This window comes from Aythya fuligula, chromosome 2 (genome assembly GCF_009819795.1).
Source record: "Aythya fuligula isolate bAytFul2 chromosome 2, bAytFul2.pri, whole genome shotgun sequence".
Lineage (NCBI taxonomy): Eukaryota > Metazoa > Chordata > Aves > Anseriformes > Anatidae > Aythya > Aythya fuligula.
The window spans coordinates 34,462,294-34,581,420 of NC_045560.1; the positions used below are offsets into that span (position 1 = coordinate 34,462,294).

The following is a 119,127-nucleotide window of genomic DNA, read 5'->3' on the forward strand; positions in this document are numbered from 1 at the left end:
CCCATCCATAGCTCATGGCTGAAGCACTTACATACTGATCTAGCAGGTTTATTATGGGAGCCAGATATTGCAAGGGTAGTCATTCAAGTGATGAGAAGCAGGCGTTTAAAGTTCTTCATATGGCATAAAGTATGTAAGACATCTTCATGGAAATGACAGCGAGCGTGAAGAGAGGCCTACAAGAGACTGGCACCTTCTGGAAAGACAGCTGGACACCATGCAGGCTGCCTGCTGTGTCAAAAATGCCTTAGTTTAGGCAACAGATTCCTACCCAGTATGACTCAAATCTTTCCATCAAGTTCTGTATCATTGAGGAGAAAAGCAACAATTTTCTGGTTCTCCCAACATGTATGGAACACAGTGTTCTCATTCATTTTTCAGGCTACGAGCAGTCAATATGTTCTCAGTGAACTGCAGCCTGTTTCACCCCATAATGTATTGCTTCAGCAATAAGACACAACATGACATGTTTTAATGGTCTATTAAAATGCACCTCATGTCCCTCCAGAAGCTCAAGGTTGAGTAACTTCATCTACTCAAGAACTGTATGAATGGTCAATTAATACATGCCTTATTGTGTATTATTCCTATAATAATGTAGTTCTCTAGTATTTATCAATAAGCATCCATTTTAATGAAATATATTTCAATGAATTCATATTCTTATTTAGGGAAAAATAGATTGTAACAAGGAAGAAAAGAGCTCCTAGTGCACTTGGTAATGATTTTTTAAACATGCCATTTTACTCCAGCACACTGGAAATGTAAGTGATAATCACAAATCACATCTGTTGGGCTAAGATTTCTTTTGAATAAAAATCAAACTCGAGTGTTTAGGTCATGAATTTGTAATCGGTGATATATACACCACTATAAAGGTAAGATTTTTTAACACTCCTCTTCCCTTACACAGGGGAAAGAAGGTCATGACACAGAAGATAGATACACCAAACCATATGTTCCCTTCTGTTTCTGTGCGTGGAAGAGAGCAGACAGCTGCACATCCCAGCAACACGATGGATCCACAGTAGGGATTGCCAGGGCAATCATTGGCTTTCAGTGCAACACAGATACAATTCTTCAACCCTGGAAGGGCCACTTTATGCCATACCTCCCAATGATGATTCAACATCCCTTTCTTTCTAAAGTATGCCTTACTCCTGGGACTGCTGTTATGAACAACACTGGTTTTCCTCCCTGTGAAGGGCTGTGTTTGCTGGAAGTGGCAGAGGTCAGCCTTTACCACTGGGGAAAGAATGGGAACCTTGGGTCCTAACTCATAATCACAAATTTCAAGCTATTTAAGTAGCTGATGCTAGAATACAATGTTTGGCATTTGAACCCTGATTTTGACACCGGAGGCTTTGAATTTGGAGGATGCCAATTCGTTTCCATCTTGAGGAAGGAGTCTATTAGCTGACACACAACCTCAACTGCTAGCCTTACCAGCAGAGACATGGGGCACACCTGGAAAGATCAGTTCTTGTGAGCAAGAGTACTGAGTGAATGCATTTTCCCCAGAAGCAGCAGTGTCCGCAAAGTCCAGTCCAGGAGCCTGCACACAGTACTTAGTCCTGCACTGAGACTAGAGCGGTTGTACCCGATAAAACAGCTGCTAAATCAGTGTAGGTAACCAGAAGCAGCACAACTGTAGCCTCTGCAACAGTACCAGTGGATATGGCATGCTTTTGACATTGCATACGGCACATGGCTGTGTACGCCTGTGCATCTAAAGCATGGTTGCACCTGGCCTTGCAGTAAGTCACTTTTCCCCTGCCTTTGAGATGTGTTTTGCATTCTTCAGACATGGATAGGAATTTAGATAAGACATAAAATCTGAAACCTGATCCCTGGTTGTGATTAGAAGAAATCACATGGCCTCATGACTGGCCAAATCTTGTGCCCCACCTTCATAAATCCAACCTGCAGCTGAATACATCTTCACTTCTTGTCTTTTTTTTTTTTTTTTTTTTTTTTTTTTTTTTTTTTTTTTTTCCCCTGAAACAGCTGTGCACCGTTAAATATCAACGGCATGTCCTCTTTCCTTCTCCCTTCCCCCCTCCAGATTCCAGTATTTGACTGGTAGACTAAATAGTATCTCTGCATAACATGTGTGTGAGTTTATAAAATAATTTGGTCTCTCTTAGGCTGAAGTCCAATGCACTACAAGGCTGTAGGTAGTTACCACCTTTATCTGGCTATGCTTTGAGTAGTCTTATGCCTGGGAGACTACTGCTCTCAACTTCTACTTCTGATTGAAGGAGTATTTAATTTCTTCGATATTTCTTTAATAGGAAATGAAAATCTGGGTAGGAAGGAAGCAATATTAAAAGTCACTGGCAGACCGTTAAAAAAGTGAAAATATTTTCACCTTTGTCTGACAGCATTAACTATGCTGTGGATTTCAGATTTCTTCTAACTTTTTCTTCTTCTATCTTTTTCATTAAAAAAGTCCTTAGCTTTACACCATTCGATTTTTAGTAAAATTTTGAAGTGTCGAAGGGAAGCACTGTGGTGGGTACATAGCTTTCGAAAGGCATAAAAATGCATTAAAACACCAAAAAGAGGGTCTGCTAAAATCAAAACAAACAAACAAACAAACAAAGGACCATTATGTAGTGTTGTTAAAAACTAAGAGACATAATTTACTAGTTTTAGTAGTTTTATTTATAGGAGTGCCTAGGGACCAACAAGAAGTGGAGTTTTAACAGAATAGGCACTGTTAAGACTCAGAACGAAGATAATCCTTGCCTTGTGGAGCTTAAATGTAAATAAACCAGGCTGAAAAATGATAAGGAAAAGGGTATTTGGTTTATAAATATAATTAAGAAGGATAGATTTTTTGTAAGTTACAGCTTTTTAAAAATATATAATTACTTTTTGTAAAAGGTCCTAGATGATATGTTAAGAATCCAATGCAATGTAAAGCATTGAATAAATATAATTTCTGTTTGGTTTATAAAGTATTCTGTATAAAGGACTGAAAATTAGGAATGCAAAGGATTTCACAAGTCAAATAGTCCATATCCCTGTCCCAAAGCAGGGTGGGCTATGCCTGTGATACTCTGACAGTTCTTGAAGGCTGATGGTGGTGGCAATTCCATCATTTTTCCTAGGTAGTGTAAAAAAATAGTATCTTGCATGACAGAGTTTAACCAATAACCAGAAATTCATCCATGAAACAGCCTTTGTACTGCGAGAAGCATAAAGTGACTGGTTTGTACCTCCCCTTTGGCAGGTGATGTTCTGTGTTTAGTCAGCTTTGTCCTCAGTTACCTTCCCTACCAGAAATTTGTCTGAAGCATGGAATTGAGACCTTCATCTATAGCTCCCACAGATGAACTATACAGCTCTGTACGTCTGCTTGGTAACCAGCCCCAGAAAAAGTCAGCTTGGTAACCCTTTGCCCCAGAAAAAAAATCGCACAAATGGGTACAGGAGGCCCAGTTCTTCTCTGATGTTCCAAAATGTGCTTCACAGCAACAGTGGTGTTTTATCTGGACATAAAACTCATAACAAAAGGATACCATTAGTCCTATGAGCCAGCTTTTCTTCAATGATACGTAATTTTGTGAACGAAATTAACTGCAGGAACAGAAAGTACAGTTTGGGGGTTTGTTTAAGCCATGCAGTGTAAGTAATTAGACTTTAAATGGAAATGTTGTATTACATGTGCCTACAATCAATTTTTCATTTTTTTAAATTTTTTTTTAAAGCTTGTTTTGCAGTACTGGCCATAATTGGATTTCTTTCAAATACTTTTAGGACAAATGGACTCAAATTTTAAGATTACATATTACTGTCTTAAAAACATATGAATATTAAAAATAAGAGGAACCAGAGAGTTATATAAGATCAATGTTGGTAGAATAATTCCTTAATTACTCTTCCCATGACATTATACTTGTCTAAAACAATAATTCAATCCCTAAATGTTGTTGTAAGTAAAATGAGTCATTTCTAAAAACTAATACCTAATCAGCAATTATTACTCCCTTTGTTCCCCTTTCCAATCTCTCTACTTTTTACAATGATCATATGTTTTGTCTTCTCTATTTTTTCTTTATATCCTCATCAGGCAGAAAAGCATCCTCTGATGCTACTGTCAGCCTTGCCAGGCTGACTTGTTGGTTTCTTGCAATGAATTTGCCATGGCAGATAGCAGGGTGCAGACAGTAATACTTGCTACTGACACTGATCATCTTCTACTAGATTTTCTCTGGAGACGCAATTTTTTGCTGGTATCCCATTGAGCTGGAGACATGAACAGCAAGGTACTTCATCTTGAAAAGATATGCAGGAAAATACTTTGAGAAAGGAGCTTAGGGAAGAGGGCCTTGCAGTCTGAAGCTGCTGATACCTCTCTTTTTTCTGCTGTACAGGGTAGTTCTTCCTGACCAGAGCTAACTACATGTATTAATTCTGTCTTGAAGTATGAGGGTACACGGTCTCTCTGGCAATACTTTGTATAAAGTGGAGAATACTGCTGGGAAGTAAGTCACGTCTACTCATGTAGGCCACAAAGCCATGTTGTTTTTTTTTTTTTTTTCTGATATGCTTAGGTTTGCAAATGATTTTATTCCCTTAAGTTTATTTGAGGTTTTTAATTAAAATTCTGTGCTTTGATACTCCAATTTTATTGAATCTGACAAAGATTTCTTGGCACTTGATTTTTGTTTAAATTAAGGACTCTTTAGAGCCACCATGTAATGTAAAAGATTTTTGAAGTGGGTGTTAATATCACTTTAACAATGTAAAGGAAACCTTGGGGACAATGAGAATGCCTGCATTTTCTTTTTTATGGAATTTCATCTTTGTGTGTCTGGACTGAAGACAGGATTGCGAGCTAGGGGAATTTCTGCATTTTTAAAAGAAGTTATTTTCAGATGCCAGTAACACTTGTCAAGAGATCTAGCAAGCATTATTTCCAGAATTTTGCTGTGGCTGCTCTTTCACTCTGTGGACCTCCTTTCTGTGGTAAGGAGGCTATGGAAACAGAAAAAAATAAGAAAATTGCTGGTGTCCATGAAGAACTTCAAAATACTCAAACCTTCCTCCTGAAGCTGTGCAGCCAAGAATATAAGGTTGTTGAGGCCAAAAGGAGAGCAAGCAAGGGGGAGTATGAAACTACAGCCAATTTATTACACAGCACATATGAGCAGTTCTAGCCTGGATTCTCATCCCTGCTCTCAGTATAATGTAATATTTATCACTTCACTGGATAAACCGTGTGTGCCAGAATGGTCTTCTCCTTCTGCAGACACAGCTAGTTTTCTCCATGGTGGACTTATTGAGTCATTGGATCATTGAGTTACTCAGGTGTGAAGGGACCCCTCAAGGCCTCCAGTCATTCTCAAAGGGACAGCTATGAGAGTGTACCAGGTTGCTCAGGGCTTTATCCAGCTGAGTCTGGAAAACCTCCCAGGATGGAGACTGCAAAACTTCTCTTGGCGACTGCTTCCACAGCTTACTAACAGTGACTAAGGTTTTACTTATCAACAGCCTGGAGCAGTACCAGCCAGGGGTCAGCCGGCCTCAGGTGAGGGGCTCAGCCTTCGTCCTGGATGACTTCCGTGACATTCCCTTCGGCCCGTTCCCCCGGCATGTCCAGGTCTCTCTGGATGGCAGCCCTCCCCTCCATCATGTCAGCTGCACCGCCAAGCTGGTCTCATCTGCAAAGGTGTTGAGCAGCCAGCTCTCTGTCACTTACCCTGGGCCATTGCTAAGGATGTTAAACAGGACGAGTCCCACAGCACAGGCCTGTAGTGCTCCACTTTTATTACTCTTGCTACTGGCCTCTTGTTACAGTGCAACACATTAATCATTGCCCTTTGTGTCTGACCATCCAATCCATCTGGTTGTCCACTCATCCAGACTGAAATGTATAAACCCGGGTAAAGGGATATTGTGGGAGACAGAGCCAAAAACCTTGATGAAGTCCTTTAAGCTTTTATGTCTTGCTTAGGTCTTGACATGCCCAAATGATCCTGCTGGCCTTTTCTGAAGTTGGGTGCAACATCTGCCTTTTTCCTTTGTCAGGGGCCTCCTCTGGTCTCTACAGCTTTTCAAAGACAGTAGAGAGCAGCCTTGCAAGGACATCTGCCAGCCTTCTCAGCTCTCCCAGATGTGGCCTATCTGGCCCCATGGAACTGTACGAGCTGAGTTCTCACAATAATTCCTGTCATCATCTTCATCTGCTTCCTGTACTTCTCCTTGCACAGGGGCCTTGGAGACCTCGTTGGTGAAGAATGAGGGAAAGAATGCACTGAGTACCCCAAACTGTGTCTGTTGCAGCTACATCACCTGCCCTATTCAGCAACAGACCCGCATTTCCATTCTTCAGTCCTGTGGATCTTTTGTGCCCAGTTCTATATTCAGAATTTTAGTCTGTGGACAGTAGATTCTTTACTGAATCTGTTCCTGAGACCCAAAAAGTAAAGACAATTTTTTTATTATTATTATTTATGTTTATGTTTTTTATATTTATATATTTTTAATTTTAATTTTTATTTATATATATTATATTTTTATATATAATATTTCATTTTGTTTTATTTATGTTTATGTATTTATGTTTTATTTCTCTTCTACAACTTCTACAATTCAAGGGAAAGAAGGGACCCAAATATAATTTATTTAAGAAAAAAATAACACTTTTGCACCTGCAAAGAAAGCTTGAAGTTATTTTTATGTAAGTTACTCTCTATTTTTTAGATTTTCTTGTCATTTAACCCAAATCTCAAGATGGAGGTGAAGCTTTTTTTTTTTTTTTAATTATTATTTATTTTTTATTTTTTCTCCTCAGTAATATGTGAGATGAGAGTTGAGAAAGCACATAGGTTGTGCAGAGGGGAAAAGGTCATTTAAGTACAATTAGAACAATTGCTACATTTAAATAAATATCTTTGAGGTAGGGGTTAAGGAAATGCCTACTCATTGTGTCTGAGGCACACCTCATAGAAAGAGTTCTTTTTGCAGTATGGGCTTTCAAAAGATGCTGTTCTATTATTGTGCTTCCTCTGCCTTGTAAGGAATAATTAAAAAAAATAACAAAAACAACAAAAAAACTTGTAAAGAGTATCACATTCACATACAGAACATATATTTTGCAGAAAAAAATAGCAAAATATTTTCAATTGCAGCTAATATCGTTTCTCTGATGCACACACTGAAGGAAAATAAAATTCAAGTATACAGACAGAACACCTACAACAATATGTTCAGGCAATTAAAGAAAATGAACAGAACTTCTAAAACCAAATACTCAAAACACGTCATTGCAGCTTCTAGCTAAGAGCTGGTTGTTGTTTGGGACTATGTCTTTCTGCCCAAGCCTCTACTGAAAAGCAAACTCTGTTATTGTACTGACCTAACCAGAAGGTAACGAGCTTTTAACCTGCAACAACTTAATCAATACCATTGCTGTGTCCAGTCAGTACTTGTTGGTTTTGAACTGGGCTACCAGTCACAGGTGGGAAAGCTTTTGACAGATTTCAGGCAGTAATGCACTTAGGTAATTGTTTTGGGGGGATTTTTTTATTTTTATATTTTTTTTTAGCAAACCTAACTATTGTAATCCTAAAAATATGGACCTGACAGGAAAGAGGAGCAAAAGTGGCACAAGAAAATAATGCTATTTTCCCTATCTGGCCAAGTGCAGCCTCTGTTCTCTGATAATGGTGAGAGCTTGTTGCTCTAGAAGGCTGTACCTCTGCTCCCCAATAATAACCTTGCTAATTGTATAGTGTTGTATATAGTGGAAAAATTTTTCCTGACCCCGCAGGGAACTAGTGCTGTGGAGCGTGAGATTTGATTAGCCTTATTATCTTAGCTTGCCCAGTTACTAACGTTGTAAGCTGCCATGAAATTATCCACCCCTTTTAAAAATAAAGCCATACTATTTGTCTTGATTATCTCCTCCTGTGCAGCTGAATTCCACATGCAAACAGACCTCAGTGATGGAAATAGCATAGGAATTAGATGCATAGATATTTAACTCTGAAGGTATAGTCTCCTTTTATTCTTTCAAACTGCCTTTCCGAGCACATCAACATTCTCCTAATTGTTGTGGTTTTGATCAACTCCCTAAAAGAAAACTGTTTCTATTTTACCTTCAATATTTGTAATCATCCACGTGATCCTTTAATGAGTTCCTCTGGGATAGCTTGGAAAATCATGCAATTACTCATGAAAAGTAGTTTACAGATTTTGTGATGTTTGCTGAATCTTTTCAAAGATTAAAACTTGAACAATGTTTAGTCTTGAATGATGTTTTCTGCACAGATATGTAATTATACCATATACCATTATACCAAATACCATTATACCCTCCCCATCCCCCCCCCCAAAAAAAAACACAAAACACACACACAGAAAACAAAACAAAAAACCACACATACAACCAAACTACAACAACAAAACACCACCAAAACTCTAGCTCATTTCTTTGGCACAAAGAACTTCACAAAGTCTCACTGCTTTGATAATGATGATCTTGGATAGTACGCCAGCGGATGCATAAACAAATTATCATCATGAGATTGGTGATAATGGCGATAAAAACAGATGTCTGAAGACAGATCATAACTGATTATCCCTGTTAGACATAGGTAAACTAAAGCACACAGAACATTGGACTTGCAGAGTATGCCAGCAATCAGCTTAAACCAACATTTATAAAATGTACTGTCTCCAGGTCTTTTGCTCAAAGTACTCAACAACAATTCTCCACAACAATTAAATGTGACATGGGAACCTAAATCAAAGAAGCTCTTCTGTGGGTACATCTGTTCCTTTTGTCATTAAACTAGTCATCAGAACAGTAACAGAAAGGCTCAGAAATCAGACAAAGGATTGTGCAGACCATAAGACAAAGCAAAAGTTGGTGTACTTGGCATCAGATCATTCCTTCAGTAATAAGCAAATGCGGTGGTGGTGGTGAATAGGCATTTTTGTTTGTTTGTTGTTTTCCATTTGTATACCCAGAACTGTGACAGAACTGAAAACCACGTCATTCCCATTCCCCCATTTTGTACACTGGAGTGACTGCTCCTCTACCCCTTCAACATCCAGGCAGGAGCCCTAACAAAACTAAAAGGCTCTGGAGATGCACCTCTACCATGTAACTGGTAGCACCAGCAGGGAACTCACAATATTAGCAAACCTGATCCCTGCAGTTGTACTGAGAGGAGCATCAGGCTTCGGAGAAACCGCTTAACTGAGTGAGATCCATGCCATCAGAGATTCAAAGGCAGAGTACAAAGCTCTGTAGAGTCATAAATTCCAGTTCAATTAAATACTAACTGATCAACCCCAAAGTATGAGGGCTGGGGCTGACCTACCTCTTTTATGGTCCCTGAATCCTGTAGCTAGACATAGACTGAAATAATCCCTGGCATAAAGCAGCTCGGCTTTGGCACTATTCTAATTTATGCCTGGCTGCCCATGACCACTAGCCAGAAATTGCTGGGGCGTAAGTCAGCCCTGGCCAGGTCCCCTTCTTCTCTTCCCTAAAATGGGAACAGGATGAGGCTTGGCTGAAGTGCAGTAATTGCCTGTTAAATGGGTAAAAGAGACTTAGTCATTTTGTGCTTTGGGAACGATGCAGAACTATCAGATTGAACTGTGCCATCAGGATCCTATCAACCATCCTTGAATGGGGGATTTCTGTTATGAGTGGCATGTGAATGTAAGCTATAAAAAGCCAAAAAGATATGATCATTCGGACCAGAGGGTAAAAGTCAATTTCTAAATTCTCTTCTAAAACAATACATCTCTGTTTCTTTCTTGACCCTAATGGGTCAAATGGATTAAATATTGGGCAAGAAGCGGTGTGCAAGCATTTGGGGCACATTCCCAAAGGGGCTTTAATAGCCAAATCGCAGCTGTGGAGGCCAGAATGGAAGACATTCAAAAAGCTCCAGAGCAGTCAAAGTGCTTCACGTTTAGATATTTCTGCTACAGCCAAAAATGGGCTATCACATTTCACAGGTTTGGATTCAAGCTTTGTGTTGAACTGTAATAAGGAACCTCTGAGTTTTGCAGTAAAGTGATTTTCTTTCTTTGGCCATGAAGAATAAAGTCAGGATAAAGACGCCAGCATGAAATGCTACAACCCTTTCTCCTTACTAGAAAAAATGTTCAGCCTCCTCAAATGCAGGGACTATAGGAGAAGAAGATATTGAGCTGTGAAATGCAGAATGAGGTGACAGTTAAGCATTTTGTGGCTCTGGCTCAAAAGGTTTTCCAACGGAACATCACCAAATAAATAAACAAACAAACAAATAAATAAATGAGGGACAAAGAAGAGAGAAAGATGTGGAGTTATTTTTTGGGGCATGAGGATTTTCTACTCCTGTCAGTTTTTCCACTCTAGCTGCAGGGGTTTGAGCACCAGCAGAATGGCAGGTCTTTACTTAGCTGAGAATCCCTCACGACATGTTAAATTCCCTTTCAGTTTAATAGGGGAAAGATAACTGCTTGTGAAGAAAATTATCAAAACTATGTTCGATTTAGACATTTTACTGAGAGACTGAAAGAGGGCTGTAAGCTCTTTGGACCCTGAGATACATAATTGCGCATCTTTGTTAAGCTCTCAGCGCAGTAACTTTTCAGGGTAGAGTCTTTGGTAGCTACTGCACTTTGAAGAGTAAATAAAAATAATTCATAAGGGAATTCTACGTGCTGGATTCTTACATAAGGACAAGATCTTATTTACTTGATGCATCTTTATCGGTCAGTCTGTTATCGGTCACTTGCTGGCTGCTGTTCCACCATGTCTTTAATTATGCCCATCCCATATATGCTGCTTTTTTGGACATCTTTGGTTGCCTAAAAATCAGCTTATTTGTTATCTGCTAGGAAGGCACAACCTGAACCTGTTAAAATGTGAATCGATACCTAGTGGAGTTTCTGTTCAAATGCACTCAGCCCCCACGTAGTTCTAGCTTTTCCTTCTCCCCAACGGCTTGCGAAGCAAAAGCCAGTGTGAATTGCAGACAGCTATTATTAAGGGTTACCATATGTTACAGCAGGCTATCACGTCTTCTTAAAACAGCACAATTAAGCAGATTACAGTTGAACTGTACACTTGGATTGAAAAAAAAAAAATTGGAACGTTGTTAAGAGAAGGAAAAGGAGAATGAAAACAGGCTGAGGAATGAAGTGCTGCTTTGTACGCGAACGCCTTCTTTTCTGGGGCAAACTCTATCCTGAGATGCATGCTCCAGCTTCCACGAGAATTGCGCCTGCAGGAGCGCCTTAGTATTTGCAACTCAAATTTCATTAAATCCAAGAATATCCAAAGGTGAAAGTCTCCGCAAAATCGACCAGAAGCAGAAAGTGACAGGTAGTCTATAAGCGCTACTCGACACAGACCAAGCGCTGAAAGCCAATAGTGACCAGAAGCGCAGGAAAATCAGCGTTCCCGTGTTGTTCCCGTCGTGGTGCTTGTGGACACGGCTGGTGTCAGGGGAATTATCTTTCCGCTTTGGGGAGTGAGTGTGCCCTGCACACGTGTGCCATCTTGCACACACGTAGGCTCGCTCTGCTGTGACCCTGCCACATCCCCACACTCACAGAGTCCCCCCCTCACACACACACACACACACAGACACACCCGCAGGGCACACACCCGTCACACACCCACCCTGCCACACCTACACTGGCGCTCCCACACACCCTCTCTCACACTCAGGGCGTCAGACACGGTGCCACACACACACACACCCACACACCCACACACACACACAGCGGGGCGGTTGGCGGCCGTTGGGCGCGCGCCCCCCCTCACGCTCCCGGCCGTTCGCTCGGGCTGGGCTGGGCTGGGCGGGAAGCGGGCGGGGGGGTGGAGGGGGGCCGAGGAGGGTGTGGGAGGTGCTCGCGCGCCGCCGCCGTTGCCGCCGCTGCCGCCGCCGCGGAGGCCGGGTCGCGCGCGCCGCGGAGGCGAAGGGGGCGGGGGAGGAGGAGCGCGAGCGCGTGCTGCTGGCAGGCCGGCGGCGCGCGCCGAGGCGGGCGCAGAGCGGCGGGGACGGGGCCGGTGGCGGCGGCTCGGGCTCGGGGTGGCGGTCGCGGCTGTGGCTGTGCCCCCGCCAAGCGGCGCCTCGCGCGGCCGGGCCCGCCCATGGGGCTGTAGCGGCGCCCGCTGAGGAGGGGACGGGGAGCGGGAGCCGGTGAGTCGCGGCCCCGGGGGGCGTGCGGTGTGAGGGGGGGAGCCCCGTGTGTGTGTGTGTGTGTGTGAGGCGGGCAGAGCCGCCCCCCCTGCCCTCCCCTCCCCTCCCTCCCCTCCCTCCCTCCCTCCCGCAGGTACCGGCAGCGGGCGGGCCTGCAGGGCAGCGAACATGGCAGCGCCGGGGCCGGGGGAGAGGGCTCGCTGCCCCCGGGGCGAGGATTGACCCCCCCCTCCTTCTTCCTCCTCCTCCTCCTCCTCCTCCTCCCCGGGAGCCCCGCTCCTCACCCGCTTATCCCCCCTTCCCCACCCCCTGCCCGTATTTTCTCCCCCCCCCCCCCCCGGAGATTATCGGGTCCCCCTCCCCTCTCCCCCTCCCCGGGATTATCTAGCCCCCTCCCCGTGGGATTATCTCCCCCCCCTCCCCGGATTATCTCCCCCCGGGGATTACCTCCCCCCTCTCCCCCTTGTGGGATTATCCCCCCCCCCCCCCAGCCCCGCCGTGCCCCCCCTTCGGGGATTATCCCCTCTGCTCGGGGCTGATTCCTCCCCTCTTGATCTCTGCCCCGGCCTTTCCCCGGTCGTTTCCCTCCCGAGGAAGTCATCCCTCCCCTTCCGTCTGCCTCCGAGCCGGGAGAGGGGAGAAAACGTGGTCGTGAGCGGGCGGGCGAGGAGTTTCCCCCCCGCCTGGGTGCGAGTGCTCAGGGTGGAGGGGGGGGGGGGCGGCAGGCTCCCAGCTCAGCCCCGGGCAAGGAAAGGCTCCCAGGCTGCCGGGGGAGATCCCGGGGACAGGAGGGAGCCTGCCTGGAGCGATGCTTGGCGCACACGCACGGCCGGGTGCCGGGGGGTGACCGCGCACTGCCCGAAGCACCCACGGCCTCCTCGGCTCGGGGAGGGAGGCACGGCTGTGACACGCCGAGATGTAAGTGGGAAGGCAGGCGGGTGACATTGCTGCTGCCCAGGGGTCAGAGCTGGCTTGGACAGCCTCGCCGCTGGCTTTCAGGGCAGTTGGTTTCGGCTCTTCGCCGTGGCGAGGAGGAATTTACCTTTCGCATCAGCTCCGAGGCTTATGTGGTTCGTTACTGTCACCGTGCTGGCAGGGGAAAAATGAGTTCGTTCTGAAGGAGTGGAGATAAGGTTTATCTCGCGTATGTGGCACCCGCGTAGGTTAGACCATTCTCTCGTTATTATTCCTGGTCTTGCTGCACAGGGGATCGCTGGAGGAGAGTTGCAGAGCTCCTGACCATCTTGCGGCACAAGGCCCGGGATTACATCCATTAAACTTCCCCGACTTGGCTTTGGGAGGAGGAGGGACTGTGAGAAATTGTAGAGAGGCTAGGCAGCTATAAATAGCTGTCGGACTAAAGGAGGCTTTGAACAAATCTTAGCATACTGCTTCTGAACAGCTAGTGTCTGTTAAGCTGGTTGAGTTGACAGCAGCATCATAATGTTTCCTTTTATTTCTGCTGAGGTGGTTGGCTCTTAACACTTTGTGATGTGGCTGGTCCGTGCAACGTTTGTCACAAAATTCCTCTTGAAAGGGCAGTAAATTCACATTTAACCAAAATGCCGACAATTGGAGTCTGGTTCGAGCTAATTGCAGTGTGATTTTTAAACGACTCTTCAGAAAAAAATCTTTAATTTCCTCTTTCCTCCCTTGAAATGTTTGGACTTGATGATCTCGCTCTCCTGATTTTGTTCTTGAAGGATTGCACTATATAGATTACCTGAGATCCATATTGCTTTGGAAAATCTGCAGTACCGAGGCATGGTGTCATCCTAAGGCTGCTACCATCGTTAGGCTTTTATTTCCATCTCTTGCTTACGTGAGACACTTTCCCACCCTCCTCATTATTATTTTTTATGGAACCTTCAGCATCCGACCCAAAACTGCGTATGTTCAGCTTCTCTGAATTCTGTGTGCTTGCGTGCGTTTGAGATCCTATGGATCACTGCTGCTTCAGCTTGGCTTGTCAAGAGCTACTTAATATGGAAATTATTGACAGATATACCATCGCAGCTATGTGGAATGGTGTCTGTTCTGCTGCTATATTAGTGGGCTAACTGTGCATGCCAGAAGTCTCCAAAATGATTGAAAAGCTGTTGCAACATATGTGCAATTGGACCTTTCTTGAACTACCTCTCATTGCTTTTCTCTCTTTAAACAAATAATGGAAGCTGTGCACTTAAATCATGCTGTAATCACATATGGATTTTTTACGTAAAATAGAAATAATGGAGAAAGTAGTGAAAGTGTTCCTTGCTGATACAAAAGAGGTCTGACAGAGAGGATGAATCTCCAAAACCAAACAAAAAGACACACGCAATTTTTAGGATGGTTCTTCTTTAAAGCGTACACCTCAGGGAGATAAAAAGGAACAGAAATCTAGACAATCTAACTTAATACTTTTGGCAATCTTAGTTGATGTTTAACCACAGTAAAAGCAGGAAAAGCAAATAACCTACCAAATAATTTGGCAGGCTTTATTTTGAGCTTTCAAGGGTGTGATTGAGCATTGTCCTCAAAAACTCAGCTTCTTCCATCAGAACCTAGCTCCAGCTTGAGATTGGGTCCTTGTGTTGGGTATTTCTATGTGTGGAAAGAAGGGTCAGTGATATGGGGAAACCTTTGTAGTACCATAATGACAGGCAAAAGAGCCTTCAGTATGAGTCTACTCATACAGTGACTCAGTCCCTGAATCACACTGTTTTTCTAAATGTGTTTATTTGTAGAAATTACTTACAGTTTCAGTGCAGTTTTAGAAAAAGTTTTGTGCCCTTCAAAACCATGCTTCGTGCTGCAGCTCTAAGCGAGTCCGAGTGCTGACTTGATGACCATTGCAGGCTCTTGCGAGTGCCCTCTGGTACGCTGTGCAGGACACTGATCTGTACACCAGTGAAGCTTTCTTCATGTTGTTGAAAAGGGGGGGATTTCTTTCTACTTATGAGGCAGGTATGTGTTTGGGGTCATGGTAGTGCCTATAGTAGGGCTTTAGGTATTGCAGTTTCCATTTAGATGTGGAGTAAGTTAAGCTGTCCTAAGATCCAAAGGCTAACAACAAATTCACACGGGTCTAAATGATATTGTCTTTTGTGCTTTGTGTTTAAGGTAAAGAAGGATAAAAATTGACTCATCCTGGTTTGAGGGAATTGACTGATCGTGCTACTAGATGGGGAGAGAGCATTTGCTGCAGAAGGCATATATGATAGGGTGGACAGATGGGTTCTTAACACTACATACACCTGAACTTGCTTTTTGCCACTTCTTTTTTTTTTTGAGTTGGCCTTGAATGAGATGTTCATATTTATCTTTTGTGGAAGGGGGAGCCAACAGAGGAGGTGAGGTGTGGGGAGAAGCCTTTCTTAACAGGCAAAACAGGTTACTGTAGCGGGATGCAGCACACTATGTAATCTATAAACTCAGCGCTATGGCAAACTGGAATGGGTTTGGCCTTGTAAATGTGGTTAAAAAAAACCAGGCTTCTTAGAAATATCCTACAACTGGAGCAGCACGGATGATATTGGGGTCATTTGTGTGGAAGCATGTAGAATACGATCATGGGATTAAGAGCGAGGGTGTTAGAGGAAAGTGGTTTTAGCATCCTCTGCAACAGAAGAAACTCGCAAAGGGTACTGGGCAAAAAGTGAGTTTCCTTCAAGCTTGCACGTGAGATGCAGCTAGAAGTACAGAAGTGTGGGCCACAAACACTAAGAGGAATGTAACGGTTTGTTTTCGTGGGCATGGAGGTGTCAGCGTGACTTTTCTGTCACAGGACGAGTAGTAGACAATGATTGTTTCAGAGCTCACAACTGATCTAAGATTTCAGTTGTGCGTGCGCTAGCTAGGAGAAGGCAGTATCAAATAGCTGGACCAGTAGGTGTTTTTGGCTGGCTCAGTACAGCTGTGAATAAAGTCTTTACAGTCTGAGTTCAACAGAATGTCAGAATGATGGTTCAGGTTCAGATGTAGGGGGAGAAGTTTAGATCGCCTTTAAGATTGGCTTTGATTTCCTGGTCATTATTACTAACCATCTGCAGTTACGCTCAGGTTATACTAGAGCAAACTGTTGTCCTTTGCAGGGGGATTAATGAGGCATAGTGATGTGAATATGCTATTTTGTGGCTTAAAAATTGCCTTTTTTTTCAGAATAAAGCTAGCTTGAATTATTTAATTATGTGTGATGCCATTCTTACAAGAATAATGGAGGCAAAAAAAGAGAGGTTGGAAGAGGTGCTTTTCCTTATCAAAGCATTTACATTCCTATTTTGGGTTGATTAGTGTCTTTAAAATGATAGTGAGTAAATTTACAACTTGTATTAAATAAGAAAAAATTGTAAATGGAACCTTCTCTACCTTTACTTCATGTTTTATTATTTCCAAGAACTCTTTGGCTTATAAACAAAATCCAACAAAACAAACAGGTGTTACATGTTGAGAATACTTGATATTAGCAACCGTTCGGTGGGTTTACCCGTGTCGGTTATCTAAAGAACTCATTCCAGTATCTAGGTCTCATGAAAGCATGGTGGAAATTAGTAAGGTATTAAAATTGGATGGCTTTTCAGATTTATTGGCAACAAATGTTATTTAAGAAATTACTTGGATCTGCTGTTTTAAATGTATTGACTAGTTTTGCCTGCTGACAAGCAACCGTTTGAGAATAGGAACCTCAAAAATCCATGCTGACTGCGGGGAAAGTCAGTAATTTTCACAAACTTGGGGGAAAAAAGAAGGAACCAGTTCTTTGCGTATTGCACTAATACATTACTCTTCTAGCCTTCGCATATCCAAATTAAAGGATCGGTATTTCAGCGAAATTCACTTTTCCAGTAGGTGGAGACACAACTGTTGATTTCAAACAACTTCAGCCTTCACTTTTTGAGTCCAAACGTTTTGTCAAAATACTGTTAAAATAATGAAAATTAGGAGGTAAGAAGAAAAGCTTTACTTTTCTTTTTCAGATCATTTGAGCCTCTTTGCTGAGATAGCGTTGGCATTCAAGTATTGCTTCTATAGTAAGAGTAGCTACTGAAATAGTTTGTTTTTAGCTTTCTAATTAAAGCTTTATCTCCACCCACTGGTCAAATGTGCATTAATGAAAAGTTAAAGTGATACTGCTTTAAATACCTAAACAGGATAGAGGAAAGTAGATTGAGGGTAAATAGACCGAGGTAAACAGAGAGGGTAAAGGTTTTTCTTAGGGCTAGTAGCACAGTATGGGGGAGCACTCAAATAAATCTGTAGGGGAATGAAAGAAAAATGTGTCAGCCATTCTAACTATGTTATTGCTTTCTTCCTTCCATTGTTTGTTTGTTTGTTTTTAAATGATTCCATGTTTGTTACCAATGTTATTTTTGGAGATACATATGTAACTATGATGTGAGAGGTTTCGTATATGCTGTATTTCAAACATCTCAGCAACTTCGTATATGACATTGCTTTATTTTTTTTCACAAGTCAGTGGCCAATTGGTAAGTCAGCCTTCACATATCTTCTTATTAAAATTCCTCCCCATGCCTTTCCTGATCCACTGTTGAAGTTTACAGAAGTCTTTTTGGCAAGATGCAAGTGCTTATACAGCAGAAGTTCTAAAGCTGGGAAGACAAGCTGCAGTCGAGTGAATGAAATGGGTGAAAAGTTTCTTTCACCTTTCTGAGCAATTCTGGCTTACAGCATTGCAAACTGCTGTGCTGTAGCAAAGTATAGTGTTGCTGGACAGAAATTACTTGGCTGCTGTTAACTGTAGTCACTGCTTCTTACATCTACACTTGCATTTCTTGGTGTCAGTAGAAGTGCAGGAGTGAGATGTGTAATTAACAATTGAAAGTTCAATTTATGCATTCATTGGTAAAGAACAGGCTGGCTGGGAGAAACTGTTAATTGAAACTTAATGTTTATAGAGTGAGTGACTGGAAGGCAGTCATCTGACTGCAAATCATGCAGATACTTAGTGCTCTTTGCCGATCTACTGGTACAGTTTTGCTGCTTATGCTAGATTTGGTAAGGCAGAGCAGCCTGGGGTGAGCAGTGCTTGATTTGGTCGGTGCTGGTGCTGGCCATACTGGGACCGACTCTGCTTTTTCTTTCATTCTTTCCTAGCTTTCTCCAGGGGGGTCCATTTGCTGCAGAGATTCAACCTTGGCATGAAGCTGTTGTGTGAGAAATTGTCCGCCTAATTTTTCTGACGTTAGCTCTGTGATCATCTCATAGGTGTCTTGGCTCAACAGTAGTAAGATGGACGAAATTGGAGGCGCTGTCTTTTGGGAAGCAAGATAAACTGGTAGCCAGCATTAGTATGTTTCACTCAGCACTTCTGTAGTATCTGTTCTGGTCAGACAGAGATCGTGATTGTACTTGAGCTGCTCTGACTGATGGGTGAGCGCCTCACCCTGCTGCAGGGGTCGCGTCTGTTCCTTGTTGCCCTTGCAGAGAGGGAGGAATGGCTGGGCAGTTTCGAGGACAGGCAGTGAATGCACTAGAAGAAACATTAGGAAAGGGGCTGGACAGCACTGAACTGGCTGCTGTATTGCCTCTTAATGTTTGCACCTAATTACATAGGAAAAAGATCCTCCCAAGTTACAGGTCTTAGGGATCAAGGCATCTTTAGCAGCCCTAGCTACTGGAACAGGAGAGCAACTGGACGTGCATTCACCGGTGTGAAGGCGAGAGGTTTGGGGTGTTGAGAGGTCCGGAAAGGTGGTGGTTGGCTTATTTAAAGTTCTCAGCATGAAGCACGAGAGCAGGGAGCAGAGCCGCTCCGGTTTGCGGGTGGAAACGCGGCGAGCCCGCTCCCTCTAGCGGCTGTGCGGAGCTCCCGGCCCTGTGAGCGAGCTGCGTGCACTGAAAAATCCTGCCGTAGCCAACATTTGGACTGCGCGAAGTCCCGGCCTCATAAACGCATCATAAAAGGAGTCTCCCATCTGCACAGTCAGTTGCTCGGGAAGTCGCTGCGGTCCGTTTGCTGGAACCTTTTTTGTTTTGCTGTTTCCTGGAAGCACGCGAGCTTACTGTCGAAGGGAATTTATCAGCTCTGAATTGAAGGGTGCACGTTTAGCTGCCAAATCTTGGCAAATAGCTCTGGAAGCAGCACCGCCTAACTAAACAGCAGCACAGCAAGTGTCTAGCTCTTACCGAGCTCACTGTGCAGTCCTCAGTCAGGCTCTGTGCTACCGCAGTTCAGGAACAGTTTGGGACAGTTTTGTGTCACAGTGGGACTGTTGGAATGGTGTTATTTGGTCTTGCTATAACTGGATATGTCGTTGGGTTAAAATGCTTTATGCGGCCTATTAGGCAAGCTAGAGCTCATAAGAATATACTGCTTTTATTTGTTTTAAAGTAATCTCATTTATAAGGTACTGACAAAACCCTGTAGAGAAACTTTCAGTGAAACCAGTAGGAGGTTTTCTTTGGAATTGTAAGGATTAGTCTAATTACAAATTTGGCAAGAAGTACTTTTGTGAGAAGTTCCCCAAACACTGCTCCTTAGCTTAGAATGCCCGGTGACTCTATGGGTAAGTGGGACTGTGTGGCCATTGCTACTTGACATCTGGTGTTCTGCAGCCTTGCCAGTTACACAGACCTGATTACCACCACCAAAAGGGGCCATTACTCAGAATGTGTACTCTCGTATACAAAATTATTCTCTCAGTCTTCAAATCATTATGAAACTTTCAGACATTTCAAATTTTAAAAAAATCCCTTGGGCCTCCCCACCCCAGGCGTAAGTGATTTTACTTTACAAATGTAATTACTGTACTTCCAGAAGGTAATCTCTCTGGACAGCCATAGACTAGTTTGAATTAGATTACTTTTTTTTTTTTTTTTTTTTTTTTCCTTCAGGGTGAGTTAATACATTGAATTTTATTTTTCTGTAATTACTTCAAAATTCAGATCACTTTTGATGCTTTCCACTCTTTCTTATTACTAGAGTGGTATAACTAAGGATACTTGCATTTTAAAGGCTACATTTGCGGTTTTTTTTGTTTGTTTTGTTTTGTTTTGTTTATTTTGTTGTTTTTTTTTAACCTGTAACTTTTTTCCCCTTTAGATATTTTGACTGCTCCTGGAGCTTGTGTTATATTCACTTAGACTCAGCAGTAGTGTTTCTTAATTTGCAAATACTGGAAACATTTACTTAATAAGCAGAGTAAGTCTTAGGAAATACTACAGTCAAGAAAACGTTTTTCCCATTTTTCTTCATGAACTTCAGCAAGGAGGGCAATTCTCTGGATAGATGATTGTGAACCGTGATAGGACACTGATTCTGAAGTCCAATGCTTTTACATAAATGGCCCATTTCTATTGGATTTTAATTGGTTTCAAAAGTAGCTGTGCACTTAACCACTAGATCAGAGAAATCTACCAAGATGAATATGTAAGCAAACCTCCTTGTTTGAGAATACAGCACTATTTTGAAATAGGGAGGAGGAAATCTTTGTTGTCCTCAGGTCTAAGGACGTGACTTCCTGTCTGTGTTGAATAGATGTAGAGGCAGTTCATCTTAATTCTGTAGCTGGCATCTGGTCTCACAGCGCAGGAGCATTAAATGCTAATGCAAAAAAAATTGTTAAATGCAACATCAATGGATAAAACTGGTTATGCGTGCTCTGTCAATGAAGTCCTGCAGCCCATCTATGTAACACTTGATTCCGTTACAAACCTGAAAGTATTTGGGTACTCCTTAATAAGGTAAGGTTTTCAAGTGATAAGAGCTTTCACTGGATCAGATCGAAAGGTCTCCATATCCTATTTCCAATATGCAGTGCAACCTCTGAAAGCATTCAGAGTCTACCAGGAGCTCAGACTAACATTATTTCTGAGTAGATGTTCAAGAAGATAGAAGAGAAGCCACAGCACATTTATTCTGGATATCCATGTCTCTTGATAAGAAGGAGCTGGGACCAGAGCATGTGGTGTCTGGATAGCCTGAAATTCAGCTTCCAGATAAAGAAGCATATCATGGTTCACAACTCAGATAACATCTTTTGTAATTGTCCTGGACCTGCACATGAACAGCTTTCAAATCTGATTGTTTCATGGAGGGGATTGAAAACTAAGAAAGCAGAAAGACTGATAATCCTAAAGGCACAAGACTGAAAGTTTCCAGGGAGAAAGTCCACCTAGTGGATAAAAAAGACATCACATTTTGCCATTCATTCTTTCTGTATGTTTTCATAAGTTACCGAGTAGCAAGTATAAACGCAAGAGGATGACATAAAATACCACCCACGGGTAAGCAGCTGTGGGTATGGCAGCCTGTGAGAAAAAGATTCCTAATCCTTATTATTACACTCAAGACAGACCCTGAGAAACCCCGAGACCTTTCTTCTGCTTAATGTGATGCTGCTCAATGTTGAGATGTTACCCCTCTGAACTGAAGGGGGCTGTGCTATTTAACAGGTTGGACAGGCAGGCAGTCCATTAATGCTCTTTAAAAATGTGTATTTTTGATTTGTGTGTGTGTGCCTACGTACATATAAAACTCTGTGTGTATATATGGAGGGATTTTTTTATGAAGTCTAGTATTTATATGTTAAGAATGTGTGTATACACGTATGTATGTATAAAACCAGAATGTTTGTGTATAAACAAAAAGCCTTGCATCCATTAGCTGTCTAGGAGAATGAAAAAACAAAGTAAGCATATATGATATTTTCCCCAAGTAATCTCTCAGAGTCCAGATAATGTTTAAATTGAAACCCTTCTGAACTAGATGAAGTTTGTGGATTGTTCGTGTGATTCATGTTATGTACTTTTACGTGATGCTTCCATTTCAAAACTAGTCTCAACTTCATGGACTGATATACATATGTAAACTGCCTTTGTGCACTGGAGATCTGTTTGACTAAACATGAGAAACTCTTATCCTTGGACTGGATTACTCTTTAGTTTGTTTAAATAATTGATATGGATTTTCTCTGGAGTGCTTGATAAGTGAGATGTGATACGTGTATCTTTGTAGCCTGCTATGAGGATTGAGCCAGTGCTGGCTCCTGTTTTGACAGTAGAGCTAGAGGTGAGTTTGCAGATTAATGATTACCCATATGCGTAGTAGTTTAGGAAGCGTGTCAGACTAACCAGGATGCTTCACAGATTTATTTACTTATTTTTGTTGTCCATTGCTGCATTCTGCCTAACAGTGTGTCCAGATGGAAGAGCAGAAAGAAGTTTAGCCTCCAAGTGCTGGAGACTATGTGCCTGTTTGCATACTTACCTGCTCTCCAGAAATTTGTCTGTTGCTGTGGGACATCTTTCTTCTGATCCCATCTTCCACACAGGCATCCTGTGTAAGGTGACCTAGCCCTGGCTAACATCTCGGTGTGGCTTTAAAGGCTCTCCTGTGCCATCAGTGTGGTGTTCTAGTAGACACAAATGATGCAACGTGATGGGATGGGGTTAAACGAACATTTTAATAGTTTGGGTTTGGAGTTGGTTGATCAGAGAATCCTGTGAGTCACTGTGCTAATAATGGGTGGACATCTGAAGCTGAAGGGGAGACTGCTAGATTAGTAACAGAAATACTCCTTCAAGTCTGACTGACAGTACTGTGCTTGGAAACAGATTTTCAACCAATCTGTTGAAATGTGGAGATTATAAGGAAACAGTGCTAAGTTTTAAATTAAAATCATTTTTCCCTCTTTACATTGTCTTATATCTAGAGTCAGAACTGGCAGCAAACTGTAGCAACTGGCTCATCTTTCACTCACTTCAGGCATTCCTCAAGTTTTCTATAATCACTATTATTTGGAAAACACATCCATGTTTATGTTAATACAGAGTGACCCTTAAAAGACCAGGAAATACATTATTGCTAGCTTCTTGGTTTAGTCCTCCGATGCAGATGAGAAGGATGGAGTTGGGTCTATAGACTATCTTGTGTTAAAGGTGAGTAGGAAGTGTATTTTGGTCCGTGAGGTCAGCTTGATACAAGATCTTAGAACCCAAGCAGTGGTTGCTGCACAGAACAAAGGCGCAGTGCTGTAGAAATAGTTTGTGCTACCTGTGGGAAATGTGATGACAGTGATCCAGGGAGATGTAAAGGGCTTTTTCCTCTTTGCTTTTCAGTGTTTCATCTTTCCACACTTGTTGGCAGAAGTCAAGGTTCTTGTGTTTGATCCCTTCATCAGTCAGCTCAAGGGGCAATAAAGAAGCAGTGCCCCAATAAATGATTAAAAATATTTTTTTTCAAGGTGACTTTCTTACTAACTTTGAACAAGAAGTATAGTCACTGGCAAACCCCTGGTTTGGGATAAGTGGAACGTACAAGTTCTCAGCCTTGACATAAGTTGGTGAGTGTATAAAGGTAGGAGCAGTTACATTATCAAGAACTTGTTAGGCTTCTTGAGGTTCTCTTTGGGATTTTTTTTTTTAAAGTAATGCAACAGCTGAACTCAGAAAAAAGTAGGCCAACTTTTTTTTTTTTTTTTTATCCCAAGTTGCACCAGGAGGGCAGGTCTTCCCCTAACTATTGCTATTTCTTGCTGACAGAAGTGGCAATGTTACATCTAACTTCCATTCTCAAAAATAGCTATAGTTTGATCTTCTGTTATCTTGAAAGTAAGGGCTGACTAGAGGTGTCTTTTTCTCTTGGTGAAGTAGCAAATCTCTGGGAAGAAAATTAAGATAAAGTGTAGCGTGCATGTACTTGTATAGAAATGGGGCAGGGGAAGTAATAAAAATTCTTGCTAGCTGTAGATTGAATACTGTCTCTTCAAATGATGCCCCAAACCACTCTCATGCATTTGAAGATGTTGAATGCATAATAAAATTCAGGTTGTATTATCTAGAGTTACTATACTTGGTTATCTCTGATCAAAATTAGAGTTCTGCTAAAGCTTTTATTGCACAGTTTTTAGAGTTCATTGGCAGCTTCTGAGTGAGTTAACTGGGTGAAGAGAGGCAACAGAAGTGAAGAGTCATCAGGATTGTAGACTCTGGCCATCTTTTAAAGCAGAATTTAAACATGTTAGGCTGATCTCTAAATGTCTATAGCACAGATTGTTTGAATCAAACTACTCATCCTTTTAATGCAGCTAAGAAGCCATTTTGATTTTAGTTTCCACTCTTTTTTTAAACATTTGGGTGTACTTAGAAAACAGGAGGAATGTTTTCTTGGGTGAACAGAAAGGCAGTGAATGGAAGGATAGTCGAAAACATTTTATTGGGCATGTTATGAGAAAGAATGACCTTTGTTCACAAAGAGGGTTAATCAAGAGTTATACTGTGTGACATTTCACGCTTTGTAGTAAAACATATGCAAATACCTCTTGTCAGCTACTTTTCAGGGTATCTGATTATAAACCTCAGAATGAATCTTTCATTCAAATATGTCACTTCCTTCCTTTTTGCTCTTTTTCTCTGCAGTAATTCCCCAAAACAACTTTAGTGGATACCTCAATTTTGAAGTCGTTGGGACTACTGACTTGCTTGCAGCGGAATGTACAATCTTTTCAGTAATACTTCAGCAAGAACACATGCCTCCAATGTGAATCCCACTTCCCTGTAATACTGTCTGCTTTTTGTCTACAAAAAGAAAGAACTTTTTGAGGCAGTAGTGTGAAATGACAGTACAATGAGTGGCAAGTTGAACCTGCTCAGCTCTTGGGGACCTGAGCAGCCAGCATAATGTCATCTTTCAGACAGAAGTGCCAGGCTGTATACGTGACAGGTGGAGCAGGCAGCAGTCCCATCTGAGCGCTGCCCCTTCCAGCACAGTGGAAGCACTCTTTCAGTCCTAGGCTGTGTACAGAAATGACACTAATATGATCCTGAATTGATGTGTTTCCCACCCCTCCCCAAAGTATTATCCAACTAAACCTTCAAAAGATGAAATTCGGCCAGCCCTTCCGTTAGAAGCATCTTTGTACGAGGTGTCAGAAGTAATGGATCTCTAAAATTTGATTTGGGTGCTTTTATTTTAGTATGTGTCTTCCCTGGAATCTGTTTCCCTTCCTCAAAGATTATAGGACACTGTGCTGCGTTAGCTTTGCTGTTAGCATTCTAGATTCAACCGTAGGTAATTCAGGGATGTTGTTTGTCCTGAGGCAGTCAGTGGATTCGATAATGCTTAATTTTATTTGAACTCGCTACCTGTAGGATCAGAGAAGACTGACACCTCATGTGTTTAATGAGGTGTAAAATCCATTGGTATCAAACTCCATTTATCGCTTAGAGTGAAAATCTGAAAATTTGAAGTGCCCAGTCTTGTCTTTGGATGTCTGCATGTCCATTTGCTTCTTACGCTTCTTTCTATTCTTGTAGTCCAGCGTATGTGTGTAATGTAGGTGAAGAGCAGTTATATGGAGCCCCAGTATGCGTTTACAGGTACTGTCACAGCAAAAATGGTGTAACAGGCATATGATGCAGGGAATTACAGTGCACCTTGGTGTACTCTGCTTCAGCTTGTTCTGTATGCAATGAATGGCTGGACCAGATGATCTTGAAGGTCTTTTCCAACCTTTCTGTATGATTCTGTGATTCTGTTTAGCATGCTCACGAAAAAAATCACAATTCTGAGCATATGTGAAATTTAAGTAATTGAATTTGTGAGTTACAAGTAATTACAATCTGTTAAAAATATCCTCTAGACTTTTTAATTCTCAGCCCTTTCAGCCGTAATTTAATCCTGTGTCGAGCTGATGTGATGCATGCTTGATTGTGTCTTTTTCCTTCATAGCCTTTGATGTCCATTGTGCTGGACAGGAAGCTACTAATGCATTTGAGAAATTAAGTTTTAAATACAGAGACTTGGCTTATTTTTGGACAACTGCTGACAGGAGGTCTTTTCAGACCAGTCTCTGTGCTGTTAAAAGGCAAATGTTGGTTTCTTCTGCATGAAAGTTGGCTTCTCTGGGCCTGAAAACTTACGCTGAGAAGTGATGTGGTGTTTAAATCCTGACAGCACATTTAGAAATACAGACACTCTGCCAGCATTTCTGCAGTTGAGAAAGCTTCTTTCATGTTTCAGCTGCTTTAGTCATTGAACACAGATTCCTTCTTGTGGAATCAAGTGTCGATGCTTTTTGCTACAATGGCTAGTTTCTGTGGAGAAATCCTTGATGCCATCAGTAAGCTTGCTTTATGAAAATAATATTAATGGGAAAAAACAATCCCAAGCAGTGTACTGTGCTAAACACTAAATAAAAATTACCTCTAGATATTCCTCTAAACTGAATGTTCCAAAAGGAGTTTCAACATGATGATCTGACCCTTCCGATGGATCCCTCTGTGCAGACTGGTGCTGCTACGTGGACCAGTAAGTCCAGTGAGTGGTTTCAGGCATGAATGGGTGCCTGGGCTTGTGCTTTTGTGACTTCGCCATTGGATCTGTCCAGGGACAGGTGTTCTGGCAGTCCATCTGCACGTAGTTTATTTTACATCTGTTTCCTCAAGCTATTTCCCCCCTCGCAGCTGGGCCAAAAAGCAAGCTAAGGTCCAGTGTGCTTCCTTACAGCTTTGCACGTGCACGTAGCTGCTGTGTAAGTAGCTGCTGTGTAATATGCTCGTAGCTGAGCTATCCCGATCTGGTAGTTAAGAGAAGAGCAAGCTCAGGCTGCTTTTTGAAGAGGGGCAGCCAACCAGTTGCTGTCCTGAATGTGAGCCTTGTTCCTGCACTGCATGGGCAGCGATATGGGTGCAGGTATGCTGGGGTGGATGCTAACAAGACAGGGCACCCTAAAAGCCAAAGCAGAACCATTTGGATTCTGGGTTTGTGTCCAGGACCTTATGTAGTGAAAAATCAAAGAAATATAGCTGATTACTTGGGGCTAGGGGGAGATGTCCAAAAAAAAAAAAAAACCAACCAACAAAAGCAACCAAACAGGAAATTGCATTTTCTGAAAATGGATTATCTCAGGCTAGGTTTTATTTTAGACCTTTCAAAATGATGGGAAAGAACGTGGGTGTTTAGCTTCAATGCTGAGCTTGCACGAGCCGATGAGTACTTCATCTATTTGATTCTTACTACCTTGTATGTGCCGTGTGACCTGATGGCTGAGATAGTATTTATTTTCTCTGTTGCCAGTAGCTATGAAAGTTATGAATGTTTTCTTGACCTTGTAACACCCAGAAAATGTTGGGTATCTTGGCATTATGGAAGAAGATATCATTGCCCTTTTAAGTTCATTCGGGAACTTGAGGATAACTTCATGTTAAATTATTCCACAGTCTTAAAGCCAGTTCTGTCCAAGGAACCAATTTATCCATAGGAGGGTACATTGCTCTCTTTTTATATATCTCTCAGGCCCAATACACTTCTGGTAAAGAGGAATTTAATGGGGAGTATAATAAGCAGCAACTACTGTGGATGGGACTGACTGCCCTGAGAAGTCATTTAGTGTGATGAGACAGTCCTCTTAACTGCTGTGCTGAAGACACTGGCAAAGCAATTACTCTTTTCCAGGTCAAGACCCTGACTTCATAAAACCTTCTTGTGGAAAAGCCCAAACATGAAATTATTTATCTGTTGCAGTGGGATTCCAAGGTTGGGGATGCAGAAGAATCACAGTTCCTAACCTGCTGTTGCTGATTTTACTTGGGAGGACTTTAACAGGCTATTTTGAGAGTCCACTTTTCTGTTGGTGGAGTTATATTTGAAGTAATTTTGACTGCTGATACCCAAGTCACTGGGCCTAGAAACTTGGGCAAATCTGAGAGATTCCAGTGTCAAAAAATGAGTGGGGTTCATCCCTCAGTGAGGTACTGCTCATACCAACATCTTCCTCTCGTCTCTCTTTCTACCCCCCTTCTGTGAGACCCCTAAGAAATGGGAAGAAGTGAACAAAGGACGTGGGTCACAGCCAAGAGTCTGTGGCTTTTACTAGTTCACTGTGAATGGGATTGATGAGAGTTAGCATGCCAGGAGGATATGTATGAACTGCTTGTAAGAAACGACAACTGCAGCTTGGAGTCTAGAAATAAATGATCCTAAAGTTCCTTTTTTATTATTTTTCCCCTCTGTAGGCTTTCTTATGTTTCACATAAACTCAGAAAAACAACTTTGATCGTGGCCTCATTTTTACAAAATGCATGTTACAAAAGAGATCGTGATATGTAAGTAAAAGCTGTAGTTTTAAACATTTCTACTTTCAGGTATTAGTTATTTACCCGTCTAGGAAAGTACCTTAAATAGACTGTGCTCTTTGATTAAGTTTTGCAGTGGTGTGAACTGTCCAAGAAGGAAAGTTCAGCTCTCACTTCATTTGCCAGAACTTATTTTGAAAGAGGAAAGTAAATGAACTGAAGATGTGCAGGACTTGGCTCGTGCTACAGTAATTGAGAGAGTGATTTCTGTAATGTGGGTGGCTGGAAGCAAGTACTTGAATGGTTACTGCTATCAAAGAAGAGGAAGAAACTGAAGTGAGGTGACTGCCTTCCACTGCAGGACTTATTAGGCTCTGCATACTTTCATGCCGAATGGTGTGGGCTCAGTACGATAGCAGCAGATTACATCTGGGCATATAACGTGCTTCTAACTTCTCAATCTTCTGGTAGTAAATTTGAAAGTAAGCTGAAAGTAAGTACTTCATACTTAATTTAAGTACATTCTTCGGGCATTGAGAATGAAGCCATCAATAGTTGCTGGAAGCAAGATTTTTGTTTATATAGAAAGCTGATTATTATGTTTCTGAGCATGAAATATACTTTATTTCCCTGTCATTTACTGCAACCCTTCTACTAGTCTGACGCGTCAGTTATGTCCTCAAGCTTCTGTCATCTAGTATCCCCATTTCGAAAGGAAGAGTTGCATGGAAAGGCGTTTAAAACTCATTGTGTAATTAGAAGACTGCAAACTATTCAATCACAAGTTACTCACTGTAAGCCTTAAAAGTTTTCCCTTTTTTGCATCAGTTAGGATGACCAAGTACATGGCTGAAAATCCAGAAGTTCATGTGCAAAACTTGATGAAACCAAACTTAGTATTCTGAGGAAATAGAGTGGAAAATCTCATACTTGTCAGTATGCATCACAGGTACAAGTGTGTAACGCTGTTTTGAAGGTACCTTTTGCAGCTCCTGTGTCTGCTTCTACCCTGTAACATACAGAAAATTGCCTTTCAGTGCTCACAGCAGTAAGTTACAAAATGACTTAAAAGTGAAGGTGGTGAACATTCAAAGTAGTAACTTTCTTAAAAACGTGGTTCTTAATGTAAGCTGTCCCCAGACCACTAAAAATAACCTTTTCCCTCATTGTGGCACACAGATATTCTGAAATTGAAATTGAATTTCACCCTTTTAATTAAGCATTTGTGATCCTAAATAAATTCTGGCAGTGTACTGTGGGGAAGTAGTCTGGGAGATGAAACACAGAACTAAATGCAGTGTGACTTAATCCATGGAATTATTCAGTTCCCTGAGTGTCAAGGTGATCTTTTTATTCCTTCTGCAGGGTTCTTGAACACACACTTCATAGGACTGAAGGAAGATAACTGTTGAGAATAATGAATAGGTAATTGTGCAAGTCATGACTGCATTTAATTAAAAGAAAAGTTTTGCACAGGCTTACTGAGGAAGTGTGTTTTTCAAATGACAGGTGTGTTAGGGGCACTAATGCAGGTCCAGTAAGCATTTAGCATGCCATCATGTTTTGCCATTTCCGTATTAAGGTGCAAAAGGTTTTACATGGTGTTTCTCACCATTTAAAAAAATGTCAGCAATGTTGTTCTGCAAACAGATTTGGAAAAGCCGTTTTCTATTCAAAACATCATTAATATTTTTAGAACTTTTTAGAAGTATGTTCTGGAAACTTCTGTGTGTTTGTTAGTGTTTGTAGGTAAGGCTTTACCTAGAGTAAACAAGAACTGTCGCCATATAACAAGGGTAGTAAATAAAACATTCCTTTTTCTGTTGCAACTCATCCCGAACTATAAAACTGTTAATTTAGCCACTTGCTTTTGCAGCTTCTTAACAAGAACTTAACAAACTTCTGGAAAATGTACAAGGTGGTGCTCTAAAACTGAAAACTGAGATCCTGATCCAGAGACTATGTAAATTTTAGTTTTTACAGTTTCACTCCTGTCTTAATTTTTTCACTCACACATTGCTTTGCAGGCAGAAACTTGAAGTGAAATTAAGTGGGCTTATAGAATTACATAATGGTTTGGGTTGGAAGGGACCTTAAAGACCACCCAGTTCCAACCCCCTGCCAGGGGCAGGGACACTTCCCACCAGACCAGGTTGCCTGAAGCCCCATCCAGCCTGGCCTTGAACACCTCCAGGGATGGGGCATCCACAGCTTCTCTGGGCAACCTGTTCCACCCTCAGAGTAAAGAATTTCTTCAGAATATCTAATCTAAATGTCCCCTCTTAGTTTAAAGCCATTACCCCTTGTCCTATCCCTACATCCCATGACAAAGTCCCTCCCCAGCTTTCCTGTAGCCCCCTTTAGGTACTGGAAGTCTGCTATAAGATCTCCTTGGAGCCTTCTCTTCTCCAGGCTGAACAAGCCCAACTCCCTCAGCCCGTCTTCATAGCAGAGGTGCTCCAGCTTTTTAATCATCCTCATGGCCCTCTGAATTAACTGTGAACTCCTCCATAAACAGTCATGCACGATGGGTCTTTATTCCTTCTAGAAAAAGGGAGTAGGAATCATATAATAACCAAATATATTTTCTATTTCAAATTCGAGTCACTTCATTTTTTGATCAAAAAAATGTACTGAGATGGTCCGACTCCTCGACTCCTTTCTAAAGGGCCTTTATTTTGTGCTTGTTCCTGACTATTTTTTTATTTTTATTTTTAATCTGAGCAATTTCCAAATGCTTTTCCAGCATCTGCAATAGAACATAAAATGTGTTTTAGGTTAGAAGTGATAATTCAACTAATACTTCACAACAATATAAAGCTGCAGCAGGGCATGCATGAAGTGTCAATATATGGGTGTGATGTATTGAAAGGGCATGGGGTAGATTTTGGAGTGGCTGCATTGTGATGGGACAGTCAGTTTTTGGAAGTGCTGTGTTTTTACATTCAAAAACATTCTGCTGTTGCTGTGAAATAAGTCTGAGAATGTGTTAATACAGTTTTATGTCACTGAATATCAAAACCTTTTGTCATAAAATTCTTGATCATTAGCATGCCTTAATGTGTCCTGCTTCAGCTTCAACCTGTAGCAGCTGGCAGTCTTAAAAGCAGCAGCAGTGTCTGGATGAAAGACAGTTTCTGGTGGAGTTCCTTGTCTTAGAGCTGGCACTGGAGCAAGAGAAGATCAAAAAAAAGTGTGAAGAAACTGATTTGAAGCCTAGAGTAATAGTAGTGGGACAGATACAGTGTTTTGCACTTAAGGAAAAGGGCAGTTCAGCTACAAATTAAGGTTTGAAGGAGACAGAGTTTCAAATAGATCGTTTGTGTTATTGTGTGTCAGACCAGTGGATTGAGCTGACAGCATAAGGTAACTGTAAGTAAAACCATAGATCACATCATCAATCTATATCAGTAGGGAAGGAAATATTAAAGCTGTTGTGCAAGGCAATCCCGAGACTCCTGTCTGGTGTACTTTGCACAATTTGGACTGTCTATGCTGGAAGAAGGTGCAGACTGGAACGGGTACAGAGAAATTATGTAAGGCTTGCTTCTTTCCTTATGACACAGAAGAGGAGAAAATTCCTTATTTACGTTAGGGGAATGAAAGCTGAAGCATTATTTCCTAGCTATAAAAAACCTTAAGAATAGGAAGCAGAACAGCTTAAGCTAAATGCTGACCAAGATGACCAAGATTAAGGGAATGGCCTGTTAGGTTATGGGAGTGCTCAGGTGCCTTCAGGCAGAAGCACCCAAGGACCCCTGAGATGCAGCCTCCAGGGAAGCCAGTGGGATCTCCAGTGTTTGGGTTCCTCATGGGATCCTCTGGAGGTGCTGGGACTGGAAGAGTGCTGCTACTTGTACACAAGGCTGTTACTTTTCTGTGAATAGAGTACCTAATTTTATATTCTAGAAGATACCTTGTCCTGTTTGCAGAACCACGCAAAGCGTGCTACAAACTAGCACATGACATAGGTATTGTTCTGGGCCTCAACATTCACATCGTCAATAGAGCACCTTACAGTCCGTGTGAGTTTTAGCTTCCTCCTTTAGAAATATGCCTACATAGCGTGCCTAGATGAAAATGTAAATGCTTCTTATGTGTGTTCATAACAAAACTTGAGCTGCCTGTTCTGTTGTTGCTGGTCTGTCTGTTCTTAGAAGTGGGGCAGAACTTGCAGCTCACAGCTCACCTTCACCCACTGTGACAGTGCTGACTGGTCTCCAGTCAAGGTTAAAGGTGTGTAACACATCCAAAGTGGAGTTCTCCTTTCCCTTTGGAAGACCATTCACTGTTTTTCTTCAGGACTAAATTTAATATTTGCACGAAGAAGGAATCTGATTTAGGAAGGTCTCTTCGCTGATTCCCAATTCCCAGTCAGAATTGGGATAAAGCTAGGATATCAGCGTGATAGATGGTTCTGTGTGTCTTCACTTTAACTTTTCCACTGAGAAAAATAGTACAATAAACTGAATCATTTATTTTTTGTTACGCATAACCTGCTCCTGGGTATATGACTAGCTTTTACTTGTGGTGTACTTGTGGTGTTAGTATTCTGTCAGTCAGTTCTGTGACAGAAATACAGAGGCAGGAAGCTTTGATTCAAAAAGGGTATGTGTTAGAGCTGAAAAGTTAAAACACAAAAGAAAAGCATACTGCAAAAGATGTGCTATTTTGCTGCATCTGGTATGCTGGCATTTTGAACTATAAATACTGGCATTAGCTGCCTGTGGATGTGACTGCAGAGAATACACATTTCTTCATCCAGCTGCTTCTTGCAAAATACCAGGGACGATGATTGGTGTGGTGGAATATGTTCAGCCTGTTGTATCAGCTAAGAGTGGAGTGCAGGATGCCCGTCTGGAATTTGTTGAATTTGTACTGGAGCTTTGGGTACAAGGTTGTATCTTAGACTGCATATCCACCAAATGCTTTTTGCCTTCCTTTAAAAATATCAGCTAAAAATATTCCTTAGTATCTGAGGTACTAAAGTAGTTAAAACATGAAGGGAATACATTCTTTGATCACCAAAACCAAACTCTGTTCTTGGACATATGCTAGTTTTCATTTAAATCACACTAGGCTCGTGTGACATCAATACATACCTTCCTAAAATCTGCAGCTGCCAAGTAAGAACACTTATAAAAAATGAAATAATTTATTGCAGCCTTTTGTTAAAGCTTTCAGTTGACTTGCTTTTACCCACTGTAGATTGTGCTGTATGGTGACTGAAGCTTTTGCATTCATTTTTTTCTGCATTTTATTTCAAATACGACTATAATTTGAGGCACAAGACAGAGGTTTTAGCTTCTGGCATACTGGAATGCTTAATTTTTTTCGTGCAATGGAAGCTTTTATATATGTTGTCCTACTTGTCTGGACTATAGGTAGAGGCTTTCAGAGGTACGGAATAGCTCCTGTTCCTCCACTGCCTCAAACACATCTAGATTTCTGGATTACTTTTTTTTAGTGGTTTCCTTTAAACTATGCCTTCTTGTAGTTGTATAATATAATATAAAATTTAGAGGGGAAATGGAAGCAATTTCAAAACTTGCCTCCTTTCTTAGTAGTACCCCATGGGAAGATCAACACAAATAGTCATGAATATTCAGCTACAGCAAAAGCTTTATATATTCATAGCAACATATAACCTTCTCAGAAATTCTCAGAAAAGAAGTAATTTATTTACAGTATTTAGAAGCTGTAAAATAGCATGTTAGCGATTTAGTATTTCATTAATTAGTCATGTGGTGGCATAGGTCTGTTTTTTTTTGTTGTTTACTTTAATGTTGTGAAAATTCTTATATTCAGCTTAAACCCACCGGTGACAGCATAGCTTTTTCAGTGTCACCTGAGATGCCCTCGAGAAACGCAGGCATCTGTAAATGAGCTGATGGTGTTTGTGGGTTTAAACTGAGGCTTTGCATATCACAGAAAGAGCAGAGATTTCCATTTCAGTATAGTTAACAATAAGGGCTACCAGTATTTATTTAAAGGTAATATTTATGTGGCATAGCTTTCCATCTGGGTGAAGAATACCAGAAAGTAATTACAAAGTTAGGGAACTGTTGAAGCTAGGAGGGCCTGGTCTAACCCCCCTGCTCCAGCAGCTGTCCAGGACTGAATCCAGCTGGATTAAGATTCCCCCTGAGCCTTCTCTTTAGGCTGAAGAGTCCCAGCTTAGTCTTTTGTCACAGGAGAGATGCTCCAGCCCCTTCATCACCTTCATGGCCCTTCACTGGACTATCTCCAGTGTGCCCATGCCCTTGTACAGGGCAGCCCAGAATTGGACATAGCACTCCAGGTGTGGCCTCACCACTGCTGAGCCAAGGGGAAGGATCACCTCCCTCAGCCTGCTGGCAACACCCTTACTAATGCAGCCCTGAATACTGTTAATCTTCTTTGCTGCAATGACACTTTGCTGGCGCATCTTCATTGTGCTGTCCCACCTGCGTGCATCCACAGGTCCTTCTTGGCAGAGCTGCTTTCCAGCTGTGCAGCTCTGAAGTGTACCAGTGTCTGGGGCTGCTCCTTCTTCAGGTGCAGGGCTTTGCATTTCCCCTTGTTGAACTTCACGAGGTTCCCCTCAGCCCATTTCTCCACCCTGCTGAGGTCCGTCTGAATGTCAGCACAACCCTTTGGTACATCAACCACTCGTCCTAGTTTTGTGTCATCTGTGAACTTGCTGAGGATGCACTCTGCCCCAACATCCCGGTCCTTAATGAAGATGGTAAATTGATCTCTGGGGTACGACCCACGTGATTTGTCTCCGATAAGAATTCGTGCTACTGTGAGTAATATGTGCAGCAGATGATGTATGGTTTCTAGATTGATAAGAATGAGTTATATTTTGCTTGATGGTAGCATGCAGCTTTGCTTGTTGCTTTTATCACAATTTCTGCTGCCAAATAGTAAATTTGCACTGGAAAATAAAAGCTGGGCATTATGATCTAGTTAATTGTTCTATAGCGACTTACAACATAAAATGACTGGATTTGTGGACAAGGGGCCTCAAGATCATCAAGTCCAACCTCTGACCTAACACTAACAGTCCTCCACTAAATCATATTGTTAAGCTCTACATCTAAATGTCTTTTAAAGACCTCCAGGGATGGTGACTCCACCACTTCTGTAAAGAGCAATAAGGTCGCCCCTGAGCCTCCTTTTCCCCAGGCTGAACAAGCCCAGCTCCCTCAGCCGCTCCTCGTAGGACTTGTTCTCCAGGCCCCTCACCAGCTTCGTTGCCCTTCTCTGGACCCGCTCAAGCACCTCGATGTCCTTCTTGTAGCGAGGGGCCCAAAACTGAACACAGTACTCGAGGTGCGGCCTCACCAGAGCCGACCGAGTACAGGGGGACGATCACCTCCCTAGCCCTGCTGGTCACACTGCTTCTGATACAAGCCAGGTTGCTGTTGGCCTTCTTGGCCACCTGAGCACACTGCTGGCTCATATTCAGCCGACTATCCACCATCACTCCCAGGTCCTTCTCTGCCTGGCAGCTTTGCAACCACTCATCTCCCAGCCTGTAGCTCTGCTTGGGGTTATTGCGCCCCAGGTGCAGGACCCGGCACATGGCCTTGTTGAACTTCATGCAGTTGACCTCAGCCCATCGGTGCAGCCTGTCCAGATCCTCCTGCAGAGCCTTCCTACCCTCGAGCAGATCGATACACGCACCTAACTTGGTGTCATCTGCGAACTTACTGAGGGTGCATCGATGAAGATATTAAAGAGGACTGGTCCAGCACCGAGCCCTGGGGAATGCCACTAGTGACTGGCCTCCAACTGGATTTGACTCCATTCACCACGACTCTTTGGGCCCGGCTATCCAGCCAGTTTCTAACCCAAATTCATCTGTGCCTGAAGCTTGCAACAGCCTTTCTCTAACAAATATTACCAAGGTTTGTTCATTTTAAACACCTGTACGGGCTTGTCATCTAAACATCAACCTTAGTGAGCTTCAGGTTAAGCCATTTGCCTTTGTACTTTACTATTGAGATTGTTTCTTTACATTTTCTGATACAGTTTCCTCAATACTGGATTTCTGTGTATCTGTTGGCAAGGTCTTCTTGTTGGTCATGTTATTTCTCTCCAAATAAAAAATAATATTTTAATTCAGCTCTTTTTGGAAGTGTGATTCTTTGTTCCCTTTTTATCTCTACTGAAATAATTTTTTTTAAACAGTCCTTTTCTATCCAAAAGATGCAGCTGTGAGGTCCATCTGTTCATCACAAAATGTGCACTTCTTGATTTTGTAGATAAACCGAATAACCTGAAAGAAGTAGGGCTGTAGTATTTAGGATGGGAAGTGTTTGCTTTTCCCTGGTAACATTCGTGACCTTAAGAGTCATGACCAAAAATGAGCAAGTAAGATGTACTTGGGCTGGGTTTGATAAGGGTATGGGCTGCTTGAGTGTCTATTTATAGTTATGCTAAAATAGCTCGATCTCAGCTTGTCAGAAGATGTGGAGAAAATGAAGTAAAGAAAAATCATTTTAATAATTTGTCATTTCTTTTCAACATGCAAAAATTCAGTGAGCAGAATTTGAATTTCCAGAGGAGCATTGGGTCTTAGCAGTTTAGACTGTTCTTTCTTTCCTAATTCACAGCCATGCATGCTCTTCATTTCTCTGATGGGGCAGTGAGGGATGAGGTACGCATGCTGCAGCCAGCAGCTTCCTTCATGAAGTGATCTGACTGTGTTTCTAGGGTAAGCCCACTCTAGTTTCTGAATGAGAACAGGGTCCTGTTTAGAAAAGGTGCCTCTAGGATGTTCCAGTGGAGTGCAGCCCAGAAATACTTCAGTTGTTTTTTAATAGGACTGTAGCTGCCCCAGCCCAGCGCTCCCTGCTTGGCAGTTTTCTGTCAGCAAGCCTGGACGGAGCCTCCTGGTGATGTAGGTGCACGGTTCGTGGGTGCTCGAGAGCTCAGGGATCACTGTACCTGACTCCAGCAAACAACGCAGGCATACTTTGCGTGGGATTATGCAACTGATCTGGGCATGGCAGAGGGACCAAACTGCAGTCCTACAGCATTTGTGTAGCTCGTCTGGAGGCACTTGTAAATGTGCTCTCTGCTTGGTGAACTCAGCTGGCTGTGGCAATGCAACCACAATGCTGTATGTGCTTACTACACAGTGCTTTCCCAGAGCTTTTTACTTTATCCTGGCTTCTGAAACTTTATCTGGAAATGGAGAGCTTTGTCAATGTTTCATGTATTCTTAGTGAGTAGTCTGGTAGTGAATGAACTTGTTTGTACTAGATCCAAATGGTAATTTGTTCATAGGTATTCCTTTTCTCAAGCGTAGGCTGCAAAAAATGTTTGGATTTGTAACTGGGGTGAGAAGTGGCCAATTCGAAATAACTTTTTTTTTGTTTTTTCTCCTTCAGTGTGTTAAAGCAGAAATCCATTTCTTTAAAACCACGAGTACCAATGGAAGAAATGGAAACAGCTGTCACTGGTTAAAGGCTGCATGAGCCTTTAACCGAAGGCTAGCCAAATCAATTTTTCTTTTGTCTGTGCATATTGGGTGTCTTGTGAAACTTTTCTTTTGGATATTTCTATCTTGAAAAGGCTTTCAGTCACATAAGATACTTGGTCCCAAAGTTTGTGTATGAGACAAGACTTCAATCTAGCTTTCTAGATTTTGTGTGAAGCAGCAGCCTCACAAATGGTCCTGGAGGTATTCACTGTACCTCCCTGCAAGAACTAGTAGGTTGTGAAAATAAATATGCATACGTTTATTTCAGTATATTATACATAATTTGCTTTTAGTTCCCTATTGATTTGTAAGCTTGGAGAATAATAAAATGCAATTGAGCTAAAAAAGTCTGTGCAAAATATTCACTCTAGAAAGCTTTCATTTTCCTCTGTGAGTGAGACGTTTGTCTTCTGTCTGCAAATCTGGAAAATTTATTTAAATGTATGCTTCCTCTTCCCTCTACATAGAATTAATCTAGACAAGAATTAGGCGCTGAAAAAAATATCAAATTTGATGGAAGAATCATAGTTGAGAGCTTGTTGAAAACCTGCCTTTCCTCCAAGCGCTGGAAGGGAAGAGTCTGTCATAGCATATTTTACCTCTGTTTGATCTGAATTCACCACTGTAAGGTAAAGTATATAGATTAAACCTTTGCAGCAGAATTCTTTGCTATCTGAAGAGCTATATGTGAATTTAGGAGGAGTTAATTCTGGTTAGTAAGTTTCACATTCCTAAGTGGGATTTTTGTAGTGTTTTGCCTCAGGATGCCCAGTGATTACTCCGAAGATCAATCAGCATGCCTTCCCCCCACATCTGCCTTTCCCTTTCTGATATGGGGTTCAAATGGCGACCTGGCTGCTCTGAGTGTGGAGTCAAATACGTAGCAGGATTAAATCGTTCAGCGTGTGTACACAGCAGAGTAGTACTTTCCTGCTGAGTCTTGCTCGGGGCTTTCATCCTTCTATGGTTATGAAGATGCTCTGTGAAAATTGACTGTGGAAATCAGTTGTATGCGTGGGTGTGTTCCCTGTTACCAAGCCAGGGGCTTGGAGAGGAGAGTGTAATCTCATTTCCTCACAGGAGTCCTATCTCAAACTTGGTTCTGTTGTCACTTTTCCCTAAGAGTCCCTTTATTTCACCACCTTGTCTCAGCTGAAAGCCTGTTTCTGCTGCTCAGTTCTGACTGCTCTGTCTGGAGGCTGTTGTCAAGGTGTGTTTCTTGTAATGTCTGTATTCCTAGTTGGTTTTGTTAACCATACTTAGTACCTGTTGTCCTTGCAAAAACAAATCTTTTGTTGTGATGAGAATTTGAAGTTTTACCCAGATGGGTCTTGGAATATATATAGATACATCTTGGAATAGATAGAGATATAGATAAAAGCTCGTCTTTGGAGGGAGAATGTGGTAAATTGTAGTGCTCTCAAAGTTAGGCTGTTCTCACCAGTTTTCTTCTAAAAGCTGGGATGAGAGAGGCAAGACACCCAGTGGGTAATTCCCCTGAAGGAAAAGCAGACAATTCCTTTCTATTGGGCACCAAAGCACTCCCAAGAACCAGGCTTATGCAATTTGGTGGTTTACCAGGCTATGTGTTTGTTCGCTGTAGTTCTTAGTTCTCACATGCCTGACTTACATTTAAGTTCTGCTCATCTTTTCCCTTCTGCCTCCTCCAGCAAGAAACCTCTAGCAACATTTCAAGGGCAGATTTACCAGATGAGAAGAGATGGGAGGCTCAAAAGGCAGTGTTTGAGAGGATACTTAGGTATGATGATCTCTAAACTCCTTAGTTCCATTTCTTTCTGAGTGGGACCTGATCTTTTAAGTGCAACTTCCCTTTGTGAGTATTTACATCTTCAGCTTTCATCCCTGCTGCTCCAAAGAGAGGATACTTTTCTGAAAGAACTCAAGTATCAGTTAATACCGCTACTTGAAATTCTGTGTATATTTACATTGCTCTGAAAGAGCTTTATAATTAAACCTGGAGACAATGCATCTCCTGCTGGTGGTAGTTTAGGAAGACTTTTTCCTAGGAATGAATAAACAAGGGACTGTTGGATCTATCACGTTTATCAAAGTGTATTTCCCTTTCCTCTCCTTTCCCCAGTTAAACTGTCTGTGGGGAAATCAAATTGCTTGAAAATACATGTATGAAGATCAAAGGCATATGTAGGTAAATATATTGCTTAAACTTTCAAAGCTATTTTTACATGTGAGCAAATATTAGCATTTCACATTGACTGGGAACTGCATTTGAAGTTGGTCCATGACTTGCATAGTAAATTCAAAAGTGAGATGAAAGTGCTTAGCCTAGTCCATCACAAAAAGCTTGTCTGCTTCTCCATGTGTTATTGCCTTTTCTTTTTTTTTTTTTTAATAAAAAATAACATAATTCCTGTTCGAAGATGCTTTTGATGACTTTTGGCAAAACAAAATTTGATTGTGGTCAGATTTTTTTAATAAAAAAAAATATATTTTTTTTTTTGCCAGGTGAACATAAAGCAATGAAGTTAACCATATAAACATTGTTCTGTTACTGTACCAGGTAACAGCTGTATAATCTCTTTTGAAGCTTCTTAAAATTTTTCTCACACACCAAATTATTGCTTTACCTTATAGCTGGTTTAAAAAAAAAAAAAAAAAAAAAAAAAAAAAAAGATACTTAGTGGTATTATATTTTATTCAGCTGTTTGGTTTGGTGACTTTATGCAATGTGTGATCACTAACAGCACTTTGTCTGTTAAAAAAGTAGAAACAGTATTGCCTCAAAGTCTGAAAGCATAATGTAAGTGTCATTTTCCTTCCTACTCATGGTTTCACAGAGGACTCGCTTTTTGGAAGCGAGAAGTATGGTTAAAATTATTAAAAAATGAAGTCTTCTGACATTCAGGGCTGTGGTTAAAATGTGGTATATAAGATTATTTGATTGCTGAAAAGTCAGTTCCACTTGGGAACAAGCACAGCCAGAAAATATTTCCTTGAAATGGAGTTTTCTAGGAAGCATTCAAATTAGAAAGTAGGTGTTGAGAAATGCTGTTTGTGCTCTTACTTTGCTGTGTTTCATAATGGCTTTCATTATAAAGCCACGAGGAAAGTTAAGGGTAAATTCTTGTGTGGGAGAAGGAGCATATAGGCTTTCTGATTGTCTTGATGTATACTGCTGTGCAGCATGTGGAGCACTGCAGTACACAGTGGTTTTTCTAGTACTTTTAGCTTCTTGAAGGTCTTGGCAGAAAATTTTTAGTGGGCCTGTGAATGTGTCTGTCTGAGCATGCAACATAACTCTGCGGGAGTTTGAAAGAATACTGTTAAAAACAAGAAGAGTATAGGTTATTCACTAAGATAATACTAACAAGATGAGAATGTTTAGTTGTATGTTGGAAAAGATGGAAAAAAATGTCCGTTTGCCTTGTGAAGGACATCATAACTTCCTTCAGTGCTGCCTCCTTTTGTGCATAGCCAAAGCTTACACATGCTCATCTCTGCAAGCTTGGAACTAGCCTGGGAAGCTACTGCACAAATGGCTAAGGGCTACGTGCCCAAATGCACAAGAATTCTGCAGTACGTGGACATATCGGACCTGCTGCCTAACATAAAAAAATCTATTTTATTTGACTTCATCTTAAATAAAAGGGTTGAAGGACACAGTTATACAATAAATTCTCATCATTCACATCATAAATGACATTGTGGGACAAGACAGCTGGGATGGTAGGGTTTACAGGCTTTTTCATTGGCACCGTTGCTCACTGTCAACCCAAGTTGCCATAGTTCTCTCTGTGAGTTTGTAGATAGCCAGGAAATCCTCCACTGAGCAGGTAAAATATATTTCAAGTTCTAGGATATATTTCCCAATGCAGCATGCAGTGGTGCCCAGTTGGTGTTAGCATCTGCACCACTTACACAGAGTGCAGGAAGTCAGAACTGGAGGTTGTAAGTGACTGTTGGGGATAGAAACAAGAATCATTTAGGTTGGAAAAGACAAAACATTTTAAAACTTGCAGGTGTTTGGTGTGCATAAGGGCTGAAAACTTTATCTGAAAGTAAGATTAGACAAAACCAGACATGAATTAGTTGCTTTTATTGTATTTGCAATATTATGCATATCATATACATAGTTTATACTTGATGATTTTTCCTCAGTCTTTAAGTAGTAGTGAATGTTAAAAGGAATGTGCTGCTTCTGGATTTAAGTTGCTTGTGATAAGGATTTGGATAGATACCTCCCCTCCATCTTTCTAATTATAATAAGAAAGTAGTTTTCCATTTTTTCCACTGCTCTCAGTATGCAGTTGGCTACTTAAAATTTCTAATTTTAATATTGTGGTATTTTTCAGAGTTTTTGCTATTTATCCAAGGCTATTTTGGTCGGTACTTACGTAATTTTTTTCTTTTTCCCTCTTACCAGCAGCCATGCAGCAGGTACTGGATAACCTTACTGATCTGCCGACTTCAACAGGCGCTGAAGAAATAGACCTGATTTTTCTCAAAGGAATTATGGAAAACCCTATTGTAAGATCACTTGCTAAGGTATTTCAAATTGCTGCTCTGAGTAGAATCTGGGAATATGACAATTGTTACTACTGTGTGAACATTGAGTATGGATCTGAGGTATCAGCAGTGGCTTTTATGTTTGGTATGTGTTGTTAAAGGACTTGAAAGAGTTCTTGAAAGCAGATGTAGCGTATTTGGTATAATCTAACTTCTGCATACAGTGATTTATTGGAAGAGTAAGATCTTTACGTGGAAGATCTAGAGGAAAAAGAAAAATTCAGAGACTCCAGAAATAATGTGTTAAAATTATTTATGAAGAAAACATCAAAATGCTTGGAATTAGAAGTAGTTGGTATTAATATAGTGTTGTGACCACCGTTGTGTGCAAAACCCATATGCCTTCCCTCTTCTAGCATTTTTGCTAACGATGAAAAGTGAGAGCAATAACCTTCTTTCCCCCGTGGCGTAAACAGGTCTTGTTGTCTTTGGCTCAAAATGGCTTTCTGGTCAACCCAGTGAGTATTCTCTCCAGGCCCTTTCCTAGATCTCAGAGTAATACTGGGACCTTTGATTAGCAGCGCTCAGATGTGGACTGTTCTTAGCTGTGGTCTTGAATTATGCAAATATTTTATTCTTAGATGGTAGTGCTACTAATTATGTAAGATTTTTCTTATTGTAAGATGTTTACAAAAATTCTTCGGTTTCTGAAATTAAAATGTAGCTTATCATAAGGAGATGCAGTTAGTATTATACAGCCCTTACATTCTTTCTTATTTTTCATAAAAATAGGTTCCTTACATGAGAAAAAACAGTTAACTTAAATATAGCTATCACTTTAATATGAACAGACATCTGAAGAGATGCCCTCTAGGCAGCCATGAAATACTCTGTAAAGCTAAAGAATTGTTGTGCATGGATTTTGCTCAGTAAAATATCTGGAAAAGAAAACATCTCATAAGAGTTCATATAAGAATTCATTTCTCTTTAACTGTTCAAAACCATGGGTTACAAGTGGAAAAAGTTGCATAGCAATAAACTTACAAATACTGGAAGTGTCTCATCTGCTGGTGAGATGACTGCAGAGGGGAAAATTTGTGTACTAAATTTACTGGAGTAAGTTAAAACACTTTCTTGCTTATGTTTTTTTTCCAGCTTCAGTGTCTGCTATATACTTCATCTTTAAATTTTATCATGAAGAAAATTTTCATTGCAAAGCATTTATTCTTACAAAGAATTTGTACATTAATCGCCAATTCCAATTATGGGGAATTTAACGACTAGCAGATGTTTAAAAAAAAAAAGTGCCTGTAAAGGAAACAGACAAGATCTTAGCTATAAACCTGCTTTATCTAGAATGCTGAAAGATTTAACTGTGTCCATATGGCATGACCACACTCATTTTTTTCTTTTGTAATTATTTCGGAATTGAACCCTAAACCCCACTCCTAACCAGCAGAGCTAAATAAGGACAAGAATGAAAACGATAACCCATTTCATGAAGTGTATGTAGTTCATACATACACGTTTGACTCTGAAAATGTATCAACCTTGTTTTTCTATTAGAAAGAAGAGCTAGTTTTATCAGAATAGTGAATTCTGGCCTGACCCTGAGATGGTCAGATTAGTTGTGCACATTCATTTCAGACAGGGACAGAAATGTAAAAGACTTTTCAGTTTTCTTGATTAGAATGATAGCATCACAGAATGGTTGGGACTGGAGGGAACCTTAAAGACCTAATTCCAACCCCCTGCCATGGGCAGGGACACCTGCCACTATGACCAGGCTGCCAAGAGCCCCATCCAGCCTGGCCTTCCACAGTTCCAGGGATGGGGCATCCACAGCGTCTCTGTGCAGCTTGTTCCCGTACCCCACCACCATATTTCTTCCAAATACCTAATTTAAACCTACCCTTTTTAGTTTAAAACTTACACCTCGTTAGTCTGCTATTAAGACTAATCATTATATTGTAGTCAAATAGGACAAAAACAACCAAACAAAAAAACAAAACCTTTTTCTTTTCAGTCCTTAAAATATTAAGGCAATTAATAAAGGTAGTATATGCTTATAATATTTTGCAATGCCAAGTTTGGCTAATCCTTTCAAGTTGCATTAAAGTAATTTCACTCTTCTCCTGTCTAGAATAAAGGTATTAAGTTGGATATTACAGTTGTTTTTTTGGGAGAGGGTTCACTTACTGTATCTTTCCATTCTTCAGCGGGTGGTAGTTTTTTTTGTGTTGAAGTTTGTGTTTACCTATGAACTTTTTTCCAATAAAACCATAGAATCATTAAGGTTGGAAAAGACCTCCAAGATCATCTGGTCCAGCCGTGCCCGTGCCACCAATATTAACCACTAAACCATGTCCCTAAGTAAATGTGTTTCAAGGGGCTTTTGAGGGGAAAGGGAAAGTAAGTGAAATCATTGTAAAATGCATTTTCATGTAATCTATATCTAATCTAATCTATAAACAGATGGTGTCCAGTATTTAGGATTTCAGATTGTTAAAGGCAAAATCCTTATTACCTGAACATTTAATGAATTTAAATACTTGATTTAGCATTGCTGAAATTATGAACTGAAATAAAATATAGTATCTAAGTTTGCTATTCCTTTTTATTTTAAATATTCATACCATTCCATATTCTGCTACTCCCCAGCATAGTACAGGATAAGAGGTTGTTGACGAACAAACTTTCTGTTCTGCTGTATATTGATGGCCTTGATTTTGGGGTGAAGAGTGGGGATATTTGTATTTATATTAAGCATCTTGTTAGTGGTAACATTTTAAAGAAAAGTAGCAAAGGAGGTAACCCAAATTCTCTAATCCTGTAAAAGTTGGAGTGCATTTAAAAGTCAATAGATTTGGGTTTCTACTTGCTGTAAAAGAAGGGAACTTCTAAAAGACAATACTGTTTACTGTACATGTTATGTACAAAATAGCATTCCTTTACTAAGGAGGATGTGTGTAGGTGCCAAGCTGTATGAATGTTGTAATCATGGTCATTTGGTTTGAGGGTGTTTGGGAATGTCTGAAATGCCTTTCTGTGTGTTAAGTTAGCCTTTCCAGTGACCATTGTTTCTCCAGAAATGGCATTTTATAGATGCGAAGTAAGATTCAATACCCAGTTGATTTCAGGGAACAAAGTTTATTGGATTTAGCAAAATTTTATTTTAACATCTGTTTTAAAGCACTGATAAGCAAGTAGATGCATGCACATACAAATTATAAATATATAGAAGTATATATGGAGGAGTCTTAAATTGGTCTGATTTTTTTTGTGTTTTTACCTGCCACAGCAATTGTTAACTTCTTGTTTCTACAGTGTTGTAAATAACTCTTAATTCAGAATGTGTTGAGAGTCTTAGCTATTTTTGGCCTCCTCTTAGTCCCTAATTTTTGATAAAGTGCTGCCTATAATAAATAAGCAAAGCATTTCAACTTATGAGGCATTTCTCTTGCAGCTCAAATCTCCTACCTTTCCTTGAATTTAAGTGCTTGCAATGTTTAGGAAAGTGTTGTATCTGCAGCAATAGCTCTAGAAAGATGAAAAAGTAGTCCCAGAATCACAGAACGCTTGAGGTTGGAAGGGACCTCTGGAGGTCGTCTTGTCTAATGCCCCTGCTAACCCTAACCCTAACAGGACCACCTAGAGCTGCTTGTCCAGGATCATGTCCTGACATCTTTCAGGTATCTCCAAGGCAGGAGACTCCACCACCATTCTGAACAGCCCGTGCCAGTGCTCAGTAAACCTCACATTAAAAAAAAAGTGTTTCCTGATACTCAAATCCTCCTGTGTGTTGGTTTGTCCCTCTTGCCTCATCCTACCAGTGAGCACCAATGGAAAGAGCCTGTCTCTGTCTTCTTTGCACCCACCCTTCAGGTATTTCTGCACATGGGTGAGGCTCCTTCCCTTCTCCAGGCTAAACATTCCCAGCTCTCTCGGCCTTTCTTCACAGGAGAGATGCTTCAGTCTCTTTGTCATTATAGTGGCCCTTCACTGGACTCTCTCCAGCATGCCCATGTCTCTCTTGACCTGGGTGGCCCAGAAACAGACACAGGACTCCAAGTGCAGCCTCACCAGTGCTGGAAGGGGAAGGATCACCTTCCTCAGCATGCAGCCAACACTCTTACCCTTCCAGCCCAACATACTGTTACTCTTCTTTGCTGCAGACCTTGTTCAGAATTCCCTTAGTTATGCAGGTTTTCCTGTTGAATTTGTCATTCAGGTGTCTCTGAGTAGGAGGAGCTTCAGGTAAATGTTTCTCAAAAGCAGACTATATCTTTTTGAGCAGATCCTGTATTTATTTTTTGTCCTTCTAGAAGGTACACAAGTACTAGGTTCTGAAGCAGAAAAGATGTGAGGCATGCTACTGTTCAGAGAGGACTGTTTGATGTATGTAGATAGCATGGAGGTTATAGGAAGTATGGACAGGCAAGCATATCTGACAGGTGCTGCTCGTAATTTTTGTTGTGTCCAGTAGTTAAGGATGTAAAATCCTTCAGCGTTTATAAAAACAAAATGTATGTATTGGACTGTATGTAACTGTTGCTGCTTTCCTGTTGAAGGGTGCATATTTATTTTATCTTACAGGCTCATGAGCGACTAGAAGATTCTAAACTTGAGGCTGTCAGTGACAACAATCTGGAGCTGGTGAATGAAATTCTTGAAGACATCAGTCCCTTAATAAATAAAGATGAGAACATTGCAGAATTGGTTGGAATACTGAAGGAGCCTCATTTTCAGGTGCCACCTGTTTATATTACCCACTCTATCACTGTACACATACAAATCTAAGTTTAATAACTAAACTGACCTGTAGCCAATTTTAATGTAGGATTTTACTCTGAATGCATGGTGAAGAACTAGTCATGAGGTTAAGCATGAGCATTATTTTAGTCTTTGGTATCACCTCTTTCCTATATAAGAACATAACCAAACCTTTTGTCAAAGTATAAATGTGCTTCTTTTGGCGGACACGTATAGAGTCATAAAAACATTTTTGGGTGTACAAGTTAAAAAAATACGGCTTTTTTTTTTTTTTTTTTAAGTTTTCAATTTTATGTTATAGGTGCATTTCCATTTAACGCAGGCATGATGGAAATAGGGAACGCTTTAACACCTCAGCCTTTAATGTAGTAGCTGTTGTGATTGCTGGTAGTTCCTCTGCCTGCTCTGGAGAACAGTATGTTGGCCTCCCTTGCATTCTTATTTGTCCAAAATGGCATCATGACTAAGACTATGATTTGGAGACTTACTGTTGGATGAACCTTCAAATCACTCTTCGATCTCACGCAGATCCCCTTAGTAGAAATTGGGACTGGACAGGGAGAGGATGAGTTTGGAGGAACTGGTAGTTACAATGCAAAAATACTTTAGTCATTCTCTGTGTGTTTGTTTACATGATCTTCTAATTAGTTTAGTATCAATATCAGACTTACTGTTACGCTCTTTGATTCTCTTTTGGAACCTATTTTAAAAATTCATGTCATGTTTATTACATACTCTCAACAAGGTTGCCTGCTCCTTTCACTGTACCATCGGGTGAGTCATGGGTATGCAAGAGAAATAAGCTATTTCTAGGGCTCCCTACTTCATTTGTTGCAACACCTGGATGGTACACAAAGAGTCAGGTAGGAAGCTAAAGAAAAAAGTCTACTTAATGGCTAAGACAGGTAAATGCTGCCTTTGAGAATTAAACTACCCTTCACTCTGTTAGAATTACTGAGTTCACTTAAAAAGAAGCCTGAAGCTGCTTAATCTTGTATTTTTTATTTTCCAAGTGCTTGTTGTGAGACATTTAGTCTCATTTGCAGAAACAATGAGCAGTTTGGGCTGCTGCATACAGCCAAAAAGCAGCTTGCTACTGATTTTGTAAAAATAGATCTGATGTAACTCAGTTTGGAAGCCTAAAATTAGAGTGTACTTTTTGGCCCCTAATTTTGTGTTGCTGTTCCCCATCTGGAGGCAGGCATTAAGACCAATTAAGGGCAAAGTTGCATAATTTCAAGGGTTTTTATTTAACTGATATCATAGTAATGACCACTCTAGAAGAACATCTAAGAAAATTTGCAGTCCAGGATGTGGATACAATTCTCTTCTTGAGTCTTGGGGAGACTCTATGTCTCCCTCTCTAACGAAGAAATAGAAAAATAACTAATTACTACAGAATTGCTATCCTTTCTGCCTCATTTGTTCCGGGGAGACATGTTCCAAATTCTGCAAGAAGGGATCTGTAAGGAAGAAAGAAAAAATTCCGTGTGACTTGTAATTACACAAAATGTAATTTGCCTCCTGTCTCCACTTCAGGAAAGGCGTACAACAAGCCACCACGAAGAACTTAGCTCTCTTAAAATTTCATGGTTACTACTGCGTAGCTGTTTTAGAGGCTGATTCTATGTTTTCCAAATTAATGGTATTGCTTGTCTCAAAGAAATAATTTTATAATTATGGGCAGCAGTTTACAGTCCCTGATAGTCCCCGTGTGACTCAGCCATCATGGAAATAGCAGGAAAAAAATTTTGTGATCAAGAGATGGTTAAGCAGCAGTTGAACGAATTCATGCTTATCCATGAAACTGAGCGAATAAATAGAATCAGAATGCGAGTGATGGGATGAGGCTTTTAAGAACTGAAAAGTGTTATGGAGCATGTTAATTTGAAGAGGATGGCACAGACTGTTTGCTTAGTACTTTTTTTTGGCTGTGAATCAGATTATAATCCATAAATTATATAACAGTTAAGGGCAGCAAGCTGTGGAAGTATGCTCATGTGTGAGGCTACACAAGAAATTAAGTAGTTTGTGGTCAGGAGTTTTGGGAACAGTTTTTTACTAGCGCGTGACCAAAAGAGAAAACAAAGTGTCATACAGGTACATCTACTTGTTCTGACTGTGGTAATGTGTCAAAAAACATAGTTAATACTAGTTGGCTTCATTTTGGAAATGTAGAAAGATCCAAAAATGATGCTTGAAAACATTGGCAAATGAGTATCTGTGTTTTCTGGATTGCATGTGCCTTGTATGATGAAGAATTAGAAATTGCTACCATCTGACAGCTGCTTGATTTAAATAAATGATTGTTTTTCCTATTTCATTTGATTTGGTTTATGTCCACAGTATCAGAGCAGCCACAATAAGCAGCTGTCTTTACAGTCTTAATGGCAGGGGCAGAATCCATGAATTAGTAGCTCCTTCTAATCTCAAGTTGAAATATCAGTAGGGTCATTACGTGGTAGGCAGTCTAAAATGACTGTTCAGAAATGACACTTGGAGGTTTGCGTGTTGAGCTTAGCACTATGCTAACGTGGTCGCACAACTGTTAGGTTAGAGGTGACTTACAGAAGGATGGAGCAGACCGTGCAGCAAAATTGTTAAATTCATAGGCCTGTCCACCTACTCCATTTTCTAGTACTGTTTCCTGCTTTCCTTTGGCATGAGCATGTCATTATAGGCCGTATGACATCCTGTTCTCTGTGACTTCTCTTTAGCTATTTATTTAACACCAGTCAGTAATCGAACATGACCATACCTCCTCAGGTCAATGTTTGAAACAAAGCCGTCTATGTTATTTGAGGTAAGATGGGCCTAACAGACATCTCTCCTACTTGCTTGTTTTCCTCTTCCTCTCTCTGTCAGAGAGACTGTGTGTCACAGACGCTTTATCTTGAGCTATGATATCTGGTGGCTGTAGGGTGTCCCTTTTCCTCCTTAGGACTGAAAGCTTCTGCTCTCTAATTTACAAGTTTTATGTTGTTCTACCTGTGCCTTACAGATCTTTTCTTTAAATCTTCAAGTCCCCTTTTTTACCAGAAAATCAAGTCTAAATTTCCTTGTCTTCCAGAGATGATTATATTTATTTGGATCTCCTCCGTTTGGTCTGTATTTACATACATGCACTGGTAAAAACACCATTAACTATAAGTATAAAGTCTGAACTCTTGCTTTCTAAACGTGAATTCTTTCAACTTGGATTCATTCAGTGCTAGAATTCTGCCTTGGTTTTATGCAAGCAGAAAGCACTCATTCTGCAGATTGCTAGAAATCCTTACATACCTGTAATTATCTTTAATTTAGAGTTACTTCCAAATTACTGTGGAGGAAAACTTTATTACATTAAACACAAGTACCTAATGATGAGGTTTCTTCATCTTTTTGCAGTGGGATGTTTGTTTACTTAAATGTTTGCTCGGATACTGTTGCATTAGGTGAAACACTGTTGTAGGTACATCCTCCACTGTTGTAGACACATCGTCTTTCCATCTTCTTCTCTAAAGTTCACACATTCCTCCCAAATTCACTACATTTCTCTTACGCTTTCTTAAGAAGAAGCACTTACATTTACAAAAAGAGAGCAGATTTGCCAAGCCAGTAGGGTTAGCAGGTCATGTGAGTTACTTATATTTCATACAAATGTGAAAATTGATTTTTGCTGTATTCCTTATGAAATAATAGTTTCAAGATCCGATCTCAAAGGGTAGTTTCAGTGGTTTTCCAGCACTAAGCCCTTTTACAAATGGTTATTTCATGATTTTTAAAAAAGGCTTTTTCTTTTCCCTTGCAGTCGCTCTTGGAAGCACATGATATTGTGGCTTCAAAATGTTACGATTCCCCCCCTTCTAGCCCAGAAGTCAATAATTCTTCAGTGAACAACCAAATGGTTCCAGTAGATGCTATTCGTATTCTTGGAATTCACAAAAGAGCAGGAGAACCACTGGTAAGTAACTGAAGATGTCTTTAATTTAAAATGTGAGTGAAAGCATTTGTGTGTGCTTAATTTCTTGCATTAAGTTTTCATTCTTACCCTTATTATGTTGTGTACTTTAATGGGAGATTGGATGGGTATTGAGAGGTTGAAACAGGAAGGTATTTGTGTGCTCTCCATCCTGTTCTCTCAAAGAAGTTATGGCTTAGTGAACAGGCAGTCATTAGGTAGAATTACTTGCTAGCATAACTGACTAACACAACATCTGTTTGGTCTTGATACAAAATGACAGGACTGCGTGCAATCAAGAACAATACAGTCATTGTTCAGTCATATGAAAACCTTGTCTGAAGGCACTTTTGTGTCACTTGATACTTACCTATGTATTATAAACTCTTATATCATAGTAACTATTATTGTCTGTTATCACTGGGGGAGATAAGAGTATCCCAAAGCTATGTAATTTTGCGTGAGATGAAGGTAAAATGAAATTGAAATTCAAACAATGGTAAACTAGGTGTCACTTACCTCTTTCAGGGTGTTACGTTCAGAGTTGAGAACAATGATCTGGTAATAGCAAGAATTCTCCATGGTGGAATGATAGATCGACAAGGTCTTCTGCATGTAGGTGATATTATTAAAGAGGTGAATGGCCATGAAGTTGGAAACAATCCAAAGGAACTGCAGGAACTGCTGAAAAATATTAGTGGCAGTGTCACTCTGAAGATTCTCCCCAGCTACAGAGACACTGTTATTCCTCAACAGGTCAGTAGCACGTTTCAAACAATTATGTCAAAAGAACTTCTATTTGGTATTTTCTGAATAAGTTTTCTGAATAAGTTGACACCTCACATCTCAGTCTGCTTAAAACATTGTTAGTATCTAAGATTAAGTGTCTGTATGCTTCCAAGCATGTTTCTGTGACATACAGTGACCTCTGATGACCTAGCCACAACCACACTAAACTGCACTGAAGTGCGTGTGCTTATAACATGACCAACGTCCAGGTAATATTTTGTGGAATTCAGAAACACACTGAATTCAACAGAGGAGCTTGAATTCTGTGACTTTTTATGAAGGAACTTGGATGGTGGCTATTACTTACTATTTTGTTGTTGCTGTAGACTGTCAGTTTCTCCACTGCAGAAGTGATTTATTGCTCTAAATTAGTGCATTTGAAACATCTTGTGGGACTTCTTCAGACAGTCTTAATGTCCATGATTATAATAGACTGAGCACTGAGCAAACGCTATCTGCTCTGCTGTATTTGAGGCAGGTATGCTGCTTCCTTTGCTCTCCTAGCTGACAGAAAAAAGTCAAAGATGTTTCCAATCTACTGATGCAGCTCACTGTTCCTTCCCCTGCATCAAATCTGAGTCTTAAGCAGTCACATATTTTGTTTCTCTTCAAATATTGAGTTCGTGGCAAAATTAATTATTAGGATTCTACAAACCTTGAGGACAGTGCTCACACCCTGACTAATGTATATATTTTTAAGTAACTTACAGTCAGAATGCTAAAGTTGGACACATTGAAGTGCAAACATGAATACATTGCCCAAATTGAGCAGTTGGCTTTTTATTTTTGTCATGAAGCTCTTTCAACCAAGGTTTGTACTGCAGATTATTTCTCCTTTCTCAGCTGTTGTACTTTGCCAGTTTTTTTTTTTTTTTTTTCTGTAGCTTGCATTTTACTTGTGAAATGAAAATCTGATCATGTCAAAATTTTTATGTTGTAAATAAAGACACTTTTTAGCTTTGACAGGTAAATTAGTAAGAATGTATTTTGTAACATGTAAGTATTGTAATTTTTTTTACATTTCAGGTTTTTGTGAAGTGTCATTTTGATTATAATCCATATAATGACAACCTCATCCCATGCAAAGAAGCAGGCTTGAAATTTTCTAAAGGAGAAATTCTTCAGATCGTAAACCGTGAAGATCCAAATTGGTGGCAGGTTGGTAAATAAATAAGTTTAAAAAAAAAAAAAAAAGAGCTTCACTAACGGCCTTAATAATAAACACTTTAAATATAAACTCTTTAAATAATGAATTACTTCTTTTTAACAGTAGATACAAGAACAAATATTTAGTGTAATCCAATTTCAAGCTATTAGTATCTTAAGTCAAAATATTAAAAATCATATATAAATTATGTGTAATACTGTGTTTTTGCTGATACTACTATTTATATGTCTTTGTTCATGTGTCATAAGTCATAAGATCTTCCAAAATCAGTTATAAGTGGGTAATTTCTAGCATAAAGTCTTAGATTGACTATGTAAATTGTGGTAAGCCCTCCCTGGCAGTGACTGGGGAAGTGGACCCCTTATGAGCCCAGAGTTGAGGGGAGAGAGGGAAATTAACCTGATGGATCTGAGGAGGGGTGAGAATATTTGTTCTGGAGAAAATGTACCTTTTATTTTCACAGTGGTCACCGTCTGTAAGCTATAATGTGCATGTTATAATCTAAATGTCACTGTTTCAAATATTAACTGTTCAGATTGCATTTCTGCATTCAGTCCTTCAGTAGAAGCAAAATCAGATGCTTATGCTATCTTTATTTCTTCAAGACACTATCTGCACAGCTGAACATGATCAGTGCCCTTGAAAATACAAGTGAACCTTTAAGACACTTTTCTCAGCCAAGATACTCAACTTTGCAAGTGGCAGTGGCAAGCTAGGCTTAAGATTTTATCATTACTAATTTCCCTTTCCACCCCTAAATTTCAAACCCTTTGCTAGATAACAAGCAATAGTGAGCCAAATGTCACTTGAGAGCAATATATATACATCTCATTATGAGCGACAAAAATTTTTGAATATACATCAACAACTGTTGCTGAATTCTGTTGCTTGTCAGTGATGGTAATAACAGAAAAAAAAGAGAATAAAAAATGTGAGGAAGCGCAGAAAAATTATTACTGCCAAGTTAATTTGTTTCAGAAGTTCAACACTAAAACTCTAGAGTAGTTTGACATTTAGCTTACATGCTGTCTTCTATATTATTTTTCAAATTTCTTCAGCTTGCCACTTGAGGGAATCCAGGAGAAATAAATTAGAAATGCTCATAAACACCCTCGATGAATGGCAAAAATTAAATGCATTAAGGCAATATAATGTGTTGCAGGTAATACTGTGCAGATTATGCTGCTGGGGAAAAACTTTTTTCCTTGGGCATTCTGGAAATGCTAGAGTGCCCAAGAATCTTCCTGGGAATTCACTAGCTGTGAAAAATCAATTAGTCACTAATAAGTAGAAGTGTACAACTTGAAAAGCAAACAGCTCCTGTAAGCAAGTGACAAGGCTGACTGGTTATGGGGAAGAAAAGTGTAACGTTTCCTAATGGTGTGTTTGTATGCATTAAGCTTGCTGAGAATTTGGCCTACCCTGAAATGAGTTTACAGAGAATCTTAGCCAAACTTCTGTTACTAAGAATACTGAAGAATACTCATTTAAATATGTAGCTAAGTATTACAAAAGGCATGATTAGATGTGTGTTCATGGCATTCCCAAGTATATAAAATGACAGTTAATAAGCTGCACTTGAAGATGTTTGGAGCAGATCAAGAATACAAAATAAGTGTACTGTGTACTACAAAGTCTTGGGATTTATCACTTGAGAGCTGGAGCTATTGAATTCTACGTAGGATTTTTATGCCAAAAGTTTATGGCTGACTAATGCAGGCTAAAAGCAGACTAATAGAATGGGAAAACTTGTATCTAATTTGTTTCCTAAGGTTTTAATACTTCAGTGACAAACCACTGTTACTGTAAGACAGATCTTTAACGTCCATGTCTGACTTTGATTTTGTGTGTCGCAGTAATAAATGTATCAGTACTCACCATTAAGAAACTCTGGCAGTGTGAAAATCAGTCATCAACATGACATGAGAAAAACGCTTCTTGCAAGTTACCCTTGATTGTATTCTTTTCCAGGCTAGTCATGTCAAAGAAGGAGGAAGTGCGGGGCTTATTCCTAGCCAGTTCCTGGAAGAGAAGAGAAAGGCTTTTGTTAGGAGGGACTGGGACAACTCAGGTGAGATTTAAGGAATTTCAGGAATATATTTTGCTCTGACTCCATTTGTTATGGTTTTCCTACATTCACAGATAGCAGAAAACTGCTGTATGAGAATACTTAAAATAATGCTAAATGCTGATTGTTATGTATGTATGGTTTGGGCTTTGACTAAATGACAAAGTCTAAAGTATATGCGTCTTCGTAGATACATAAATCAGTTTTACCACCTGCTGATGAAAAGCTAAATGAGATGGGAAAGTGATAAGAATTAGCACTTTTTTCCAGATATGTTCTTACAGTATACACTGAAAGTTAATAAATTCAATGTTTTTGAAGTATTTTTCTAATGTTTTTTAGAAAATTTCCCTGGAAAACTAATTTTTTCCTCTGTTCCGTTCTTACTACACTGTGTAATGTGTATGAAAATAGCTGTAAACTCCTTCCCGAGAATATATAGAGGTTTAAAAAAGAAAGGTATTTTCTTGAAAATAGTCCTTGTGAGCATAATTAATCTAACCTTGCACAAGTTCATGTAAATCAGAAATGTAAATGTCCAGAAAAAAACATTTAATAAAAACGATGAGTTTGTCTCGATTCTTATTTTTAGGGCCTTTCTGTGGAACAATAAGCAGCAAAAAAAAGAAAAAGATGATGTATCTCACTACAAGAAATGCAGGTATCTCTTAATATTATGTATGAATTGAAGTTCTCTGTGCTTCTAAACTTGCAGATGGCCTGGTGTATCCAAAGCAGAAAGATTTGCAGTAAAATATTTGATTATACATTCAGTAAGTCAGGTAGGTTTTTGGTTTAAAAGTAGTTGTAACCAGTGAAGGTATGATGGTGCTAAATACAGGTTGCAGTAGGTAGAAGTCAGAGAAGAACTTTTAACAAAGAGAAAAAAAAATAAAGCTTTTTTGACAGCAGGCTGAGGGAAGTGATCCTTCCCCGCTGCTCAGCATGGGTGAAGCTGCACCTGGAGTCCTGCGTCCAGTTCTGGGCTGCCTAGGTCAAGAGAGAATGCTCAGAGTGGTTGTTGAATCTCCCTCCTTGGAAAGGGAGATTCAAAAGCCATCTGGACAGGTAAGTGGCTGTAAGTGGTCCTGCCTGAGCAGGGACATTGGACGAGGTGACCTCCAGAGGTCCCTTCCAACCTCGACCAGTCTGAAATTCCTTGGCAGCTCTTGAATTGTTAATCACAATTTTCCCATTCTGGTCCATTTAGAAATTTCTCCCTGGTAGTAAAGACAATAATCTGACCTTATATTTTCCATGAATAAGTTCTATCTCCATACCAGTTTAAAGCAAGAAAGCTTATATCAGACTTAAAGCCCTTTGACTCCTATTTATATTCACAAAAGGTCTGTTCAGATATAGCAGAAGTCCTTATTGATTTTTTTTCTTTCTTAAAGTTCTGACTGTTAACTATTTTTTGTATGCTTCTCAATGTAGAATTTGATCGTCATGAAATCCAGATATATGAGGAAGTAGCCAAAATGCCTCCTTTTCAGAGGAAAACACTGGTCTTAATTGGCGCCCAAGGAGTGGGGCGAAGAAGCTTGAAGAACAGGTTTATAGTACTGAATCCTACTAGGTTTGGAACTACAGTGCCATGTGAGTTGTCAGCAATCCTATTGTAATGTCATGTGTTAAGTTTCTTATTATCTGGAAAATGCCTAAGGTTTATCCCATTGATTCATGGTAGAAGTAATTTTCTCGGTGTATAAAAACAGGGAGTGGGGAAACAAAAGGACAAAACATTCTTCAACTTCTCATACAACTGGACTGTCATATGACTACAGTGAAAATATTTGCAACTCCCAATTAACCATTACTGAGGCTGCAGAAAACCAATTTTTGTGTGTGCATCTGCCAGTCATTAAGTATCTGCCCATCTGCTAGGTTCACTCAGTGTCAGTCACCACCCCAGACACTTGAGGGGATTTTGGAAGTTGTTAGAAGTCTCTGTGATCAACAGCCAGTGGAGCTTCTCAGGTCTGCTGTTTAGTTTTCCATCTGTAGAAGCACCCTGGGCATTATAAATTGTTACTTCAGCATTAGAAATTTAGGGAAAGGAAACAAATAAACTTCCAATAAAATAGCAGCATTTGTGATCTTTAAGGTCTGTATGATAATCTGAAGTTTTTTCTATCTAGACCCAAGCCCATCACCTTTTTTTTTTCTAAAAAGAAAAAGAACTTTTTCTACTTCAGAAAAAGAACCTTCTCACTTAACTGAAGTATTCAGTTGTTTTCTTGCACAAGAAATTCCAGTCACATAGTTGCTTTTGCTCACTTAGATCTTTATTTTCCTAAACCGTCCCCCTTCTGTTTGACCTCTGACCAGACAACCCTAGCTACGGTTCTCCTTCTGCCAGGTGCCCTTCTGAATTTCAAAAACAATCTGTTCCCTTCTGTTTATTTCCCTTCCTAATTTGCTCAGTTTCTAAACATTACAACTGGCCAGCGCACTAAGAGCTGAAATTTGTGACTAATAACAAGGGTGATTTTGCAGTGTTATTTCTTTAAAGGAAACCTTCCCTTGGGAATCCCATTATTTTTATTGCCAAAGTAGCAAAAAACTTTATGTTACTTTTTAAACTTTTTGTTCCCATTTAAAAAGCCCTTAGAATCACTGATTTCTCTCAAACGCTATAGCTGCAAATAAGTAATGTAATACAATGTTAAAATGCTTGTATTTAGAGCTTTTGAATGCCCTTTAAAATCATAAAGTCATATGAATTAACTTTTCCAACCCAGCCATCTGACAGTCTCATCATGCACATCATGAAGTGCATAGTTGTATATGGCATCTCTATACATGATACTAAGATTTTAAGTAGGTTAATAAGTAATTTTAATTGGCCTCAGTTTCTTTGATTAGGAAAACTTCTGGTTATTCACAAAAGATGTTTTCTTACGTGTGTTTGTTGGAAAATGCCTGAAATACCTGCATGTGTTGTCTTGGTTTTGAGTTCTGATCCAGCAAATGTGGCTGTGTTTTTTTCTGCAGTGCTCATAGCTGAACTGTCAGGTCATCTGGCTGTCAGCTGTTATAGCTTATTCTCTAAAGTATATTTCAAGCTGATTTTTTTTTTTTTAAGTATTATATTAATCATTATACTTCCAGTCAATCTGTAGCATCTTGTCTAAGTTCTAGTTCTAGTAATACTTTTATTATTAACAGTTTCAAAAGATCGTTGCTTTTGGGGCTTGAGTTTTCTATAATAATAAAGTGGATAGGAATTCCTGGAGAGGGGAGAATGTTTCCTACTTGTATCACAGTATTGCCAAAGGGATCTGTATTCTAAAGTGAAATCTAATTAAATGCAGATAGTGGGCAAGTAATACAATGATAGGGCAGCAAAGGAGGTAATAATCTGATACTTTATTATATAATTTAATTTTCACTTTCTTACTTAAATAATATCTGTGCTGCACACTGCATGCCAACATCCAAGCTAGCTGCTAATGTTATATTTAAGCGTGGGCTTCAATTTCTCTGCAATGAATTTTCTTCACTTTAAAGGATAGGTTGTCCTGGAAAGTAGCATCAGCTGGCCTCCACTATGTTTCTTGCCACTGTGGCTGGGCTTCTTCTGGTATATGAGCTAACTTTTCTTTATAGCTAGTTCAGGTAATTCTGCTCTGAAGAGTGAATGAAGGGATGTGATGGTGTTTTTGGGGAGAGGAGTATACTGAAGGGTACACCGTTGATTTTTCGGAAGTAAATTTGGCTTTTGAGAGTTAAAGTTCCATTTGATTTCAAAGTCACTTAAAGAATTATTTTCAGTGAATAATTAAAAAAATGGCGTGAATGAATATTGTATATGGTCTGAAGGAGTAATGCAAAGGAAATAAAGAATTGGGAATAAACAACATATAGGAAAGAATAAAGAGAATGGGAAAGGCTGTGCTTAGTTCTGGAATGTAAACTAGAATAATTGATGAATCTGTATATGGAACAATTATAAATACATATTATTCCATATTATAATTTCCCTGATTTAATAGCTGTCCAGTCATTTGCATGTATTCCAAGTACAAAAAGATAATTCAGCTTATATTTTATATTTTTTGTTCAGTTACTTCACGAAAGCCAAGGGATGATGAAAAGGATGGGCAAGCATACAGATTTGTGTCACGAGCTGAAATGGAGATGGATATTAAAGCTGGCAGATACCTAGAGCATGGAGAATATGAAGGAAATCTTTATGGCACTAAAATTGATTCTATCCTTGAAGTTGTTCAGACAGGAAGGACCTGCATCTTGGATGTGAATCCACAGGTATATCATTTATGTGACACTCAAAAAGTAGGAGTATAATGTAGAAGAGCTATGCCTTTAAATCTGAAGGCTTCTTACCTGGTTGAAAGATTGCATTGCCAACTGGATTTCTGCATTTATGGCACTTAGTTGGAATAACTTAGAAAGATTGGGGAAAAAACCTTAGATTCTGCGTGGAAATGAGAGCCTTGCAGAGCAGCAGTAGATCTTTTTAGCCAAGGAAATAAATGATGTTGAGCATTTCAAAAGGCAATGCAGGAATTTCTGAAATAGAAGAATCTTCACCTATCATGTACTTCTGCTCATTGTAGCAGACTAGTTTTGCAGTGCCCCTTAGGTAATGGGAACTTGTGATTTATTCTCATGCTTTTTTTTTTTTTTCCCTTTTTCATTGCTTCTAGGCCCTGAAAATACTGAGGACTTCAGAATTCATGCCCTATGTAGTGTTTATTGCTGCTCCGGAGCTGGAGACTTTGCGTGCTATGCATAAGGCTGTGGTAGATGCTGGAATTACAACCAAACTTCTCACTGTAAGCAGATTGTTTTATATTTAGTTTGCTTTGAACAGGATGTTTAGACTTTTTTTAACTTTCATTTTAGATGGATTTTTTTTTTTTCCTGAAATTAAAGTCTTCAAGAAAAGTTAGGCAAGGTTTTTGCTGATTACTTAAGAAGTTAATCAAATACTATGTATAAGGCAGATTGCTTCTTTCTTAAAAATAGACCTCTTACAGATAAGTGTTGATTACAAGAATTACTTGTAATGTATTCTTTGGGAAGTGCTACCTTTGATTATTTGCAGCAAATTGTAGATACTTGACGGTAGGAGTTATTCTTTTATGTAAGTGCCTTTCCTTCACTTCCCCGTCTCTCCCCCCAAAAGTTTTGTTCAGGTTCTTCTAATAGTATAGGTGTGCTTTAAAAACGGAATCTGTAATCTTAGGAAAGATACTGCAGACTGTCTTAAAAGGCAAAAACAAAACAACAAAGCAAAACAACAAAAACAACCCAACCTGAATCCGACTAGGCTTCATTTCTACTGCTGCAGCAGCACATGCTGCACTGAAAATGGCTGGGAACTGCCAGAGAAAGAAGTGTTGAATAGGTTTTCCTCCCCTGAAGTTCCTTGGATTTGTCATGTAAAGTGATGTGGCACATTTTATTCATTAGATCCTGTCTCCTTTTCTGAGACACAGCAGAAGCAAATGAGACATGTGTCCTTCAACACAGCAAATTATAAGTGTTCTGTATGGACATGGGCTTTCCCAGGTGCAGGACCAAAGTAAAAAAAAAAAAAAAGCCAGATTGAACAGTTAACGAAATCATTCTCTGTGCTCAGCAGTACATCTTTCCCATCCAAGAAAAGCCACGGCATGCTGACAGCTTACAGGTGTAGTGCTATAGTTCAGACAGTAGTGATATCTTGTATGATGCTGATGGGGCATTCAGAGCAATAAAATGGGCAGTGAATCAGTTTACACTGATTTTTTTTTTAAACCTGTGAGATTCCTTTCTGCTAACCGCAGGAGAGACTGTCCAGTCCCAGTTGGGGTCTCTGGTTGTTAGGGATTCCAGTACCTCTGGGGGTGCTCTGTGTTTCCTCCCTCCCCCAAACAAACACTGACTTCTGCCTTGCATATACAAGAAGGCAACATTAAAACTGTCTAGACAAGTATAAGAATAATTTCCTGCACTTCCTAATATATGATTCCCTAAGGGACATCCTTTTATGTATCTGTACAGATTCTACATCAAATCTGTGGACATGTATATAGAGCATGACTTCTCATTTCTTCATCTTGTACTTCCTGAACAAATGAAAAAGCAATGTACCTTTGAATTATTGCGTATGACCTGCTGTCTAGTGGGTCTGTCAAAATTATTTGTAGCTTCCTAGGCCAGAGCAAAAAATTTTGAGGCTTGTGATGGTACGTTTGCTTGCCTCCTTCATTTACTCTGAAGGAAAGGCTATTTGCAAAGTTTTAATTTTGACTTTTGTATTTACAATTGCATTGGGACCTCAAAACATTCAAATGAATATTGGCAGGGTAACAAATCTCATAACTGCTTACAGAAAATTGTGTTTGTGTAACAGTGGAGAGGAATCTTCTAAGAACGCAGGACTAATGAAACATGAAAAAATGCTGATTGGCAGCACTTCATGAAGGCTTCATAGTGTAGGAATAAAAATTTCCTGAACATTTTGCAACTGATGTCAGAAATAAAACAATGCAGCAGTTTAGGAATGAAGAAATGATGTTGTGTGAGTAGGAAACCTGAAATGTAGTCTCTAAAACCAATAGGGTATTCCAGAGGATCTTTCTAGAAATGTGACTTTCATTGTCTTTCATTTAATGGTGGTAATATTTCTTCAATATTTTGGTGCCTTTTTTTGGGGGAGAGGAGGTATAAATATATTTACATAACTGATTGACCCAATTATTCCTAAAGCATTCATTTAGTTTTAATTGAATTGTCAGTTGCACACACGAGATGATTAGCTGCCTGTTGTGCATACAGGCCCCAGTTCATGTGCTTTTATTGGCTTTCTTAAAAATCACAAAATTTGCAACATTTGGTTGCCATAATTAACACTGTTAGCACTGTACAACATTTTCAGCCCAGTCACTGCATTTTAACTTGAGTTTTGTGTGGATTTGCTATAAATGAGACCTTTTCTTATTTTTTCAATATATACAATACAGAGCTTTAAACAGTCAGTTGTACTGTGTCATGAAGTAGTACTTCATTTATAAGGATTTGCCAAGTCTTGTGCTCTAAGTAATTTCTAAAATGCCTTCAACAGGACACTGATTTGAAAAAAACAGTGGATGAAAGTGCCCGGATCCAGCGAGCGTACAACCACTATTTTGATCTGACCATTGTAAATGACAACCTAGACAAAGCCTTTGAGAAGCTACAGACTGCTATAGAGAAACTGAGGCTGGAACCACAGTGGGTCCCAATTAGCTGGGTCTATTGAGCTTGCTGAAGATGAGCATAAGTAACAAATAAAATCAACTGCAGCAAATAAACTAATGTGACAAGATGTTGTGTAGATACCAACGATAACCTGCGGCACCTGTGCGTTTTTACTCTGTGTATATTCAGAAGTACACTATTCTGACTTTTTATAAAAAAATGTTGAAGGGAAAGTGTACTTAAATATGTAATTTATTTTAATTTTTCTAACTTTTTACAGATAACCTTTCTATTCATATCACATGAAGGAAATGCGTTTAAGCATTTTGTATGTTTTGATTTAGTACCTTTGCCTTTTTCATCTGAGAAACTTTCAGTCATTCACTTTAACATTTACATCTTGGTCTTACATTTTCACTGTGATTAAAAAGAGGATACTTGAAACAATTTTTGTAAAACTTGTTAATGTCAGTGTTTAACTGGTCAAGAGTCTGTAGCTTTTATTAGGAAAGAACACTAATTTCTTTTCTTCTTGTTTTTTTCCTTAAAAAGTAATAATGTAATGGGAGCAAAACTCTAAATACTAAAAGCAACAACCAACACCCAGCTCCATTGCTCCAGCTTCTTTCTGCTTAATGTTGATGCATTCTTGATGTTTCACAACTTCCTGATGTCTCTTGATTTAGACAACTGTACTGTTCTGTAGGTTCCCTTATACGTGTCTCTTAAAATAACATAAAGCAATACCTTGCAAGCTTGGTTAGTTCTTGGGAGCTAACCTGTTAGCCTGTTATGGGTGAAGTACCTACGTTAGAAAGCCTGAACGCAAGGTATTTCAGTACGATGGTGAAGTAGCCTAGAGAGAACCTGATAATGTGGAGCCTTGTAGAGTGTAGCTTAATGTTTAGCACTGTTTTTTCACACTTGTGAAAACACATTGCTTAAAAAAAAAAAAAAAAAAAAAAGGAAAAAAAACAGTATTTTCTTTTCTTAGGACATTGTTTGATATTTATATAGTGATCTGTGGCTTAATTTCCTGTGATATTTAGCTGAGTTCTCTATTATCTTTTGGGATATTTGTGTGATAAACTGTTGTATTTTTGAGTGTGGTATAATGGAATTTCTGTGCTCTTTGTTGCATTGTGTTTTTAATTGATTTTTTCATCCAATAGCTTGTGAATTGGAAGCTTACTGCTAAAAAGCGATGTTGTTTATACCGTTTTTGTTTTACAACATTTTTGTTTAGGTTTAGTGACAATTCTCCCCTTAGTAGGCTCATTAGTGCAGCTCATATTAGCTTCAAGTTCATTCATCAAAACTTACGCTAATGTAAATTTCTGCTTGACAAGAACAAAATGAAAATATAGCTTGTCACTAAGACTAGCTCTTTTTGTGCTCACATTTTATATTACCATCTTAGCTGTTGTATATAGTAACATACACCATCAATTATCAGGTTAGGTGTCTAAACACAAGTCATCTATTTGCTTAATTGCGCTTCCACCTGGTGACAGGCACCTGGCTTCTGAATTCTTTTTCAACACCAAAGCGTGACACAGAATGCTGTCAAAAAGGCAACGTCCTCAGAACTGTTTCTGAAGGAAAAGAAGCTTCTACACTGGAAATCAGTGTTGTTTTCGGGGCTCTTAAATACTGCTATGTGCATGAGGGAAACTGTTGATTTGTACTATAGGAAAAGTGTAAATCTGAAACAAAACAAAATCAAAAACACCCTACCTGTATACTACAGATGATATTTAAAACACCTATAAAGTTGGTTGTTTGGTGAACGGGGAGGGTGGGGAGCAATGTGAGATCTCAGTGTATTTGGAAAATATGAGTCAAAAATGTGTGTAAGCACAGGTCGTCGGTGCAGCTGTTAACACTGAGATTTCAGTCTTTTAGAGGGAATCTGAAATTTTCTAAGGAAAATTTGTACCACTACTTTGCTTTATTGTTACAGTTTTCAGGATGTGTTTGCTCTGGTTTTGTTTAAGTTTGGCAGAGCTTTTAAGCGTGGCAGCAGCACAAGACCTTTATTTGCCTTTCCCAGGAGACATGTTCTGTGATCCTGTCGCTCAGAGGCTGCTTTGAGAAATGGATCAAATGTTTTATGTAGCAGAAAAGATAGCAGAGCCATTGCTTGACTATTTTGATGACTTACTCTTGGCACTACAAGCTGAACGTGACTGAACTGTGTTTGTATGCTGTGTAATAGAAGACCTACATATGCTGTAAATAAGACGTGCTAACTGGACAGATACGATGCCTTTTCATTGTAAGTTAGAAAATGCTCTATTTGTGATGCCAAAAGTGGGCTGAGCTCACTCTTCCTCAAATAACGGAATGAGAAGATTCTTCAATTCCGATGTTGTTGTTTCTATTGCAAATATCACTCATTTTCATCTGATTTTTTTTTCATACAGTTAGCCAAATGAATCACATGAAACGTGGACACAAGGTTTTGTAAGGAAAACCGTGCTCCTTCTATTTCCATCTCAGCAGAGATCACGCTGTCAGAATGCCTACCTAGTGAACAGTCTCCAAGTAGCCATGCATTTGCTAAAGGCTAAAACTTCAGCTTGTGCTTAAGCTCCACATAGCGTTTTAAAATCTAGCACATTTAAGTTAGCACAGCAGAGCCTAGCAGCTGACCCGGTGCTGTTAATGTCGATGCTAATGAGAAGTACGATTCTGAAGCAGTAAGAGATGGGTTGCTTAGGTTGCAGTCAAGGACCATTATCAAAGTGACTGCAGGTTTTAATTGGATGGTCACGTGCAAGTGTTAATAAAAAAAAAAAAAAAAAAAAAAAGTAACATTCCTTGCATCTGTTTGTTAAATCATGCAAATTGAGAGTCCAGATTATAACATTTTGGATTTTTTTAAAAGTGAAATAAGAGTTTCATCAGATATTCTGTTTAGTTTGTCACTAGCTGGTAGGATTTCTAGAATAACAGTTACTTTTATTAAAACAAAAAGGATACATTTGTGTAGGTTCTCAGAACAAAGGTGCCATTGCAGTCATATACACAGTGGGGATAGACTCTACCTGTTCTTTACAGGAGATCAGAAGTTAGATAGGGACCTGCACATTGTGCAATTAGGGGAAAGATGCTTTGAAAGGCTAGTTTTGAGCAAGTGAAAACTTTTCATATTGCAGCTGTGTGAAGTATTCCTGGGGGATTTCAAATAACGAGGATTTCATGTATCATTCTGTATGAAACATTCATTTTCCAGATGTTAACAGGAAAAGTTTTTACATTGACTGTTAATAACAATAGGCGTGTCTGAGCAAGGTGAAGATGCTGCTAAACGTTTAAGATATGTGGTATGTATCACAAGATAATTATTTAAGTAGTTTAGAAAAGTGAATTATCAAATAGTTGTCTGTGTATATGTATGTATGTGGATGGTAAAACAACAAATGCTCATGTCTGCTACCACATTACTATCTACCATGACTTAATCCAGAAATGTACCTGCATGTGAGACTTTAGAACTGGTACACTTCTCTACCTGGTTTATTGTGTTTACTAATGTATATTTTTCTAAATATACAGATATTTCAATCTAAAAATTCTATATTTATCTGTAATTTCTATGTTTTAAACAGTGCATGAGGTGCTGTAAAATTCTGTACATATAGAGAGACTTATAAAAGAAACACTGTAGTTGCCCTGTGTATGAAAAGTTATACATAAAAATACAGCCAGTACACCAAGACCCCTAAGTTATTTCCTTAAGCGCACCAAAAATTCCTGTAAGTATACACCAACCTCAACTTTACTGTAAATACTTTGGTGTGTGTATACCCAAGTGATTGATTACCTTGCTGTCTCTTAGGTTACACTGGCAGGCCTACTTGAGGTTCCACATCACGTGCAAGCTGTAGGCAATTAAGTTCAGTTCGACAACGTCACCTTGCATGGACTTACCAAGGGCTTTACAAATGACCTGCAGATATACAATGAAGGTAAAATCACATACTGACCCAGGCATGGGAAATAAATTTGCACCCAGTGCAGTATTCCTCATTTGTGCACAGTCCTCAGGTCAGGGCAGCTCTGTGCACTTGGTCATACAAAAAAGCTTTCTGGAGCAGGACATCAGATCATCTCTGAACTCTGGAATTTGTGTTTACACAAACTGTCACATCTGTGACAGGTTCAAAATGGAACAGTTTTATTTTGCTGATCCTCTGTTCTAATTCATTGCATCTTCTAAAATCACACCTAAGTGGTTTGCTATATGAGTTGCCTGCAGCTCAGTGTTAAGGAAGTTGTCTGTGGTTGGTTTTTAAAGGGTTATTCAGATAATAAATAGGAAACTTTTTTTCTCTTAAAACACAAAAAATTCCTAGCTAGGGACCCTATGGAGCCAAGTTTGCCTCTCTGCTGTGCTTAAGTAAGGACCAGTATAGAGTGACCAAGTAGAGCACTACTGCAGAAATTGGGAGATCTGAGTTACTGCTGTTTTTACACAAACTGCTACTGTGGACAAGAACAAATTCAGACTTCCTTTACCTGTTCCCTTGGTTTTCCATCCAGTCTTCATCTATCGTTTTCATTCCGATTGAAGGCTGAGGCAGATGCCACTTCTCAAAGCATCTATAGTGCCTACTGCGACAGCTTCCCAGCCACTCGTTGTGCCTGCAGGTACAGCTGTGAGACCACTTACAGGTGGAAGTCTGTCACATCTACCATGCAAACGGAGAAGGATTATTTACTGCATGCAGGGTTTCTTGCCTCACCCAAGTTCTGAAGCGCTAAAGCACTGTGTCGTTATTGCCAAACTTAATGATACTACTTCTGCAACAGTGTTAGGGATCAACTTATCCCTGTTTAAGTAGTGGTTAGTTGACTTCTAGTAGACTTCTAGTCTGCTAGACTTCTTGCCTTAAATCTCTCTCTAGCTGTCAGTAATCTCGGGATTTCTTTAGTTAAGGTACTTTCATTTGCTTTCTCTGGCAGACTGTCATTAGTGAAGGTGGTGAAATGAAGTCCTGGCCCCCTTCCCCAAACAACACCCAACCTCACCCTTCAGTTTTCACATTTTAAAGAACCTTACTGATGTGAATTGTTTGGGATTCCAGTTTATCTTGTAGAGGTAATAGTGTTCAATACAGACACCGGTATTTAAGAATGGTGTAACTTAGTGTTTGCAGTCCCAATACTAAAGAAACAATCTAATACATTGAGAACACTTGTAACGAGTATTAAGAGGCAGCTTTGGCTTCTAAATAGTTTCAAAGTGCGCTCACACACAAGTAGAGCTATGTAGATAGATAAATTAGGGTTAATATACTGCAAGAAATTCAAAACAGTGTTTGCTAACTTACTTGAACTCTTCATTTTGGACCACAGTGGGATACTATTCCACAGACCGTCACTTGTTGAACTGTTGAATTCTTAGTTCATTTACTGGTACTGAAGCTGGAATTTACCTGCACAGACTAACAAACAAGAATTCCAGCTTGGTGAAGGCTGTTAAGCAGTTTCACACCCAAACTTTTTTTTTCCTTTAAGGAGAGCTTCAGTAATATTTATAATTTGTAGGATACATTGCATTTAAAGTAGATGTGAATTTTGTTTTCAATATTTTTTTTAACTTTTTCTCCTGCTAGTTGGGTATAGATTTGCTTTTGCTGCTAATGCAGTGGTTGGATGTGGAATATGACCAAGCTGCAAGGCTAAGATGGTTAAAGTAGGCTTGGAGACACTTTCTCCCACTTACTCTTTTCCTTTTGATGTCATCAGCTCCACACTAATGCTTGTCCATGCAAGTCTGGCTGTCTTCACAGCTGATCCAAGTCATCACTCTGTAAGTAGCTAACCTTTACCTAGAATATAGTGAAATCTCTTCCCAAAACCCAAATAAGTTCTCAATTATTTGATCTCTTATACAAAATATAGTATAGAGCAAATCTAATGATAGTGCTTTGTGCAGTTCCAGGAGTGGCAGCAAAACTGTCAGCTGCCAAAATTAGGCTATTTTTTTGGCTGATTTTTGTTGGTTTAGGTCTTGTACACACATGTACGGAGAGAACTGCTGGAAAGGATTTCTCCCCCTTTAAAAATGCATGTTGAGCTTTCCCTCCCCCCAAGTCCTGCATTACACATTACCTGTTTGTAACACTTGAGTATTCTGATAGAAGGGGGAACCTCCTCCTTAGGTTTTAAAATACAGAAAGTTTGCCTCCTTCTCACCCCAAACTGGGCTAAGAACTATAAAGTCTTGTTTAAGTAAGTGTATTGCTTTAAATGTGTATTGGAAGTCTGTCACTGTGCATTTCTTTACCTTGCTTGTTCTCACAAAAGTGTTTTGTTTTTTTTTTCCCTATTGGAAGCTTTGCATGTTGTTTTTTTTTTCCTTCTACAGAATACTAAACTGGATTTGACACTTTTAAAACTTTAAGAACTGCTCTCCTGTAAAAAATAAATAAATACTTTTTACTAGCTGAAAACATCATGCAAAAGAAAATCTTAACTATTTCTAATGTAAAGGTGAAGATGATTTAGTACCTAATTGTTTGAATACAATGCTATAGAGCAGGCTTAGATGGGACTTGTTAGCATTCTGACTTGATGTTAAAAAGTCAGCTAATACGTAGGACATTTTTAAATTGTAACTTGTTTTTTAAAGCCCCCATTGTCTTTTTCACAGCTAATATTTTCACAATAAACACAGCCAAGCATAAAAATATTAATGTACAAAATTGTGAAATTCTGTTAATTCCCAACAAAATATTTTTGTATATAATAAAGATTTAATATTGAAAAACTGCAATTAACTTCTTCTCTGAAGTTTTTTTGGTCATACAGTGAATTCTAGCTAAGTGAAGATGCTCTCAGGAGGCAATCTGAGCACATCTGCCTTTTATCTTTCACTGCTGCGATCCAGTTCCGCATCAAGTATTTCCTGCTACACTGCTGTTAGGGTGCTAGTACCAAACCCTACACTGACCAGCTCACCTTCAAAGGTTGGTCTTTGCACTGGGGCTGGGGAGGCTAAATTCTGTATGCTTGGAAGAAGCTCTTGCATTCTTTAAAACACGACAAAAATCTTGACTTTGCACTTACTGTGCTTAGGGTCATCTCTTGAGACAGCAGGCCAAGGAAGGAAAACTAAAAAGCTTTTTCATTTTTCCATATTGTGTCCTTTGCTCTGAAATCATGTAATTTCCTGCCAAGAAAGGGGCTGTCTGAAATCCCTTGAAAATATGTGTCTCAGCACAGGCTCTGAATCACACCACGGCAGCTGCCGCAAAGGCTACAGACCCTGGAGCCCACGCGGCAGCTCTGCTTCGAGGTGCCACCCTGCCACCTTAGGGTTTGCTCCTGCCTGAGATGGGTGTAAGCACCCAGCTCTCTACTCCAACTCTCCTTGCCTGGCTCAGATTCTGCTCCTGGCTGCACCTCAGCTGCAGCAGTGAGGCATTCCACATGCATGTTTGCCAGTTAAGAAATAAAACTTTTTGATTGCACCAGCACCTTTTCCCCATTCAATGTGGAGCCCCTTGGGCCTCTCCAGCCATCCTACAAATGCTTTTGCTGAAGCTGGGTTCCTTCCTTATTTCCTAAGTACTCCAGCACTATGGGCATCTGTCTCTGTAATTCAGGCATGCACGAAAGCCCAAGTGGCTCAGGCCTGCAGCCTGTCCTAGCTGAGTGCTGGTTACTGAAACAAGGCAGAGCCTGCAGGAGACAGCGCGTGCTTTAAAAAGCAGACACTGACCTCAGCTTCCCTCAGGCTGATCTGATCCCAAATCACAAAGGTGAGGCTTCTTTCCCTTTCTGTTGTGGAACCAAAATTGTATCAGAGGGAAGCAAGGTTTTGGGGAGGGCAGGCTGGGAGTGCAACGAAGCCTTTTATGAGGCAAGCGCCAGCCTGCTCTGCAAGACCCCAGTGCCCTTTTACCACCTCTGTTTTCTAGGGAAACCCCACCTAACCTCGAGGAAGCAGTTCCTGCGTGAGGCCAGCCTGTCACAAGGAATCAGCTTCATCAAGGATGCAGCGAGCAGATTCTGAACTCATTTGGATCAGTGCAGCTTAGGCTGGGTGCATGCAGAGGTTATCCTCATCCAGCTTAGGGAAAGGCAGGACAAAAAGTACACAGACAGACACGTTGCCTCAGCTGCTGCCTTGGGTCTTCACAACCCCAGCCCATGTTATTTTGAATATTTATGTGCACAAGATCCTGCTTTCAGGAGCGTGCAAGAAAGAACTAGAGACATGAGCATATAAATTGCCTTAGCAGCTCGTTCTTACCCACCTGTGCTACTCTGTTGTCCAAAAAGTGCTCCAGGCTATCTGTTGGTCTAGAGGTGCTTCTGTGATCCCAGAGGAAAGGAAACACGTAAAGGACAGAGCCAAGGCTGGTGGCTGCCATGCACAACTTCTTCAGGGAAGGGGATCAGTGCTAAAAGCGGGGAAGGCAGATGTAGTGAGGAGCCAACAGACCTGAGCAAAAAAAGACTAGCAAGTGGAGGCAGAAGGGGCAGAACCCCTTGGGGTCTTTTTAACCAAAATAGAGTCTCCTACATATCCAGGACAGCCCACCCATCCTGAAAGCAGTTACACAACACAGCACGCATAAGGCTTCCATCAAGACTCTGAAGACCAGGACACACGAAGGGCAGCACTACATGGATTCACACATGTCCTCCTACCGCCTGTGTGCGCCAACTTTGAAAGCCAAGGGAATGACAGGAATCAAAAAAGGATAAGCAGTAATCACATACATTAAGTTTTAAGTCATTCTATTGTTTTACTATGACATTTAATACATATTTTTGATAAATTAGTTACAGAGGCAACTTTTGAGCAGTGGTTGGCAGGAGAAAAAAACCTTCCCACTTACAAACATGTAATTCCCACAAGCAGGAGCTTCCACCCCCCAAAAGGACATTTCCATATCCACCAGTGCGACGTTTGGGCAACACCGTGAGCTTCCTTTTACACAGAGACACAGAAACACCAACACTTCAGTCTGCAAACGTATCTTGCGCTCTCAGGTATGGAAAGGTACCAAGGTGCTTTTTTTTTTGCAAAGTCAATTTTCTCAGGGAAAGCTTAACTGACACGAGCTTTTGAAGACCTCTTGGGCTCAAGACCATCTAGGAACAGAGAAGGAAACTGAAGCCAGGATTCCTACCCAATCTGTAAGCTGCAGGGCCTGTGCACTAAGCAGCCCTCCCTACAGATGCCTGCTTGCTTCCTTGTCAGCCATCTCAGTCTTACCTGAAAGCACGGATATTCCACTTATCTGGAACATCATCTTCCCCAGCCCACATTTACGTTGATCTCTGCTGTGCTTCTGTCCCATTCACACGATCACAGAAAAGTATGATAAAAAAAAAAAAAAAAAAAAGACAAAACAGCTCAAAGCACAAAGTGCTTTGCTAACTCTCTGCCATTAGTCAAAGACAAGCAAAACACCCGTGCTGAAAATGTCACATGGATGAAACCATTGCTGTGGTGGAGTGCTGCAGGGACATTTCATACGCACGTACCAGAAGGCATCACAATACCTCAAAGAGAAAGTTCAAAATGTAATTTGAACAGCTGAAACCTGCTACACTTAGCAAAAACTTGGTTGAAAACAGAGGCATAAATCCCTAAGGTGGTCTTAGTTTTTTGAAAAAAAAAAAAAGAGTTTATTATTTCCTGCAGCTTGCAGTTCACATGGCTTGATGCCAAACTACACTTAATAAACGAACACCTAATTAAGTACCTCTTCCAGAGCCCTCCACTTCGCCTCCTCCAGATTGAAGGCATTCTGCACCTCAGGTCTCAAATGAGCAAAACATACACTGTGCTGCAGAACCCTGGATTTCCACAGCCTGCTTACAAAAAGCAGTTTGTACTTTGCAGTTTTCTCCCACGCATATTAATGCGAGCAATCAGGCTTCTACCGCTCTGCAGATCTGACAACTATCAGAACAGCTACGTTCAATTTCTGTTCCAGGCTTGTCTTTTTTTTTTTTTTTCCCCCTTCCTCCCCTGCATTTCTTATTTACTTATTTATGTATTTCCCACTGCAGATGTTACCTTAGTGAAATTGCAGAGCAGCAGCTCACCTTCCTACAGCAGCAGAGGGCTCACTGCCGCCTGCCTCGCCTCCGCAGACCCCCAGTACTCAGCTGCTCTATTGCCAGCTCACACACATCAGGGCTACTGCACAGCTAGAGAAAGAACAGGCTGGGACAGTGCTCCTATACAGCAAAGCTCCTACGCAGTCCCACCTAAGCTATGAAGTCCGTACAGTGCAACATAAAGGAGGAGGGGGAAGAAGCGAGGTTCTCTCGCAGTGACAACTTTTACAGAAGACTCTGTCATTTCTAAATTAATGCTTGATGAGGCAAAAAGCCTTTGCACGACATTGAATCTTCCTCTGTCAGTCAGAGTAGCCACCAACGGACTGCTCAGTGCCAAGGTGCCGTCAGCTGAAGCGATATTAGGCTGTATTTACGAGACAGAAAGAGACAGAAACAGAGGCATTAGAGAGGCTTTTCAAGCAGCACTGTTCTTCGCGTCACAGAGCTTGGCTCTTTCTCACAAAACCACTGGAGAACTTACACAGCAGTGGTAGAAGGGCAAGATTCCCTCTACCATTCATTACCTTCGGAGCTGGATGAGCACCACTGTACTCATCAAAGCTCACCTCCCCACAGCCATGTTTCACAATGCTCCGTTGTGACAGCCACTGTGCTGGCAGCTGGAAAGAGGAGCAGGGAGCGCTGCTTCTCTCACACCCAGCATGGGTACTGCCCTCACACCCAGCCCTCAGACCTGCTCTGCAGCACCCTTTAAGGAGAAACATCTCTCCCTCTGCTTTCTCCCCAGTCCAGCCTCTCTTGCTGCAGATTACATTTACCTCACTCTCATTCTGAGCCAACGGCAGCATCACCTTGTCCCTACACATCTGAAGGTTTTTACTGCAATTTTTGTCATTGGGCTTAAGAAATTCAGAGCAAATGCCAGCCCTGCCCCATCCCTTCAGCTGTTTTTAATGAATGGCCTCATAGATTTGCCACTCCAAATCTGCCAAGGCCCAAGCACTGCTGCTATCAAAGGGAATTTCTGCTTCCCAAGGGCAGGTGAGTGTTGTTACTGAGATTTAAGAATGGGTTAGGGATACCGTTAGCAAATTAAAATTCAAGCTAAAATTACGATTTCCTTTTGCTCACGGAATCTCCTACATGCAGGAGCACTTCAGAGGCCAGGTACCCACCTGCAAACAATTCCCTGCTTTGTTTGCCACCATCAGGCTCTGACCTTGCCTGAGCAGTGCCCACAGCTGAGATCTGCCCCAGAGCCTGACACCTTCTTTACTGGGTGAGAAGCACAAGGAGGCAGAGCTGGGCCATTACTGCTGCTGGTGCCCACGCGCCACTTTCTGATTACTCACCAAGCAACACAATGCCGGAACAACCTGTAGATCACAGCAGGCACGCAGCAGGACAAGAGTGTAATCAGACAGCTCTGTGAAGGAGACATTAACAGGGAAAGATTATTTCCAGTGAATGCAGCGCAAGGCTGGCTGCTGGAGATGGGACTTGCTTAACAGTGAGCTTTGCTGTGGGGCTCTCCTGCTGAGCAGCGACGGGCGAGCTGCATTTGTGAGGCCACCCGCAGGTACAGCACTTTGTGGAAATGGACGCTGGAGACCAAAGTGATTCTACAGCGTGGGCAGCTGTGACAAGTGCTCTTCTGGGCATTTGGAAGGGGATGATCCAGCCCTTTGTCTGCTTCCCAGACCGCAGAATAAAGTGGAATGGGCAATGGGTACAAGCAAACCCCACGCTGACTATCCCTGCCCTTGACAGAAAGGCAGCTTGTAGGAAAGGGGATCTCCTCCCCAGTGTTCTCTTCTCCTCCCCAGGCACCTCCCCACTGTTTCAGCCTGAGCCTGCAGGCTAGCTGAATGATTTAGGCCTTGAACAAAACAAGACCCACCGTTCTCAAAATCTGTATGAGATGCTGACTTCAGCAAAACCTCAATTTGAGAGGAAAGACAGAGCTGGGGGCAGGGAGAGGGAATAAATGATCCCTGCCCTGCCCTTAAACTCTGTAACTCCAAGGCTGTAATTTCTAATAGAAGCAACAGGCAGGAAACAGCTTTTGATTCTCAATCCAGCTACAGTTCCGCCTGGACGTTAGCAGTAGCCATCATGTCTGAAGCCAGGTGATAATGCAACACACTCAATTAACTGCACCCCGCTGTTAATAGCATCTGACAAGTATTATCACATCAGCTGGCCTCTGTTTTCCATTTCTTTTGTGTGTCTGCAAATGAGTTAAGCTTCCCTACCTGGGTACTGCTCACACGTGGATGCACAGTGACATTTGCTGCACAATGCCATGTCTCCCTAATACCACACCTGCCTTCCCTTCGTTATCTTAATGTCAGGAAACTTTATGTATGAGATAGACTCTTTCCTGGCTTTTTCTCCTCTATCTCGGATTTTGCAGGTGACTTTTAATTAACACTGTGGGGCCAACTAGATTGTGAGGATGGCATTTGTTTGACATTTGTGTTTTATCTGCTTTTTCAGTAGCAGCAAAACAACCCTCTAATTGCAGTGTCTCTACATTAAATTCATTTTTGCTAAATATAGTTTGGACCTCAACAATATATGCTGCTCCAGAGAAGACAACACCCAATTTGTAATTCTCAGCATTTAGGCAAGAAGAACTCTGGCAAGCATCAAGAACAGAAATTAGCTTGCCAAACTGGAAATGGCCACATTCAGCAGAAATTGGAGTAGAGCTATCTTGGGGGAAAGTGTATTTACAAGCAAAATCTGTCAGAGATCAAGGGCTGACTTTAGTTCATAGCCAGGAATGGCTAGCAGAGTATACAAATCGCAGAAAAAGGAACGGAACATATTACACTCAGTAAACTCACCAACTGCTCAACAAAAAGAGCCATAAATGTTTTACACTGAGGGAGCATTTAAAAGGGGAAAAAATCATAATAAAAGGCTTTTCTCTTCATGCACAACATACCAGAGAGAGCACTGATGAGGAGGTGAGCAGCTGAGACCAATTCCTCATCCTGAAGCTGACAGTTCTGCAACAATACCTCATTACTGCACCCTAAGAGCTGCAAGAAGTCAACCAGGTCTTGCTGTTGTGCAGGTTTTAGCTCCTTCAGATCTGGCTTGTCTCCTGTGCAGATATCATCTAACTGGAAGCAAAAGAAAAAGTAAAACTTCTTGAAACACAGAAGTTTGAGCAAAAGCTAGTGCTAGCTCTACTCAGAAATTACTTTTAGGAAGCAAGCAGAAGTTTCTTTATCTTACCACATCCTCCAAGGCAGTTACCATTTCTTCACGGAGCAGGAGTTCACACAGGCTTTTATATAAAGCTCTTTGCTTTTCTTCTGGGAGCTTTGCAAAGGGCTGGAACTGAGCCTTCAACCATGATAGATCTTTTCCAAGAAAGCAGTAAAAAGTAAAAGTAAGCAGTGCTACACAAATGCCAGTAAGAACAGTTAGCATTTTTGCTGTGCATTTCTTAAGCTGGTGTATCACTGCATCTTGACATCCCCATTTCCATCAGCGTGAGTCATAATGAAAGGCTGGAACACATCCGAATGCATTTCCCTAATGGATCACTGAAACATCAGTGAAAATACTGAAATACAAAAATACCACCACTAAGGATCAATGTTCAGCATTCAGTATTTTCAGTATTTAGGAGTCGGTATTTTAATGTTTGCTGAATTAACCATATGCTAAGTGTCTTGCCTGGATGGTCATCTCCAGAGGACGTTCATTTATACGGCAGAATTAAGTGTTCTGCTCATAACCCAATTTTTTAAATCTGAGGGTTAATATGAATTACCAAGACATTGGTGTGAGTACACACACAATCAGAAGGTCCTGTTGTGACGATAAATTGTCAAGGTCCTCGTATTTTATCGAACAGATCCAAGAATTACACCCTTTCAGCCCTAACCTAAAAATACCTATTGCACTTCATGACAAATGTATTTTTTTTGATTCAAACACCGGATTCATTACAGCATAAATAACAGAAGCAGATGAGAGATCACTGCATTTTTTTCCACAATTCGGTTACGACACTACAACAAAGAATTTTATGACATCAAATTGCCATTTATGTAAAAGAAAGTAAGTTTTCAAGTCAGTGATGTCAACTGGAAGGTTGGAACATATTTTTCCACATTCCAAAAAAATACAGGCATTCAAACTTTCTTAGCCTTGTTTTAAGAGGAGCAAAGACACTTCCCTTTACGTCACTCCAGTGATATATTCTCTTTTAAAGATGCCTTTTATATCTACAAGTTACTTTACAAAAAAAAAAGCTCACCCACAGGCAGATTTTTTTGAGGGTATCTGATGCAATGGTATGACTGTCCAAATAACAGAACAGGAAACCTACTTTAAATTGCTTTAGGAGAAAAAAAATCCTTTATTTTTTCTCTAAGCAAGTGCACGTTAATTAAATGGAACCTTTAATTAAAGAAAACCTTTAATTAAAAGTCTTTTAAGCAAAAAAGGCACAAAGATATGTCAAGCTAAACCAAAAACTGATACAGCGGCTTATTCTTTCACAAAAAAAAGTTTTGTTTTGCTTTTTAAATCTACACACAGAGATAGTCATTCCTCTCAGACACGACTACATTAGATAATCAGAGAACTTATTTCAGGACAACAGATATCTGTTTCGGTCACAGTTAGTCTAATGAACAGCCATGAAAAAGGGGTGAAATTTCGAGATAACAAAAGTAATGTTCATCACCAGAAACAGCTGTAAGAACCCTACCCAGAACTGATGAAAAGTAAAGTGTGTTCCGAGGCCATGATTTGTTTTCCCCTTTCTCATTTCTCTTGTGATAATCCTGCCCCTCCTTCATCCCTATAAAAAGCAAGTTGTGCCTGGCCCACTATACCAATTTGCAAACTTCCGCTTAAGTCATATTTTAATTTCATCAGCCTTAGCTGCTACCAAGCATCTCTCTCAAGCTTCTCAGAGAATAATGAGGGTAAGTGGAAGAGGAGCGGGGTATGCCTCTGTAGCTTTTGAGACTTAAAATAACCTTTAACTAAGGAGCTTTACCGAGAACATTCAGTGACCCTTTCTGTATGAATGCATAAATCATCACTAATTTTACACAGCTTACCCAGAGTAATAGGTTTTTATGTCAGTTCTGTTATATTTTAAGATCATATTAATGGCAAAGGGATTCAGTATGTTCCTAGGGAACAGTCCTCTGCACGTACCCATTGCAGAAGTAAATCTTTCTATTCTTTCAGTGCATTCTCCCAGGAATTCCTGATAAGAGCTATGAAAATGAACCAACAATTTCTTATGTACTATCACACCAGATTATTTCCTTCTATCTTGTTGCTTAACTCTCTGTAATGTAATCACATAAAGCATTTCTGGTAATACCTTGTTTCAATACACTTAAAGAAGCATCACTGGGAACGAGGTTCCTAGCCCCAGAGTACATCCCATTATCAACAGCATCTGGCTGATACAGAAACAAAGCATCTCTGAACGGTGCTGAGTGGGGATAAGTTGAGCCTTCTGTGCTTTCTCTTTCAAAACCTCCTTGTTGTTCATCCAGCAGACAGAACTCTGTAATTAGAAATACAATTGAAAAAAAACATGAAATATACAAGCAGTTACTGAATGAGATGCTAGCTTACATTATCTAGTGTTCTCACATGTGATTTCTTCCTACCTCATCTCTTCTAGATGAAGATAATACCAGCAGTTGCTATCTGTATACTATTACTGCAGCCTTCATGTCTGATGCGGTGTGCACCAACACAGGTCTGTGCTGCAGCTACCGGCTACAGAATGTGCCACCAGCTTCCATGAATTTAATTAACAGAGCTACCAAGTAACATGAAAACTGAAAACTTCCCCCAGACACTGCAAACCTGAATGCTGCGTACAGGAGATGCAGACATGAGTTTGTTGTTTTGTTGTATTTTCTACCAGTTAGGAGGTGCATTGCAACAGGAACAACAGAATCCACTGAAAATGGAGACACATGAAAGCACTTTCTGAGATTGATAAAAACCCCTGAGCGTCCCTCACAGAGCTTCTTCTGGTCATGGCATCGACAGACACCTGTCTCTGACTCAAGCCACAAGTCCATACTCAGGTTCTCCAGATGAGTGAATAATAGTGGGCTTTTCAGGGTCTCTACCCAATTGGGACTGCACCCAATCACGTTCACTGACTTTTCCATATACTGTCTTTTTTGCAAAGACTTCACGGAGAAAATCACAGAATCATCTAGGTTGGAAGAGACCTCCAAGACCGTCTAGTCCAACCTCTAGCCTAACACTAACAAGTGCACCACTAAACCATATCACTAAGCTCCGCATCTAAACATCTTTTAAATACTTCTGGAGATGGTGACTGAACCACTTCCCTGGGCAGCCCATTCCAATGCCTCACAACCCTTTCAGTAAAGAAGTTCTTCTAATATCCAACCTAAACATCCACTGGAGCAACTTTAGCCCATTCCCCCTTGTCCTGTCACCACGCACATGGGAGAACAGACCAACCCCCATCTCACTACAGCCTCCTTTAAGGCACCTGTAGAGTGTGAAAAGGTCACACCTGAGGCTCCTCTTATCCAGGCTAAACAACCTCAGCTCCTCAGCTGCCCCTCACAGGACTTATTCTTCAGACCCCTCACCAGCTTCGTCACCCTTCTCTGGACTTGCTCAAGCACCTCGATGTCCTTCTTGTAGCGAGGGGCCCAAAACTGAACACAGTACTCGAGGTGCGGCCTCACCAGAGCCGAGTACAGGGGGACGATCACCTCCCTAGCCCTGCTGGCCACACTGCTTCTTATACTAGCCAGGATGTTGCTGGCCTTCTTGGCCACCTGAGCACACTGCTGGCTCATATTCAGCTGACTATCAACCAATACTCCCAGGTTTTTCTCTCCCAGCCTGTAGCTCTTCTAGGGGTTGCTGTGCAAGAGCAGAGGTGCCCTGCCAGATACCGGCCCCAGAGTGTCTCGCCCAGCCGCAGGGAGCTCAGCCCATCCATAGCATGACTTCCTGATTGTTTCTAAACAACACCAGGTTTGTCACGCATGTTCCCACTGTCTCTGGCCAATTTCCACCTTCCCAGGTGATAAGTTGTTCCTCAGCTTCTTGTTGTGTCCTTATCAATGGTGGAATGCAAAAAGCAGTGTAACTTTACAAGACCCATTTGGGAGAAATAGAAAGCAGGAATTCTTTATTAACAGTGCAGGGCATAGGGGGGATAATTCCACCCAACATGGACATCTAAGCAAGACAAAGACTACTTATTTATGGTACGGTGATATCCATGTTCCTGCAGTTCACAGGAAAGGACAGGACTTATGCTAATGGTTTCTCAGACCTAATTATTGTATTGTCCCTCCTACTATTGCAGGCGCAGTAACCTCTGGTGGTCACACTTTGGGGACTTTCTGAAGAAGGCTCATAGTTTTCGTCATCTTGTACTTCTTTCCATTTGCACATGCTCAGTCACTATTTAACTGGTTCAGCACTATTGATCTTTTGCAAATTCGGCCAACTTAATTGTTTTAAGAGCTACTTTGGACTCCCTATTCCTTCTTCAGCCTGGACTTTGGAGATAGAGCAGAGTCTTCTTATCACACGAGGCCAATAAAACAATTGAGCAGTATAAAACTTTGTGGCTGCTCCTGTCCCCACCACTTCCCATTGCCATGACAACTCCTCACCCCCCAAATGACTTCTCACCCCCACGTCTCCCTTGGGGACCCACCACCCACAGCCGCTCCCCGTCAGGAGCAGACATCCCCAAACCAATTCATGGCGGGGGCAGCGGGAGAGGGCTGCGTTCAGCCCCCGCTGCCGAGCGATGCAGGAAGAAGTGCAGGCAGAGGCTTTGCAGGGTGGAAGAGTGGTAATTTATTATTCCTGGGGTAATCGTGGCTGCCACCCCCAGCCCGGCCCCAGGTGAGGCCCGGCCGCCTGCTCAGGCGGGGGGCCCGGCCTGCCGGCCCGCGTGCTCCCCGGCCCCCGGCTCCTCCTGCCGCACCCTGTGCAGCCAGGACGTGTCCCCGACTTCGGCGTCCTGCGGGGAGCGTGGCAGTCTGCGCCCGACCTGTCCCGCGTGCCAGGAGAAGCTCCTCTCAAGTCCACGTTCAGTGGAGCGGCTGCGCGCCCTGCGCCGGGGCGACACGCTGCGGGAGCGGTAGTTCGAGGGGCTCCTCTGCCGCTGCTGCTGCTGCTGCCGCCGCCCCAGCCGCGCGTTGCGCTGGAATCTTCCGCGGGGTCTTCGGGCCAGGCGAACAACTGCAACGATGTGCCCACGGCACAGCGGGCAGGTGTCTCTTTGCGCAGCCCACAGCTGGATGCACTCCAGGCAGAAGGAGTGCCTGCAGGGGTCGATGCGGGCTGCGCTGGACAGCGGGCCCAGGCAGATGGGGCACGGCTCGTCCCCGGGGGCCTCCTCGCGCTGCTCCTGCTGTGGCTGCCGGCTCATATTGCCTGCGGCCACCGCAACGTGGAGCTGGTCGTCCTCTGGGGAAGGCTGCCTTGGTGCGGGGCGCTCAGCAGCAGCCCGGGGTCTTCAGCACCTCGACGCCTCGTGGGTCGCCTGCAGCACCTCCCTCGCCTCGTGTGTCGCTGGCTGGATCTCGACACCTCGCAGGACACCAGCAGGACGACTGCAGAAAGAACCAGAAAGAAAATCTTCTAGCAGCAAGAAGACATTAGCTCTCTGGGTTCAACCAATTGTCTGCGGGTAGTACAGCAGCAGCTGTTCTGTGTACGGATTGCAAACATGGCCGTTAGAATGGCAAATCGGCCTGTGGTAGCTCCTTCTTGGCAGGGCCACGCTTAGGCCAGATGAGGCCCATGCACGTCTGTAGGTGTGAGAGCATTACCGAAGGGCCTCGATGGCTCGCGTGCAACAAGAATGGCTTCGCGTGTGCCTTGCGCAACAGCTCCGCCCGTCTCTCTCTCCTTCCAGCCGTAGCACCTCGAACTCTCGAGCTCCACCAGCTGGACTGGCCGCAGGCGCCCCGTGCAGGGCATTTATAGGCAGCCGCCTTCTGTGAGGCCAGAGGTGACATCAGCAGGCTCTGGGGGTGTCCCTGAGGGCAGCACTGACAGAGGGCATCTGACTGAAGCAAGTCAATGCTGTTGTGAGAATGGTGCCCAAAGTAGAGCTTAAAACAATTAAGTTGGCTGAGTTTGTAAAAGATCAAAAGTGCTGAACCAGTTAAACAATGATTGAGCACGTGCAAATGGAAAGAAGTACAAGATGAGAAAAACTATGAGCCTTCTTCAGAAAGTCCCCAAAGTGTGACCACTAGAGGTTACTGCGCCTGCGACAGCAGGAGGGACAATAGGATAATTAGGTCTGAGAAACCAATAAGGCCTGTCCTGTGAACTGCAGGAACATGGATATCACCGTACCATTAATAAGTAGTCTTTGTCTTGCTTAGATGTCCATGTTGGGTGGAATTATCCCCTCTATGCCCTGCACTGTTAATAAAGAATTCCTGCTTTCTAATTCTCCCAAACGGGTCTTGTAAAGTTACACTGCTTTTTGCGTTCCACCATTGATAAGGACACAACAAGAAGCTGAGGAACAACTTATCACCTGGGAAGGTGGAAATTGGCCAGAGACAGTGGGAACGTGCATAAGCAACGTGGTGTTGTTTAGAGAAAATGAGGAACATCGCCACCTCTTGGCTGTCTCAGGATGACAGAAATGAGCAGCGCCACACTGGCTACTTGAAGTGGTGACGTCCTATGCCATCTTGGGTGTCAGTGGTCTAAAAAGGGCCTGTTTTTAACCCAGGAGGAAGCTCCCACAGGGCTTGGGGATGGAAGGGACCTCCGGAGGTCATCTGTTCCAGCTCCCCTGCTCAGGCTAGTCCACCTAGAGCTGTACGGCTGCTGGGCACCGCTGACAAGAGCCTGGCTCCGTCTTCTTTGCATCCTCCCTCTGGAGATGTTCAGACACTGCTATGATCCCGCCGAGCCTTCTCTCTGCCAGGATGACTGCACGGTGTTGCACAGCGCAATCACTCGCTACCCACCGAGTGATGATGCCCACAGACCCCGCGCGGTGGCAGCCACGCTGCGGACAACCCGCTCAGTCCCAGCCTTCAGCACAACCCCACAGGGCATGGGACATGGCTCTGGCCAGTTTGGGGCAGCTGTCCTGGCTGCGTCCCCTCCCAGCTCCTCGTGCACCTGCAGCCTCCTCGCTGGTTGTGCGGTGTGGGCAGCCAGAACATCCTTGACTCTGTGTGAGCAGTGCTCTGCAACAACTAAAAGATTGGTGTGCTATCAGCATCACTGTCTTCCGAAATCCAGAAGCCAGCTCTGTAGCAGCTGCAGGGAAGGCAATGAACTCTGTCCCAGCTGAAACCAGGACAGCCTCGTGCACCTCCCAGCATTCTTCTACCATCTCCTCAAAAGCATCCCCGAGTGCGCGTTTTACAGAATCCTGCTTCTGACAACACTGAAGTTCATGCCGTGCCCTTCCAAAGGGCTGAGCCCTGCAGGAACAGGCCCAGCCTGTGAATGCAGAGAGATGGCAAGTGGGAGTCGGTAGGACGCTGCAATATCCCAGGGCACAGAGGCTTTCTTTGCTGAAAAGTTCTCTTTATTACAGATGGCCACAACCCCCCACTAGGCAATATGCTGTGATTCCAGGCAGGCATGGAGAGAGGTGTTGGGCTAATTTAGGAAAGCCATCTCAGAAGAGACCGAACCCAGGAGTGGGCCCCAAGGAATCAAAAACAAAGTGTCACTGCAAAGACGTGAGGCTCCCATCACAGAGTTCGGAGTCAGCCACGTACCCCCAGCAAAGGTTCAATGGGTTTCATGTCATGTAGGCAAGAACAATTTGTGCAGCACGGGAAGCTCTGAGGGAGAGAGGCGCTCCATTTTGGGTCGAAAAGGAGTCCTATTTCTACTGAGAGAGACAGAAGAGGGCATAGCACACCTCCTTAGAGCAGCCAAAAGCCGCTGCTAACTTCTGTGTTTCACCTGAGACAGCCGACAGACACCGCTGCTTCCTAGGCTCTGAGGATGGCACCCTTCCCAGAGCTGTTCCTCCTCCTGAGACAGCCCGGTGCTCTTGTAGTTCCCTGCCTTTGCCCTTGGTGGTACCTGGTGGTACCTGCAGGCAGCCTCTGCTTCTTAGGTACCCATAGGCTGCACTTGCAGGAGGCCAGCAGCGCCTTCCAGGAATGCTGCGGGATGCCAGGCCCGGTTCCGCAGCTGGCAGGCATTCTCTGCTGGCAGACTTTCCAGAGACCTTTGCTGTCAGCCCTTTTGCCATTCAGGCCAGGTCACCTTTGTGGCTGCTCCTGTCCCCACCACTTCCCATTGCCATGACAACTCCTCACCCCCCAAATGACTTCTCACCCCCACGTCTCCCTCGGGGACCCACCACCCACAGCCGCTCCCCGTCAGGAGCAGACATCCCCAAACCAATTCATGGCGGGGGCAGCGGGAGAGGGCTGCGTTCAGCCCCCGCTGCCGAGCGATGCAGGAAGAAGTGCAGGCAGAGGCTTTGCAGGGTGGAAGAGTGGTAATTTATTATTCCTGGGGTAATCGTGGCTGCCACCCCCAGCCCGGCCCCAGGTGAGGCCCGGCCGCCTGCTCAGGCGGGGGGCCCGGCCTGCCGGCCCGCGTGCTCCCCGGCCCCCGGCTCCTCCTGCCGCACCCTGTGCAGCCAGGACGTGTCCCCGACTTCGGCGTCCTGCGGGGAGCGTGGCAGTCTGCGCCCGACCTGTCCCGCGTGCCAGGAGAAGCTCCTCTCAAGTCCACGTTCAGTGGAGCGGCTGCGCGCCCTGCGCCGGGGCGACACGCTGCGGGAGCGGTAGTTCGAGGGGCTCCTCTGCCGCTGCTGCTGCTGCTGCTGCCGCCGCCCCAGCCGCGCGTTGCGCTGGAATCTTCCGCGGGGTCTTCGGGCCAGGCGAACAACTGCAACGATGTGCCCACGGCACAGCGGGCACGTGTCTCTTTGCGCAGCCCACAGCTGGATGCACTCCAGGCAGAAGGAGTGCCTGCAGGGGTCGATGCGGGCTGCGCTGGACAGCGGGCCCAGGCAGATGGGGCACGGCTCGTCCCCGGGGGCCTCCTCGCGCTGCTCCTGCTGTGGCTGCCGGCTCATATTGCCTGCGGCCACCGCAACGTGGAGCTGGTCGTCCTCTGGGGAAGGCTGCCTTGGTGCGGGGCGCTCAGCAGCAGCCCGGGGTCTTCAGCACCTCGACGCCTCGTGGGTCGCCTGCAGCACCTCCCTCGCCTCGTGTGTCGCTGGCTGGATCTCGACACCTCGCAGGACACCAGCAGGACGACTGCAGAAAGAACCAGAAAGAAAATCTTCTAGCAGCAAGAAGACATTAGCTCTCTGGGTTCAACCAATTGTCTGCGGGTAGTACAGCAGCAGCTGTTCTGTGTACGGATTGCAAACATGGCCGTTAGAATGGCAAATCTGCCTGTGGTAGCTCCTTCTTGGCAGGGCCACGCTTAGGCCAGATGAGGCCCATGCACGTCTGTAGGTGTGAGAGCATTACCGAAGGGCCTCGATGGCTCGCGTGCAACAAGAATGGCTTCGCGTGTGCCTTGCGCAACAGCTCCGCCCGTCTCTCTCTCCTTCCAGCCGTAGCACCTCGAACTCTCGAGCTCCACCAGCTGGACTGGCCACAGGCGCCCCGTGCAGGGCATTTATAGGCAGCTGCCTTCTGTGAGGCCAGAGGTGACATCAGCAGGCTCTGGGGGCGTCCCTACGGGCAGCAGTGTTTTAGTGGGAGTCTCACGTATTGGAAGTGATCATATAATCTTGCTAAATTATGTCCCACTCTTTGCGCACTACTGCATTCGGTCTCTTCTGAGATGGCTTTTATCAATTTGCCTGATATATGTCTCCATGCTTGGCTTCTGTCAGCATGGAGCAGCCATCTTACAACAGCATTGACTTCCTTTGGTCAGGTGACCTCCCTCTGTCAGTGCTGCCCTCCCAAGAACCTGCTGATGTCACCTCTGGCCTCACAGAAGGCGGCTGCCTATAAATGCCCTGCACGGGGCGCCTGTGGCCAGTCCAGCTGGTGGAGCTCGAGAGTTCGAGGTGCTACAGCTGGAAGGAGAGAGACGGGCGGAGGTGTTGCGCAAGGCACACGCGAAGCCATTCTTGTTGCACGCGAGCCATCGAGACCCTTCGGTAATGCTCTCACACCTACAGACGTGCATGGGCCTCATCTGGCCTAAGCGTGGCCCTGCCAAGAAGGAGCTACCACAGGCCGATTTGCCATTCTAACGGCCATGTTTGCAATCCGTACACAGAACAGCTGCTGCTGTACTACCCGCAGACAATTGGTTGAACCCAGAGAGCTAATGTCTTCTTGCTGCTAGAAGATTTTCTTTCTGGTTCTTTCTGCAGTCGTCCTGCTGGTGTCCTGCGAGGTGTCGAGATCCAGCCAGCGACACACGAGGCGAGGGAGGTGCTGCAGGCGACCCACGAGGCGTCGAGGTGCTGAAGACCCCGGGCTGCTGCTGAGCGCCCCGCACCAAGGCAGCCTTCCCCAGAGGACGACCAGCTCCACGTTGTGGTGGCCGCAGGCAATATGAGCCGGCAGCCACAGCAGGAGCAGCGCGAGGAGGCCCCCGGGGACGAGCCGTGCCCCATCTGCCTGGGCCCGCTGTCCAGCGCAGCCCGCATCGACCCCTGCAGGCACTCCTTCTGCCTGGAGTGCATCCAGCTGTGGGCTGCGCAAAGAGACACGTGCCCGCTGTGCCGTGGGCACATCGTTGCAGTTGTTCGCCTGGCCCGAAGACCCCGCGGAAGATTCCAGCGCAACGCGCGGCTGGGGCGGCGGCAGCAGCAGCAGCAGCAGCGGCAGAGGAGCCCCTCGAACTACCGCTCCCGCAGCGTGTCGCCCCGGCGCAGGGCGCGCAGCCGCTCCACTGAACGTGGACTTGAGAGGAGCTTCTCCTGGCACGCGGGACAGGTCGGGCGCAGACTGCCACGCTCCCCGCAGGACGCCGAAGTCGGGGACACGTCCTGGCTGCACAGGGTGCGGCAGGAGGAGCCGGGGGCCGGGGAGCACGCGGGCCGGCAGGCCGGGCCCCCCGCCTGAGCAGGCGGCCGGGCCTCACCTGGGGCCGGGCTGGGGGTGGCAGCCACGATTACCCCAGGAATAATAAATTACCACTCTTCCACCCTGCAAAGCCTCTGCCTGCACTTCTTCCTGCATCGCTCGGCAGCGGGGGCTGAACGCAGCCCTCTCCCGCTGCCCCCGCCATGAATTGGTTTGGGGATGTCTGCTCCTGACGGGGAGCGGCTGTGGGTGGTGGGTCCCCGAGGGAGACGTGGGGGTGAGAAGTCATTTGGGGGGTGAGGAGTTGTCATGGCAATGGGAAGTGGTGGGGACAGGAGCAGCCACAAAGGTGACCTGGCCTGAATGGCAAAAGGGCTGACAGCAAAGGTCTCTGGAAAGTCTGCCAGCAGAGAATGCCTGCCAGCTGCGGAACCGGGCCTGGCATCCCGCAGCATTCCTGGAAGGCGCTGCTGGCCTCCTGCAAGTGCAGCCTATGGGTACCTAAGAAGCAGAGGCTGCCTGCAGGTACCACCAGGTACCACCAAGGGCAAAGGCAGGGAACTACAAGAGCACCGGGCTGTCTCAGGAGGAGGAACAGCTCTGGGAAGGGTGCCATCCTCAGAGCCTAGGAAGCAGCGGTGTCTGTCGGCTGTCTCAGGTGAAACACAGAAGTTAGCAGCGGCTTTTGGCTGCTCTAAGGAGGTGTGCTATGCCCTCTTCTGTCTCTCTCAGTAGAAATAGGACTCCTTTTCGACCCAAAATGGAGCGCCTCTCTCCCTCAGAGCTTCCCGTGCTGCACAAATTGTTCTTGCCTACATGACATGAAACCCATTGAACCTTTGCTGGGGGTACGTGGCTGACTCCGAACTCTGTGATGGGAGCCTCACGTCTTTGCAGTGACACTTTGTTTTGATTCCTTGGGGCCCACTCCTGGGTTCGGTCTCTTCTGAGATGGCTTTCCTAAATTAGCCCAACACCTCTCTCCATGCCTGCCTGGAATCACAGCATATTGCCTAGTGGGGGGTTGTGGCCATCTGTAATAAAGAGAACTTTTCAGCAAAGAAAGCCTCTGTGCCCTGGGATATTGCAGCGTCCTACCGACTCCCACTTGCCATCTCTCTGCATTCACAGGCTGGGCCTGTTCCTGCAGGGCTCAGCCCTTTGGAAGGGCACGGCATGAACTTCAGTGTTGTCAGAAGCAGGATTCTGTAAAACGCGCACTCGGGGATGCTTTTGAGGAGATGGTAGAAGAATGCTGGGAGGTGCACGAGGCTGTCCTGGTTTCAGCTGGGACAGAGTTCATTGCCTTCCCTGCAGCTGCTACAGAGCTGGCTTCTGGATTTCGGAAGACAGTGATGCTGATAGCACACCAATCTTTTAGTTGTTGCAGAGCACTGCTCACACAGAGTCAAGGATGTTCTGGCTGCCCACACCGCACAACCAGCGAGGAGGCTGCAGGTGCACGAGGAGCTGGGAGGGGACGCAGCCAGGACAGCTGCCCCAAACTGGCCAGAGCCATGTCCCATGCCCTGTGGGGTTGTGCTGAAGGCTGGGACTGAGCGGGTTGTCCGCAGCGTGGCTGCCACCGCGCGGGGTCTGTGGGCATCATCACTCGGTGGGTAGCGAGTGATTGCGCTGTGCAACACCGTGCAGTCATCCTGGCAGAGAGAAGGCTCGGCGGGATCATAGCAGTGTCTGAACATCTCCAGAGGGAGGATGCAAAGAAGACGGAGCCAGGCTCTTGTCAGCGGTGCCCAGCAGCCGTACAGCTCTAGGTGGACTAGCCTGAGCAGGGGAGCTGGAACAGATGACCTCCGGAGGTCCCTTCCATCCCCAAGCCCTGTGGGAGCTTCCTCCTGGGTTAAAAACAGGCCCTTTTTAGACCACTGACACCCAAGATGGCATAGGACGTCACCACTTCAAGTAGCCAGTGTGGCGCTGCTCATTTCTGTCATCCTGAGACAGCCAAGAGGTGGCGATGTTCCTCATTTTCTCTAAACAACACCACGTTGCTTATGCACGTTCCCACTGTCTCTGGCCAATTTCCACCTTCCCAGGTGATAAGTTGTTCCTCAGCTTCTTGTTGTGTCCTTATCAATGGTGGAACGCAAAAAGCAGTGTAACTTTACAAGACCCGTTTGGGAGAATTAGAAAGCAGGAATTCTTTATTAACAGTGCAGGGCATAGAGGGGATAATTCCACCCAACATGGACATCTAAGCAAGACAAAGACTACTTATTAATGGTACGGTGATATCCATGTTCCTGCAGTTCACAGGACAGGCCTTATTGGTTTCTCAGACCTAATTATCCTATTGTCCCTCCTGCTGTCGCAGGCGCAGTAACCTCTAGTGGTCACACTTTGGGGACTTTCTGAAGAAGGCTCATAGTTTTTCTCATCTTGTACTTCTTTCCATTTGCACGTGCTCAATCATTGTTTAACTGGTTCAGCACTTTTGATCTTTTACAAACTCAGCCAACTTAATTGTTTTAAGCTCTACTTTGGGCACCATTCTCACAACAGCATTGACTTGCTTCAGTCAGATGCCCTCTGTCAGTGCTGCCCTCAGGGACACCCCCAGAGCCTGCTGATGTCACCTCTGGCCTCACAGAAGGCGGCTGCCTATAAATGCCCTGCACGGGGCGCCTGCGGCCAGTCCAGCTGGTGGAGCTCGAGAGTTCGAGGTGCTACGGCTGGAAGGAGAGAGAGACGGGCGGAGCTGTTGCGCAAGGCACACGCGAAGCCATTCTTGTTGCACGCGAGCCATCGAGGCCCTTCGGTAATGCTCTCACACCTACAGACGTGCATGGGCCTCATCTGGCCTAAGCGTGGCCCTGCCAAGAAGGAGCTACCACAGGCCGATTTGCCATTCTAACGGCCATGTTTGCAATCCGTACACAGAACAGCTGCTGCTGTACTACCCGCAGACAATTGGTTGAACCCAGAGAGCTAATGTCTTCTTGCTGCTAGAAGATTTTCTTTCTGGTTCTTTCTGCAGTCGTCCTGCTGGTGTCCTGCGAGGTGTCGAGATCCAGCCAGCGACACACGAGGCGAGGGAGGTGCTGCAGGCGACCCACGAGGCGTCGAGGTGCTGAAGACCCCGGGCTGCTGCTGAGCGCCCCGCACCAAGGCAGCCTTCCCCAGAGGACGACCAGCTCCACGTTGCAGTGGCCGCAGGCAATATGAGCCGGCAGCCACAGCAGGAGCAGCGCGAGGAGGCCCCCGGGGACGAGCCGTGCCCCATCTGCCTGGGCCCGCTGTCCAGCGCAGCCCGCATCGACCCCTGCAGGCACTCCTTCTGTCTGGAGTGCATCCAGCTGTGGGCTGCGCAAAGAGACACGTGCCCGCTGTGCCGTGGGCACATCGTTGCAGTTGTTCGCCTGGCCCGAAGACCCCGCGGAAGATTCCAGCGCAACGCGCGGCTGGGGCGGCGGCAGCAGCAGCAGCAGCAGCGGCAGAGGAGCCCCTCGAACTACCGCTCCCGCAGCGTGTCGCCCCGGCGCAGGGCGCGCAGCCGCTCCACTGAACGTGGACTTGAGAGGAGCTTCTCCTGGCACGCGGGACAGGTCGGGCGCAGACTGCCACGCTCCCCGCAGGACGCCGAAGTCGGGGACACGTCCTGGCTGCACAGGGTGCGGCAGGAGGAGCCGGGGGCCGGGGAGCACGCGGGCCGGCAGGCCGGGCCCCCCGCCTGAGCAGGCGGCCGGGCCTCACCTGGGGCCGGGCTGGGGGTGGCAGCCACGATTACCCCAGGAATAATAAATTACCACTCTTCCACCCTGCAAAGCCTCTGCCTGCACTTCTTCCTGCATCGCTCGGCAGCGGGGGCTGAACGCAGCCCTCTCCCGCTGCCCCCGCCATGAATTGGTTTGGGGATGTCTGCTCCTGACGGGGAGCGGCTGTGGGTGGTGGGTCCCCGAGGGAGACGTGGGGGTGAGAAGTCATTTGGGGGGTGAGGAGTTGTCATGGCAATGGGAAATGGTGGGGACGGGAGCAGCCACAAAGGTGTCCTGTCCCGACTGAGGAAAAGGCTCAGAGCAGAAAGTTCCACCTTCCCAGGTACTAAATTGTTCCTTAGTTTTACACAAACAGAAAAATAAGCAAAATAACACACCGTGTCTGGATTGCCCCTTCTGGTTCATCTTTAATACGTTCTGTTTAAACCACAAGCCCTGGTCTACTTTTCCGCAAGAGAACTGCTTATGTCCGCACTGATTTGTTCTCCCTTCCCCCAGCTTCATGAAGCTATCGGACCTCTATAGGGCTCACAGCAAGCCTTTTAAGAGATATGCTGAGAAACCTGGAGCATCCACTACCGTGCTCGTGTGTCAGATTTTCTGCATTTTTGGGGCACAATATAATCAAAGTCCTATGCATTATTTGGATCACCTGTTAGCAACTCAAACACAAGACTTGAAACTGTATCTCTGGCACTCTGCAGCAGGTCTAAGCAGAAGAACACAGGCAGGCTAACAAGAGAAAGCCAATTTTAAAGTAATACCTGACAGCAAAGGGGAAAAAATATAACTAATCAAGAACAGTACTCACATGTACCAGGCACAAAACCTAAATATAACCTTCCTGCAGTTGTTACAGTCTGTCTCACCAAATTAAGGACATTCAAAGCAGATGAGAAAGCATGGAGAGCACTCCATCAGCAAAAAGCTTTTTCAAAGGGAGAGCAGACAAAGAAATCTCTGCCACAGAGAAAGAAAGAGACCTTTATGCCTGCATAACCCTTCAGAGAGAAGAGCAAGCTACAGAGGAGCAGAAAGCGATTAGCCCAAATTAAAGAACTTCCTAAAGCAACACAACTCAGGACAGCAGCAAAGGCACCACTATGCCACCATGCTCGCGTAACTTTCGTGGATAATGACAAGGCTTTCACATGAATCCCGAAGGGGGAAGATAGTGCTAATAAACTACCTGCCCTCCAAAGGCAGAGTGATGATTATAAGGGAAATCAATACACAGCATCATGAGAGAAGTATACAGACCCTGCTGTGAAAGCTCGTAACAGGACTCAGCTCAGAGGAAAATGTAGGACTCTGAAAAGTTCTGCATTTACAGAACTGTTAACATCTCTTGTAAGATTAATTTTATCAGGCTCTTAGAAGGGAAAATAAATGAATGAAAGAACATACAAACTCCTGTAGTATTTTTTCTATTGAATTCTCTTACATTCATCCATGACAAACCTCCACTAGCGCAGTCAGATCCTGTCAGTTACTCAGAAACATTAACAAAAATGGAAGAAATACAGAAATGATCAATAAAAACAATCAGAAACGGTCAGAGACAACGATATTCCTTTGCACTGAGACACTGTAAAGATGAGGGCTGTTTAATTTATAGGTGTTTAGGAGGAAGCATGTCACACATGCAGTGAACAGAACAAAGCAGGTCAGCCCAGTGCTACTGTATGCATCCTGTTTTATAAAGGAACGAGGGGATTTGCAGTGAAATGAAGAGAGGTAAAACTACAAAGCCTTTAATGGGAACAGCTTTTACATGTAGTGGAAAATTAGCCTGTAGAAATCACATACTCACAGAATGATTATAGGAAAATGTGGTAAAGAAATTGAAATAAGACCCGACTTTATGTGCAGTCACATTAGCCAGGACATTTTTGAGAAGGTTTATGTACCGTTCCTCCTTACCGAGCAACTCTAGCTCTGACTGCCAGCAGCAAAGAAAAAGGAACAAGAAAATGTACATGCACCTTATTCCATAATTATCTGTGTCGAGAATCCTGTTATGTTACACCTGCTATTGGCCACTTTCAGTCCTATGAGAAAGGACTACATTAGTCTCCAGCTTTAACTTCAAAGGCTATTTTTACTTCCATAAACAGACATCTACCATTGCTCAGACATTAAGAAGTTGAAAGCTAGGCTCCACCGTACTTATTCTTGCTGGAAAGTCCTTAACTTTGATGCTATTTCTTCCACTTAACCTTGTCAATGGCACTGAGTTAAAGGAAGATAGTACAAATTGAAAAAAGGAGGCAAGACATGCATTGTTTGAGACTAAACATGAAACAAGTCATGTTGTTTCTGAAGCTTAAAAGACGTGACACGAAATATGAAAAGAAGTAGAAAAACAAATGAAAAAAGAGCAGAACAATACAGAACATTAACAACAACCATGTGTTTATTATCAGCTAGCAAGACATAGGAATTTCCATCTAGAAATCATGTAAGCAGGCTATCAGCTACACGCCTACACAGTCAAATAGCTTTAATTGCACCTGATTTCCCTGAATTACAGTTCTATTACGACCATGAAGTCAATGCCCTCTAGTGTATCTCTGTGTTCACTATATATGTGAAGTGTGTTCACATTTTAGATTTATTTTTTTTCAGGTTATGTGGTATTTATGTGTTTTCCTGAACCTGTATGCTTCCTTAATATCAGAAGTCAATTGACAGAGAATGATGGAGATTATTTTCTGTATTTCTTAGCCAAATCAAGCACATCCTGGGTTCAAATCCCAAATGTACTTCAATTGTATCTTGTTTCTTTCTACATCACTCTTTTCTGACTTCCAGCCCTACGCAGCCCATCTGATTTCCCTGCATTCTTGCATAACATCCCCTGAAACCTTCTTTAAGTTAGGGAGTTTATCTGAGGACAGGGAAGAAAGAAAAAACAGGTGATATTGCAGAGGAGAGTTACTACCTTTTCTCCTCCCCAAGCCCATTTCAATGTATTTTCAAAATTGACATCTGAAAGTATTTGACCTGAAATAAAGCAAAGCCACAGCCAGAAAACACAGTAAGGACATTTCTGCAACTATTCAGAGAAAAATCTATACAAGAAAGTGTAAATGAGACAAAAGAGTTTAAATTCTAGTCCTATGCTCTATGAGTAATTCTTTTCTTAGCATAGCTGCGGCCTAAACATCCCTAGTTGACTGTACATTTGGATCCAGTTCACTGTCCCTGCTAATATGTACAGTGAAGAGAACAGCACAGGCCAAGGGTCGCTAGGTAGAAGTAAAATTGCAGAAAAAGACCTGGACAACAGATTCATGAGGATCACCTGAGTGCTCTTGCTGCTTGAGGTTCGTTGCGTACAGAGCTGTACTAGCAAGAACTAGGAGATTGTAGTAGGAGATTGATGAAAGTCATTCTTCATTTTGGCATTTGGGAGAATGGCCAGTAGAAGGCAAAGAGCCACCAAGACTGCTGCGGGCTGGAGAATGTCATGTATGAGAAGAGGCTCAGAGAATGGGTTTGTTCAGCCTCAAGAAAATACAGCTAAGGGAGGACCTTATGGCTACCTGCAGCAGGAAGAGCCAGGCTGTTCTGTACGATGACAGGATGAACAGGCAAGAGAGAACTTAAACAAAGGAAAAATCCCATTAAAGATTAAGGAGAAAAAAAAAATCATCGTGATAGTGGTCAAGCATAAGAACAGGCTGCCCAGAGGTGTTATGGAATCTCCATCTCTGGAGACATTCCAAACTTGAACAGACACGGATTACAAACAAGTTGATCTAACATTGAACTTGGATCAGACTTTGAAAATTGGCCCTGCCTGGGGTCAGATGACCTCCTGTGGACTCCTGAAACCTCAATTATTCTATGAGCCTATAACTTATGCAAACAGATGAAAAAGCATTACTACCTCAGAAGTGCTACATTTCACAACACAAATAACTATCAAGGCAATAGAGACTATACGACATCAACACCTTTGTTGATGGAGGGGAATGAAAAACCATTGCACAACAATTCTTTTCACATCTGAATGGTGTGTCACAGAAAATGAGCTTTATACTTACCAAACTGGCCATTGCACTTTATGAAGAGTTCAATCACACCATAGGCAATGGTGGTTGCAGGAGGAATCTCAAGGATCACACTAGAATCCTTCGCCGTACTTACACTGTCACTCACTGAAACCTAGGAGACATTTATTCACTGTTTATTCGATTTAACTGTTGTGTAGCTTAAACACAAAATTGAGTAAGGGAAAAAAAAAAAAACACAGAGAAAGAACATACTTTACTCTATTATGTCTAACTAAAGCACATCTAATATCTAACATCTGAAAGAAGCACAAAACGAGCAGTGAGGTAAAAGCACTGAAGTGCCGAGAGCAGCTCCCAAACTCTCAGCTACCCTGTTCAAATACAAAGTTGACCTTCAGGTGCAGCTTTTGCCATGTGAATCAGAAACTCTGTTGCTACGAAAGTGGCACCCACTTCAGTATCCTGCCCTACCCTCTTCTATCCTGACACCCTTTTTGCCCAACTGGGGACTGGTACCAGGACAATGGCACTTGCAGAGATGGTTGTTGAACTCCAGGTGTCTGCCACTGGAGACTCCCTGTACACAAAAGTGATTCATCTGAAGCTTTGAAAAAAATTATGCAGGATGAGCACATGTTTTGACTTTGGTAATTCCCTCTCAATTCACTAGCAATTTTTCAGATGTCCTCACTACGCAGTTAATCTCTACTCCCATGATAGAAAACAAGCAGCTTCTCAAGAAGCATTAAAACTCACTGCAAACATTTTTGATAAATGATTGGCTTTTCAACTGAATTTGCCTCATCAAATGCTTTCTGCTCTTCAACTTTCACTGAATTGGTGGTTTATGGTCTGCTGTAGGCAGGAATCTCGAGGAACTGAATCATAATGCTACAATATTGATTGAAATCCCATTCCAGGCTCACACTAAAAGATGACACCTTTTGCCAGTGCAGCAACAGGAAAGGCAGTTTGTATTTCTGAAGTTTCACAATGAAGTAATGCAGTGATTTCTTACAATTGAAAGTTTAACATGGTAAGGAAAAATGAAAAATACTCTGAAGTCTATTTGGCACAGAGAAATCAGAATTTCTTCACAGATAAACTGCAGGTTTAACTAGACAATTATTCTATTCCATACAGATCTTTTAGTATCTTTTACCTTTACAGTTTTTGTACTGCATCCCAGCAGACCACTGATTTTTTCTTCTGTCTGGATATGTTCAGCTATCGTGCACTTTTGAGTTGTTACTATCTTCTCTCTCAAGATGCACAGTACTTCACGTTTTCTTTCTATTACTTGTTGCAGTAAACTACTGTTCATATTTATCATTCTGAAACAAGAAGAGACACCATTAACAAAACTGCTAGGACATAGAAAAGACATATTCTTAATTGTTTGAAGACTCTTTTAATCTGCAATTCTTACTCAGAAAAAAAAATCGTTCAAAATCCTTACCACACACACACAAAAAAACATGCAAGCACATAACATGCAAGAAGATTCTTGCTCCAAATTCTGAGTCACCAGTTTTTCCTTGAGGGATGAAGGCTGAGAGGGACAGCTTGAAGCCAACTCTCACAGTTTGCTATAGGCCTGTTCTGGTATTCACTTATACCCTAGCCTGGTTGAGAGGATCAGCATTGACCACATACTTCAGAGGTGGGAGACAAAAGATTTCATGGATGTGGGAATTAAAAAAAGTTCCTAAAAAAAAAACACCACCCACTATGAACTCCTGTGTTAATTAACTGTATGACCTCATGATTTAAAATTAATGACTGGGACTGTCGTTGTCAAAAGAAAAAATTACTTTGAGAGGGACAAAATCATCCCTGCTCCATAACATAATTCAGCATTTCTTTAAATGTTGCTGAAGTTGTTCTCCAATAAGGTATTTTTTAGAATACGCAGAAGAAAGAAAACGTCCCAGAAACTATAAGAGAAAATTATTTTCTAAGAACAGAAAACAAAATTTACTACCCTGTCTTCTGGGGTGTTAACAGCCTTTCTGATAAGTTACAGCAACTTAACTGTATTTGACTGATTAAAATGTGTCAATTATGTTATACTTTTGCAATATACCCACTGGAGAGGTCCTCACAGTGGATGTCGTATTTCCTAAGAAAAGGCATCTCTTGCAAGATATCTGGAAGATTAAAACATTGCTACCCCTGGCTGAAGTCTTTTCTTCTCTATTTTACTGTAAATGGCTTTTCATGGGGCTGAATGGCAGTTCCCCAAAAATACGATGGAAAGACGTGTTCTGATTCTACTTTATTTAAATCAAGATATCTCCACTTTTAATTAAAAGGGTTTAGATTTATTAGATTCTGGAGTTTTGGATTTATGCAGTCTGTATAAGTCTGAAGTCAGCTTGGCTCTTTATTAAATTAAAAATATCCTCAGGCAATTTTTGATCTCTGGAGAGTTACATGCTTATATGAAAGTTCAATCAGTTGGAATGAACTGTCTGGAAACCTTAAAGTTGATTGTTTAAACAAGGGAAAGAAAATACCTCTGAAGCAATGCAGCAGCCACTAGAAAATCACCCCCAAACATTCCTGAGATTATTAATACAACTTTTCTTTTCGTGTGGTGCAAAGCCATGCTTTACGCTTGGAATGCAATGAATCTTTGGATTAAGAAAAATTGAAGAAATGTCAGACTATCACAAACACTGCTGCTCTCAGAAGTGCCTGCCAAACTGGAGCTATTAATTATCAGCGCATCTTATAGAAGACCACCAAGCCTATCATATCCTTCACGGTATTTATTTATGATTCTGAAGAGGTGGGCTGAGCACCCCGAAAATATAAATTAAGTCACAGACAACTTGAAGTTCTAACATATGACCCAAGAAGCCACAAGTGAAGAAATATAATGAAGAAGTACAAAAGCAATTTGTCAGTTGCTTTCCTATGCCATATTTTTTGCCTTCTTTAGAGGGTGACAAACTTGTGAGTAAGAGCAAAAGAAACAAAACAAAGGCAGAAAGCCACAGATTAAGCAGGTTTGAAGTTTCTGAATGTACATTAACATAAAAGGGATATCAAAGCCTGATTTAATCCTATCCAAATGAATGACCACAATAATTCAGAGACTTTCTCTTCCATTTCCTTCTACAGCATTCTGTCTGAGGTGGGACTGGCTCAGATCCCCTCACGCTCCTGGCTCTGAAGTTCAGCAGAAATGCCTCTCCCCACTGGGTTTAGGGAGTACAGGATGGAGAGTTTAAAGCCACACACCCTTATGAACAGTTAGCCTTTTCTTTAAATGCTCTCCTCCAGACTTCTGGCACTGAGCTTTCTGCCCTGAAGTGCCTTGGGCCCTGGTGTTTTGTGCACGGGCACATCACGGGTGTCACAGCACAGCCGACGGAAAAAAATGCTCTGCGCTTCTTGACAGAAAGCACAGGACAGTGACTCAAACAGGAGGCAACACGAGGTAAAACAAATACCTGGCTTATCTAAATTATCCTTGAAAAGAGGCATCAAGGACAAAATGCCACAGGGTTAAAGTTTGACAGTCGAAGCTAAGCCTAAAATATTGCAGGGCAATGGCTGCTGAATCTACAGGTGTACTTTTGCAAGGACTGAACTCATTTGCCACCACAGCTCTCTCAATATCAAGCACAGCAAGATGAGCGAGATGGCTGAGTTAAACCCCTGAGAACACAGGCATGCAGGCACATGGAAGCAAATTTTCTTTAAGCAGGTCACTTTTCAAAGCTATTATTTCTGCTCTGCAACCCTCACTCTTCCCATCTTTCACCATCTATTGTGCAGGAGCGCTCAGCAGCCTGGTGTGACCTGTGCTGTTACTGCACTCTCTCCCCACTTGAGAAGCTGAAGTACACAGAAGAAAACACTATCAAGTAAAATGAGATGTTGGTTTGCTATTATCAATGCACACAGTATAAAACTGGATAAATATAGATCAATTAAAAGATAAGAATGATGGTTTTCCGTTTGATAGCTTGTTCTTCTTAAACAACCTTCCTGAGGCCAATGATTTGCTATGCTGGAAGCTCCACAGGTCAAACACGAGCAGAAAAGAATCTGAGTTCTCCTCTCACTCTTTACATCTGATTGGATTTAACGCTTCCACTACCCTACAATGCAAAGGCTTCCATCACTATTAATCAAACTTCTTCTTCTTGCATGAGGAAAGGAGTGGAGAAGAAACAGGCACAAAGGCAATTTGCTGCAGATCAGAAGCAGGAAAAAAAAGAATAACGGGAGAAACCAACGGAAGGCAAGAGGAGTACAGACAACACCTGGCTGTCACCGCTTAATGCTTGTTCTTCTAAAACCCAAAGCCGAGACTGAGGGTCTTCCCTGCAGGGCAGGTCTCTGGCCAGACTATTCACAGCAGAACAAGGCCAGGACTGTCCTGCCAACAAACCCTGCCCAGGCTTCTCAGTACCGTGTCCCACAACCCTCACAGCAACACGCTGACCGATTCACTACAGCTGCCTACAGGAACTGTTTCAGCTGCGGGTGCTGCCATCACAATACAGTCAGCTCTCTTGCCTGCCTGCTCAAACCCTCCCAGTCCAAGCTATCCATGCGAGTGAAGAACCTTTTCTGTCCTGCACAGGGCCACGCCAGCTCAACACACCTCCCCACCCAGCTGCCCAGACATGGGTGGCCTGCTCTCAAACCTCCAAACACAACTTCTTCCCCAATATCCACATGCCTGTCTTCAAAACATCTCTCAACTGCTTTTCCAGAAATCCTCTGCTTGTTCAGTCTTCTCCACTTCATTTATAACATGCGACAGTATGCTGATGTCTCCCAGCCAAACGCTGCTTGTTGCATGGCATCAGCCTTTACCCAGCTTTGTCCCTTCTCAAATAAAGACCTCTAAAACAGTGCCAGAGTACAATTTATCAGCCCTCGCTCAGGCACTGCACAAGAAGCACAGACGCACTTCTGTTGTTAACCTGTTTCAAATGTAACCTCTCTGACCCACTTTTTACTGTCGTACCAGAACAAAGTACCTGCTACATCAGCTTATTGATGGCATTTCACAATTTTCCCCACAGAATAACCTGGCAATTACTTTGTAGAACAACTTCCTCAAGAATACCAAAGACTTGTGAGAGTGCAAGTGACAGACAGCTTCTCTATTTTCTATTCAGCATCCTCCTGATGTTTTAAATCACAGACACACAATTGATTTTACTTAATGCTGTCTCCCAACATGCTGCGACTTTGTATTGCTCACGTGGCACATTTGGTAGAAAAATGATGAATGTTTGTCTCATCATACTCATAAATGCTTAAGTTGTTATAAAGAATAAATAAAACATCTGCATCGGAGTGAGACTTCAAGAATGGCCAAGACATTGAAAACAGGAACCACAGAATGGCTCTGGTTGGAAGGGACCTTAAAAATCATGGAACTCCTGCCCCCTGCTGTGGGCAGGGATGCCTCTCACTAGATAAACCACTAGTTTAAAGCATAGGACTCTGCCCTAAAATCAGTATTTTTCAGTACTCTGAACTAGCAGGCACAAAGTAATACAAAAAGCAAGAATAATGTGTCATAAAATATGTGAAGCTCATAAACCTAGAGGGACCATTTATTTTTCTGTTGCATATTATGTTAATAAGTGTGTTCTGTATGCAAAGTGACACTGCTTTTGCAAATCAGGAGGGATCTCATCCTACATCCTTCAGCTGTCATCCCTTTTCTGAAAAGGAGAGCCAATGCAGCATCTGGAATCTAATTAAGGATCAGCAGGATTATCCTTTTTAAGGTTCACCTGAGAACTGACAAGAAACCAATTTGCTGCCACTCAGCACTTCCAGCTTCCTGAACCCTGAAGACTCACACGACAGTACACAACATGTATCAGCTTTGACATTTTTGGGTGTGCTTTCTGTTATTTATCTCTAACTTTAATTTAACAGCCTAATATAAGAACACTTTCAATTGCAATTTGATTTAGAGCAATTATGGTTTTATTATTTCTATAACAAGCACAAGCAACGTATGTAATTAGATGAAATCAAGAGCACTTAGCTGACCCTCATCCCAAAAGGACTGACCAGTAAACATCCTCTTAGTACCTTAACACTTTGCATCCCAAATCACTAACTTCTAGGCAACAACACTCCTGCATGCTGAATGCCTGAGTTCCACATGATGCTCCATGAAGGAGACGAAAGCTAGAAACCATGGATGAGTTCTCTCACAAATCATAGAATATTTATGAATTAGTGACTAGCATTTTATTTGTAAGGAAGTGCCACAATTTCCAGTAAGCCTCAGAATTATGCTGAAGAAAAAATAATAAAATTAAAATTCTGCTAGCCTCATCACTTTAGTGACCCAACAAAAGCCACTCACTCTATCAATTACACCATTTGCGTCACAAGCTTTAAATAAGCTCTGAGCATCTACTCCATGAACCAAAAACTAGCTCCTTGCATAACAGCACACACACACATTAAACTGGACTATATCACTGCCAGACCCACTTAACAGTCCTGTGGGACTGTGTATATGAATATCTTCTTCATCAGATGTCAGCATCTCAGCCTGTTTCCTAGTCTAGCATGTGAGCAATTCAGTGGCACCTTTCAGGTCCTTACACCAGAAAAATGTATTTCAGCAAGCAACTTATTTACAGTCATATATACTTATATAATCTTCTTCTGAGTGTAGAAAATAATTGTAAGTATTTAGTTGCATTCAGGATTATAACCCCAAAATATGTTGAGGTAAATCTGATTTTCTACAGGAAGATTATTTATTTGAACAGAGCAGATCACACTCCAGAAAACCAAGTGAAAGCTCATTGTTCAAAATAGAAGTTATTCTAGCATATTCTTCTGTAGCACCCTATCTAGTCTTAGAAACAAGATTCTAAATCTTGACTGATGTTATTTTTTTGACACTAGATGCACATAGATTTTGCAGGTCTGGTTCACACATTTATTCCAGACTAAATCTTTCTTGGCCATTGCAACGCCCGTGTTTGAAGCATACCTGTCCTTGACATCTTTCATAAGCTGCTGCAAGTCAATTTCCTGCTTCCTCAGGTTTCCAAAGGAGGACTGGCTTTCCACGTAGCCCTTCCCTCCAGCTCCCAGGCTGATCTTTCCAAATGAAGTTTCAATACTTCCTTGAACAAAGTCTTCAAATTTCCCCATGTATTTTGCGAAGTCAGACTCCACAATCACTAGGAAAAGAATAAAAGTAATTTCTACCCATGAAGACAAATGCTGAAACAGTCCTGAAGTCATTAGAAAAACAAGAACTAACAGAAAACACAAACAGTTGATGTTAATGAAGGCAAGAACAGTACTTAACAGGTAAATAGGGAAGTTCACAGCTCTGCAACTTTTGCTTCCTCCATATTTTTATCGCCTTTGCTCAGCTATCGTCTACATTTTGCCATTTTAGGAAAACATCTGGTGAATGAAATGCTGAGCTCAGATGCTACGGAAGACTTAAGAAGCATGACAGAAATTAACTTCAGGAACAAGGGAGAACTATGAAGTAGATCTGCCTATAATAGGTTTAATATTTTTCCATTATCTTGACATATCTCATCATAACCCTGTCCCAAAGCTCACTGAAAACCAGTGGAAACATCTAATTGGCTTAAATCAAACTCTCAATCTCTTATGTCAATAAACCAGAGAACAGACTCAGAATCAGCTTATTTTCTGAGCTAGCTACAATTAAAATCTACGCATAAGTACTTATCTGTTTATCTATATTCAGAATTATGTCATGCCCAGAAATACAGGATTCCAGACCATTACCTGTTTAGCACTGGATGGAGAAATAAATACAAGGATAAGTGTTTTTTAACTGTCTGTGCAAGAAGAAAGGAAGCTGTGGTAACACCTGCAAGCATCTTCTGGTCTGCTACCACCAGCAGAACAGTTGGTTCAGTGCTTTTTTACCTGGAGCACTGCAGAGTTTCATGCTACTGTCACATACTGAAAACTCCCCAAAATACTCTAGTGGAGCTCCTGAGGCCACACACAGCACAACACAGCAGCACTGTGTGGCTCGACAGCTATCAGCACTCAGTCGCAGTAGTCCATCTAAACATTTTTTTAAACGTTTCCTAGTATTATTCTAGCTAAATGAACAGTCAAGTGAGAAAAAGATGCAGCCATCTCATTCCTAAGGATTGAAAATACTTCAGAGCATTCCTCTGAAAAGAGCCCCCTGGTAACGTGACTGAGAATAACAAAAAAAAAAAAGATTCAGCTTCACACACTTTTTGTGTACAATAACAGTACTGCCTGAGTAGGGCTTTACCTGGTTTTATAGGTTTGTCTTCTGTAAGCACATCACTCAAGGAGACTGTCAAGAAATGATACTTGGGCTTCTGCCAGCACCAGAATGTCTTCCTCTTTGTAACCAAGCTGAGAAGCTGCAGCTTGTCCGAGGCATTCAAGTGAGAGACAGGGATTAAGTCACCTCCACTGTCTGTTTCTCTCACAAAATTCTTTGTTGCTTTTGCAAACATCTTGGAGAATCGTTTAGAGCCTGCAAGAATAAATCTATTTTTCAGAACTACAACAGGAAAGTACAAATATTTACATTTTCACTTTAAGAAGTTCTGCACAGTATTAACATAGGAACAGTTAGTGTTTTCACCCCATCTTTGCCACTCTGAGCTGGGAATCATGACACTTCAAGCAACTTCCCTCAAAGTAAAAAAGTTTTCACAGTAACAGATGAAACAATTTTAGTTTAAATTTTAAGTAAGCAACAGCGAATAAGAACAATGCACTACAAACATGATATGGAAGGCTTAAACATTACAATAATCATGAAATTCATGAGCACACGGATAATGAAGACAGCAAGATATGTGAGAAAGGAAATATTAAAATCTACAGCTGAACAATTCCTTCAAAGAACACCCATGGATAATTCATTTGCTACGGAGGAAAACAAACAAACAAAAAAAACCTTACATAACCTACCTGAAGTTCTAAGAAAAAGTATCCAGTAATGAGCACCCTGAGGAGACTTCTGAGGATCAGAAGAACACAGGTGCAGTGGCAGAGGATTAATGCCTCTCAACCGATTTCTTCATTTATTACCTAACATAAAATTGTCTTATTCCATAGAAGGTAATTGAATATTATTCATACAGATTATCTTGATTGTTTTAAGTGTGTTAACACATATAGGGATAGTAAAAATTCCTTTATAAAAAGCAACAAATATTGCTTTTTATACTGGCAGCTTTGTGACTAAGTTTTCTTTCTGAACTCCACCCCTGGAAAGTCCTGTTTCCTTTTTTTCCATTCTGAACCTTTTACCTCCAGTGTTTTCCAATTTTCTGGTTCCCATTAGAGTAACTACAGCTAAATAAAATATGTTGCTTGCAACTGTTATTCATAGCTGCTAAACAACTACTTACATTATCTTATTCTAGCTCTTAAATTTGTCTTAAAATTAAAAATACTGGCATCTCTTCTTGTGTAAGGTTTCCCTTACCCCAACCACTGCATTTTGCTCTATTAACAAGAAAGTTGACTTAACTCACAGAAAACATGGTAAAAATGACCATTCAGAAGTGCTAAACATGCAAATCTAAAAAACTTTTTTTAGTCTCATCAGATTTTTTTCCAGCTGTTTTACTTGGTATTTCTACTTTTTTTTTTTTTTCATTTGGCAGCATTCCTTTGAACCCTCCAGCTGACAGTGTAAAGTTCAACTATGAGCCTAAGATGTCCTAGCTGCCCATTTTATTTCTTTAAAATAGGTTACCCACATGTTTTTCATTAATTAATCACCTGTCCTGCTCCAAAGAGATTAGTTAGACTTGTCCATTACAAACACAGGCCAGAATTAGCTAAGACAGATTTCAAACAACCAAAAAAATATTGCAGTGACCATTCACAACTGAGGGAAAATGGCAAACCAATATACTAGCAGTTGGAATACAGGCGTCATGTTTTAGTATCAGTTGGAGGAGAGAAGAAAACCTTTCTTTGCAGATGGAAGCTTAGCTTTCCCCAAATCCCATTTCAGATAATATTTCACACAGTATTTACCAATTCATGTTAAGCTTCCTATGAAACCCCCATTGCCCATTCTTAGTTCTCCACATAAACAAGTAAAGGGCATTTCCCAATAACATTTTGAGGGAAAGGACTGGAACAATGTCAGTCTCCTAACATTTTACTCAAGTCTACTGTGGATTTCATTATAAAAAGAGGCTGCAACAAACTCACAGCACAGTCCTAGCTATACACACTAGGAGTATTTCCACTGACTTTCTTTTTCCCTTACCTTTTCCTAGGCTCTAAACCAAGTTTGATTTTTGCATTCTTATATTTCTTCTCCATAAATTTCCCCCATTTTAATCTCAGTGTAACGTAGTTTTACTAAGCAATGTAGCTCTACTGCAGCAGAGAAAAAAAAAAAAAAAAAAAAAAGAAAGAAAGAAAACAGCGAGGGTTGAGGGTTTGGGGACTTCTTTTATATGACTTTATATTTCACAACTAACCAGATGACTGATTTGTAATGGAGGGGACCATCATCACAATTTGCCCTGCATTAGCTGCTGTTCCCTTTCTTCAAGCATTTCTGTGCTTTATATGATTGATTGCTCATTCACTCTGATCCCATTTCTACACAATAGACTCACGTGGGCATACGGTCTTAAATGGAAAAGGCCCCCTAATTCTAAGGAGCTTATGAGAAGAGATATTGGAGAAGAAAAAAAAAAAAAGTTGTTGTGATTTGTCTTTCTGTTCCACACTCACTACATTTTATAAGACTCCTTTCTGATTCATGGTGGTTTGACTTCACAAACAGTTACCAGGCTTTTGATGGGTAAAAAGAATATCTGAGAAAGACCACAGAGTGCACATGAAAACTGCAGAAACTTACGAGGTAGGATACCTAGTATTGTCTTTACAATCAGGATGACAATATCAACGTCTCCTACACTTCACTGCGTTGGGAATGTCTTTGCAATGAGTGTATTTGCTGGTGCAGCAGTACCATAATAATATTCTATCCAAATTACATTTCTTTGGGTATTGTGCCTTTAATGTTCATTATAAAATGCACCCAAGTATCTTGTTTCACTTGTTCACAAAAAGACAGAGTACTGGGAGTTAATGCAACTACCAGGATCGAGGGCATCCTGACCAAATGCTCACAGAGTTGTTACAGACACAGCATTAAGAAAACTCTCCTTTTGCTGTTTCTTGCTCTGAAAAGCTTTGTTAGAACCATGCTTGGTTTGTGAGAATTACAAAGGAAGGTATCAAAGCTGGTAGGAAAAGCCTGTCAGAGTGAATTCACTCTTGCAGATTGATAGTTAGGTGTGAAAGCAGAAAAGGATGGAGGAGTAGCTTCCTCGCCTACCAAAAAATTTTAAATTAGCCTGAACCTGGGCTATGGGCAGATTATTCAATGAACAGGATGAGATCATGTAAAGATATTTACATGATATTTATAGCAACTTTACCAATTATTTAAAGAAACAAACCTTACCCTGCTTCTTTCATTTATCACAGCTCCATAACTCGATAGAGTAGATCATTAAATCTGAAAACACATTTAATGAATAATCAGATTTTACCTTTCTCAGCACAGAAGAGCAAGTTCTGAACAGCTGCCCAATATTTCTGACATTCTGTATACACATGCACTTTACAAAACATACCAATAAACCCCCCCAAACCAACATCTTTTTTCCATCCAATGTAAGATTACCCAGAACACCAGGCACAGTCCACAGGCAACCTGGGAAGCGAGTGGACTACCAAACAGGTCACCTTTTGTCGTAAAGGCATGCTAAGGACAACTCACAGACCGAAGAGGCCCAAGCAGTAGGCATGCAGTCAGAAGAGCTGCCAGACTTTAACTTTACCATGTGTCACCCTCTGAATTCTAACCAAGTCAGAGCTTGTCCTGAACGGCTCCTGAAGTCAGCAAGAGATGACAAGCAGTACGTGCATTTTATTACAAAGCCTTATTTTTGCCTGCTTTCCAGGCAAGTTATATTTAAACAAAAAGCCACAAAAGCTCACAAGCTCTCTCTTCTAAGCCTTGAGGATCTTCCAGCACGTGCCTCTGATGACTTGGTGCCACACAACCTACCCTGGATTTAACATGTCCAACCACAAGGACCATGGTGCCCTCACCCCAGGGACAGATGCCACCATCCCGTGAGGTCCCATTTTGGGGAGCCTCGTCTCACAGCACCCCACAGCTGCATACCTGGGGATGCCGGCCCTAAGGGATGAGGCGCTTCGTGTGGGCATGCAGCCATGTGCCGCCCTCACCAAGCCTGGCACTGAGGCAGCTGCAGCGGGCACCCAAGGGCTGCGCTTCCCCTCCGACGCTGACGCGCCACGCGTGATTTGCACTGATTCAACCTCTAGGGTTTGCGGTTTGGGCTTTGGGTTTTTTTTTTCTTCCTTAAAGCAGCCGGGTGACACACGGGCAGGCACGGAAGGGAAGCCAGACCCTGGCTTCTCCCCGAGGCTGCCACAGCGGTGCTGACAGGGGTGGCCCCGCGCATATGGGGCAGCGGGGCTTGGATGCAGGCTGTGGACCCCACTACAGCCTCACTCCTCCAGCCCCCTGGCAGGGAGAAAAGGGCTCAGCAGGGGCACTGCTGGCACCGCCAGCCCCTCCGCCTCCCTGGGCCCACCCCGGTACTCACGGCTGCCCTGCTGATCCCCGCTGCCGCGCCCCGGGGATGCACCGCGCCGCGCCCCGATGCGATGCAAGGCGCAGAGGGCGATGCCCCGAGGGGAGCCTGGGGCAGCACTGGGAGCAGGGAGGCTTCTGGTCAGCTCCGAGGCACCGTGAGCATGGGCGAAGCACCGCAAGCACAGGCGGCACCGTGGCGGGGTGAGGCAAGGCGAGGGGGAGCAAAGCCCCGCCCGGGTGCCCGCGCCCCGGGACGCGGGGGTGAGGCGGGACCGAGCGCCGCCGCCATTTTATGGCTCAGCGGCCGCCGCCCAGCACATGGCTGCGGGGTCTGGCACCCTGAGGGGGCTGCTGTTCGCCAGTGAAGCCCCAAAGCAGCTTCCAGAGTCCCTGGCTCCATCGCCTTCCTCCTGGATGTCTGTGCCCCTCACTTTCCTCAGGGGTTGAAGGGCAGCTGCGCTGGGGTCTGGGCTGCTGGTCGTGGTGGGCTCTGCCTGCTGAGCCCTGGTGCTGGGGGTGTCTGTGCAGCAGGGACCCCTGTGTGGTGGCATGGCCCTGACAGGGGCTGAGGTGGATTTGGTTTGATTTTCATGTCAGCTCAGCCACAGGAGGCAACAGTTCATTTTGCTGGGTTACTTCCAGTCACATAACAAAGGCAGCTTTTCCCTGAGAACTGCCAGATGATGGCATTTTATGACATACATACAACATTCCTGAGATGTCCTCTCAAACCTGACTGGGATCACTGACAGTCAGAGGATCAGCAGCTTGTATATGAAATCTGCTGGAGGCAATGCCCCTGCTGTGTGTGCAGCTGCAGATTTGCAACATTGAGGTCAATGCTGTAGGCATGGCTGGAGTCCAGTCAAAGCCCCAGTCCAAATGGGAGTTCCCAAGACAAGTTTTCTTCTTCTCAGTCTGGTTCAGGCCTTGAACAGCACTGCAAAATGAGAAATGTGGTCAATGGAGTGTGGTAGACAGGTTTATGAAGTGTAGTGTAATACAGTGAGCTCTGTGACTATAGCTCACCTCTCTGAAAGCAAGGCAACACCAGAATAATAGAACTTGGGTGCTTTATGATAGGACTGGCCCAGGAAGAAATTGATGGAAACATAAGGAGTAGTTCTTCAAGATATTTACTGAGCATTAAGGAAATATTTTTCAAGTGAACCATGCCACAAGCCAGGTCCTTCGCTTTTAGGTCAAAGAGAGAGCATTTGGGACTAGGGGGGATAGTCACACATGTTGAATCACCATATCTTAATGGAGTAAAGCCTGGCCTATGGAAGAAAAGTTGAAAGCTGGATGCCCTTAAATTAACAGTCCTAAGCGAGAGGTAACAGTTAATGTATATTGTACAAGTAGTTATCCATTCTGATAACTACATAAATTATCCAAAACTTCCAGTTAATTTTAGCAGATATTAGTCTGTCATCCCTTTCTGTTTCTCCTAAGTGACGCCCTCAGTAAATCAATGATAAATAGATTTTTCTTCTTAGGCTTCTATGGGCTAATAGAAATAAAAATAAACCCACTCTTAGAGCCTCATCATGAGAAAAAGTACCTTCAAGTCCTCAGGAGATCTCTTTCTAGGATCAGCACCGAGTTGCAGGATCACTAGCTCCAGTCATAATCTCCTGCAGTGGCTAGTAGCAGCACATTTCATCAGTAATCACGTGCTTACCCGTGGAGTGGCAACGTGTCATTCATTTCCAATGCAAGTGCCTGCTAAAGCAAATTTTGAGAAATCACGCCAGGAAGTGGCACTGAACCACATTGCCATGGAAATGTTCTCTGGGGAGGGAGGAGACTAAAACAGTGAAACTTGCCAGTCAGTTTAAGGATGTTACTGGTGGTTTGGTGTGCACCAAGTAAGGGGTGCCTGCACCAAGGAAATTTCCATCTTTTCAAGATAGACACAAGCCAGCATAAGATAGTTTTAAGATACTTTACATTAATTAGAAGAGACAGAACCTAGTCTGGGCATTAACAGACACTTTTGGGGCCAGGCAGCAGTTAATCTAAAAGTTTCAAAGGCTGATATCAAAACTGGCTGCAAATGGGACACATTTAGAATTGAACACATGCCTTGAACCCTCAGTCTTCATGAAAATGCTCTTCAGGTATACTGCACAGCCAAAACTTGCAGCACACAGTAGTTTCATGACTAACTGGGAAGTCAGCAGGGAGAATATAATATCAGAAATACATACGAGTGTAGTCTGCACTGGGATCTGTCTGCCACACAGATGTGAATCTATGGAGCCAAAACATGAAGTGCATCACTTCTGCATTAGAAGGTCCTTCTGCTTTAGATCCTCTTGTAGAACGTGCAGAAGGAGAAAACCAGAAAGTTTTGCCTGCGTGACAAACTGCCTTTGGAAACAGGCAAGACTTGGCTATCTTAGTTAAGTAAGTAAAGTGGGACAGAAAAATTACACAAGAACTTCACAACCATAACTTAAAAAATGAATAATACACATCACCTGTGTTGTAAATGAAGTCTCAACTCAATCTGAATTTAGTAATATTTATAAAAGAATATTTATAAAAGGTATAAAAGGCAAGTAAACAGCGCTGGGTGTGCAGGGAGTCTACGCTCCACCAACACGCACACATGAACATCAAACATTCTAAATATACAGAACATTGCTTTTACACACTAAACCCGAATATATCTATACATATGTACAATCAGAAAAGGTAACAAACAATCCTTTAAGTTCCATGACTTAACAGTCTCCATTTTCCATTTCTTTTGAACAATATATCTTGCTTTAAGTTGTCAAGCAACTCGGTCTTTGGGCCTTATGTATCCCGTTCTTCCCAGATCGAAGAAAAACATATCAGTATCCTTTTCAAGGCCAAAAGGGCCTGGGTCAAAAGGCACGTTCAGGTCAACAGGGGGCGGAAAGCAAAAGCCTTCGATGTCAGTAGCGTTAGGGGGGCCGATGGTGTAGCAGTCGGATCAGTAAAGGAGCCCGCAGCTCCCTCACTATCTGGTAAACCACACGTTTGTGATTTTGGCCCCACAGGGCTCTTTAAGGCTTCAGAGACTGCTCGCCAGGTGCCGAGCAATTCCACTGCAACCTTGTTGTTTTTAGTTGCAGAGTCCCACACCTTGACCTCAGTTTGGTCCCGTATTTCAGGCTCATAAACTGTCTGATTGTTAATAAGGAGAATAAGCTGTAAGGTTACCAGTACAGTCTTTGTTTCTAAGGACGTATGATTCCCCATAATGCGCAACTGCTTACCAGCGAGGGGCAGTTGTGTGCTCGGCTCCGCTTCTCAGCTCGAGCTTCTCTCCAGCTCCAGTGCGCCTGTTTGCAGTGACTTTCTGTACGAGCTTCTCTGAGCAGTTTTCTGAGTTTGGCCGAACCCATCTTCATGAGGTGATCAACGTGTCTGTTCCCATCCTGGTCTCCATTCTGCTAGCATGTTCCTTTTCATTCCTTCTTTCTGCTTCTTCATTGATGACATAACTTCATTATATCGTGTTGCCTTTTTTTCTCTTGAGGGCAGGCTCCCCTCTTATACCCTTCTCTCCACAGCAGTTCTTTTCAAAACAACTTTTCATTGGTCAAACAACTTTGCAAATAACAACAACAGCAAACACCCAGAAACTTCCATGCCTTAATGGCTGGAGAACAAGAAACCCGAGACTGCATGGAGTCTCCTGAATCACCCTTCTTTGTTCCCTCTAAACTCTTTTACATCCCTGATGGCCTCATCGTTAACAGTCTGATGTTATCATCAACCACGGGGCTTTCTGACCCCCATGGCCACACTCCCACATCTCCCCCTTCTTTACTAATATCAACCATCTTCTCGACACAAATTACCACTCTATATATAACACCTGTAAGTAGTCACCCGTATGACACAGCAGCTAGTAGGCTGAAAGGAAAAAAGCAGAATAGCTGCATGCTCTTTAAATATCTCTGTGAAATTCCTCAGACATGAGACTAAGAAATCATTGAGCACCACCAGGTGTCAGCATTGCAAAATGGTTATTCCTACCAGTTACAGAAGTCTGCACCCTATAAGCACTATTTATTAGATTTACTTTTTTCAGTGTGTGTGTAATGGCATAATGGGTTCTTATATTTTCCAGTCATTGACATTAGCATAGGGTGTTAGTCTAAAATTGTCTGCAAAGGGGATTTTCTTAAATAGTTGGTTTTTGTCTCTTCAGCTTAAAAACTTTTTAAAATGCTTTCACAGGGTTGGCATTAAGAGCCATACTAATGGTATATTGTCCATCTAATGGTCCTTGTAGCCATCATGGAGTCGTTTTAGGCTGCAGCAGCAAGAGACTGCATACTAAAATTCATCCTATTGAAATGTCAGGAGGTTGTCCAGAGCTCTCTGTTGTTGCATGCCAGGCTTTATTTAACCCCTCTTACTGGCTACAGAAGGGCCTGTTGGCTTCAGCTCTGTGGAGAAAATGCAGAAAAGGAAGTGTGAAATTATTTACAAAAAAAAAAAAAAACAAGGACACTTGGTGATGCAAATCTTTTTAAAGGTGTCCAGCATCATATGCCAAATCACCACGAAAAGAATGAACTCCTTTTTTTTTCCTGTTCATTCCCTTTTGCAGGAATAAAAATCTGAACAGGTTTGTTTGTTTGTTTCAAATTAACTAACCAGCCTCATTTGTATTTTACGTTATGACTCATCTGCTGTTTTGGTGGGATGTTCTCCAGTTTTCACCTTCATTCACATTCACATTTCACGTTCAGTGCTGAGAGACATTTCTTGCTGCAAACATCAGCCTTCTCGCTGTCCCACTGGTTCGGCTGTCATCAGCCCCTTCCAAAGCACCGGCACTCAGTGACAGGCTTAACAGTAAGTTACTGAATCGTGCTTTGTGGAGACCTGTGGGAGGGCACAGTAAGCCAGAAGGGACCGTGAGAGCTCAGAGTAGCCAGAAAGCCTTTCTGCTGCATTTCTCCACCCCTTTATGTGAGCTTCTGCTCATTAAGTTCTTCAGGAAGGCGGTGGGAAGGCAGCATCTTTAAACATTTGAAGATTTTGTCCAGGAGATGAGTTTGGCCACAATTTAGAGGTGATCTATTTCATTGTCAGGTGCATCTCTGCTGCTTTTATGGAACAGTATGAGGAAAAAAGGGGTTCAGCAGTGGATCTTGTAGTGCCATGAAAGGAGCAACTGGAGAGTGCCACACAGAGACACACAGAAGAGTCAGACAGACAGACATGTTTGGTGTAACTCAGCTCTCGATGTCTGGAGTATTATCAGCATAGAGAGAAATGGTGCTACGTTTACCTTTCTGTAGAAAATATCTGGCACAGGACTCACCTCTGTCACTGAAAAAAAAACCTTCTCTCTGCTATGACTATATTTTAGGGTGGCTGTAACTGTACAAAGATCATCCAGTGAAAACCTTGTGATCATTTGATGATTTTCCCATAATTTTAGGAAATTGTAAGAAAAGTTAGGCTAGGTTCACGTCTAACATATTGTGGTTACCAAAGGAGTCATCTAATGATGCTTCCAACAATAACATGGAAGGCAGTTTGCATGAAGCTGCACAAACTAAATGCTCCTAACTTTAAAATGTAGATTAGATGGCAGCTACAGAACTTTGTTTCTTTTATGATAATGGTAAATGAAGACATAGGGATAGGTAACATTTTTTTGCGTGTCTCAGGATTCTTTTTCCATAATAGTTTATTATGAACCATCTGGCCTCATTAATGTTTTATCGAAGACCATCTGGCTGTGGTATTGTTCAAGCTATTCAGCAGCAGAACTTCATCATAAACTAACCAAAAGGAATGGCTACTGAACTGTTGTGTAAAAGCCCCAAACTTTTATGTAAGTCCTATGTAAACACAGTTCTTTTAAAAGCATATTATTCTACATTAAACTAGAAAAGTCTAAGAAAGACATGAGAAATTAAATCTAAAAATATTTTATTGCTCTTTAATTTGATTAATCTTAAAATTATCTCTTTGTTTCTTAACTTTCTTCCTTTTTTACAGCTTTGGCTTTTGAGCAGTTGGAAAAGGACCTTTAAAGTTAAATGACCGATTGTATTAAAGTAAGAAATATTAGGATGCCTTCTTAAAAATGTTGCAAGTAGAGGACATCTGTCATTGAGCCTACAAAACATAAAGCCCTACATCTTTTTATTGCTGCACATAGACCTTGCAGAGTGTAAGCACTTTGGCAGGGTTCTTTGACATGCAACTGTATAGCACATCGCAGTATTTAAAGGACAGTTGCACAGCACCTCGTAGGAATGGCAGCTAGGTAAAGCTGACTGTAAGTGATTGCATAATATAAAATTGATTTAATAAATTATATCTCAACTCATTGTTCTACTGGTACATTTTCAGATCAATAAAAATATGATCCTAAAATTAATGCAGTTCATATTGATTTTGTTACTTACAGGCAAACTACAGGCCACAGGGGGTGGAGGAACTAAGGAATGCATGTCTAAAGAAAACACGGACAGTGTAGGACAACATTGGCAAACCAAGAGGAGCTAATGGATCCACAGGGAAGAGTCTATGACTGCAGTTGTCTGTAACAGGGAAATATCCTCGATCAACTCCCAGCTTTTCTCCTGGTTGATACAAGTGCTCTTACATGCTCTGAAAGGATGTGTGTGTGTGCACAAACACCTTCACAGTTATCCAACTACGGGAGCAAATTATTTGCACAATTTTCCAAAGAACCCGCAGAGGACTGCAGTTCCTCCCAAGACAGCAGGCCGGCTGGTGTTTGTGTTCCGTTGATACAGAACTGGAGCACAGCCGTAGTCAAACCTTGCAAAATGTTCCGAAGCTAACATTAATATTTCATTGAATAACACCAGATGGGTGTTTTCATCTCCTGCAACATTTCTAGCAATAGCTTCATTGTGATTTAAAACAAATTTTTGTGTCTCCCTTTTGGTTTTTGAGGTTCCTTTGTTGTATTTCCCAATTATTTTACAGCTCTGTGACCTCCATTCTCACTACGTGTTGTCAGCTCAGTCTCTCTTTCAGAACTGAACTATGACTGGAATTCCTGTTCCGGCACAAATTGAAAGGAGTCTTTCCAGAAGAATAAAGTAAGTGCATTTTTTTCAGTACTTACAGAGATGGAAACAGAGAAATTGGTTTTGAGAGCTCTGAAGCAGGCCATGGCTCACACAAGAAGCAGATGCACTGAGGAGATGATTGCAAATGGCAAAGAAACCAGAATGTCCAGAGGAGCTGCGAGGCCATGCTCCCCAGAGCATCTGGGGCAGGAGCTGCCAGGGACCATCTGCATCATATGCTGTAGATGGCAATGGAGGTCCAAAGGAAAAAAAAAAAACACACCCTGTTTTGCACAGGGATGATAATTCAGACAGTAGGCGAAGAACATACTCATTTTCCTGCTCTAAAATGAAGCAGGGCGAGAAGAAAACAGTTCTTTTCAAAACAAGGAACAAGGGCTGGCAAGCAGCTCCAAAATGTGTGGGCTGCTAGTTGTGTGGATATTGATGCTATTTGTTATATCACAATTACATGTATAGACCAGGTAGTCATTATGCTGGAAAAAAATATCACCTACAAGACAATGTGCCTGCCTGTTCTCCCACAATTGAAAATATTATTATTATTTTTTGTGCTCTGCCATGGGACTGAGACCGTTGTCCTTGCTCCTTGTGCTGCCCCTGTTTGTCTGAGTGACACATCGCTTTCGGTGATAGCATCTGTAAGGGGTGGTGCAAGTAACCTGGGGTGGATGACTTTCTTATTCTCAGAGCCTTCCTCTTTGCAGCTGGGAGACAGGAATGCTCTTCTTGTTACAGAATTGTTTGTAGTCACCTAGGTTTTACTTGGTTCTTCCAGAGTTACTCTCCAGCCTCACCAGCGCCAATATACCACAGTGTGAGCAATGCAACTTGAAAGAGAGAAGGAAGACCAGCTGTATCCTGCAAGGAAGTGTGAGTACAAAAGGAAACCATGAGCAAACAGTGCTGGCAACATGTAAGCTGCTCTCATTCTTTTCCCTAGGACCTCATGACTGCAAACTTCAATACCGAGAAGCTTATTTCAACAATATGTACTCTTCCCTCTCATTCCTTCCCCCCATCGTTTCAAACAAAATAATTCCTGTTGTTATCTACGTTGGAGCCAGCATTAGAGAAGAAAACATTCACATGAGCATCAGTTTAGAAAGCTCTGTGGCTAGATAAAATACAGTGGAGCTCCTACTGTAGCCTTTCTTGCGATGTAGCACATCTGGATATCTTTTCCAGTTTCTGGTATCCACAAAAGGTAAGAATGTAGTATCATCGAGTTCTCTACCCTCCACAAACTTTGGCTGAAGTATTACTCTCCCCAAAACAAGGAAAGGGAACAGGTTAAGGACGGGCTAGGCTCACCAACTTTTGGTACCTAGAGAACTCCAAAAAGTCAAGCTTGTCCTAACTGACCTACTGTCAGTGCTCTTTTTCAGGCAAAGTTCTCAGTAGATATTTCTCCTACAACAGGACGTCAGAGTTTGGTGCACTATTTTTGAACTTCCTATGAAAATTGGTTTTCCCATCCCCCTAACCTGTTTAGCTATTGTATGGCTCTAGTTGTTTTCACAAGATTTGTTTCACAGACTGAAGTGCTAGTAGCAAACAGTGATACAAGTAGGATGATCTCTTGACTTCACTCCATCTTCAGTTTGACAGTGGCTGAGATGATAGCAAACATTAGAGTAAACAAAACAGTAAATCTCTCTCAGCTTTTAGACAGGTTCTCATCTATTGATAAATCTACATAATCTTCCTTGCTCTAGGCAGCAATCAAGGCATTGCAGACATACCCTCATAAAACCTCAGAAGGAAAAGATTTCTCAAGGCTTGTACTGCAATAATTCAAAGTAGTTTTACTGCACCCTTCATCAAGGCATCTTTTCTTTTACATGTGTAAAGAAAAGAAAAAAAAAGAATTCTGTAATTTAGGAAGTCAAGTTTTTATTAAATAAATACTTTATAAAGGAAAACAATGTTAACTATGCAGAAAATTATATTTTCAATCTAACATCTGGTCTTGCTAAAATAGCAATTGAAACATAGCTCAAAATCCTAAAAGAGAAATAGTGCCCTAACAGAGAAAGCCAAGTAATTCCCTAAGTCTATGAAATTAGAGACAGGAACCTCAGCTGATGCATTCATACGCAACATCTCGTCTTCCAGGAATTTATTATTGTTCCAAGAGCCTATAAAAACTTACATCAATGAATCCACAGAGTCAAATTCTAAGTTAACTTTAGCCTCAGTTATACTCAGCTCAGTAGAGCAATGTTGATTTACTTCAAATGAGGGCTTACATATAGCAAGTTGAAATATATCCCTTGGTATAAAGCAAGCAAATATACAAGTTTGTAAGTAGAGAGAAGAAACTCATATCTGGACAGCTTTTAGCCCCTTAAAAACAAACAAACAAACAAACAATCAAACAAACAAAAAACCACCTAGACTAACCCTACAACTTGTTATGCATCTGCTGCACTAGAAGGGGTATCTAAGTTAAAAATCAACAATCTGAGCATGGAGAGCATTGCTTGCAAGACGAAAGAAATGTAACAGAGGCACTGAAAAAAGGAAGAAGCCAAGATGTGACAGTTACTAAGCAGAGCAAGCTTTGCTCAGCTGTCAATGTTTTTCCTCACGCTATGGTGGTTTGAATCATTTTGCAGTAAGCACTGACTTTAAAATAGAGATTACTATAAATGAACAGACAACTGAGATTAAACACAAATTGGATGCAAGGTCTGCACGAACCACATTCACCTTGTACTTCTATAGAGTAGAGAGCATATTTTATCTTAGCACTAACTGCAAGGTGGGAACTTGGCATAATATTAGCTCCAGGGTAAATCATGATAAATTCACCCCAAATCCATTTCTCTGTGAGAAAAGTTCCTATTGCCCTCGGTGTTCATGACCAGGGCACCAATAACAAGGATCCTTTGCCATCTTTCTCTCCCTTTTACAGTTATGAAAAAAATATTCACTACTTGTGTAAACTGCTTTTTTTTTTTTTTTTCCCAGTGAACTAAATGTTAGCTGCTTCAGGTACCACTTAGAGCAGATTAAATCTCTGAAATTAATCAGTAATGAAGTGATCCCCAATGACATCATGATAAGTTTTAAAGTTAAAAGCCCAATATGCTATCAAAACAGCTGGATTTCACAGAACAGAAGATTCTTGCCCACTATACATGTAAAAGCTGCATTTCTTGTGGCCTTTCTCCTTATCCTGTGGCCTCCTTATCCTGCCACATACAACTGAAGATGTTTTGTGGGGTACCAGATTCATTTATCCAATTTTCCCAGCTCTTCCTGGAACCTCCATGCTTCCTCCCAACAAACCTTTTTTACACATTGAGTCTGAGAAGTGCTGCAGAACTGCAGTCTGGCATTACAGGATGGTCAGGAATTACACTCACTGTACTCCCACATTTTTCATGACCCTAATCCATCTGTATTGTATCTTACACACATATGGTGGGACTGGGAGGCACAGTTGATTGACAGAGTTGTACTAAACCACCATTCTGTGAGGGAGAAAACACCACAGTGATAGTTTTCTTCCAGCTATTTATTTTATCCAGCAAATACTATGTTTCCTTGCTTTTAAAAGTTGTTTTATGGAGAACATGTGGTTTGTGGTTTCCACTTCCATGCTAAAGCATAGCATTTGTGCTGCACATCTGTCTCCTAAAAATTGCTTTTAAGACCCAACTTAGAACTGTAAATGAATTCCGTCAGCTTACCCCTTTCCCTGCTCCAGTGTCTGGCATAGTAGCCAAGTGGCAGTGCCGTACAGTGTGTGCAGGTAAGTGGTGACCAACTGGAAAATTGCAAAAGTTAACTCTAAGACAGATTGTGGGAGTGATAAATAAGACTTCTAGCAGATGGAAGCTTTCATACTTGCCATTATAGCAGGTATAAAGCTCACAGATCACTACAGCAGCTAAACTTGTTTCAGCTGTCAATAACAACCTTTGAAGAAAGATGCTTACAACCCCTGGGAAAAAGTGAGGGTGCTCTATGACCTTTTGCAAGTCTGATTTATTAACATCCAACTAAATTGGTTACAGAGACAAAGAAGTAAATCAAATTGCACGTCAAGGTGCTCCAACAGTATTACAAATTTTTGCAGTAAGGAATGCAGAAAACAGGAGTGATCCTGACTACAGCAGTTTTTCTCAAAAATCTGAAAGTCAGTGATAATTCTAACATGATACCCTTCTTCATCCTGAAATCACTAATGCCCTATCAAAACAAACAACAATTTCAACATTTAGCAGCTTTGCATATGTAATACCTCATACATGTGGCGTGTTTTCCAACACCAAAACTAGTAAAACACTCAACATAAATACAAGACTGCCTGATTCTCAGGTGTACCAAATATTCTCATAGACACCTCGAAGATACAGAGCTCATCATCTCACGTGGATCAGTCTCCAAAACATTCCCGTAAGCTTTAATACAGTTTTGTTTTGTACAACAGTAACACCATATCAACAATTTCCATTAAAAAAAACACACTGCCTATTTATTTTTTTTAACATACAGCGACTACTTATGTGGAAATTTTTTCTTATTGCTTTCAAAAGCTGCAGCAAGAACAGTACCTAAGAACTGAGCAGTTCAATAATATATTTGGTGATAAGTTACAGTTACTAAACTTCAATAGATAAGCCAGATAACATTTGCAATTTCTTAACAACTCACAGCTGCTGGAGTAAGTTGCACCCACCAGTAGCTAGAAAATAGAAAGGATGAGTTAGTAAACACTGGGAAATTTATTTATAGTAGGCAAAATCCATGAATGAAAACAGTACCAAAAGAACCTTTCATTTTAGCTTCATTCTTTTGAATAGGACCATCCAACTCTTGCAAGATGCACTCAGTTATGTGGAGAAATTGGGGTTTCATCCTTTGCTATTTTATCTGCATGGTAGGCCAGGTTTTGTACTCTTCAGCTTGCCTCCATCCCCCTCCCCGTTGTATGAGTAATGTACAAAAAAAGCTGTATTGAACAAAATAAGATACACTGAAAACGTCCTGCTCTGCAAAGCTGATCATCTAGAGACACAATAGAACAGATTTATACAAAGCAGATGCGAGAATGTTAATGAGGAATATGCTGAGCAGCTGTAGCTGGATATTTCTGCAGCACCCTCACCAGGCTGTGGTCTGGCTCCAGAGTACAACTGTGACAAAGTCAAGGAAAAGGTACCGAAATAGACCATGATGTTTGTGGAAGAAATTTGTAACTGCAGCTTTTAGGCATGTTTTGTCATTTGAAATCCTGTTAGGGTGGGATGTTTTACTATTCTTTGGGATTTATTTATTTTTTAATAAAGAGAAAATGGGACACTGAATAAGGACTTTAAGATACGAGGGGGCCACACAGAAAGCCTAACAGCACTGTAAACTGTTGAGGGAAATTGGGGGGCCGGGTCTTCATTTATTTAAGACCAGCTTTGAACCTTTGTCCAACCTCAAAGCTGTCCCTGGCTG

At 42.2% G+C, this 119,127-nt stretch overlaps 2 protein-coding genes and 1 long non-coding RNA gene across 13 annotated transcripts; 1 reads left to right on the forward strand and 2 right to left on the reverse strand.

Moving 5' to 3' along the window:
* Positions 1-12,039: 12,039 nt before the first annotated feature.
* Positions 12,040-64,868, forward strand: MPP6 (membrane palmitoylated protein 6). Of its 6 annotated transcripts, none has more exons than XM_032181238.1 (13): positions 12,040-12,170; positions 39,333-39,421; positions 42,065-42,186; positions 46,744-46,896; positions 50,711-50,863; positions 51,389-51,616; positions 52,676-52,807; positions 54,789-54,888; positions 55,478-55,546; positions 56,323-56,484; positions 58,955-59,157; positions 59,559-59,687; positions 61,964-64,868. In XM_032181238.1, exons 2-13 carry the CDS (start codon positions 39,373-39,375, stop codon positions 62,138-62,140), a joined length of 1,677 nt encoding a protein of 558 aa, XP_032037129.1. In that variant the 5' UTR covers positions 12,040-12,170; positions 39,333-39,372; the 3' UTR covers positions 62,141-64,868. The 6 variants fall into 6 exon arrangements, with proteins under 6 accessions (XP_032037129.1, XP_032037130.1, XP_032037131.1 ...); XM_032181239.1 differs by having other exon boundaries at positions 42,068-42,186; XM_032181240.1 differs by lacking the exon at positions 39,333-39,421.
* On the reverse strand, positions 47,199-68,522 carry LOC116485725. The gene is made up of 5 exons (XR_004252891.1): positions 66,604-68,522; positions 65,909-66,034; positions 54,696-54,839; positions 51,380-51,541; positions 47,199-48,383 (listed from the first exon to the last, which is right to left on the reverse strand). It is a non-coding gene; the product is annotated as an uncharacterized LOC116485725 (long non-coding RNA).
* Positions 68,523-71,468: 2,946 nt separating this feature from the next.
* GSDME (gasdermin E) lies at positions 71,469-106,840 on the reverse strand. 6 transcript variants are annotated; one of them, XM_032181247.1, is made up of 12 exons: positions 106,602-106,840; positions 105,425-105,478; positions 104,210-104,319; positions 102,218-102,448; positions 100,928-101,120; positions 95,087-95,258; positions 93,955-94,075; positions 77,507-77,695; positions 75,388-75,515; positions 75,092-75,272; positions 73,491-73,564; positions 71,470-72,541 (listed from the first exon to the last, which is right to left on the reverse strand). In XM_032181247.1, exons 4-12 carry the CDS (start codon positions 102,426-102,428, stop codon positions 72,311-72,313), a joined length of 1,500 nt encoding a protein of 499 aa, XP_032037138.1. In that variant the 5' UTR covers positions 102,429-102,448; positions 104,210-104,319; positions 105,425-105,478; positions 106,602-106,840; the 3' UTR covers positions 71,470-72,310. The 6 variants fall into 6 exon arrangements, with proteins under 6 accessions (XP_032037141.1, XP_032037138.1, XP_032037136.1 ...); XM_032181245.1 differs by having other exon boundaries at positions 104,210-104,322; XM_032181250.1 differs by lacking the exon at positions 77,507-77,695 and having other exon boundaries at positions 71,469-72,541; positions 104,210-104,322.
* Between the last annotated feature and the right edge of the window lie 12,287 nt (positions 106,841-119,127).

Coding starts and splice junctions, on each gene's coding strand:
- MPP6 (XM_032181238.1), top strand. CDS start 39,373: ATGAGAAGAGATGGGAGGCTCAAAAGGCAGTGTTTGAGAGGATACTTA. Junction 39,422..42,064: donor GTGTTTGAGAGGATACTTAG/GTATGATGATCT, acceptor CCCTCTTACCAG/CAGCCATGCAGCAGGTACTG. Junction 54,889..55,477: donor GAGGGACTGGGACAACTCAG/GTGAGATTTAAG, acceptor TCTTATTTTTAG/GGCCTTTCTGTGGAACAATA.
- GSDME (XM_032181249.1), bottom strand. CDS start 102,428: ATGTTTGCAAAAGCAACAAAGAATTTTGTGAGAGAAACAGACAGTGGA. Junction 77,696..93,954: donor AAAGTGCAATGGCCAGTTTG/GTAAGTATAAAG, acceptor TTCTAATTACAG/AGTTCTGTCTGCTGGATGAA. Junction 73,565..75,091: donor CCTCATCAGTGCTCTCTCTG/GTATGTTGTGCA, acceptor TCTCCTTCACAG/AGCTGTCTGATTACACTCTT.